We start from the raw sequence: 121,896 nt of genomic DNA, 5'->3' as shown, positions 1-121,896 counted from the left end.
TTATAGCGGCCATCCAGTAAACCATGTGCTCGGAGTAGGTTTCTTGGTCAGCCAAAAAATGAAACCTGCTGTTATCGGCTTTGAAAATATAAGCGAAAGGCTATGCACTCTGCGTTTGCGAGGCAAATTTAGAAATATAAGCCTCATAAACGTTCACGCCCCTACAGGGGAGACTTCAGAGTCGGAGGAGAATACCTTCTACGAGGCAGTTGAGCGCATCCTCGAAGCCGGTTCCAAGTACGATATCAAAACCATAATCGAAGTTCCGCTGTGTCTTTTAATTTGAAAGTCAGACTTTCGCTTAGAACCAGCTCCAAGTACTGCGTCTGCTGAATATTAACCAACAATAAGTAATAAACCTTGAACTTACCAGTCCTTCGAGCTGGAAGTCAGGTGGGTTCCCTCATTCGTTTTGACATAAATTTTAATTTTCATAAATTCCCCAGCTTGAGAAATTTTTCAGCTTTGTCTTCTATTGATATAAAGCTCGTTATCCTTATCTTGCGTGAGGTTCTGCGGTCTTGAACGTGGTTTTCTTCGTATTTCAATCCCGAACTTTTCAATTTATTATCAGATATGAAGTGTCATGAAGGACGAAATTGATGAATGAAGCTGGGAAAATGAAATGAATTGGTGTTAGTACCTATGTCGCTTTCATTCGGGTTATGTGAGCAGCAAAAAAGGCTGATACGCAAATGATATTCATATTTATTTCAACTAAAAATACGTTTGTATCTTATCGCAATAAATTAATGTAGATTTTCTCTTACATTTTATACACAGAATATAAAAAATTTCATAAATACCGATCTAGTAATTTCATCACTCACAAAGTTACCGCTTCATTATCCAATTTCCGTTTCTTGCAAAAACAACAGGATCCCTTTCAAACGTGAAGATTCTTCAATACCAATTTCTGCAATTCTTGCATGGCATCTTCCTTAAAAGTTAACTCTTTAATACTATTCGGAAGATATAATTTACAAAATGATGAAAAACACATCTTTTTTCACATCACACCTAATCCTAAATCCATAACTAGTTTAAACGAAGCTGCTTGTTGGCTGATCCAAATACACATTGTGACTATTCGAATGCTGATGGTCCAAGTTCAAATGGCGTCGTGCAGCTGCCGATACTGAATTATCAATAACTTGTATTTTGCTAGGCGATGAATTGGCTGATTGCGGAGATTGTCCCCAATTCGATGGTTTCATCGGAAGGATTTTTGGTTTCGGGGGTAATGGCGGTGGTGGTGCTTTCGATTCGGTCGATTCATAATCGATATTGGAATCATTAGACGTTGACGATCGCGTCGGGCTAATATTGTTGCCATTGCTGCTAGTCATGCTTGTATTCATTGCATCTGATCGGGCGTTTCCATTCAGATCGATGGATTTGGTTGGGAAGATACTGGCACAAGTGTTGGACTTTGTGATTGAGTAGCGAGGAGCCGGCTGTGGACGATCGCCTAGCGGGGGAAGAACGCTTGAATCGAGGCTGCTCCTTGCCGATGGGACTGGCTCTGTTTGCTTTTGGGGCGTGGACGAATCATTTGGTAGTTGATTGGTTTTACGAAGCTTGTTGATGGCATTTAGATTCTCCTTGTTTTTGAGAAAGTCAGGAAGTTCCGAATTGATTTCGGTGCCACGTTGGTCTTCGAGGCGAGCCCGTTGAGCTCTTTTCAGACCTTCGAGAAATTCTTCTGTTGAAAAAAATAAACAAACCAATCAGTAAACATTCCATGTTTCCGGGAATTTACTTTAAACTTACCATGTTTTTCCGTTCGATGACCAGTCACTTGTAATTTGACTCCTGTCTTCCATTTCGCTATCAATGGCTTCTTTATGCCAGTGGCATTTGGATCACTACTTGTTGTCGTCTGAGTGCTAGTGCTCAATCCATCTTCAGAACCAGCTGTCGATGTTTTATTTGGAAGTATTATTTTCTTAGGACGTGCCATTTTAATTCCGGCAGAACTTGACTCTCTTCGACGAATTTTATCAAATATTGATGATGATTCAGATGCACAATCGTCAGACTTTGCAAGAAAATAAAGTTATTGAGTAAGGAAATTATCATGCAAATCTCAAATAAATTCGGGGAAACCTTTTGAGGCTACTTACCTTCTCAGAATTTTGATCAAAAACCTTCGATGTGGGTTGCTGCTGTTGACCGGCATGGGCTTTCGCCTTTCCTTGGAGTAGCTCATTGAAGACTTTATTGGTGATTTCGTCTAGGGTGACTTGCTGATTTGCAGGACGAATAATTTTCGCTGGGTAGGGAAGAACCCGCGGTAGTTGCAAATTCGATGAGTTCTGATAGGTAGGTACTTGACTAGGACGTTTTTGTTGTGATTGTTGTTGCTGATGTAGTTGTTGTGTGTGATTTTGTTGCCAACCTGAAATCGAAGTGAAAACTAGTTTATTTCGGAGACATTAGGGGGGCTGGCACAGTTTGTTATGAGAAGGATGTGGTCCATAGATAAAAGAATACAAAAGGACCCAATCAAGAACATATCTGATGAATGAACGAAGCATGACTGCATAACAACGAACACTTCATTCATATCACTTCAAAATATAGTGGAAGAGAGAGACGGAGGCTCAACCAATATTAGTCCCAATTTCACTCTGACGCCGGTAAAACTTTTGTTAAATTGCGACTGGTAGAAATCCCTTCAAATGTACAGCAACTTAATTGTTCGGAGTTGAATGAAATAAATTCAAATAAATTCAAACAAAGCCCAAGCTATGATTTGACTATTGTACCGAGAGCCGACTGATCACAGGGGTTAAAATATGACCTCCAGTTTCAACTAGTCTTGTCTGGGCGACAAGGTTCTTTGCTAAGGTGAACCCTCTTTCTTCGGTAAAACAAGAAAAATGCCAAACAACAGATCAACTCTCAATCGTGACTTTTCAACCTTGAGTGAGGGGATGCCTTGAGTTCATCGATGGAAAATACATTTTATTGGCTCAAAGCGTAGCATAGGTCCCAAGGCGAACCTCCACGAGGTGACCGCTGGGAGCTCTTTCTTAACGAAAAGCTGCAGACGGAGAAGGATGATGGCGAGTCTCCCGCGCTTAAAAACAGGACAAATTATACCAACTGGTCCTCCAGGTTGAGGGTTGAGTAGGGTTGACAACCCTACACGGAAAACCGAAGTTACGAAGCCACAACAGGAGCCTCGGACTGGACGGATAACACAACGACGAACCCGGCAACGACACTTTGAAAACATAAGCGAACGGCTATGCACTCTGCGCTTATAAGGCAAATTTAGAAATAAGAAAAAGCCTCATTAAGGTTCACGCCCCTACAGAAGAGACTGCACAGTTGGAGAAGGATACCTTCTACGAGTTAGTAGAAAGAACCCTCGAAGCCTGTCCCAGGGGTACGATCCTCTTTAAGTTCACCCAACTACTGGCCTATGCTGACGATATCCGCATCATGGGAAGAACCACCCGAGACGTACCAACTGCCTTCATCCAGATCGAGCAGGCGGCGCGAGATTTTGGACTGCACATCAATGAAGACAAGACAAAATATATGTTGGCAACGTCAGCACCAAAAACCAACCAACCAACAACATCAGACCGCACGAGTCAAACGGGAAGAATGAAGATAGTAGAACTTTGAGACCGTTGATAATTTCTTCTATCTAGGGTCGAAAATCACAACCAATAACAGCTACGACGACGAAATCCGTGCACGGTTATCGGCAGCCAACAGAGACTATTTCAGTTTACAAAAACTCTTCCGCTCGAAACGTCTCACCATAGGGTTAAAGCTCTGTGCAAGACAATGATCGTGCCAGTGCTTATGTATTCCTCGGAAACTTGGGTTCTCAGCAAGAAAAATTGCCAACTCTTGGCCGCGTTCGAGAAAAGAATCCTCCGAAGAATTATTGGCCCTCTACATAAGGATGGACGATTCCGTAGCCTAAATAATGACGAAATCTATAAGCGATACTATGACCGTCAAGTTGGGGATAAAATCCGGCTCAACAAGTTATGGTGGGCGGGTCATTGAATCTGTATGGATGAGGATGATCCAGCCCGGAGAGTCTATAAGAGCAACATCTATGGTAGAAAAAGAAGATGAGGCAGACCTGAGATAAAGTGATGGCTTAGGTCAGGCCGCTAAACAGCTTTTAGGGATATGATGTGATTGGTGAACCTCGGCGCAAAACCGGGGTATCTGGAGTTTCTTGCTAAGGCAGGCCTAGACCGGATACTGGTTGTTGCGCCGTCGATGATGATGATGATTGCCTACAACCATTTGCGGGTCCTAATTTGACGAAAGTACAGATAATCCGATTCCCAGGACCGATTTCCTACTAAATTCAACAGGAAATTAAGGTCCTACGGGTTTAACATGAGTACCTGTCGTGTAGGCATAATCTCACGGTCCTTCACAATCAGAGTTTATACTAAGTGCAAGTTCAGCATTCATACCAGTGGATGTGAGGTTTATCTAACATTTCTGCCGCAAATAAAGGGTACGGCGCCCGAATTGTGCAGCGCTCTTCCACACTTGAGCACACAAGGAGCTCTGCCCGCGATATGGCTACAACCACCATGAAATTCCCACAATGGGGACAGCCGCAAATAACCGGGCCGAGACGATATCTTCCAGGAATTCTTCTGGGAAATATGCTCTCAGAAGGCCATCCCGGTACCTATAACCTCCAGTGAGGCTTCGTGACAAAAGACACTTCAGATGAGTCCCACTGCAGACAAGGGTCTGATCGTCCTCCTCAAGAATGTGGAGACTGGACTTCTTAACGGGTTGACGGTTGACAGCCCGATGCCGGGGTCAACTATCGCTTTGCGCACCATCAAAACAACAAAAATTTAGCTGAGACTTGGGTCACACTCCGTCCAAAAAAGAGATAATACAGGAATAAAAAAGTGTAAATCATGTCATCCCGCTTAAAGTTAACGCTGGGAGTGTTATTCTTTGTCTTGTACGCAGGTCATTTTTCTTTTCGATCCGTAAAAATCTCGCACGTCTTATCCAAAACCAAGGGTTGGCTCACCACATAGTTTAGTTCATAATTGATCAAGTTCAGTGTCGAGAAGTCTTGCGAGGATTGGAACCACATTCCGAAAATTTTAAATGATTTTTATGGGCAAGTCGTAGGAGGAAAGACTGATAGATCTTTTAAGGTTTGGGTGTTGTCTCATAATTTCAAAATCTTCTCACATTTCGACATTAAGAAGTGAACATTGCTCATGACCAAACTGAGTTGTAACACTGCATGCAATCTTAAGTGACGACGTAGCATCGGAAATAATAACTTTTAATGAAAATATCAAAACTCACCTTCTAAGTTCAACAAAACAACTTGTAACCTAAGCCCGTCCGCTACGGTAACTGGCAAGTCCATTGTGAGAGGTTCATGTGTTTCTCGAATAAGAACCTGAAAGTATAAGCACTTTTAGAGAACCTCTACTGAGCTATCGAACTTCGTCCATACCTGAACCTCCTCGATCCGATAGTTATACTTCTGCAAGATCGGCTTCAAGACATCACCCAATGCCTTTTTCGGTTTGCTCTTAACCGAAATCACCTTGGGATCAGGCAAATCCAATTTGAAGGCAACACGTTGCTCAATCTCCACTTCTTTTCCTGCCAGTTCTGTAGACGGTTGATCCAGCTCCAATGGCTTACCAATTCCTCCACTAATCAAAACATCAAAGAATTTATACTGAATTCCACGTTTCTCCAGTAATCTCTCCACTAATTGTCTTATAGTCTCATTGGGCCTTGTTTGAACAATGGTTGTTGCTCCATTGCAAAGTATCACACGACAAAGTGAAGTTTTCAGATCGTCCGAGCCACCGGCAAATGCAGTGGCAGCATCAAAACTGGACAGAGAGCTTCGTGAACTATGAATATCACTGGTTGAATTTGTTGAATGAGGTTTTAGAGTATTTCCCGATGAAGATTTGCTGCTACTCGGAGTTTTGGTGTTACTTTGGCTTTCAGAGTCAGCACGATCGCGTGATTTACAACGTGCCTTACGATGCCATGGAAGGATACTTTTACGACGACGATCTTCCGCGTTACTTGCTGATTTTTTAAGCTGGAAAGAGGATAATTTGGAGATACAATTTTAATTCATTAGAACGGAATGGTATCAACTTACCTTCGTGTGACCAGGCATGTTAGCGAGATTCGTAATCAAGACTTCGTCAAGCTGCTCCGCAGGATATGGCAGAGGTTGATTTTTTGCTTCGGCCTCAATGCACTTTTTATAAAGATCCGATCGAATGAATCTCTGATAACTGTCGAACTTCATCAAATTGAAAATTTGCTTCTGTGCCGGAGTAAAGAGATTGCGATCAGCTGCCTTTAGATTTTCTTCTGCTATGTTCCGCGCTTGTGAATCAACATTCACCGGTTCCAGAGCGCCATTCCCTAAATGCTTCACAAATATATCCATCGCTAAGGCGGCACGTTCTTCATTCGATGCAATTTGTCTATATCTTTCACAAGCTGTCCAGAAATAGATATTTTCAGCTGAGAATTCTTTCTTAAGGAATTCAGCGAAGGTATGAAGTCCGGCTGGATCTTCGAGGAGTTTTTCAAATGATTGTCCCCACATAACAACTCCGTGTCCTTCATGTGAATTTTGCTGTGATGAACTTTGTGCAATTTCTTCACTTTGGCTTCGATTAGAGTCCAAATCATGATTGTAATCATCAATGGATTTTGTGTAGACATCATTTTCGGAGGCTGCTAAGGAGGAAGGACGACGTGCTAGAGAGTTTCGAGTCTCGGGAACGCGAGCGCTACGAAATGATGATTGACCCCAGCGACGGAATGGTGATGTTCCCGTTGATGGAAAGGCTCGAGACTGTAAGGTAGAAAAGAAATATTTGATTTAATAAAAGTGTAACGGTTAAGATTTTGATAAATGCAATATAAAAAGCAAAAGATAGGGTGTTGACTCTTTTTTTGAAAATGATTCCTCTATAGATTATGGCGCTTAGTATCACATTAGAATCAGATAAGGAATCAAATAGTCAGCAAAGTGAGAATTTCCTTCCTTAATGAAAAACTAATCGCACGTATTGCGTCAGCAAACCTAAAATTAACGCCATGTCTACAAACTGTTGGTAAACGAGCAATTCGTGAATAATGGATGATATAAAGTTGAATTCATGTTCGGGGTGAGTAATAATGATAACGTATGATTTCAAGACATACTTGAGGAATGTTTCCTGCGAGCTATGAATAAATATTTGCATATGAAAGTTACGATATAAGGAGGCCGGAATTCGATTGGTGAGTTTTATGGAAGGCTGCAATTAAGGCATGTTTCGGCTTTTTACGCCGGTATAGAGTCAAAGATCGATGCCCCACTTCGTACAAGCTGGATTGCGTACCATTTCGTTGGACCTATGCCTTTGGGTCAATGGAAATGTAAAGATAATATCCAAAGGTTGCGAATGAGTCAATGTTAAGAGAGTCAACAGTACAAGGTTTTAGGTTTAGCATTTGAAAGTATGAGTTCATAGTTCCACAAATTGAAGGTAGCACCTGGTGAACGTGTTCAGTTTTTATAAGATTTTTTTCGATTGTATTGACCCAACCTTATCGATTTGGAAATAGGTTGTTACCGATCAAATGCCCTCAGGAAAAGTGCCCCAGAAAACCCCCAAAAACACAGACACTACTCTGAATTCGACTGCAAAAAAAGTGATAACGAGCTACTTATAGGAATTCCGATTTATCGAGTTATGGTAGCGATTTTCAGATATTCTCGGGGGCCTGATAAGATTCAATTAAAAGTTAAAAATGTGTTCTGGTTTATGGATTTTGCCGTGTAGAGTCCTGCATTAGACAGAGCCCTGAAAACAGGCCTAACAGGGCGTGACAATATTTTATGCACAGGAGGAAAGGATTTTATTTCTTTCGTACTGAATTCCGGCTCCTTGTTCGAGTGCTCCAAATCCAGCTTGAGGAGTACAAGACCCTCAATAATTGCTTTATATAAACATCTTTGTTTATTGTGATTACAACCAGCTCCATTATCTTTGGCTAAACCGACGACAGACAAGAGTTCAACTCTTCCATGAACCAACCCAAACTTGACTATCAGCCGCGCCTACGACACTCTGAGATATTTTCGGCAACCATAATCTAACTGAAATAAATTGAATTGCGACTCTACACATTTCAATCAACTGAAATGAATGAAAATAAAAACTAATTAATCTAACATTGAGGTAAATCCACTCTGGGGGTGTTCAAGGTCGAAATTCAAGTGATGTGTGCTCGTGATCATTAAACGTCGTTATCAATTCTTATTTATCTGTAGTTGTCGCAGTTGCGAGCGATGAGGGAGGTATGAATATGTTCAAAATGTTTGATGCGTATGTGCCTCATTTAGTTGGTATGCTATCGACAACAGGTGAGAGTTAGACATGAAAGATAGAAATGCGCTTCACATCGAACAACCATGTCAACTATTTCTGAATAGCAAACAATAGGCATTTTGTGACAAACCCATTTGTGAATATTTAATGGGATATGATAATGTTACAGTGAGCTAACGAGGAAATTGGATAGGTCGTTGGAAATAGTTTTAGTTGCGGCTAAGCTCCAAAAAAAATCATTTTTAGTGCCAATGAAAAAAAGAAAAGATTCCCTACAGTCTGAAATCTTCTGGGGTTGTAATAGGCCCATAGACACTCATAAACATCCGAGACTGCGCGTCAACCACACCTACGAGCCATCGTTTGTGGTTACCTGAAATGTGCTTCAGTTCCCCCACGACTTTCTGAGACGCCCGCATTTCTTCTCTACTGTTCTGCGATAAGTGCCTTTGAGGCAACCCACCCGTTGGCCAGCTGTCAAGAGTGGATTCCACTGCATGGCGTATCCATTCAACCACCCTCCTTAATATGGGACCTATTCACTGGCACTTCCATTTTCCAATCACAGTACGTACCAGTGTCAGGCTTGTGCGCCGACCAAGTTTTTCTTTCCGCTTTGGACGTCGTCCTCTGACATTTTACCTCGATGCAGCACGTGATATCTTGTGCATTCATATGGCACTCCAATTGTAGCTATTAGTTCCTCCGGAATGCCCCTCGTGTGTAGAGCAAGCTAAATACACTTCTTCTTCATGTTGTCGAAAGTTGTGTCGAAACAAAAATCTAAACTTCAAAATGATCCGCAGGGCATTTGTGTGTTCAAAGCAGAAGGATCTAGAGTAGAAACTTGCTTGCTCCCTGTCGATCAAGCTTTCGAGATGTTCTTGATGTATTCCAAGATTACTCTAGCTATTATCTTTGCGATCCCAGGGAGCACGTAGATACCCATCCAATTGCCACATTCAAAACGGGTGCCCTTCTTCAGAATCTAAATGATAATCCCCTTCTTTCATCTCTGAGCTGAGATAGCCTCTTCATTGCTGATGCGACATAACCGTTTTTGAAGAGAATTGTGACTTGTGATGAAAAATGGATTCTGTGAGATAATAAGAAACATTCAGGACAGCGGTTTGATCGCAGAGAAGCTCCCAGGCACCAAGCCAAAGCGGAACTGCAACCTAAGAAAATCATGGTGACTATTTGGTGGATCTCTGAAGGTGTCATTTACTATTCTTTCCGGAATCCCAGCGAAACGATAACTAGGGAATTCTACTGCCGTCAATTGGACGCTATGCACGGGAACTTGCGTTTAAAACAGCTTTTGGCTTTCCCCCTCTATAGTTGTCACCAGCAGACTATCGTATTTTTCGGGGTCTGGGAAAGTATTTCCATGGAAAATGTTACTCCAACAAAAAGGCTGTAATTCCTCCTTTTGAAAAATTTTTGGAGCAAAAAATACTAGGTTTTTGCCTTATGAACAGACTCCACATACCCTATTTTAGAGCATGAACTTAATTATGGTGTCAAGTCTTACATTTGACCCTTTCTGTCAAAAAGTTACTGGCGATGGCCCTCCTGCTTTCTCCAGACGAAGAAAGTACCGGCGACCGTGATTTCTTGACATTACGTAGGTAACGTCGCAAGCCGAACCGTACCCACTAATTGCTACCATGCGCTGAGAATACAATTTCATCTCTCCATGAATGACTGTTTCCTTGCCTTTTTTAAATTTTTCTGAAGTGTATAAAAATTCACCCGGAATTTTGCCGGATCCTAGACAGAGTCGTAACGGGACTCTATTCGCAAAAAAACGCAACTCCTTACTGAGTGCACCAGTCTACGCTTCAGAACAGTACAGAAAGGCAGACAGGGCCATACACATTAGAAGACAACGTATTCTGAATTTGCTCGAAGAAGCTCGTAATTCGGAAGTATTTCACTACCCGCTTGAACCTGGCAGTTCTTTCTTACCAACTTACATAGAAATTACTAAGGCAATTTTGACAGGATGAGCACTTCGATTTTCTTCAGAGTTAGGAAGAATCCTTGCTCAATTATACATTTGTTGACTCATCGGATCACCAATCCCAGTGTGCGCTTGACTTGTTCGATCGAGTATATGACGATTTATGCCGCAACATCATTCTCATATCTTATTGGGTAGACTCGGTAAGGCATGTTTTGTGGCACCTGACAATCATATGAGTCATTCGAGCGATAAAGATCAAGGATAGACTCCTGAGCCACCTCCAATATGAACATTATTCACCATGGTCCTTCCCGTGTCTCATAAAGTAGAGAGAGAGTATAGTCCCTTAGATGATCTCTCAATATTCGCCCGATGTCACCCCACTGCGTAGCATTGAAGGGGTTCCTTACATCCAGTGTTACGACAAGCACCACTCACTGACACTGGCGGAACGTTTGAGCACTTGAACCATTTCCTCATTTGCACCAATTGTCGATTCCCCGCTCTAAAGCTTGATTGAACTCTCGTGGTACACATTGCGTTAGTTAATGTTGTTAATAGGGTCAAAGCAATGTAAGACAATGCCAGTCCTCATGTATTCCTCGGAAACTTGGGTTCTTAACAAGAAAAATTGCGAACTCTTGGCCTCGTTCGAGAGAAGAATCCTCCGAAGAATTTTTGGCCCCCTACATGAGGATGGACGATTCCGTAGCCTACATAACGCCGAAATCTATGAGGGATACCATGGCCGTCCGGTTGTGGATAAAATCCGGCTTAATAGGTTACGGTGGGCGGGCCACTTAATCCGTATGGATGAGGATGATCCAGCCCGGAAAGTCTATAAGGGCAATATCTATGGTAGAAAAAAAAGGCGAGGCAGACCCTGCCCAAGATGGAGCGATGGCGTAGGCCAGGACGCTAGACAGATTTTGGGGATATCGAATTGGTGGACCTCGGCGTAAAATCGGGATGTCTGGAGTTCCTTATTAAGGCAGGCCTATACTGGATATCGGTTGTTGCGCCGTTGATGATGATGATGAATGTTGGCTTGATTAGGTGCCATCGCGTCTGATATACTAAGAGGACGATACTTTGATGGCACCTCAGATTTTCCTTTTGCTTTCGTTTACCCGCATGAGCGTAACAAGCTTCCAATGTGAGGGGAAAACTTTCGCAGTCAAATACGTGCTAAACGCGCTGAGTAGCAAGTCAAGTAGCAGTTTTCTGTCCTTCATGAACCACATCGCTATAGTTTTATTATAGTAAGTAGTGTCCTATCTGCAGTAGGTTTTTCTGAGTTGATAGTATCTGCTCGAATAGGATTTATTTATGTAAATTTTCCGTTGATGGCGGTGGATATTCATTGGATGCCAGGACATCAAGAAGAGTCGTTCATCACTTAATCTTCCAGTATTCTCCATTATTGGTGAAGTACGAAGGTGATGAGTTGCCTCTGCCCTGGTACCAAACCCACATGTTTTTCACACGAACTGCTTGATTTTTGAAGGGAAAATATCTATCATCCATGAAGTCATCACTTCTGACATTCAAAAAATAGGTCGACTCCATGACACATCTATGCATTTCTTGGGAAAAAAGCTGGAAACGAATTCAAACTCATTATCAGAGCGGAAATCTCTCCATGCAGCATCACTTCCAAATCATTCCAAAAAGCTATCTTAGTTTCCAGAACTCGTACTTCATTCGACTAGCATTCATGGTTGTGCAACTACACTAAGGTTCATTAAACGATGACTTTGTAAATACAAAAGCAACTCCGATGGCCACATCCATTCTACGCTTGGTCGCACTTGGTCTCCTGCCGGAAAAATAACTTGAAATGAAAATTTGCTGATCATTCACTTTAAATAGCCATTAATTTCAGCTTCGAACTATCATCACAACAAGTGGAAGCTTGTGGAAGCTTGGTAAGCAATTTTGCAGTTCTAAGAATTGCAAGTCAGTCAGTTTTTTCACTGTCTATCCTCTATGGCCGTAATTTGAAACCAACCATTTAATCGCCACTGTCCATGGCCAATTTTTGTTTTTCTCTGAGCTTGTGTTGAGCACAAAAACTGCGCCAGTACCAGCGATTAAATTGCACAAATTAGAATCAATTGATTTGTGACCCACACACATATGAGGCCCAGTCATATCATCCAGTTTTGTTTTTCGTGGTGCTATTTTAATTGACAGAAAGAAATTATCAATTCTTCGCTATTCATTCGATGGTAATTATAGAATTCTCATAGCATCCAGTCCTCATGCATTTATTTATGCCACATTTCTAGAGAATTGTGTTGTTATTACGTATGCAAACCGTGTAGATATTTGTTGCATTTATAAGGCACGTAATACCTCTTTGACTTTGTCGCATGTACGTATGTTGAAAATGGCATTAATCAGCTTATCTAGCAACATATCAGAAGGTCTTGTGGGGTTTGGTAATAAGCATTAGTTGTACGGTCGCAAGAGATAATGTTGTTATGAATACCACACGAAGCAATTGTTCGCTTTTTAGTTTTCATCGTGACTCCATATCATTTAGGTTTTTGTAAATGCTATTTTGAAATGCAACATATAAGGTATGGTCTCCTATTAAACTATGTAAAGATTCACAGCGCAGGCGGGCTGCTTGATACGTCGTGGGAGGATCGGCTTGGAAAATTTTATTCACTATTTTTCTCGTGTCAAAATAGGGGTGTGACAAGCAGGCACTTGGTCATTGACATCCAGCGACTGCAATGTTTCAGTTATGGTTGACTTGCCCCTGCGGGCGCAAATATGTACAATTACAAGCTGAGAAACCAACGCAGAACGGAAGAGTAACCTGGACTCGAGAAACCCTTCCCTTCGAAATTCGTTACTATTTCGTATAACTCCAAAAAAGAACATAAGGACCCAGCGCAAGTACAATATTATCCTCAAAGTATAGACTCTAGGCTAATAACATGCACTATGCAATCAAAAATCAGGTTTGGACTATAAAAGTATCTTACAATAAATCCCCGGACGCACTTAATAGGAACCAGCCAACATCACTGCGAGAAACATTGGCGAAGAGATTAACTCAAGCATCTCCAAATTTTCCGCCCTACAGGAGAAATCCTTTGAGAATATAATTCTCACCCAAGGCGAAACTGAGAGAAAAGAGGGTACGCCCTATGCCGATACTCTCCATAGAGTCGAACCAAGTGTTGTGATGAAAGAGTTTGGCATAAGTTAGGTGAACATAGAAAGGAGGATTGTTATTGGAACTATGAAGTGAAAAATGTAAACATGGTAGCTTACATAAAAATATTGACGCACCGTTCGGTGAAAAAACTACTGTCCGCATAGGCCAGCCACTACTGAAGGTTGAATGCGCGGACCTAGACGAGAGAGACGTCATAGGAGATCCGTAAGCAAGACACTCTGAGTGGACAAAGTTCGTATCGCTTGGTATAGTGCGTAAGCTACGCCTTAGTTCCACAAGCATGGTGAAAGTCTACCCCAACTTCTACCATAGGTCAAAGATGTGGATAAGAAAGCCCTCTGTCTGTAACAAGGATCGCAATTGTAAGCAAATAATAGGTAGAACTAGGTGTGCAGTCTGTACGATAGACCTAAGTATGTTTCACAAATGAAAATCCTTTATCTGAACTACCAAGCTGCCCACAACTTGCTATTACTTCTGCTGCTACCACCTGCGAACGGTATAAAAACCTTTACTACGGCTTTTGGGAAATGGACGCAAATGGAAAATCTGCAATGTTAGCATGCGGAGGCCAAATTATCCAGTTGAACCATCGTGAATGAAATTTTGTATGGATTAAGATCGATGATGTACGGTAGTAGCTGCAGTGCCCCATCAAAAATGACAACACGAGAGACATAAAGCATAACAAGCAGGATAGCATTGCAGGTGGTTTCAACGCGTGTGCGATAAGGGGAAAGATTTTACTCGAAGCCTTCTGCATGCTCTGTATCAGCCAGAATATATGCATAATGATCATCAGGTCATATACATGGTCTATCCTGAAAGTAGTAGGACTCTTTTTTTTCAAAAACAAAAAAAAAAAACAATATTCATGATTATACTACAAACAGTTAGGATCAACGCCAACGAGTTTTCCGGTTTTTGTGCACCTCCGGAATGCCTGACATTGAATACTGTTTAGCTCGTCGCGACCTGTTGAACTGTCTCTATTGCACCATGATTTCCCTTGAGTGTCGATTTTATTCTCAAGAAAACAAAAAAGTTTGGCGGGACCAAGTCCAAAAAGTCGAGGTCCTCATTCATATGATGAAGAAGATCCTGGCAAATCATTTTTCGGCTTGTCTTTTATTCCTCTGACAACACTCGCGACATCAACTTCGCACCACTTTCCTCATGGCTAAGTTTTCATTCACCATCTCAAAAACTTGGATATAAGGGATGTCCAGCAATCATGCTGATACCAATCCATCACTATTCAGTAAATTTTTTTCATGCGATACATTGTCGTCGGTTTTGCTGATCGAAGGGCATCTGGAGCGATTGTCGTCTTCCACTCTTAAAAACCCCCGATATAGCCATGACAGTATCGTCCTAGGCCTCCTTAATCATGTCTTGAATTTCTTTGCCCGTTTTGCCAAGCTTTACATACGATTCTCTATGACGAGCCGTTTAGACAGGGGTCCACAATAAAAGTGATCTGCTCTCTTCAACGGCTGACTACCGATTTTTCCCAGGGTATCCAAAATGTCTCCTCTACCGATCCTGCGCGCGTAGACTGCCTCTTGTCCGCCCGGAAAAAAAACAGTTTTACTACTTTCAGAACAGACCGTATATATCGCAATGGCGAACGATCCATAGTGACAAGTGCAGAGTGTTGTCAAAGTTGCGCAAAGGAGAGAAAGCCCTTTAGGAACTTCCTTTGCGATTTCCCCCTTTGCCTCGAATCAGGCTATGAAAACTAGGTAAACCATTCTTTGAGGACCTCAAGGAGATCTCTAGGTGCAGGCTGCTATCCTTCGTGAATGCTAGCCCTAAAGAACTAAATCGGCTGGACTCTGCTCCACTACTCTTACGACAGAAGTTATGATCTTACGATTGACGAGAAATTGAAGGCAGGTCGGTTACCTTTCCGTGATTGATGCAGTTCGGGTGAAGTATCTGATTTTGGAGGATCTTTTTAGCCCTTTTGAAGAGTCGAGAAATTTTTATTCAGCTCTAGCCTCTGATTTGTGCCCACATTTCCTGAAAAAAGCTGACATGTTTTCATAGGAGTAATGAGATCGAATTGTCATCTGTGCTTACCGTCCCAGCGATATTAGTAATAGTAGATAAGAAAAGTTAGGACGTCCTAACTGGTAGATATTTGGGACCAAAAACCTTAAATTATAATAGAATACTGAATTAGGGACTAATGTAATCATGTGTAATCTAAACCCATCTAAACCCCAAGAGATGCTTTCAAGACACAGTAAGACAACAATTTTCATAACTATCTTTTGTTGCATGCGATACTTCATTCCACTTATAACAATTACTAGCGAACTTACTTCAGCAAGTGAATAACTCGGAACTACTGAGGTGTACACCTATCAAAGATAAGCCTCTTCCATTTCTTTATTTTGGTGCTATTATTTCAGTACTAAGCATTTGATGGTCTTCCCCAGCGAGCTTCGCCGCTAGGAGATAGTTACTATGAGTATCAACAAAGTATGATTGCACCTCACGTTTTCACATTTTTCAGTTGTTTTATAATTCTCATTCTCGGCTTAGGTGAGACCGAGGGTATTTGGACGTTGACCAGAATTGAAGCGATCAGGGATATTGTTTTCGATATCTTACGGAAGAGGGTAGTGGTCCCTTGTGAGAGGGCAAGGATTATTTTTTTTTGGAATCTGAAGCTCTAGATAATAACTTCTTTAAGATACCTCCCAGGGTACTGATTTTTTGAAGGGAGGTCTGACCGAAAATGAACCCTCTCCCCAATTACATCCTAACGAATATAGGCTACCTTTTTATTATAGTAACATCGTTCCACCTAAATCAAGAATGTACGTTCCCAAGATATCAACCATAACTAACCGTTGTTGTTCCTCCTTTCGAAACTACATTGTTACGGATACAAATTGCCGGGTAATTTTATTTTCTGATTTGTAACAAAAGTCATGTTAAATTGCAACATCTTCCCTTTCTCAAACAGTAGCACCGGCAAAAAAGTCAAACAACCATTCCATGTCGAATTGTTTCACCTGGCTGGACATTAAAAATCTGATACTTCATCGGTGGTGTGGTGCTGGTGTAGCTCCACCATAACTACTCGTATCTAAAGGTATTCCATTCACAGTATCTGAATAGTAAGAGCTTTTCTTTGATGTCGATGAGTACTCTATCGCAACATGATAATGGGCCACAACGCCAGGTGAGCATGAAAGCAAAAGACGACATAGTCTGAGGAGAAAAAACAAATTTCAGATACTCTATCTGAAATTACGTGTTACATGAGCAAAGGGAAAATGTTCTGGATGTAATGGAAAATGTGAATTGTATCTTTTTTTGTTTGCTTTTATCCTATCGTCGATTTTCTGCGGTCCAGCATGGGTAATTGCAGAAGATACATTGTAGCTTCAACAGTTGCCGTCATGAAATTCAATATACACCAGGAAGTGGCTATATAACAGCCGCCTTGTCTTGCCACTGAATTTTAAGATAGAAGATATATTTTTTGTCTATTCGTTTCCACTTTTTCTGGGAGGACAGAGCTGTTTTAGTTATTAGTCGTAGCGTAAGATGGGAATTGTAAGAGGTAGTACTTTATATTTTTGCGGAGTTAAGAACAATGAAGTTCTAGCGAATGGTTTTTTGGCTAGAGGAGAATCAAGGAGCTAAAAGGCTCATAATTCTCCTTAAAATAACATTGTATCCGCATATTTATCTATATCTTTTGGGTTCACTTAAAGTTAAAGAGCGTCTCCTTAGGAGGGATATGATACTTACATATATTTTGTTCTTTACGGTTTTCGCTCCAGTAGCAACTAGGAGATGATGCAGAAAATTGAGCTGATCATCGGATCTGCCGCTCTTCCCGCCGCGAAATAACGTGATGAAAAGTTCACCACCGACAATGGAATCATTTTCCAATTTAAGAAGTGCGCCCACTGGGAACGACACGACACGAAAGATTGACTAACATCCATTGGCGACGACACGACACGACACGAAAATGACCTAGTGTAGATATAGGATATATATTGAAAAAAATTATTATTAACTTATGTCTGGCATAGGCAAACGTCTCCGGCTGCTTCAGACAGCAGACAGACTGTGTCAGACAAATGAGTGTTTCGTATTAATGGCTGTTCAGACAAACCTCTGCGTCAGATACACATCTGTCCTCGTATCTGGCAAATGTCTGTGTCAGACATCAGGCAGATAGTAGTTAGGCAAATGTCTGAGAGTCTGCGTCAGACATCAGACATCAGTTCCAAGTAGTCTGCTTTTGTTCCAGACAATGGTCTGAATGTGGCTCAGACATCAGAGGGACACATGCCTGTTGCAGACTCAGACTCAGACATTTGTCTGATGCAGAAAAAGATTTTGTTTGAAACAGACATTTGTCTGTCTGATGTCTGACGCAGGTTCAAATATTTGTCCTCGTGGATTGGAGCACTCGCAATACAAACACCAGGGGCCGTATCTTGCTCGAGGCTTTCGCGGGGCTAGACTTGGTGCTTGCAAACACGGGAAATGTGTCCTTTTCGTGGGACAGTCGATTTGACATATGTGAGTACCACGTTGGCGAGGAGAGTGACATGGTTCGTCAGTGAGCACAATTTTCCTCCAGATCGAATATGGGCCATGCGGCGATGTGCGTTCCCGCGGAGCTGGAAACCAGGGCTTTGCCGTGAAAAGGTTTGAAGAGGATCATTCGTGATTTCGATTTCGACAAGTCCACTCAACGATCGACCCCGTAGACATTGTTTTAAAGCTGGCTCGAGACGCGATGTCGTCTAATAAATCCTGTGTCGTTCTGACGTTGGACGCCAAAAATGCGTGGGAGTGGATAAAAAGGTCACTGGCTAAAACGGGTGGCCCAAGTTATTTGACAAAGCTCCTCGAAAGTTACCTTTTGGAGAGGACACTTTGGTACGATACGCATGAGGGATCCAAGCAGTACACCGTCATCGCAGGAGTACCACAGGGCTCAGTATTGAGTCCTCTCCTATGGAACATGATGCACAATTGGGTCCTTATCCTTCCCGTGCCAAATGAGGTCACGATAATCGGTTGCGCAGATGATCTAGCCGTGGTTGTCGTCGCGAAACAACCTGAAGACATTGAAGTGTACGCTAACGAAACCATTGGAGCCATAAAAGCGTGGCTGGAGATGGTTCTCTTGATCTTCGGAAAAAAAGACCAGGACGGTCCTGATTGCCAACCATAGGAAGCGGAATCCGATCAATATTCGTGTTGGTGGTCACATCATCACTTCGAAGCCGGTTATCAAATGCCTGGGGATGATGATTGACGCTGAAATCAATTTTAAGGGACACCTGACTATGCCTTTGAGAAAGCGGCAAATATTAGTGTATCATTAGCGCGGATGATGCCTAACATTGGAAGTCCAAAATACAGTCACAAATTACTTGTGGCCGGAGTCGTTCGCTCCACACTTTCATATCAAACCAAAGTGATCCTGTGAGGTCTTGTGGTCCGTGTAAAAAACAACGTTAACTTTACTTTCAAAAGAATGCCTCGTTTGGTGACCAGCTGGCTGGGTGTAGTCGACGTGATTAAGGACCCAATCTCCCAGGAAGTATGGTTTTCATAGAGGCTTCTTTTGAGTCTGTGGAGCCAAAAGTTACCCAGCTATCAAATTGAATGCTACAGTCACCTTTGCCGAAGGCTTTAGACGAATGTCTGGAAGCATTGCGGTACCCTAGGCGCTTGAACTAAGAATACCCTGTTGTTTAAGGATATGTCGGAGTCTTGAGTTCGCCATCTACTTGATGGTGGACTGGACCAATTGGACCGAAACTTTTCATCTTTCTCTGTTTTGGACTAGGATCCAAATTTACAAAAATAGAGGGCTTGAGGTTTCGCAGGGGCAAGGGGCCCATGAACCAGACACCGAGGAATAAAGTTTCTTTCTAATTGATCTAGGCTGTCATCAAGTGGATGGCGGACTCAGGACTCCTTCATATCCTTAAAAAAATTTAGTTTAATTTCGACTGGCTTAGGTTTGAACTTATTAGACGGTTTTTGAGACGAATATAATTCATACCTATAGTCAGGTGACATTCAAGACAGGAAAAGGTTTTGTAAGAGGTTAATCGACGAAGGTTTCGTCTTAGAAAATGTGATGGCCAAGAGACAATGATATTGCATACTTTTAACAAATGAATCCTTGATCGAACTTTATCCAACACCAAAACGACAGAATGTGTGAATGAGAATATCAGATTCAAAAATGACCTAACCTGGAAAATCCGGACTTATCATCATTGATGAAAACTGGCCTGTGTTAATGGTGAGTTGTACCGAATCTCAGTACTTCTCAACGGTTTGCACGGGTTGGCCATGCAGTGTTCAAGGAAACTACGCCAACCAATCGTCAATCGATAATTGAACGGTTGGAAGTGACTGGAACCAAATCGGCAACAATCATATTTACAGACTCTGCGATAGTTTATTAAGGCGGATAAAAGAATGCTACAAAATGATGAGTATTAATATGCAAACTTACTAAACAGATTAAAAACAAAACGGTAGTTTCTATAATTTTTGGAATGTTTGAAAAAAATAGGGGAAACCATACCTTCTGTCCACCTTGAATATATATAAGGGAGCAAACAAAACGTAGTAAGCACTTCGGCTACACTGTTCCCAGGGCAGAGGTGAGGCAGCGTCCGATGAGTTGCCTTTGCCCTGGACGAAACTGCAAGTTGGCTATTTTTCAAGAATACACTTCAATACCAAAAAGTTTTGTGTTGTGACAGACGTTTCCTTCTCGTTTTGAAATGTAACCAAAGTCGTTGGTAGCAGTTGGTGTGGATTTTATATGCGGTGCTTCTACAAATTTTTACAGCTAAACTTCTGAATATGTCATGAGATTGAGGTACTTGTGAATAAGATACCCCTTTAAACAAAATGTAACCATAAGACAAAAACTGTCGCATGCTTGGTAAAGGCAAAGATGGTCCTTTTGTGATCATTGCGCCTGACTGGCGCCTTTCTATTTTGCATGACTTCTTGGGTGAAACAGAATGACTTTCGATAGTATTCTAGTATTCTGTAGGATGTTTTAATGCTGAAAATGCATTCACACTCTCACTGTCATTTCTTGATCGAACTCGGAGGTAGTTAGCAAGAGTTCGATCAAGACATGACATGCATATCTAAGTTGAAATAGCAGCCTAACGTTATGTTTACAGTCTTTTCCAGGCAATCGAAAAGCTAATCGCTACCACGTGAAAGCCCCTCACCGCTTCTGCCGTTTCCACTTAAAATTAGTTTACGAGATAAGAAAATTTGACAACCTTAGAAAGTCCTCCATCTCAACGAACCAATGATTCAAATGTTACCTTGGCAGCTTCCCAACTGGTTGGCGGTTATCAAAAACAGGTAATTGAACCTTCTCCAAATGAGGAGTTCCAGGTGGCGCAATTCTATTTTCAGAAGGCTTTTAGGAACGATTTTCGCTGGTCGCTTTCGCAACCAATCCATCTGTTGGAAATTCGTGCTAGCCATTTACCAGGGCAGGTTCAGTAGAAAATAAAGATAATCTAGTTTTGGTCCGCAAAGGGTGACAAACGCAGATCGCAATTTTGAAATCCTTTCTAATAGTCATCGAGAAGACCTATTCGCGGGTCTATGTCTGCCATTGACGGTTAATACTAAACCATTGATAGGGCCAACATTACGTTTTTTAAAGAAGACATTTTAATTCTGCTAATCAGTCTCAACTTTAAAAAAAATTTAACTTTCCATATGACCTGGATCAAGGAATCAAAATCATGAATAATCTAACAGAAATTATGAAAACAACAATTATGAAAACAAACCTGATGAACTAGATCGGAATTCATCAAATCATTTAAAAATTAACAGCCTCCTCCTCCGCCTCCTTAAAAATATTATTGTTTATTTACCCTGAATTTGGAACATCATTTTTAGCTCATGTGATAATGCCAATTGCATTACAAAATTTATTTTTGGTTGGATTATCTTGTCGGAGAAAAGAAGGAAATATGAGTCAAAGTTTGTATATAACCATTTTGGAAAAATGTGCAAATCTATGCAGGTGAGAGGAGGTAATAATCAATAAATTCAGTAAATGGTAGGTGATTCATGATGTTTTCTTAAAATGACGACATCAATTTGTTTATTTATGCCGTCATGACTTTCATTTGTAAACTAATTTAGAACTGACATCAGGTAATCAATATTAAGATAAAAATAAGGCTAAGAGCAAGCACAACAATTGATATTTTGAGTAGCAGCGGATATTGGCGGGTGAGGAGGACTACTCGTCAGGTACTACTGCTTTCTATTTGCTAGGAGGGACATGGGAAGTGTGCTTTAATAAAAGTTGCAAGTAATGTGATCCAGCAGCAAAAATTCTTAAACAGGGTGTCGATTTTTTACGTGTAAGAAGTGGTACCAATTTTTGACTGAGCTAAACAAAGAAGATGAAAAGACCACTGCCAGACTTGACTAGACGACATGAATCAGGCGCGACCTTTAGATGACCTTATAAAACAATATTTATCATGAGTCTCGATGAATATTGCTCCGTTGGTCCACTGACCTGTAAGTAATCATTCTGCAAGGTTTTATGGGGAGTGTCACCTAGTCAATGCTGATTCTTTCACTCAGTGCTGAAAGGACGTGGTTTCCGCTGAGACAGTTTATATTTTTACAATATTCTTCGTTTCCTGAAGGAAAATCGATATCAGATTTGTTTAAGGGTAATATTTCTCACGAGCGACCTTCTAGTTGCGTCTCCCATCTAAACCGCCCTGTTTCACCTTGAAGCTTTGAGGTGTGAGTAACACAGTAAATGTAAAATTCTAAAATATTAGCTGTTTTGGAAGCACATAGAACAAAAAAGAAAAGAGAAACTAAATAATGGAATGCATGTATGCTATTTTCAAATATTAGATAGATTTAGACAAGGGGAGTCATCCCCGATTGAGTAAGGACTTTCACCATACGATTTGACAATAAGAATATTTTTGAAAAGAAACAACAGATATATTTGAAGCTTTTGTTTGTTTACAGTCTGATTATCCCCCTCAAATAAGATGGGGCAGCATATTTCAAAATTGTTGAAAACACTTTCTTCCCAATCAAAACACACATTGTATATATGCCTTGATGAAAATATCCAGCAAACGTATTTCGGAGCCGTCACATACCATGATATATAATTGAACAGACTGACCTAAGCCAATTATAACTTTGTTTTTTGATATAGGCCACACGTTCAGTCAATTACCTCTTCAATTATTTTTATTGATCGCATTCATTATTATTCTGTTTCCAATTTAAAAATAGCTGATTACAATCAGACAATCTAATTGGCCCACAATAGAAGATTGCCATTGATCGTTTCCGGTGCTGTAAAAGTTTACAGAGAAAACAAATAGTGGAGAATATATGGTTAAGTTGGTTTGGGCTTTAAGAATATCTCTTTGATATATGTAGGTATGTTCAATGATATTTGCTGCTTTTATGACCTGGTTAAGATTCTGTGGAGAATAGTTTCACACTAGAATTGATTTAATGTCCCTCAGTCTCGCTGGCTGATAGGTCGCAATGGCCGTCAAAACACGCAAGTGAAGACAAGCAGTCATCAGGTAATGATCCCTTCCGAGGACGATGTATTCAACAAAAGCCACAACAAAAGTGGAAAACTCGGTGCAAATCCTAATATTATTAAGAAATTTGCAATTTAAAATTGTATCTCTGCGTTATGTTTATTATACAAAGCAATATGTCGGGCTTTTATGATGATCAGTGGAGAGGGAACAGATGATAACAGAGTGGAGACGAGTATGATGGTAAACATAGGAAAAGTTATTTTTAAAGAAGAGGGAGCAAGTGAATTGGTGTATTCACACCACAAAGCAATCCTCGAAGAAGTGTAGAGAAATATTAAGCAGGGTTGAACAGAGGAAGTGGAACGCAACATTGCTTCACATTCTGGAAGTACAGTTGGCGAGCAAGCAGAGCTTATTGTCGAAAGTTACGCCAAGAGAGTAGAAAAGAGAGCGGATGAGGATTTAAGTGAATAGTAGATTTCAAATTTCAGATTTTTTAGCAAAGAAAAAGAGATACTTGTGGGATACAAAGTATATACATAGTTCACTACATACAGAGCGCAAATGTGACTAATAAGATACGGAAATATCCTGCATAACCCGTGACATGATATATAGTAAAAATGTGGTGAATGCCATTTCTCACTGGATAGATGATATACTTAAACCTAAAAATAATTTAGGACTTACAACTAAGCAACTAAGCAATCAGACATCAGATGGGACGACCTACGCGGTAGCCGGAATGATGTCAATCGAAATTTTCGGGGCCGAAATGACGCGCATCTATAATCGATCCGATTCTTACTCCAATCAATTACAATCACAGAGGAAAGGAAAAGTCTAGAGGAGACACAGAGTTAGGGTGTGGCATTAGACAGTACCAGTGTGTTTTGAAGATTTCCATCCCCGGAAAAAAGACAGACAGATAGATAGCCATTGAACTGATTTTAATAAGATTTTGTGTTCTTCGTTGGCACCCATATAGGGCATGACGTATCGAAGACGTACACCAGTTACTGCTTCGAATTTCTGGCATGTGCCTTATTTTTTGCAGGATCTCCTGAGAGAGAGACTATATAGTGGTTCATTTTTATTACTTTATCATCATCAATGACAACGCAAAAACCGGTGTACGATTTAGGCCTGTCTTAATAAGGATGTTTAAACAATCCAGTTTGACGCCGAGGGCTACCAATTTTATTGTCATTTTATTACCACCAAAGGAATTATTGAGGCAAAAGTACTTTTGTAACTTTTGATTGGGTTTTCATTCCGTAACGAATCAAATGACGTGAAGGAAAACTATATTCTGATATGTCTGGGTAACGTATTGCTCTGCTATCTAAGATATATGGAATGAGCCTCTGCGAGTAGGAATTGAACTCAACAGGGATCAACAATTTCGATTCAATGCATTACTCTCTGCAATAAAGAATTGATTTTTAGTGCTTTCAAGAAGAAGAACGCGCACATTAAAAATCTCATCCTTGAAAATATTTCTTTATGCTCGTATGAAATGATTTTGCAAATTCCAAGCAGACTCCAATAGCAACGCCTGCGGTAATCTTAATTTCACAAATTAATAAACTCAGCACTTTAGGCTACATTTGAATTTATGTTTGCTCAGTCTAGCCAGTGGTTTTAAACTAATTTGAAATATTCCAAGCAAATACCAGATAGATGTATCTTATATAGGATAAGAGGCCAGCGGATTTCCAGGGTAATGTATCTTAGATTCTTTTGAAAATATGATAATATCATGAAGAAGGAATTTTTCAGAGTTTACTGTTTGTATACAATCTTTCCCGGTTTATTCTATTGGAGTAGCTAATAAAGCAAGTTGTTATTGATTATTATTGGAATTTAGAATAATTAAAAAAAAAGAAACAGAAATTCGAAAATATCTTACAGTTTCTGATATGAAGACCTCATCTTCTTTAATGAATCCCATGACAGTGTTAAGATCACTCCCGGAGGTCACCAGCATGATTGACGACTTTGCTTCTTAAGTAGAACATTAAATTTTAATGTCAGTCAACGTTGAATGATTATCTCTGCTAGTTTCCTTTGTAATTATATGTAAAGCGACATTTTTTTTCGGGAGATTATCTATTCTCATAATGAATTTCGTTTCTTTCTTGATGATAATGTCAAGTTTATCACGGCGTTTTTAGGGCGCATCATTTTTAATTGTTTCAAATTGTGGATGTTATACAATTTCACATGATTCAAAAAAGCTGTAAATGATAATTTTGATTATCAGAATTGATTTTTATATTTATTTCCGTTGATTTTATTTTGAAATTTGTAATGTTCTTGTGTTCGCATGAGAAATATTTGTTCTGGCGCCATTGGACTTATAAATTTTATAATACCTAATAAGAAAAGGCCTTATTCAAAGTATTAAATTAATTAATTTTGAATTTTTTTTTAACTTTTATTAATCTGATTATTATAATAAATAGGAATTTATATCTCCTTTGCAACCCTTAAAATTAAGTAGGAATTTATAAGGATGATCCGTGGCCCTTGTAAACTAATAAGCAAGTAGATGACATTACATTTTAACAATTCATTTTCATTTTCTAGTTTATAAAAATAGTACGTGTCGAATTTTCAATTAAACATCGAATTAAAATCTTATCATACTCGAAGTATGTAATTCTGGCTCAACTTTCCATATAGAAACATACTTTCACTGAGAAAGTCGATCGATGAAGCATTTCCATTTTGGTACAACAAATTATCAATAATCTTTTTTTTACAGATACTGCCAAAAATCCAGAAAAAAAATCTGATTCATCATACCATCTAATGAATGTTTCCCGTTCACCATATCACATCAATGATGAATAGGCAAATAAAGAGAAGCATGACTGTTGTGCTTTTTCAAGACAATTGAATCTATTGGAGCTGGAAGATAAATTAATATCAATTAGATTTATCCGCTCTGTCACACTTCCTCACATTTGGGGAGTATTAACTGGAATGTGGCATGGTTTCGATAGTTGAACCGAAGTTTTGAATTTTCTACGCATATCATTAATTGTGGATTGATCAGAAAATACTAAGAATTTTTTTTTAGATATTTAATAACAAATTGCCAGAAATTATGATTTGAATTCAGACTAAAAAGGATGATATCGCCACTGCCCATGTAGACGAGCGGAAAGTGCCAAATCGATGATCTTATGCTTAAGCCGAAGAGGTAAGGGATTCCAAAAATTGGACGCAATGAAGAGAAGAGAGACAAAGTCTGTTGCCAGGGGACTGCAGATTGCTTTCCCCTACCAATCATAAATTGCAACTATCTGCCACACATCCAAATATATCCTGTACTCCGAAAAAATTCACGTTCCACACTCAGTGGTTTTGCTTCTTGAATGAACAAAGAGAGGGTATATGATGATCAAGGAGACTTTGACAAGATTCTCGAGGAAACGTTGTCCTGCCATCAGAAGATCATTATTACTACTGTACAAGTCATAAACCTACAGTAGCAGGACAGCACAAAGACGAAGATAAACATCCATGACCAAGTGAGAATTGACCCCGGAGCCTTGAGATCGAGAGGGTGACACTCAACTAACTCGTCCATCACGCTTTTATTTGCGCTAACTTTAAAATGATAAATTTCCTATTCGGGCAGCGAAATCATTTCACGAAGAACTCTTGCCTTTTGTCTATGGGGGAGCCGATTCGTGGGAAACATTGGATGTAGGATATAAACATGAACATTTTAAAGTAGGGCAGTTAAATAATATGCATTGCGAATGGACTGGTATTTGGGGGTACTGGCGAAGAAGTAGACAAGGCTGTCGTTTGAATCAACATCAAATGGCCGAGAAGAACCTCCACATGGTGGCGGAAAACGTTGTATTCACATTGCCTCGCTGGTCGTTATGGAGTAGGCAAATGCTTCAAGACATTCGGCGATCAAACCCGACTCTGCACGGAAACTCATCTGAAGTGGCTTAGATCACGTCACCTCACCAGAGATTATCTGGTACCATGGGAACTGACAGCCCTCGGAGTTTATATGTCTCAAGAGACTTCCTGCGGCATGTGTGAATTTTTACCATAAAGTATGGGAGATTCGAGAAATAGGGAAATATTTGCGCTTCAGAGGAACTTTGAGAAATCTCACCGAATGGCACCTAACTTACCGGAGCCATTTTAATGACAAAAAAATCAAAATCAGAAGTAGTTGGAAAAAGAGATTCCCTGCCCTAAGTTCAGAAGAAAACTAAGAGTTCTCATAATTGAGTTCTAGGGAAACAAGCATTTGTGAAAAATATATTGACTACTACGCGGTCGTCAAAAAGACAAAAAAAAATTAAAATTATTGGAACGGGAACTACCTTCTGACTCGCATGACCAAAAGATTAAAATCATGAAGTCCGGAGGGTTATTGTATTCTAAAGTGCTTGAACTTTCAGAGACGTTTGCTGAAAGAGCGTGAGATGAAAAATATGCGCTCAAAATTTGGTTGATAAATCGGTGAAAAGATTGATTCTGATTACCCACAATCGTCGCATTTGAAAGTTCTAAGTTTTGCACCAAATTTCCCTTCTTAAGTTTTTGTGTGAAACAAAATCTTATTAGGATCGATTCAATGTCTGTCTATTTATCTGTCACATTAGATTTATTTGGAAATCGCTGAACCGATTGTCACGAAATTTGGTGAGAAGGTGTGGTCAGTGAATCCGTTCACATATAGCATATGGTGCCATTTTCGCTCAAGTCTGAGCAAAGATGCCGTCCTGGAGCAATGTATCGGAGGCTTTACGCAAAACAACAACGAGACTTCGAACCAACTTATTTGAAAAATCTCAGCAAAACACTTGAGTGGAACCTCTGTCATCGTTGAGATTGGAGCTTATATGGTAGCCTGTGTCTTCAATGAAGATTCTTTTGCTTTACTAACCTTCATGCAAGGAATGAAAATTAGTAGTCAACCATGAATGGGCGCGATAAGCTGAGTGGAACCAGGCCGCTCCGAGGAGCCCAATTAGCGATGTGGTGCGCCGTTTTGATGCCATAAATTCCTAACACCGTGACTGCTGTTGTGGGAGCAGAGAGGCAGAGTCCAGCCGGCTCAGATCCTCAGAGCCAACCTGTAGTATCCACAAAGTAGAGCAGCTCCCCCACTCTGCAGCTAGAAATTTCTCTGAGGTTCCCAAAAAGTAGTTTACTGAATGTCCATATCCTGACTCTAGTTAGAGCTGGGCCATCGCAGAGGAAGTGCCTGAGGCTTTCCTCCCTTCTCTGCTTCGGCGAATTGTAGGATATGCTGAGTTTGGCGACATGGTCCTCTATGGGCCAGTACCGTAATTTTAAATGCACTTGGATGCATCTCATGATCGGGCTATGTCATAAGCAGGCTAAATCTTCCTTGATTTGGCACAGGTGGTAAGCCTTCGCCATCTATGGCCCGCGGCTGCTAAGTTGTGCGAGTAGATTTCACCGTTGACAGTTGCCAGTGAGACACCCACCGAAGGACTGTCAAGAGCAAAGCCCTGACTGGCCGTCCGTCGGCCCGGTCATTTCCTTTTATTTTTCTATGCCCGGAAACCCAGAGGGTGAACTTGAGCGTGCCGTCCAGACTGTTAAGCGCACCAGCCTGGAGGATGTCATCGCTGAGCAAAAGGACTTAATGGCAGCTTGGCTGTCGATCAGAATAGCTATGTTATGCTTGGCGCTCGGATTATGCTCCAGTCATCGACAGACTGGAGCCGGGAGTTGAATAACAGACAAAAGAAGGTAGGATTCATCGTAGATCGGAGTAAAAAGATGCTTTAGACATCATGGATGATAACAATATCCTTTATGGAGCTGGCATTGATAAAGTATAAGGTAAGCCGATAAAACTCGCTTATGAACCATTTACACCATTTTTTTTTAAAGCGTTTCCTAACAACTCATGTTTTCAAAGTCGCTGCTCCTCATAACTACAAAATTACTGCATCGATTCTTTTGAAATTTGGAACACTCACAGACATCGTCAATAAGGCACTAAGTAATTTCAAATGGGAGGTTCTGTCACATCCGTACTTTGCGTGAACGCATTATTACCTTTTCTGCAGGATTTCAAACAAAATTAGGGGTGTAAATTGTGCCAACGATAGTGACCTCAAAAACTAGCCTACTTACTTCTCCGAGACGTGGTTCAGCGATATTTAGAAAAACGGGATCAACTAATTGGTCAAGACGCGGCAACAGATCTGAAGCAATGAGTTATCAGCAAGGAAAATGGGAATATCGAAAGTAATGATCGTACTAAAAAACAGAAGAACTGGTTCCCGAAATACTGTTTGTATGGAAATGATATAAAACCTTAAAATTTTTTTTACAATTGAAATTTTGAAACCAACAAAGATTATTGATAATATCAATCAATCTTATATAAATAAATGGAACAATTAGCCACCCTCTCATATTAAGAGAAACAAAATTAGATGTTGTCTGATTTTTTCCGGAATTCTTCCAACCTTAGTACTTAGTCCATTGAAAGGAACCCACAGAATCAAACCGTGGTGGTGATAAAGCATTGATAGATTACGATAAAGTAGTCTTTCCCAAGAGATGAAATATGACCTTGCATTAAATTTTCTTTCATACATATTTTGGAAAAGTAAAAAAAACAGAAAACGCAGAAGATCTAAAACCAACGCCATTACAAAGGAGTTTCACAGTGTTTGCTCTAAATATGAGATTGAAAGAATAAATTTTTGAAAATCAAAACTAGTTCATTGAACAAAAAAATATTTCATTTGAATCTTCTAAACATCGCGAAACGATGTCGATTAAGATACATATGAAAGTCTATAAATCACATCAAAAAGATACATTTATCTTTTTAGGTTAGACGTAACGGTAACTGGACTATCATACTTTAAAATTATAATACATTTTTACTACAATAGATTGGACGTAAATGCAATTTTTATTTCTCTCCATTTCAAAACCTAAACCTGGAAGTAAGCGCAAAACAAGCGCAATTCCGACAGTGTTGATGATGATTATGATGATCTAAACAATCTTTTTTTTTCTCGTATCTGTGTACGCTCAATAGGCACGTAAAACGGAAATGTTTGCAATTATCATTGTTGCTATTGCATGGACAATGATTATATCAAAGTGGCAGACATTGGGAGGAGGCAATTTTATGTAGATTTTTTTTTATGTAAGATTAAACTATGGTTTTTGTTCCAGTTGTTGTTGGTATTATTATGAAAGAGGTGCGAAAATCGGACATGTGGGGTGCGCTTAAATGGCGTAGTATTGAAATGTTTGAGGTAAATCATTATCTAAAATAAATTTTAATTGATTTAACTGGTAGAGTTGTGGCACAGATTGCATTGTTTTGGAATGGAATAGTGGATTTGAAAATTAATTAGTGAAATACGCACTTTTTTGGAATAGAAAAGCTTTCAAGGATTAATTACGAAGTAAATATGTATATATACTTGCCAAGCATACAGTATATAAGCGCATCGAAACTGATATGAAGGATTTTGTAAAGGGAAGAAACTGCAGTCTCAACCCTCAAGTCTTTAGTAGTCCCAAGCTCTATCCATTTTAAATAATCATAAGCGTCCATCATTGTAGCTTTAAGATTCGAACCTGGAGAGGAGCTCGAGATCACGAAGCTGGCACCAACTGATAGTTGGACATTCGCATGACTAAATAGAAAAATCGAAGGAGTCTCCTCACTTCCGCTAAAGTCTTTCTCATTTCTATAACAGATAAGATAGATAGATAGATAGATTCTATAATAGATAAGAAATGTTGATCACTCTATCTATTTATATATGTTTACCTTTTGGTAACATCGAATGTTCATTGTCTTCTCTATCCTTTGTTGGTGCCGGAAGAATGTAGCAAATATTCATAAGGAAAAGAGTGACAAAAAACAATAAACATGTGATGTTAGCTCATCACTACCGTATTTCGGGAAGCAGTTGTTCCCTTCATCAGTGCGAAGTATCATTCGCCATTCGAAGGACTTCGAATAATAGTCTCTCAGGAAGTTTTTAGGTATACGTGGTCTTATTATTTATTCAATCGTAGTTTAGGGGATGTTGTAGAAAATCATCTCACGATTTTTGTCAATTATGGAAGCTGTTATGCGATCATATATATAGTAAGATACTCGCATTCAATAAGTGCATACTCGATATTTGTGAAATACCGTATACCTGGAGGCGTCTTCAACTTTCACTTTCAATCTTGATATAATCCGAAAAATAATAATATTACTCATTGCAATCTTAGACCAAAAAACAAAAATAAATGTTATTGACCTTGTTTTTTAGATAGTCTCAATCTTATGCCAATAGTGTTATGTTATTAGAAAAAACGATGATATTTTTTTCGGCTAATTAAGATTTTTTAATGCGCATAATTTGTACTAAAAATAGTGGTTCATTCTAGTTAATAGTCTTGATAATAAGTTATATGTCATCTTATAATCGTGCCATGTTTTTTAACTGTTTTAAATACGTCAATGTCGTGTATTTGACGAAAGTTGATTTTATTTGTAGCTAAAACTATAAGCCAATTTTATTTAGAGTTATGACGTAGGGGGATCGTATGATTTGAATATGGATTTTTTTTAAAACCGTTGAATTCAAATGCCAAATTCAATTTCCTTGTCTAATTCGTTAAAGAAAATGCCGCAGATACTGTGCAATGCATATTTTAGTTTGAATACGCTCCAGTGATGAAACCATTTGCAAGGTGGTGTGTCAATTTCCTTATTACGGTTCTGATTTTGATGATATGGAAGGACTGGAGGAAGTGGCCAGATTCGAAGATCAAGAGATAATTGCTGGCAGGACAAAATATTTGTGTCAGTGTCCTTTGAAGATAGCTACCTCCGAAAGAAGAGACAATAAACATATTTTAATAAGGTTTTGTTTTGATTTGGGGGCATTAAGGATTTATATTGGGGGAGGAGGAGTCGCAAGCCTAGTTTCGAAAGGAGGAAGAATAGATAGCTTCTGTCTGAATGACTGTAGGCCATCGCAGCGTCTCACGGGGTAGGTGAGGAAAGTGTGGGAACACTGCAGCCTTGCAGATTACTTACTGAGGAAGCTATCACCACACCTGGCAATTAGGTATAAAATGCAAATCTATCAAATGAGAAGAAGGAGAAATTTAAGATTCGGTATGGAGAACCAGTGGGAATGGTCTACCTTGGTCCCTGGATCGGACTTCTATAATGAATAGCACGGCGTCAAAACAGCTAATCGTGGGGCGGTTCGACGTCTAGCCGCCACGATGATCATTTGGTGAAGCTGTTTCGGCCACGGATGAAGTAGACTGCGGAAATGAACTTGTTTATCATCCGCTCCTACTACGAGATAACAACCGCGGGGAAGATACAGCATCTTAATGCCCCATTTTAAACCCACAGATTCGTCGAGCGTTTCTCGTGATAAGCGCACATGATTGTGCAGACCAGTACCGCTTCATTATTCGCAGCAACACAATCTCGGCCGTCATCAGGGAGTACTTACGACTTGAGATCATCGGGGAAACTGTTAACCAAGAGTTGATGTAGGCAGATGCGATGGGATCACTGCAAGCAACAATTTCAGCACTAGCCGAAGCACTCTTCCCCACTGTTCAGTTGAAGTCTCCGCTGAAGTTCCGGATGAATTTCAAAGAGCGTGTATAGAATTTTCGACAATGGATCCTTTGCATAGACCAAGGTATTCCCGGGCTTTATGCATCTCCAGCAATTCCGAGAATTCTATCTAAAATCAATGATGAGATTGCGTCTCGACTGTGGGCTGATATGTCTCTACTTCAGCTACAATCATCGCTATACAGTGGTGCAGTTACGACGATCAGATTACACGATCAGAAGATTGCCTTTCGCGTTATTGGTTTGGGTGGCCGAAGAGATCCACCATGGAAAATTCGTCTAGAACATCGACGTGACTCATTAAATGCTAGGCTCACTCAAATCACAGCTGGCAATGCCAACAAATCGAAAAAGAAGTACAGAGAATTTACTGGAATTATGCCATCCCCAGTGAGATATTCGTAGTTGAAATTCAGACACACTAAGGCAAACACTTTCTGTCATATGCCCTCAATATGGGACGGTAAGGCTTGACTTCAGATGAATTCAGAATGTAATGTACTTGAGGAACCAGCAGAGTTTTTTAAATCACTCAACAAATCTTAACAGAGCATCCAAACAGTACTGTTTTCATTAACGGAAGCAAAAGAGTATCGAAGTATCCGTCCAGCATGTTGGGTGGATTACTGCTCGAGGTACCAGCTATGTCACTATGCCAGGCAAAAATTTTGTGGACGTTACCGAGGAGGAGGTTCAACGACAGCTCGAAGAACTGAAGGGGTCCTGGTTTGGATCGGATGCAAAATTTCTAGTATAAAAAGTGTACCAGCGTACATTGTCGTTTAGTACATGGCATAATTCGAGTCATTAATGGTCCTGAAAAATTTTCACCTTTTCTCAATGCGGGAATTATCTACCTTGTCCCAAAAAAGATAAGGTACAGGGCAAGACAAAAGACCGATTACTTGCTTACCAGCTTGCTACAAGTTCACAACGTCCATTATTAGTGGAAAGATGAATGCATACCTCGAGATCAAAAACATTGTGTCCGAGGAGCAGAAGGGCTGCCGAGTTGGAGTAAGGTGTTGTAAAAAGGAACTCATTATCGACTTGGTAGTTGTAAGACAGGCAATCAGAGACCAAAGAAATCTCTTTAGTTGCTATATCGATTACACCAAGGCTTTTGACAGCGTTCCGTATACTCGGCTAATCGATGTCTTACATCTGTATCGCAATGATTCGAAACTAATAAAATTTTTGTCAACAATCATTGAAGGCTGGCATACTAACTCGTTAGTGCATTCATCTTACGGTACCAACATCTCCGAGCCCGCTGCATTGAATAGCCGTGGAAACAGCTGACAGCCCGACAGGAGACTGGGGTGACAAATGCCAAGAATGCCCATTTCACTCTTTTGTCAGACCGTCAGCTGGATAGGATAGGATAGGAAGACGGAAGTGGCAGTGGATAGGTCACACATCAAGGAGGGGCGTCAATTGCATTGCGAGCTATGCCCTGGAGTGGAATACACTCCCCCACGATGGCCGACGAGTGGGTTGCCACAAGAGCATTTGACGCAGAACAGTAGAGGAGTGCGAGTGTCTCGGGGAGTCGTGAGGGGAGCTGAAGCGCATTTTTGGTAACCGTGAGCGATGGCCAACGTAGTAGTGTGTTAAGGGGCTTGACTTTTAATTTTACCTCTAAGACATCAATGCGATGTTGGGCTAACTGCCAAAGTGGTATTCAGAATAACAGAAAATGTTAATTCTATATAACCCCTGTTATTTATTCAGTAAATTCCGTTGAATATTTTTCCCTCTGCAACATTTAATTCAACCACTTCACAATCACAGAACAAAATCCTCGCAATCAGGTCGATAATCTTCATCCAAGATTTTCAAGAAAACAAGAAAATCCAGATAAAAGCAACAAATATTACTTTAATGTTAATTTATAACCTTGACAATAATATTCCCACACATACGTTCTAAAAGTTTTTTCTTTTTAACAAAAAGAGTAAGAAAAGCAAAGAAAAAAAAAATTGCCGGATGAGGAATAGGAGTATGGAATAAAAGAGCAATTTATGAAGAAGCAGGTAGTGGAAAGAGAAATACACTTGTTTGAGATCATCGTGCATATTATTTAGATCTCAGGTGTGCCTGCCTTTTTTTCAGGTAACCCCCTTAGAAAATTGTATGTCACTTGTATTCATTTAGATTCAAATGTTAAGATAGTGATTCGTGCAGAGTTGAGGTTTGTGGTAGGGGAGGTTGTGGTACGATGGTTGGATGATTATGTGATTTTAGCCTTGACGTTTTGAAATGATTGCAATGGCAAAAGGGGTTAGATGTTAGTATCTAATAATTGGCAATTTCTATCTACTTCGCAGCAAAGCAAGGTATTAGAGAAAGTTTAAACAAGAAATATGCCAAATTCTTGTTTGATTTTTAATAAAACGTCTCGACGTATTCTTTTATGCAATTTTATTTTGCTGGTGACATGTTGACCTATTCTGGAGGCTTTGTTTGACCATTTACTGTGAAAGCTTTCATCCATTCTTTATCTTAATTTTTTCTAATTTTCTAAATTCTTCTCCTCTTCTTTCATGGGAGCCAACCCAAGAAACAACCACTGACAAACTGATCCATCTACACTTGTCAGACCCCGGTTTCCTCTAATACAAAAGAGAATAATTGCTTCCAGAATTTCATGGCGTATAATTGGTTGGCCATTTCAATGACTTATTATGTTCATTCTATTTCCACTTTAGACTAGATTCACACGGGCTTATTTATATTTTTGAAAAGTCAAAAATCACATTAATTGCTCCTTTCTAAATATCTTAAATCTGAATTTTCTGCATTTCGCATAATTTTCTAGTCATTTTCTTTGTTTCGTGTATTTTGTGAATAAAATAAACATTTGTGAAAAATAACGTTCACAATATAAGGTAAACCTTGAAATTAAATCAATTTGCATTTCACTCAAAAACCAGACCATGCAAATTGGAAGAGAAAAATAGCAAAAAATAAGTGAACGTGGAAAAAGATATCGGACTTACTTCCATCTGTTTTTTCGAGCAAGAATACGTAAAATCAACGTAAATTAAGTAAAATATCTTGAAGCAAATAAAATGAAACATATTGACAACAACAAAAAAAATGAATACAACAAACGGTAATCCAAAGTTATTGAAAACAGTTTGAATTTAGTAAAGGCATTCCAAATCGATTTTATGAGAATCAGATGCATCTAATTAAGTATGTTTGCATTGATGAAAAGTGATAAATTCGCGTCCCCAACAATTAAATTTGAATATTGAGCATGTCATTTGTATGGACTGCATATGATATGCACGTGTGATTATGTCCAATGAAATTTCTGAGGCGGAAGTGCAAAATTCCATTAAAATGAATAATCTTTTTGCCAATATTGACAATTTACCAGCTCGTCTGATACGAATACGAAAGATAGTGGAAATTAGTTTAATGGAAAGCTCTCTAATGGGTAAATAGTGTAACGTCCAATTACACTCTACTAACGGAAATTCCATGACTGTTTAATTGGATTTAATCAACAAATTGTCCTTGTTTTTGATATGGTGACAAAAAGGGTTGCATAGCCACACGAAACTGGATGAATTTTTCAAGTTTTGTTCATGGAAACCACACTCAGAAGTTGAGCCGAATTTATCAAATTAGGAAGCAATACGAGCCTGTTGCTGTTCTAAAGTGAAGTGAAGTAAGAGATGAATCCCAGGAAAATGTTTTCTTTAATCCTATCCTCTTCCTCTAAATCCACTGCAATGGATTAACTATGAACAGACTTAAGGAAAACCATAAACCCAAAACCTTCAACCCTTTCTTCATAACCAATACTTTTCGGAAGGATATTTCCCTAAATAAAAATCTGTACAAATCCTTGCCGTTTGAAAGATACATTATCCATAAAGTGGCCTAGCGAAAGGATTACAGATAACTGACCCCAGGTAAATGATAGTTTCTTTATTTCGAATAAGACCACGCGTACATTTTTTCAACTTAACTATCATAAAGTGCTTGGAAGACTTGTCTGTAGATATCCTGCAATAGGTAAAAGCTCCCAACCTAAGATGAAAAGTGTGTTCTTCCCTCTGTATCTGCTGCTCCTTTTGGAAGAGTATTGTCTTGGAGACGAATCACTTTTCGAGCCCCATGAATCATAGGCAATCTTTTTTGTTCAATTGTATAAAGGGTCCAACTTGATCAATCATTGTTGAAAAGGTCCCACTATCAGTATTTCACCAAGCCTGAAGCCAATCAGCCGTGACAAGTCTTTTATGTTCTGGTAGAGAGCAGAAATTTCCGAACTACGGAGGCGCAGATTGGCATATCCCTTTAAGCAGGATACAGAACAAGAAAAATTAGACTCCCAGTGCGATAAATAAAAGCAAGGTTAACACTGGCCGAACCTAGTCAACGAGGTTAGTGCGGACCCGTGGCTATAAACTGATCATTGGGGACTGCGGAAACGCTGCATGTTAACTATCATTCAGAGTAGTTCTCATCATGGAAAATAAGAAGGCGCTAGGTCATGATAGTATCTCGACAATAGTTTAAAAACTGTCGTTCCATAAACGTCGTTGATGCTAGGGGCGTTTAACGCTTGCCTGAATGATGGCAATTTTTCCTAGTCGCTGATGGCAATTTTTCCTAGTCGCTGAAAAGTGGTGCGGTAGCGGCGAGGAAGACAGCACAGCAACCCTGTCGCCAAACCAAAAAAAGTCGTCGAGGAGAACCTCCACGTGGTCGCACCGGGATATGCTAGATTCACTATGGTTTGCTGACCGCGATACAGTAGAAGAATTCTCCAAAGGTCTACGCGCTTACTGGTCTAGACGAGGAGATCATCAGGCTAGCCGCAGAGGTGTTGGAGGATGGCTGCTACGACATAGGAACCCTCTGAGCAGACGTTGATTCCTGGTTAACACGGGCGCGGAGGTGTCGATTCTCCTTGTACCCCGTCCAAACGCCTTAATACCGCAGAACTTGTGACTGACTGCCGCGAACTCCACTCCCATCTGCATTTACGACTACAGGCAGGTGAACGTGAGTCGAACGTTTTCGTGGTAATTCGTTTTGCCTGACATTAGCACCCCCATTTTAGGCGCAGACTTCCTCTGCCATTATGGGCTGTTGGTGGATCTGCAGAACAAAGCCTTACTAGACTTCGCAATCTTTTTAAAGTCGTCAGGAAAAAGTTCCGCCTGCGCAAACGACATTCTTTCCATTGCCTTTGAGGACAGTGTTGACCAACGCATTCGCGCAATTCACCAGATCGCAAAATCACTATTGAAAGTAGTTTTCCCCAGCCGGTTAAGCAAGACTTGCAGCACTACATGAACACCACCAGCTCCCCGATCGTCTCAAAGGTGCGTCCCTATCACCCCAGAAGCTAGCTGTTGCAAAGAAAGAGTTTGATGTTCTCATGAAACGGGGTATCTGAAGACCTTCCAATAGCTGTTGGTCATCTCCACTCCATATGGTCCGTAGGCCAAACGACTAATGGAGGTCTTGTGGAGATTACAAGCGTCTGAATACTCAGACAATTTCCGACGTATACCCTTTTTCACTCATCCATGACTGCCTATTCATTGACAAACTGATGTATTTTCATGACCTTGGATGTAGCCAATGGCCACCAAATCACGCTTCAGCGGTCCCGTCAGTAATTGGAAGACTGGGATTGAAAGTTTCAGTAAGATTCAAGACCGATTGACCAAGCAAAAGCGGCTTAGGAGTAATCGCTTAAATTTGTATAGTGCAAGAAAAGCATTGCGCTTGTTCGGCGTTCTCCTATCATTTCGGACATTTACTATGGTGGGAATAGGGAATCATACACTAAAAACCTGTTTAGGCGTCATAGTTAGCTACCTCGCACTTAACCTGCAGATATGCAATGATATCCCGTGCCCCCCAGAAACTCGATTTGCTCGACCTGTATGTAGTTTTCTTCATTTAGAGGCTTGGCGAGTTAAGGATTAATTTCATTTCATTCATTTTTTAGAATTTTTTTTTGTAGATTTCAAATAATTAACACAAAAAGACCAACATTTGCGTGGGCTGTAGGTAAATAAAAACTTTACTTTGGTTGCCCTATAGAAATTACAAATGAAAACAAATATTGACATTTACAAAGTTCCATCTTAGATGCATTTGTAATGAAAGGAAAAGAATGCATATTTTATCTCCAAGCTTAATTAATAATTTATTGAATGATTTTTTCATTTCATTTTAGATAGTTAGGCAAAACATCATCGCAATAGGAATGATGGAGGCATTCTATGGCTCCTGATCTATGTATAATTGGCTTTAAAAAGATTAGTTAAAATAGTACTATAGTACTTTAATATCTGTCCCTCAGTTGGACCTCGAACATTTGAGAAACAAATCATATTTATTGGTGAAATTGATATGCCTCTAACGAAATATTTAACAATTGACGTGAAATTTCCGATTGATCATCACAATCTTATCTTAACCATTTTATCTTTACTGCAGTTTTGTTACTAACAAAGTCATCAAATATACCATGCCATATTCACATCTATAATTAAATGAATTCTCATGTTCCTAAAAAAAAAGTGTTCTGATAATTTTACCAGCTTTTTTTTCGATTAAAGCCACTGCTACAGTAGGATTCAGATAGACTTTGATAAATTCAGAAAGTTTGATATTCAATCTTGTTCTGTTTTTTTTTTTTAAACGATTAAAAGTAGATATAGGATCGTTAAATTGCAAAGAATTATTCAAAAACCACAAAAATTTTTAGATATCCATAAAATTTTACTGAAAGAGAAATAAATGCCCAAAAATTAACTACCCTTTACTTGCAATCTTTAGATACGAAACCGGATTTGGGAGATTGTAATTTCAAAAACAGCTTTATACTCTTTCTGGCCGGAAATAACAGTCATTAACAAACAATTTTTCTGGAGTGTGACGAAATCAGAGAGATCAGTGCTTGTTGCGACGCATTATCCATCAGACAATAGACAAGGTACATTGCGTGTTAGTACTAATTCGATGGAAAGTATCTGGGTTATTATCGAACAAATGCAAAGATCTATATTTGGCGAATAAGATTTAATTCCAAAAGTACTTTTTTTTGGAGAGAATAGAGCTTGGTTGAGGATTAGATTAGCTTTGCTAGTATTAATAGTGTGGGAAAGAACTATGTTTGGATGCGTATGTAAGATGAATGGATCTTTTTTGTGAATTTTCTTAAAAAGTATAAATGGTAATGATGAAAATAGGAACCGAAGCTACCCAACTATTCCCTGATTCTTATCGTAAAACATTCCAAATTTCCAAGAAAAGCGGACTCATTTCAGTACACCTTCAACACATGAATTTAGATGTAAACAATCAAACAAGATACAAATGGGACACTGGGGTCATCTGGATTGATTATGAGACCCAACTTTAAACAAATATTTAGACGAACACAAGAACATTACAATGATGCTATGCAGATATCATATGTAGCGTATGTCACTAGAGTTTATTAAATTTCTGCTCACATTCGTCAGAATATCTTTCTTGAAGTTAATGACCATTCTGAATGATTTATAGGAGCGATCATCTAGAGCCTGTGTATTCCATTTAAGCCCAGATCACTTGTGGGAAAAATGTTGATTTGCTTTATATAGAGAACAACTTTCGTGTCTGATAGTACTGGCACTAGCAATATTGCCGATGAATCAACAACCGATGTGTTTAAATCACAGTAGCCGTTATGCCGATCCACAGATTGATCTCCGAATAGAGATTTAACTCGGATTAGATTCACAACACTGACTAAAACGCAAACTTTTTTTCATGTACAAGTTTACCAAAGCGCACAGTGCTATATTCACGTTAAGCTGGATTTCACAGTGCTCCTCCTTAATCACAAACAACTCACTTATGTATGTTAAAATAACATCATCACGAAATAAATTTTAACGAACCCAGATACGCACGTTACACGGAGCCAAAAAAAGCTGCACATATGTTCACGATCGCGTGGCTTAAACCGTCTAAATCATACTGGAGCCAGGTTTGCTAGTGACTATGCTCCAAACCCTGCTCCACCACGCACTGTAGTCACTCCATCGTTAGTCGAAGCAACATTTCATTTTGTGTACAGAGTGTGTATGGGGCACTTTATCTTTGAGGGCGAAGCAAGTGAAATCATGTTGTATAGATGAATGGGAAACATGTTGATGAAATACTATATCGGGGCTGGTTGCCAGTTCAGTTGTGAGATCGTATGCAATGCTCGCTAAGCGAACAGCATTAGAGGAAGATATAAACAATTCAAAAAGATGTGCATGAAGTACTTGCTGCGTATGGTGTGGATTTGAGGCAATATATTGTCTCTACTGATATTTCTTCATTGAGATATATGAGGATAATATGGATAAAGTGGTGCATAGGCAAGTTTTTCCATTGTGAATTGATTTTCCGGACACCTCACCTGAGTTTGGGGGAGAATCTTAGAATTTGACGCGCTGATAAGCAAAACTCCCTGCTTTTTAAAAGAATACTGCAAGGGCCCCTTTCGATTTGCAACACTTTCGGAGTCTCAGCTCTTAAAATTATAAATGGAAACAAGTTTGAAGTTCGGCGTGGAAACTTGGAATTACCATAGCCTTGTTAATTATAGTATTATTTACGCTAAACTTTCTAGTATTGTGCTACATGTTCTGACCTATATAAGCGCTTTTAGTTTAGTTTGTTGAATATATTTTTATATCTCACATGTTTGAATGAGGCACCGTTTTTGCATGTATGCAACAATCGATATCCGGTCTAGACTTGCCTTAGTAAGGAACTCTAGGCACCCCGATTTTACGCTGAGGTCCACCAACTCCATGGAGAGACTCAAAGTTCCAATATTTCCACCAAATTTCGTGTGAGCAGTTATAACCGTTTCCGGAGAAATCGGAGCGAAATGCTAAAGGCGAAAAGACAAGCAGGCAGTGAATCGCTTTTAATAACATTTTATTTGACACTTATTTATTTATTTAGCGGACAACAGAGTAAACTCCAATTATTTATTGTCCTCAGGAGGAGGAGAAAGCAATAATCTTCTCCTATGCTTAAAACTACTTAAAGTAGAGAAGTTAAAAGGACCAAACTGTTGTGCGTTGTAATTTCGACAAATCCTAGGAATGGAGGAGTGGAAGTAGAGTTCGAGCTCTGCGAAGGGCACGTTGAAAATGTCTGCGTTACGTGTGTTATAAGACGCAGGACGACCAGTGATGTCATTAGCCACGTTAGTCCTCACGAGGGAAGTTTTTCTTGAAGAAGAGGGAATCGGTGAATTTACGTTGCACATCTTCATGGGCAAGACAATCACATTTACGGGAGGGTGACCAGATCACAGAGCAATACTCGAGGGTATTCCTTACGAGGGAATTGAAGAGAGCTAAGGAGGGTTGGATGGAGTCAAAATCAGAGGAGGAGCGAAGAATAAAGCCTGACAATTTTGCTGCTCGATTGATGACATCGAGGCAATGGGTGTTAAAGCGGAGCTTATTGTCGAAAGTGACTCCGAGGTCTTGAGTGGAATTTAAGCAGGATAAGGAATGTCCTTCAAGCGAGTAGGAGAAAGAAGTGGGTGAGGATTTTAGGGAGTAGCACATAGAGTGACACTTTCTGACGTTTAGCGCTAAACCATCAGTCGAGCACCGACGAACCAGAGTGTCCAGGTTATTCTGAAGGGAAACACAGTCCATAGGCGACGATATAGCGGAAAACAGCTTAAGGTCGTCTGCATAGAGCAAACAGGGATAAGTAAGGAGGGGAGGAAGGTCGTTAATAAAAAATAAAAATAGCAAAGGACCCAGAATAGACCCCTGTGGGACGCCAGAAGAGGGGGAGAAGGAGCGGGAAGTACAGCCGTCAAAAGAGACGCGGCAGGATCGGTTGGAAATGTAAGAGGCAAGCCATAAAACAAGTGGTATGGGAATGTTTAGGGACGAGAGTTTGGATAGAAGTATCTTGTCATTTACAGTGTCGAAGGCTTTCACGAAGTCAGTGTAAATGGTATGCACTTCTTGCCGTGAATTTAGACATTTGGCGACAAAGTTGGTAAAGTCAAGCAGGTTGGAGGCAGTGGACCTAAGTTTAACGAAGCCGTGTATATATGTTGGCCAAAGTGGGCGGACAACCAGTCGCTGACATATCTTTCCAGGATTTTGGAACAGAAGGAGAGGAGGGAAATGGGACCCAGTTGATTGCTGTCAGGTCTGAGTTCAGACCTTCGAAGTTCGCCCTACGAAAGTAGAACTTGGTAGGCATGCGCGCGACAGGAGAGTGAAGTCGGGATATTCTAGCATCGAACTTAAGAGCAGGATGATCGGCATCAGGGGCAACATAAGATGGGGCATGAGGGAACTGAGAAAGGCAACGCACAGTAAGGTTAGGGAGGACAATGTCAAGAGTGCAATCTAAGTGGTTTCTAGAAAAGTTAAACAGAAGGGCGACACAGGTGTACATGAAAGCGAATAAGGGAAGGTGGGTGGAGTTATTAGGAAGGGAGGGAGGGCGAGAAGTAATAGGCCAGGAGAGCATAACAAGATTAAAATCGCCACAAAAGATGAAAGGAAGTGAGGGGAACCTCTGATAATCTATCAAAGAAATTCTCGTACAGACTATATGATAAAGAGGCATACGTTTTGCGGAATAAGTTGTAAGGTGACAGAATCATAGGTGGAGGAGGAAGAGAAAACGATGATTTCGGCATGGAGAGGAAATTTAACAGCTATTAGGGCACCCCCGCCGGTTATCTTGCCAATTGCAGCACACTCTGTCACAACGAAAAACAGAGTAACCATCGAGTAGCCCGGAATTTAAAATCCTGTCATCCAACTAGGTTTCAAAAATGCAGATGACATGATGTTGGAATGCTAAGGCAGATAGTTTGAAATCCGACAGCTTGGTCCTTAGACCTCTTACGTTTTGTTAAAACAGTGTAAAATTGTCAATGAATCATTTAAATACGGCGGGACAGACTGACGGCCCGGAAGTTTCCACGAAGCTTAGTCTTCTGATAAGACTTGACGAAGACTCCCTATGACCAAAAGGAAGATTGGACGATAGCATCAAAGTCGAAGAGATACATCACTTTGAAGGAAGAAATGACAATTTCAGATGTACATGAGAAAGAAGTAAAGTGACAGGTGTTGGTCTGTTGCCTCAACAAATCCGACGAACGAGATTGCTAAGGTTCAGATTCAATCTTGATGAATTTTACTCTGCATGATCTTCTTTTTCTTCAGCTTTTGTCCCGTTCAGCGGGGTCGACTCGTCGTGATCGGTGGTTGATTGGTGTGCCATTAAAAACTAGGCTCAGAGATGAGATGATGTCGTAGCCACGACCTGTTGAGATGTCTGACGTTCTATTGGCAATAAGGAGTAGTTTTGAATCTACATGTTCGTAATAAAAGTCGTGAACATATCTGTCGTGATTTTGCGGCTGGGGCCAAGTATGTTTGTGGCCGTGTTAATGATAACGTTCTTCAGGTGATTGTGAAGATCATTTGTTGATGCTTCATCTCCAGTATCTCGGTTGATTGCGGTTATTGCGGCATCCAGTTCCCTCTTGTGTCCGGATAGCTGAGTGATTAGAGCACAAGGCTGTCGTACGGAAGGTCGCGGTTCAAATCTCGCTGGTGGCAGAGGGATTTGTATCGTGATTTAACGTCGGATACCAGTCGACTCAGCTGTGAATGAGTACCTGAGTCAAATCAGGGTAATAATCTCGGGCGAGCGCAATGCTGACCACATTGTCTCCTACAGTCTACTGTAGTGTACCGTTACGGTCTTGAATGAAGTGCTCTAACACACTTCAAGGCCCTGATCCAATATGGATTGTTGTGCCAACGATTATTATTATTATTATTATGTCTGTCGTGATGTTCGTAATTTAACATATATGTATCGTATGAATTGAGGCGGGTTGTTGCTTTGGAGCCTGATGCACTGGGAGGACGTTCGCTCGAAACAAATCTTTAACTTATGAAGCAATTTATGGCTGCCTCGTTCCTGTTTTCAGTTTGGCAGGTTTACATACACCAGTGTTATGCGCCGTGGAGTTAACCTCAGTAGAATGTTATGCGGGTGTCCCGCAGTATCATAGTGGCTGAAATAGTTGAATGTGATCGTAGTCAGGAGATATCGAGGAAGAGCGAAAGCTCAATAAGGTGCGCCTTAATCGCACATGAGGCTAAAGGAACGAGGCCTAGGATGCAGTCCATCATGAATTTCCCAAAAGACGATGTGGGTTTTGCCCATAACGTGACTGAGTCGTACAATCAACCAGGTGCGTCTTCCTGAGTTTGGACAGCACAGAGGCAAGCAACCGCGTGTCGACAGTGTGTTATACGCACTTAGTTTCGCCAGCTTTCTGGATTTTGGAATGATCCTGCACTTGGGATTGACGATTATCAATAAGTATGAGCCTTTTTGCTGCATCACACCACTTATTATACCATTACAGATTCACTTGCACATTACGTTTGTATAGAATATATTTGGCTCGCCTTATTATTGTCAGGTTATTTTGCAAACAAAAACTTAACGACCAAATACTACAGGTTATTCTCTTTGCCTTCCTCTTTTGCTGTTCGTTAACTTTGTTTGTCCCTTGATTTAAAAGGACCTGTGGATGGTTTCATCAGAGAAATGTCTATTCTCACTCAGTACCATTCACGGTACCAGAGTCTTTTGTGTGCCTATGCATCGTCAATAATATCTTTTTGAGTTACATCATTTTAAGGCCTTACTCCTCTGCGTCTTGCACACGCTAGACAAAACTTTTTGCTTTGCGATTGGGACATCCCAGGGACGCCCAGGGATGCATGCGCCTCCTCCTCCCCATATTATAAAAAAAAAATAATTTTCCATTCCGGGTCTCAAGAAAACCCAAGGTTTGAGAGGAGTCATTTCTTTCCCTCTTTACTTCTCAGGCTTGTATTTTGATATTATTAAATGCATGATTATATCTTATTCTGGACAATACGGTTTTCTTTATAAGTCCGAATATTTTGCGTAAATCTGTTGATTGGAAACATGTTGTCGTTTTGGTTAGCTGAGTTTTTCGAGCTGTCCCTCATTTTCTAACACAATCATTAAATTATTTACTTCATTTTCACAAACAAAAATATTTTCAAAGATTCATTTAGCACCCCAAAAAATTAGTTCAAGATAAACAAAATGAAAGTGATGGGGATCGATCGATAACTAGAGCAGATTTGCCCCACTGAGCAACGAATGTTTAGATTAGAAATTACGCACAATGAACAATTCATATGCCGAACAAAAGCATGAGTTTGAACCATCTCGTAAGGCTAAAAGACCCAACAATGTCAGAGCAGTTGACGAAAAGGGTACAAAAATATGATTGGCAAGCCATTGGGAGATTTACATTCTGCCGTGATCATCGTCCCATACCCAAGCTTGCACCTCATTTCCAGTAAAGCAGGGGATTTCCTAGTTAGATTCTTTATCGGTTCATATGAAAAGTCATGTGTTCATCTCCTTTTTAGCTTTTGTCCTCTTTGGTAGTGAGGTCGACTTGCTCGAATTGGGTTTGTCACTACTCTTGGTTCAGGTGCGATTGAGAGGTTCACTATCAGCATCTAGTCTGTCATCACATTACTGACTTTGGGCAGCAATCTGTTGAGAATTTCCGCAAAAATTTCGTGTTACTTAAAGATATAGTTTTTGAGGATGCGATAGTTGGGATGACTGAGTATCAGCATCTCGATCTCGTTGCTCCGAGTTAGGATTTCAGTCGTCATATATATTGGTGTAGGCTTGTTATTTGCATAACGTTATGTATTATAATAAAGGAGTGAATAAGATTAAAGGAAAAAGATGTAGTTAGATTTAGCAAACATGTCTGGTGAAATTTTGAGGCATGCCATCAGAACGCCCAAGGGCTAAGGTTCCCTACGCATAAGAGATGGCCCATCGCACAAGAGGTAGTATCTTTTCAGGTCTCTATAGCTCTAGAGAAATATTGAATGGAGTTACTCATGGCAATCAAATCTTGACGCCATGAACTAAACCATACAGCATACTGGACACTGAAAGGAACTAAAAACATGCTTCATAAATATAGGATTGGCTGTATAAGGTTTTTTAAGGGCACTTGTAGGGGTTTGCTTTGCAAATGGCACCTAATTTGAGGTTTTTATTATATATAAATAAAGGGTCTTATGGATAGACACCATCGGTGGAGGTACTTGGATGGACTTAAACGGCCATTACTCGTCAATTTTTTTGAAGCGAAGTACAAGTATAAGTTGGAAACTTAGGTGCTAAGCCAGAAATCAGGGGTCCGTGGACCAACAAAAGATGGAGTACGTTGCTTTTCGTTTGGTTCAGTGTGACATCAAGTGGTTGCAGACTTAGGAACCCTCAATCCTTAGTTTCGGCTAAGCTTTGATCCAAAGTATGGACAGATATAGATATAGATCCTTTTCACCGCTTAGTTTTTACCTATGCGGTTAACGATAGTCAATTCGGGGTAGTCTTTTGGATCACCCCGAACGGCTCTCGTCCTTGTATGGATGAAAAGATCGAGAAGAATGGATAATGAGAATCATCGGAGTACCTATAATTGATCAAAAGTATCTTCGGTACACAAGAAAGAAAAAATAATGTAGAGCTGACTTTCGTATAGAAAGAAATAGAGAAGTCGAAATTTTCAGTGAGTGCTCAAGTTATCTATCACAAAGTGGCTGAATATCTTAGCGTATCATTGTTCTACCTAAACCCCTTCTTTCAGTACACTCAGTACACCAAGTACACAATTCAATCTACAATATCACACGATCAAGATACGGTACGTGCACTACACTCCCAAGCAATTGAATGTAAATATTTCACTACGAAAAAATAATGTACTCAGTAATGGAAAGAATAATTCAGCCAGTCAAATAGAGAGAGAAAACCACAAATGGAAATGAAAAAGATTGAAAACTCAGCAATGCAGTCGTTTCTATAGAAACAATAGTTTCTGACTGTGTGCAGCATTTTTAAATACACTCATGTGAATTTTACTCCGTACACTGAGAATTTAAGATACAAGTGAAATAGGACAAGAGAAATGATGAAGAATGAGGGTGTGTACGGGGTTTTAGTTTACTTCGCTCATAGATACTTTGTATAGATAAATATATGGAGTATAATATCTTTGAATACATCAATGATAGCGCGAAACCGCCTTGAAGATATTCAGTCATATTTTATCAGCAACATCTGAATAACATTTTGTCGCTATTTGGGTAAATAGAAAATTTATTTTTGACGATAAAATATTTACTTTCTTAAGTGTATATCAGTCAGACTTCCTCTGTTCATTATATACTTTCATAACTTTCAATTTTGGGGCTTTTTATCAATGAATATGAAAGAATGTCTGCGCAATGTTTTAGAGTAAGCAAACATGAATATGTAAACATCTTTTTTCAATGAATGTGAAAAGTAACGCGAATAAAATATAATTTCATAATTGCATACAAACTGTCCATATATCACTTAATGTTTACAATAAATATATATCGAGGTGAATTACCTCGTAAATTCAGTTGAATGATGGAATCATTGGAAATACTGCAAGAAGACAGCTGGTGTGTATTAGCAAAGTTATCAATGTGATATAAAAGTATCTTTGCGTCTAGATTCATAAGACTGGCGACTGTTGATTTGAAAAAAGGGGACACTTTTAATCATCTCGAAATTCACCCCTTTTTGGCGATTATAGTATTGATTGGCATTCAGATATCAACTAAAAGTATACGTTATGGGGTCGGTTTGATTCGTTACCTTCCCAGGAAATTCCATTAAAAGCAAAAGACGTTAAATTGTTCGATGACGTAGGAAACTATAATTAGCTTAGTGAAATTGTACCATAGTTTCCATGACCTCAACTGCGGTCGAGAAAAGAGTGGAGAAGGATGACGGCCACTGGGCTATATTAGACTCAGGAATCCCCGGAAATAGGAGTTATTACATAATATGTATCATATAGCAGGACATAGTTGTGGCAACTTTGGGGCATAAGGAAACTCTGCACCAAGAAGGCTATACACAGGAGATCCAACCTTCAGCATCGATTTTTATAAGGTTTTGTTTCACACAAAACCTGAAAAATAAGTCTTTTAAGAATTGGTATATTAGAAACTTTTAGCTTTTAAAATTATGAAAATCAGCTTGCATACTTATTTATAATTGTTGCATATATGCCAACAATAAACTGTCCAGAGCTTAAGAGAAAAGCAGTAATATGGTGAAAATACTCCTTCTGATCACTTACCTGGAAAAAAAGAAAGGAATATCGTTAAATTAAGTTTAATATTATAAAAAATTCTGAATTGTAGATATAAATATGTAGAAAAGATAGTTTAGTCATTATTTTTCTGTTATAAGAATATATATGCACGTGTGAGATTCCGATCAAAAGGTAGTACAGGTCCCATTGAGAATTGGTGCCCGCAAGGGAGCACGAGACCGGGCAAACGCCTACTGAACCAATACTTATAATTGTCTTACCAAATCCGATCACCATCTGTACATGGTAATTATTTCTTAATGCGGCTAAGGACGGAACAAACTCTGCCAATTGGTAAACAGAAGACGTGAAAACAAACGAATCTTCGAAAATTTTCAAAATCGTATGCAAACCAAGCGCTCGACCACGGTGATTTCCGTTCCACTTGGTTGTAGGCTTGCAAAGCCAGGTGTAATGGGTTTAATGGTTTTGCAAACGCTTAATTGTTATGGCATGTTAAAAATAGTTTTAGCGAACTCAATTAGCTGCAGCAGGAAATTTTGAGTTGAGATTTTCTGAAATGACAGTCACTTTTATGATTTCGTCTCTTCCAAAACCATCTAGCGCTAAATTTTCATTCAACATTTTTGTCTACTGAGAAGAGAACTACCAATTGACAGCAAAGGTTACAATGACCCATCAACAAGCTTTAAACAATGACGTCATGGATAACACACGAGGCTAACCGAGGTCAGTTAGTGTAACGCTTTTAGGCACGTAGGCCGAAGTCATGACGGCAGTGGAGCTCCTCTTTTCTTAGATGTGGTTCTGTTGATCGGCGTATCTCCGTTTATGTTCTAGTATGCGCTTCAAAAAGGCATTGAGAAAAATGGCCTTCACATTAAGCGACCCTCTTAAGGGGGAGTCTAGTTGGAAGGATTATTTCCACGTATTTCTTGGGATTTTTTCTTTCATGGGAAGAATTAATTGGATTTCAATTAATTCCATTGGACATTATATGGGTCATATTTCGGAAAACTTTTGAAATTTTTGTTTGAATAATTAATGCCAAAAAGCCCGTCCGGCATTGGTCCACTGAAGGTAATAACTAGAGTTCGAGACGTGGCTCCAATTATTATCTGAAACCAAATTCAATTTTGAAAATCTCCTAATGTGGTTTCCCACCTTAAGTCAAACAAATTCCAGGATTTCCAACGTTTTTGTCTTCCCTCTTTCTTTCAGAACCAATATAAATTCTGAGGCTGGCGGCATGGTCCCCTATAGGTCAGTGCCCCACCGAGCAGACCGCCGTAATCTTGAATGTATTTGCACGCGTCTGGCACAGGAGCTCTCGTGATCGGGCTAGATTATAAACGGGCCAAATTCTACTTGAGTTGGCATAGCTCATAAGTCTTCGCCATCTAAGGCCCGCGGCTGCTAGGTAGTGCGAGTAGACTTCGCCCCTGACAGCCACCAGCGAAACACCGACTGTATTCACCGAAGGGCTGTCTCGCGTGGCCAATCCGTCAGCCCGCGCATTCCCAGAAGACACTGCGATCATCTTAGCGAAAAAAAGTAAACGGCATTTTAACGTACAGACTTAACTACAGTCCACAAACTAGGATTATTAAAAAATATTAAAAACCAAATTTTTGGTGCCTTGTTAAACTTTTTTTTTGAATTTTGCTGTTTTTTACGGCTTCTTCAATGAATAAAAAAAACTACTGAATGAATCGCAATTATCCTAGTTTGCGGACCGTAGAAATATGTTCTGAATAATTCATGAAAATTTCAAAGAATTTCGTTGGATAGATTTTGGGCTATGGTGGCAGCCGATTTTCAACATGCAGTTTCGAGAAAAACGCATTTAAAAAGTGGAATGCGATTTTTAGCCATAAAACCTTAACTGACCTGCTATACCTAGTCAATAAACTTTAGGCTTCTTGAAGAAACACATGTGCGGCCTTGGCTTAAATTCTTGTCCTTTTAGCGAAGTCATTCGGATCGATAAATACGAGCTTTATTACGGCGATCGACATAAATCTAGCATGTGACTTATCACGTGTTTAACACTATAATTTCCGAACGACTCCGAATATCAAAACTTCAAACAAAATTTCAACTATGGGCGTAGAGCCAAACAGGAATTTTACCCTTTGTAGAATTCTCTTTGACATCCTCAGGCGATTATTTGGAGGATGTCACGATGGGAGGGAACCTCAGGGGCCCCGCCTCAATAACCATCTGAGACAAGAGAAGCAAGGATCGAGACTGTGATCCGTCATGGATCTTCCCTTTCGATTGCGGCACTCGGATCCGGACACTTACGGCTCCACCTGCGCGGTCGAGCTTTTTTTTATTTTCCAGGTTTAGCTTGCGTGCTGGTTTATTTCGTTAGGTCGTCGCGAATTCCTTTGTTCGTTTTCTCATTTTTAGATCCGGTGCGGACTCACAGACAAGTTAATTTGGTACAAATGACACGTGAGGGACCAGAGTGCTCAACGGACCCGCACATTCCATCGAGCCTCGCTGGCACAGAGGCGGGCAAGAGCATTTTGATGGAGCTTCAGTATTTGCGGGCGGACTTTCACGATCAATTTCGCCAACTTTTTAGGTTTCTGGTATAGCTCTTCCCTTTAGGTCATTTTCGCCCGCTTAGGACGGTTGTTTGATCATCCTATTTTCCCCAGGTTCATTACAAATGGGCCCCACATTGGGCGCCATTTGCACTTTTATCAGGTTCATTACAGATTTTCAAAGCTTTTTGGAAAGGCATAGGCCACAATTTGGCAATATAATATCCTCAAAAAGTAACAGCAGGTTTACGCAGAAAGGAGTCCAGTAAAGTGTAAGTACATTTCATATTTAACCAAGAGAAAACTGAGTCCCCATTTGCGTCTGAGTATCAATTACTAAAAGCATCAAAGATCACCCAGGCAGAGCCATGTGGTATGACATTATAAGACTGAAAATACACCATATGCCTATAAGGTCTGCGGTACATATTGGATAAAAAGACTTTGTCGCCTAGAAACAAGCTAGAATCACAACATCCATTAATCCAAGCACTCATTCAAATCAATTATCAACAAAACCACAAGCACAACTCCACAGCTCCACGAGTGGATCAATAATATAGAAAACCAATTACATTGTGGTATCTTGAATTGAAAATGAATATGGCATGGGCAATTCTTTTTTTCTGTTAATTCCTCTAATTAAAATTAATTTTACTTTCAGTCATGACCATCTACGGCGGTCAGACAACTTGTGGATAAGACAGACGGACATTTGCTGTTTAGGTACCCAACCACATAGTCATGTGTTTGAATTGTTCCGGCCATAGTTGATTGATATTGTCATTAACACGTAGTATTTTTAGTAACCAAGATATAAACATTACAATTCAGAAAGTTCATACGCAATTCACCAAGGAATTTCTCCGACCGAAAGATATATACATTCCCATTTTGAATCGCGTGCGTAGATATCTCAAATGCGGTTTGAAGATGGGCACGATTTCATTCAGCTGCTTCCAATCATGGGGTTTTATCCAAGAGCCAAGTGCAATATCATTTTTATCATTCATCACTTCGGGTAATTGAGCTAAACATTCCTGACGGCGACGTTTCTGTTATCTAAACATGAATCTATTAATAAAGTGCAGATTGCCATCCAGAAATGGTTCGAATTTGACGCTGTAGGGTTGACGAGGGGATGGGGAGTGCTATTTCCAGTGGTCCGAAGAGGGAGTAACAAAAACCTCGAAAGTTCCATTGAGAAAAAACCATTTTTCAGAAATTCCAGAAATCAATCAAAATCAAAGAAAAATGCGGAAAATTGAAAATTATCTTCAGGTTCAATATCTTTACTTCAAATATCAACAATTACCAACACCAGTGTTACCGATTGACAATGAAAACCACTTCAATGGCTCGTATGCACTCTACTATCATTAGAAAAGATACTTCGGTGAAAGTACGTGTGAAAATAGATTTTATAGACATGATTCCAGTCAGATAACTTTGTATGCAAACTATTTTACAATGGGATCGCATCTTTTCCATGTTAACGACCAGCAAAAGATATGTGGATGAGACATTTTTCTTGCTGTTACCAATTTCTCACCCAATTCATTCATTAAATCGTTCTATGGAAAGCCAGGCATTTCTTCACGTTATGCTTTTCCCAAGGAGCTGTGAATGATAGCTTTTCCATAGACACTCTCTTGTGGGCTGGATTTTCAGTCAATTCCCATCTTAATTGATGACCTCGACCATTCTATTGTGAGTGGATTATTAAATTGTTGGGAAGTGGATGAGGATGCTTATATTGAATGCGGAATGTAGTGCAATGCTTCGTATGTGGTGCTGCATGCTTTTGCGATGAGAGTATTGGGTTCAATTGAGAGATTCAAGCATTTCTCGCCTTTGAATGCGATCAAATCAATTGTCGACAGTACATCATAAACTTTTTCGTTCATTTAAGTGTAGTAAATTCACGTTTTGTTGATTAAGTGAGGAAAGCGGAAAAAATCCAAAAAAGCCCACACTGGGGCCATTTGCAGAACTTGATAAATATGGGCACACCCACAAAGCATCTAGTGAAATAGACACTTTGATAAGATAAACTGCATAATCCAATGGCTAACAATAAGCACTCCATAAATGGGCTTTCCTATCGTATTCTTCTGCTGAATGCGCCTACGTGCATTTCTGATCTATTTTTCATGATTGACGAGCCTATGGTCTAGTTTCACTAAGTATCTTTACAATTGATGTAGTGGAAATGCAGTAGGATTCACACAATGTAACATTCAAGCCAAATATTACTTTGATCCGGGAAACCATTAAAGCACCCACAACCAAAGATAACTCAAATTGTTGAGCGACATTGAATTGAATCAAGAGGCATCGTGCAATCTATGATAGCTTAGCTCTGGGAAATTCGGAGCTAGAGCGGGCGCGTGTGGGGATCGCAACTACCTCTCTCACACTTCTCCTTGTGATGTTATTGCGCAAAAATTCACGTTTCTTAGTCCTTGAGATTGGCAACGGAATGGGCCTTAAATCAAATGCCGATATTGCGGCTCAAGGACAAAGAAGATTACGCAGTTACCAAAAACCTTTTCGTGAAGATCTATACTCTCCTCGGGGAGAAAACCACATCACTTGTTATTAGTGACCTAAATCACACTTATTCCGGCTAGACGCTAACTGAGGACCTGGACCTTAAACCCTTCTTCACAACGAAAGAGGACCGTAGAATGACCCTATGACTAGTCACCTTTGAAGCAATTTTCAAGATCGATGACCTCACCCCAATTAAGGTGATAAACCGCACTTTGATTCGCTTTCAGCGAATCAGGAACAAACAGATTATCTTGCAAAAACTCCCAACGAGTCGACCATGCGGGACCGAACTGTCACTTTCAATATTGCTTCGCCAAATGTGACAGCGCACACGGGCTTGGTGAGTGCTCCAAGAAGCCGGTACGTGAACTGCAGGGCAAGCGAGCACCCCGCCAAGTACCGCAAGTGCCTTAACTTCGCCAAAAATATTACGAGGAGGAACGCCCAAAAAGGGCCGTCCATCTCGGACTAATCCGATCCAACCGAACAAACCTCGCGTTATCTCAACGCCATCTTTCACTCGGTCATCCATACCTTTCGCTGATTCGCTATGCAGCAGCAACTCAATTCCTTCAACTCCACAAGCTACCCCTAATCTCCATCAGTTTGCCCAGCAATCGCAGCAGTTCATGATGGTGGTCAACACAATGATCAATGTTCTGGCATCTGTCGAATTTTTTTAACCCCTTTTAGGATCGACAGACACTCTCTTAGCCAATCAATCATACACCCTACCGGAGCCGCTGCAATACTAGTCTCCGACAAATTCCTAGCTACGCAACTCTTTCTGCCCCAGAATGCCCTTAAATCCCTGGAGGTAACTATCGCCTTAATAGAAACCACGTCCAGCTTCGTATACATCGTATCCCTATACGTAATGCGTAGACAAGAGTGGCTGGATGATTACTTCTGATTTTTTGTTGGTTTTGAGACATTTTCCAGACCATCTCTCAGGCTTCAGCAACAAATCCAGTGCTTCTCATTTTGAATAATCATCAATTTCATATCTCCATTGAAGCTCTCCAGTTTTGTCAACACAATCTTGTAACAGTTTTGTCTTTGTCGCCAGATTGTTCGCATAAACTTCATGATCTGGATCGGAGTGTTTTCGGTCCATTGAAAAAATTGTACAATCATTGATGTTTGTTGATGTGATGTTTAGATATTAAGGAATCTTGGAAAGACGATGGCAATATATGACATTCCTTCGATTATCACTTCTACGATGCCCTTGAATGCAACAAATTCAAACATAACATCTGGATTTAGAGTGGCAGGAATCTTTTCCCTGAATTCAGATATTTTTGGCGAAATTGATTTCTCACCCGATCATGTCACTGATGGAGTCACATGGAGTGAAGAAGACCTACCATGATCAAGGACGTCCACCGAAAGTAATGTGTCGAATGCCTCAGGGTCGAACCTGAACGACGATGACATTCCTCTTGCCCAGGTTTTCCAATCCACTCGATCGTTTCCACAAGCGGATGAAAGAAAGGTCACAAAAAATGGTCGAAAACGCAGAAAAACCGACCATTCCCTGTGGAAAGCTACAAGATTGAAGAAACCTGTTCAATGCGGATCACCACTCAGATTAGCTAACGACAATAAGTGATGGCGACAAGGGGCAGCATTTAAGAAACACTTGGAAAAGTACTCCCTCCCCATTTACCGCAAATGAAGAAAAGTTTCTCATTCAGAGGCAAACAAGTTACTTGCGCCTTTTAAGAACAAGGGGATCCAAAAAAGGCTCCAGGAAATGACCTAATCAAGGTAAAAATGTTGAAGAAACTTCCAGGGGTTGCAATCATTCCCGTGAATTATTTCTCTAAGGCTTGGAAGGTTCCAGAAATTATAATGATTGGTAAATGTGTGAAGGACTAAATGCATGTTGCAGCCTATAGGTCCATAAGTTTGTTACTCATCCTCTTAAATTCTCGTTCAAAAAATTATTATTTTCAAAAATCTTACCACAGCTAGTGGAAAGGAAAGGGATTCCACAGGATCAATTTGGCTTTCGAGAGAAGCATGGTGTAAACATGGGGATCGTCTTTGAGAAAGGGAGTATACTGGAGGATAGAAAGTATTCCCCAGCGGTCTTTTTGAATGTGATGCAAGCTTTCAACAAACTGCAATTGTGAAGAATAGAAAGTAACCTTTATATATTTTATTTGCAAGTGTCAAGATCTGGCAACAACCAGGCAAAGGACATTGGATGATCTTGGGGATGCTTCTGGCAATAAAATCTCAGAACTTTTCTATGAAAGTTGCCAATTGGACCTGAAGTTCAGAACCAGAAAATTCGAAGTGTAGGTGATAAGCCTATAGTAGTGGGACAATCACAAAAATCTCCGATCGGAACCAGGATTGGAATTCGAGGCAATGCAACCGAGGGGCTGATCTTGCACCAACTCGGTCATCACATCACCATGTCGAAAAATATTAGCACGTCCCTCGAAAAGATGGAGAGGGGTAGAGGAGAAAGAAATAATCCTTCCAGATGTAGGATTTCTCCAGTATCTGAACTAGAGAATCTTTAGCAAAATTAGATTGATTGGAATGCCGGGGGCTCTAATTTTCTTTTTATGAAACTGAGTATCATTGAAGGTGGTTACATATGGGACAACACATTGATGAAGGTGAGCGGAAGATATTACACAGAGAAACAGGTTAAGGGAGAATCGGAAAAGATACGGATAGGTGAACTATAGAAACATTTAAAAGAAATATGAGCAAGAATTACCAGAAGAACCTTAAAGAGGTGCGTTGTGAGTCAGGTGTCAGTAACGATAGAAAAATACCACCCAAGAAATCGACAATCAAATGAAAGAATAAAACGAGAACTAGTTTTACTATTTTATATCCGCGCTGCTAATTCATCACGACATTTTTATGATCTGTCAATTCAGATTAAGTCGTTTCAGATATTTAGTATCTTTCGCCGTTTTGTTGTTATAGGAAAATTTTAGTATATTTTCCCCCCTTGGGGAACACATTCCGGGGCAGTTTCGCCGAAAGTAATAACCAACGAAATTAAAATGGGCCAATTGTAAATTTCCTAAATATCTAGGCTATGTTTTTTTTATTATATGAAAATTTGCGTTTATAATCCGGAAAAGTTATTTCAAGATAATTTAAATTTGGATTGAAGCCAGATAATATCAAGAATTTAAGGTAACTAAAGGCCTATTAAATTAGTGCATTGTTAGAATTAAATGGTTTTTTTTTGTTGAATCGGAATGGGGTTTCACGCGAACAGATCGTTTGCTTCGTAATTAGTGAATATTTAAGAACACAATTTTCAGGGAATTGTGATTTTATTTGAATTTCCGAGAACATTAAAATTTTTCAGTGCGTCAATATCATAGAGGTTTTTCTAGGGAATTAAATGTGGATGTTTATTTATATTATGATTCGAAAGGCATAGGAGAATTTTAAAGAAATGATGGATGGTAAACAACTAGAGAAGACCTTGATTGAAGACCAGTAATTGAAGAACATAAATTTTCTCAGTAGAAACAATGGAAAATATTTGAAATAATAAAAACTTGCTTTTTCTATTCACTAGTGTTATTTATTGAACTTGCAAATACCGATTTTTCGAGAACCACTTGTTCCTCTCATCAGTGCTAATAAGTCCTTGTTAGCATTTCGGGAACCACTTGTTCCTTTAATCAGTGCTAATAAGTCCTCGTTCGTATTTCGGGAACCACTTGTCCCCTTCATCAGTGCTAATAAGTCCTTGTTCGCATTTCGGGAACTTATTAGCATTGATGAAGGGGACAAGTGGTTCCCGAACTATCGGTATTAACAACAATAAATAACACTAGCGAATAGAAAAAGCAAGTTTTTATTATTTAAAATAACTTAACCGTTGGAAATACCACGTAATTATACTCAGAATGAGAAATAATAACATAGAAATGTTGATAATCTAAGCAATTACAATGTAACGCAGTTCGTAGATATTGAATTGAATATTGTACCTCACTTTTCGACGTATTTTGAAACAAACCAAAAATAACCACTTTCCACTCCATATTGATTTACAGTGAGCTGCCAAAGGAAATTAAATATAATAATTGTCACATAAATTAACAGATCATTTATGGTGATTTCACAATACTCGGATGGCAAACATAAAACTGAGAATGCAATTCAAATTCCAGCTGAAATTGCTTTTTATTAATTATTCAACAAAGACTTTGTCGTTCTACGTCTAAGTGAAAAGGGGAAAATGCCACATACGTACGAGGAAATGTGCGCGAAAAACACAATTAGCATACGTTAGTGGACTGATTGACGAAAATTAGTTCATTAGAGTTCCTACAAGGCTATTGAATCAATTGTGTGGTAAATGTCTGCAATTAATGAAATTTTCTAGGATCACAGGAAATTTAATTAGTCCCAGACACATCATATGCATGTTTAAAATCGACTTGTCTTTTACACTCTAGACTAGGCAAGAATATTGTCAGGCTCCTACTGAAAGACAATGTGTAGACTGATGGTTAACTGTTTGATAGATAGTGCTACCAATTATCATTAGGGTCAGAATATCAAAAGTGCCGCAACTCTAAGCACTCAAACCTTTGCTAGGCTCATTGTACTATCCCCGGAGATCACTTATCCATCGGCCTCTCGCCGACGGCGTTCGTAGGCTTTCGGGAATCTGAGGACATTCAGAGAAAGCGCAGACTCTTCGCTGAAGAAAACCTTGCCAAGATGTCCCCTTCTTCCTCCTCGCATTGGCCAGACCACCGCTCCTATTTTTTCCATCTGGTAGTTTAAGAGGAAGTGTCCCGTTAAAAGCCCTACTAGGGTTTTCATGTCCCACTTCAACAAACATGCCGCTCTAGTGGCCTCGGGTTCCTTCACAAAGATTTTCGTCTGCTGGTAGAAGTTCAAATTTCTCCATTCGGTTCCGTGAATCTTTGCCATTTTCCCCTTCAGAGTGGACTTGACAGTAGATGGCCGGATACCGACAGCTGGTTGGTTCTGGCCCTACGATTGTATATTAGGAACCTTGACGAGCAAGTCTGTCAAACTCCTCATTACCAGCAATATTTGAGTGCCCTGGCACTTACCTCAGAAATGTTTCGTTCAGTTGGTCAAGTTTCAGCAGCACCTGATGACAACTCCACACCAACTGGCTTGATATGCCGTTGCTGTCTAGTGCTGATAATGCTGCCCGACTGTCGGAACAGATTCGAATGGTATGACCTCTCCAATTTTGTCGCAGACATGCTTGTGTTGTCAATGAAATGGCATATATTTCCGTCTGGACTATGGTCATCATTTTTCCGAGAGGTCGAGCCAGTTTCATACTCGGATTTCCCGAGAACACCCTTGCGCCTGATCCGTTTTCCATGACTGACGTCGGTGAAGATTATTAAGTCTTCAATCCCAAAAGATTCGTGGCCATTTATCGACCATTCTTTTCTTTTGGTGATTACGATGGAATATGTCTTTTCGAAGACGAATTTGGAAACCATACGATATAGCCAGGCATCAGAGCCGTCTGATGTTTGCTAAGAAATTTCCAGATGGACGCATAATCGTATGATCAACCGCCTTTCCACGCGCCAATGCTATCAAGCCTATATGGGTCGTTAGCTATTTTCCGTTTTACCTCCAAATGGATTCGGGGCAAATTTAGAATAGCTTTGAGTGCCACGGCCGACGTACTACTCATTGCTCCAGTAATGACTGAGCCTCTGAATCTGTGTTAGCAAAGTTCAGTCTCGGCCACGAGACGATGCATGCATACATCAAAATGGGTTTTCTTATGGATGTATACATCCAATGAATCCACAATCCAATCTGCAGGATTTTTGGTATTATTCCTGGATATGGTGCCTCCACCTTAACTTGGAGTTGAAATGTACTCCTAAATATTTAACTGTTTGTATCAGCTGGATTTCCGCCCCGGCTAAGCTGGGTAGCGTGTAGCTGCTTCATCTGAGGTTCCTAGTGAACAGAACTAGTTCAGTCCAACATTCCCCGTGAGTCCATTGTGAATTCACCAATTGTGGATTTCATGCTGAGTTGCATTCAAGCGGTCACATACTGTGCCCGCAAACTTGCCGATAATTATTATGGGTAGGTCATCCTCAAATGCTTGTGCAAAGACCTTTGTTCCCTCCAGGAGCAATAGCAAGGTGTTCAATATCGGGAGCCATAACAGAGGAGAGAGAAGCACTCCCTGTGGACAACCACTAAGACCCTGCCTCAATAGACTTCTGTCCGACCAATATGTGGAGAATCCAATTGATTAACAGCGGATCGATTCCATGCTGTCTTGCCGCTTTGGATAACCTTCGACCTTTGTTGTTTGAGGGGCGTCATCACCGATGTTAGCTGGTGGTCGCTGTCGCTGAATTTAAAATTTAGAACCCCAGATATCACAGAGCTAGCTCCCAGATAGATGAACATCAGCAATTGGCGAAACCTATTGTCCATGCCCATACTTTCAATGACCCTGGATATCATTGAATGTGGTATGGTGTCGAAGGCTTTCCTGAGGTCAATGAAGACCACGGCGAAGGGTTTGCCTTTCTTCGTTCTGGTCCTCAGAAAATTCCTCAAACACAACGTGTTAACCCAGCAGCCATCGAGGTGGATGAAGCCCGTCTACAACTCATTTGTGGGAATTTCGGCCCAGCGCGTAGCCTGAATCCTGAATAATCGGGTGACATGTGAACCGATAGTAATTGGCTTCTGGTTGCTTATATTACCCAGATTCTCATCCTCGGGATCGGAACTGGAGGATCCTTTTTGTCAAGATCACCATCCCTCCTCCCCAATTTTCTTGGATTAGCAGGGTTATCAGTGGGAATAATCTTAATATCGTAGTGCCGATTTCGTTAGGCTCGGGTGAAGATGACTTTGTTCTTGCAAGAGAATCGACTATTTTGAAATGCCACTTCATCTAGGTTGAGATAATGCGTGGAACAATTTCATGACGTAATTCATCATTGGCTGATAGGCTGATCCGAGATATTTAAATCTTTCAATTCGGGCCAGGCTACTGCCACTGAGATGCCTGGAAAACATCAAAGATACATACTCTAAGATAGTTCTCAGAAAATCGTTTTGACATACACCCTCCCCGTCAACGTCTGCGAGGAGAAGCCCCAGGAACTTTAGGTGGCATAACACAATGAAGTACACCCAGCGGAAGGGTAAAGACTAAGGAAACAAGTGCCGCTCAAAAGATAGCACACTCCGAATTTATTTATTTATTTAACGTATAATAAATAGAGTACCAAAGCCGTGTTGCTCTTTCATTATGTGATGGCCAAAGTGGGCGGAAAACCAGTCGCTGACATATCTATCCAAGATTTTGGAACAGAAGGAGAGGAGGTAATTGGGACGGTAATTCTCGGCAAGCGTACGATTGCCATTTTTGTGAACGGGGATGATGAGAGCCTCTTTCCAGAAGCCGGAAAAATTATTCCCTTCGCAGTTTTTGTTAAAAATCAGGTGTAAGGAAAGGAAGATGAACTGACCAGCAGCGCGGGAGGGCAGAGAAGGAAGGAGAGGGAATATAGACTGAGCAAAAGTAACGGCAGAATAAATCACAAGATAGTTGGGGGGAGGAAGCTGAGGAACCAGAGAATTTAATGGAAGGAGGGGATAGCTGGGCAGGACAGCAGGGGTTGCGAATATGGAAGCAGAAAGGTTTGAGGTTTCCGCGCTTTAATGACTCTTTAACACTGGTTAGATATTCATTTCTGGACTTAGTATTGAGGATTTGGTCGGGGAACGCAGAGTTTTGAAAGAAACTAAGTGAGCATAGGTTCTAGAAGACAGGGAGGGAGGAAAGACCAAGAGAGCATAGAAAGATTAAAGTCGCTACAGAGGATGAAAGCAAGCGAGGGGAACAAAGCTGTTAGGACTTATGATAATTTGTGAAAAAAATCCTCGTACAAAGAAGGGGGGCTGAGGCAGGGATAATATACACAGGATATGATAAAGGGGCATTTGTTTGGCGAAATGACTCGTATGGTGACAGAATCATAGATGGAGGAGGACAATATGATTTCGGCGCGGAGAGGACACTTAACAGCTATTAGGACACCTCCGCCGGTTGTCTTGTCAAGCGCAGCACAGTCTCTGTCACAACGACAGACAGAGTAACCTTCGAGGAGCCCGAAATCTAAAAACCTGTCATCCAATCAGGTTTCAGAAAGGCAGACAGTTGCAAATCCGACAGTTTGGTCCTTAGACCCTGTACATTTTGATAAAACAGTGTAAAATTGTCAGAAGCATCTAAGTTGGGCGAGGCAGGCGGGCGGATCCGAAATTTTCACGAAGCTTAGTCCTTATAATTGATCATCACTTTTGTATAATTGTTGTTGAACGGATCAATTTCTGTGTATTAAGGATAAAATCTTATCTGGGTAGGGTAGAGCGTAAATGGTGTACACCATATTCTGTAGTTTAGTTACTATGTTCAGAAGAATATGGTAGGTTTCATAAAAAGAATAAAAAAATAACGAATTTAAATTCTATTTGAATATCCGTAGATAACAATGATTACAATGATCAAGTACTTCCTCTCCAGCTTAGTTGTTATATCATTTCCCTGCAAAGGACGAATACAATGAGGGGACAAATCTAGGCTGCACGTGTGCGGTATCTTTTCATTCATAATTGAGCAATTCATTTAAATGCACATTCAAATGATCATCTCAACGGACGACTACAGGAAGTAGGCGTTTCAAGTATCCTTTCCCAGGAATAGAACTTCCTTGCCATTTCAATGACGTCCTTACACTCGAAAAGAAACGATAGATTCGTTTTTCAAACAAATCCATATCCTACTTTCCCATACAGGTAAGAATGAGTCGAAAAAAAATCTTTATCTAAAGAAATTTTTCTGCCTCCTTTATTATTGCAATTTCAATTTAACAACATCTAAATCTTAATTAAGGCCACGTGTTTTTGTATATTATTTTTCTAGAATTCTTTCGAGACACTAAATTAATTAGACAAGCAAATTGAATTCATGCTGGGTAGTAAACAAGGATTCCTTCAAATGTCCGTACTTATCTTCAGATCATCTAAGATATTCCATTTGAAATTGTGAAGAATGTAAACAGATTTGCAGATGAACATTTTTGCGATCTGGATAATACAACAAAATCTTAGATACTGAATATCGCTAAATCGGTTTGTAAACATTACGATCGTAATGGCGAGTAATAAAGATCAAAAGAAAGTTAGATATCTTTTCCTTCTTGTTGGCTCAGATATTTCTTTCTTTACGAGTATTTTTACATTTGAGGAGTTTTTAATGTGGTTTCCGTCGGTCTCTATCTGTGGACGTTCCAGGAGCCTAAGGAGCAATGATGGATTCCGTTTTTACAGCTGAATATCGAATTTTTAAATTATGTTCTGTTTTTGTTGTCGGTTTTTTTCTTTGTTTTTATTTTATTTTGTAAGCTTTTTGTAGTATATTTAAAAATAGCAAAGTTTCAGCCCCTCCTGTGCCAGCAATTTCGAACAGAGTGACAAGTATATTTGTTTTTTTCCCCGAAAGCACTACGTTTGCAAGAATTTATGTTAATCCTGCCTCTTGGGAATCCCAAATTTGTAAACAATTTTTTTCAACAATTTTTCAAATATTGAACAGGCAACTGCGGCGGAATGATAATATGCGAAAAGTTGATCGACACAGGTTTATTGATCTTTCAATTTTGATTGCTGATTTTCTGCTATTTTTAATGTTTATGAATGGTTACGGCGGGCCTGGAGCCGGCGCGTTCTGTTGAATGTTATTGAATTTTAGAGACAAGTACGCAGATATTTTTGTTGTTTTTCAATAGATAGGATAAATAAAACTATAAACGTGCGACCGGTAAAATAACAGGATGCGCAATCAAGCGGATATTTAGTGGCCATAGTACGAAGAATCTTGTCAATTTAATATTGTGATATGAAGTTTTTATTTAGATTGTAATGGCGAGGTAATGTGGTGGGTGAAAACCATTAGGAAAGTTAGAGCCACGCGCAATTGCTGCCGTTTTTTGATTACGTAAATCGCCATTTGTCAGCAATTTCCGGCAAGTTTATTTTAAGCGCTACTGTTAAACTTTTCGGTTCTATGTGGTGTCACTCGATTCTCTTGACCTTGGGCAATAGAATTGAAGGAACTTCTAGCAAATTTGAGAAAAAAAGCAAGATAATGTATAATGTTTTATTGATCCAGGTCTACAGTGGCAAAGGATCATCAGAGCTCTCAGGGCAACGCCCCTGATAGTACATCAAGGTCTAAGGGCCTTAATAGTCCTTGTGGTGTCTTCAAGAAACGCTTTCCACACGGTACGCTTCAAGCTAATTTTTCAGATAATGTCACACTTGAGGTGGGACATTGTACTCAGAATCGATATCTAGAACTTGTTGTAATTTGGTCAACTCTTAACACGTCAATGATGACTGCGATCCACACGTTTCGCAAACCCTAATCTGTGAGCCAGAAAATTCGACTGTTTAGGCAAAGCTTTCCTGAATGGAGCGCCGCAACCCTAACGTACCAGTTTAGGGGTAAATACAGGCTGCCATGACCTGTCAGCAACCCAATATGTTTTGCAAGTGGCCTCGCTATTGGAGTTGGATTCGTGCAGGTTACGATTGACATCCAAGCGGATTGCTGCGTTTTCCAGAAAGGTCATCGTGTATTCGACACTGTAAAGGTTTAGATATGTGTCTGTTCTAGCAATAATATTGGCGAAATTGCATCTGTTATAAATTGCGATCTCAGCAGATTCCCTCTCGTTATGTAATGACCACCTTCGTCTCAAATAAAGTGATTATATGGTGGCGATACTTAACACCCCAAATGCACGACGTTGCCCTCTCCCCCAGGCGCAACAATGCGCTCTTTCTAAGCCCGCTTCTCTTGTCGAAGGCTAGGTCGCTGAGGAGTCATAGGCTCTCTCCCTACACCAGATCAGTAGGGCTGGCAGCAAATTTTTCGCGGACGGCTGTACGGAAGATAAGCACAACGAAAGGTAAAATCTGCATCGTTGTGTCATAATGGCTGCCTTCAGTGTCCGATGCCAACCATCTAGCATTCCATTGGACTACGGATGGTATGTGGTTGGCTGGCGTTCGACTCCAAGGAGTTTTCCAACCTCCAAAACGAGCGTAGATATAAACTGCACTCAGAATTATTGCTTCAAGCCACTGCGAAAACCGATCAATGATCGTGAGGCAATACTTGTAACCGTGCCAGCCTCGCAAAGGGCCTACAATGTCGAGGTATACGGTATGGAAGCGCTTTGTCGACATAGGGATTACTCCTAATGACCTTACACGGTAATGCACTCTCACGTTCAAGAGTTCATGTCCTTCTTTATGAACGGCAAGTAATAATTCCTTCAACTTGCATTTGAAGTTCAACTCATCATCGGTTCAAGTTCAACTGCGTCATCCTTCTGGGCCACATCGATTGTCGAAAATTCAACCGCGGTTGGGATGTTGATCTCTGAGATCTAGGGCGAAGTGTCAGCGACTGAATTGCCTTTGTCAAATACAAATTGAATGTTCGATGTAAACTGGCTGATGAAGGTTAAGTGCCGAAGTTGGCTAGGGGACGGTCTATGGTTGGTGAACAAGATGAACGGTCTCCGTTCAAGGGGAAAATGGAAGTACTTGATGCTCAGATATGTGGCTAGTAATTCACGATCATAGGCTTTGTAATTCCCTTGAGGGAGATTCAACTGTTTTGAGAAGAAATCCGACGCGTTCCAGCTTTGGCGCATGGCTAGAAATGCAACCTGTTGAGGGAATACCAAAAATATAGCGTCTATCAGCCACTGCTTGGCGGTTTCAAACGCTTGAACGCTTCTGGAGACCATATAACCTCCCGCGATGATGTTAGGACCAGACAAGAAGGTGATAAGAAGGGCCTGGTGGTGGCCGGCTTTGGATAGGAAACGACGGTAGTAGCCTAAAGAGGTCATTAGCCGTCTCTTGGAAAGCTTGTGACCGCTTGTACCTTGTAAGCGTCGGGTTGCACGCCGTCAAGGGTGAAGAAATGGCCTAGAACTTTCGTCTGATGTTGAAGGAACTTGCATTTTTCAACGTTAAGAACTAAGCTATTGCCAAGGAGACGTTGGAAACACTCGGATTTGATGGAAGAGGCGATCAGAACACCACTCAAGTAAATGGTGGGCTTAAAATGAAATCTTAAGAATCTTCCTGGTCCAAGTAGTTTTATAATGCACCAATGTATGAATGGCAAGCATAGTCTGGTTGCGAATGCAAGAGAATGAAGCCCAAAATGTATTGACTGTGACTTCAAGGATGGGCCGTAGATTGAGCAAGTGCGGTTCCGAATGCAACAAAAGCCTTTTCGGGCGGAAAATAAAATAAGACCCTAGCACATTTTTCTGTTCCGTGCACTTCGGTGGATGCAATACGTTGGGAACATTTCTCATCTGAGAAGGAACTGGCATACAAATAAGGAAGAGGGCAGGCTGGCGAAAGTAAGGAATTCTCATGAAGATTTGAGTAGTCCGAAATAGTGTTCTAGTTAAGGAATGGTGAGAAATATTACTCATCACATTAGCCAACAGAAGGCCCAAAAGCTCTTTTAATAGTGAATTATCTGGCGTTCAGCCAACATGTAATAGGGCTGAACGTAGAACCTAGAGATCACCAAGTAGGACTGACCAGAAAGTGGAGTAGCCTAGCCTGGAGTGGAGTGCCTAAAAAAAGTCCGCAAACACCTAAAATTACACAGCCAAGGAAGAGGGATTCTCTTTAATGATTCTGTCTAGATTCCGACATGAAGCCATCTGGTCGTATCTTCAGAGCTGTAATTTTGTGATTCAAAGCGCAGACATCCGTACGAAGCCGAATATTTTTCTGAAAATTATTCTCTGAGGAAGACAAGCGGAGCGATCTAGAGATACTCGCATTAACGAGGGAAGAACTACAGGAGATTTGCAGGAAGATGAGTGATCGAAAACTATAATTCTTTAAGGAAAGAAGCTACTTGACTTCATCATTTCGGTTGGTCTCATGACTGCGAAAGTAGGGTTGGTCCCAAAGTTCATGATGCCAAAGAGATGCGAAGCAATTGACCTACGTTCAAAGGTGCTAAAGTTGCTTAGCGACTGATGGTCTCATTATCAGACGACAGTTACTTGAAACAGGCGAAGAGACTGCTGAAGAAAGCTATAGATTGGCGAAATTTATTGAGCTTCTTGCCAGTAAGGAACAATAGTCCATACAAATAAATGCCCGTTTGGTGATAAAAATACAATTGGAAACCCTGTACTGCATACTTTAGATCCCGGAACTGAGAACTGCAAAGTCTCAAAAAGTCGACCATACGTTTTCTGAATAGCGCTTGTAAAAGCAACAAGAATGAAGGTTGACAAACTACAAGAACCTCCAGTGTGAATATAAGAGATTGTAAACAATAGGTGGACCCTGATAAAGCTTGTGACATGGATGGTACACCCGTGTGCTATCTATAATCAAAGCAATGAGGTCTTTGTTCCATTTGTAGAAAGTTTACATTCTGGAAATATCTGAATGCATTGGTGGGAAGATGTAATTTATCAGACACTACCTGACCCCTACCCTGAGAGCAGTATGACCGAAAGTTGTTGCTAGTTATTGATTGCTTCTTTAGACCAGATTCAAGGGAGCCGAAGTAGCAATAATTTTGTTTTTGACTTGAACGAGTCTTGAAATCACATCCACTTGACCAATGGGCTGGACCAATTGGGGAGAAACTGTCTCGCATCTTTTTTGCTCAAGCTAGCCAGCGTTGAATGGTCTGGACCAAATCGTTAGCCATCAATTTGAAAAATTGAAAAGTTGCTGGATGGAAACGATCTTTGTTACTTCCGAACCAGTCAACCTCGTGATGAGTTAATATGAGCGCCGATAACGATGACGACTTATGATTTGGCAAACGATTCAGAATAGTTTGCAAATGAGCTGGCACTTCTGATCGCCTTTCAATATAAGGGTGGCAGGCGTTTCCGGAAACCTTAATTGAGACCATGACCATGCGGAACAGAGTGGCACGTAACACTGAATGTATTCTTAAGGGGAAAAGGAGAGCGATGAAAAGGAGAGATGCCAGGGTAGCTGAGCCTCCCTAAACAACGGAGTTGCGCTTCTACACGGAATAGACCTGAGCTGAGGTAATGTATCAAACGGTCTTGGTTGGGAGTCCCACACGCACCAGGGGGTGCTTTAGCTGGTAGTCTGTCTGAAACAGGAGTCCAGCACTTGCTGCGGATTTCACCCAAACAAAATTAAAGGTATATGATGTAGAGAGACAGTTTCTCCCCAATTGGTCCGGCCCGGCATCAAGACGACTTCAATCGTAAATAAAACAGTCTTCTGCTAAGAGGGGTACTGACCTATAGATTGCTGACTTACACAGTATCACTGTCCGTGAGAAACATTCCCGCAACTATGAAAATTCGAGGTTTACAGGGGAGCCAAGTGTTTAAAACTGTTTCATCTATTTCTTTATTAAACAGAGTATAAAGGACGCACTGATTGATGATGAGTTGACAGTTATACCCAGTTAACAATTATTGTGTTAGTCTTCAGCCGAATGGGGTAACCATTTTTGGATCCAGTGACGACAATAAATCATTTTTATGATAATACATTTTGTGATTACGTCAATGTTCCACTGTGACAGCGATGTGAATATTGCGAGCCTACGTTTTCAAAATTGATACGAGCTCTGTAACGGCGCAGGTTCAACTGTGAGATTTCATATTGAAGACAGAAACAATTGGTTCCCGAAATAAATCTTTCGCGATTCATACTCAAACTTCAAAGTGTGAATTTTTGAGATAGTTTCAAGTAGCACATGGAGAGTGACCTCCAATGTCAGTCGAAGCCTTCTTCAACAACTGCCTGCGACGTATCATTGGAGTAAGCTAGCCTGATGCTATTGCAAAGGAAGAACTTAGTCGGCACACAGATTTGCAACTCGTACACAAAGTGATTGGAAGGCGGAACTGGCAGTAGATAGATCACACATTAAGGAGTAGCGACAATTGCATTGCTGGTTATGTCAAGAGCACTTAGCGCAGAAAAATAGAGGAGTGCTGTGGTGTTGTCCTAGAGGAGCTGAAGCGCATTCTAGGTAACCACGAGCGACGCTGCGTAGGTGTGGTGACGCTCTATACCACATCAAGGGGTAAATGGCAAGCATATGTTGTGTTCTCAAAAAATAAATGAAAATTGGCAAAGGATTTCGTGTTAAATAAGCGATGTTTTCATGATAAGGAGCGTGTGTATGCATTGTTAAGGATTTGTGTGCATATGATGCTAAATTGTTTGGCCTCATCTTTGTATTAAAAGATAGTTTATGCCAACGAAAAAGTCTTTCTTAAATACTGTGGAAACACAACATCAAAACACTCTACATACCTTCATCGCATCACTGCTCCTTATCGCATCCTTTTTGCTAAATTCCATTGAAAACTGCTTCAGGTATTATCGAACATCGTCAGAGAGAACAAAGACGATTGAATCGATTCAAATACTTTAATATGTCAACTTATCTTCAATAGATACAAAGTAGAAATAAATAGCTTAAAATTTAACAATAGTACGATTATGTACAACGTCTTAATTGGTAAGATTCAGGAATAAATATCCTATGCGCCTCCAATCCTTTTGAACTAGGATATATATCAAGATATAATACGATCTTCATTTCAGATCAGGAACGATATTAGTCAAAATTTTAGATACAACAGTCGAGATGGGTCTTAACGTAGAAAATTCGTTGGGAAGTTCATCGTTAAACAATTGGCTTGAAAGCATATAATCTTTGAGATCCCTAGAGACATACAAGGATAACCAGTTAGGAATCGATCAAAAAAATCAAAGATCCTTTCAAAGTACTTACACATAACACATCCAAATTTCTGATCATGGCTGCTCCAAGTCCTCGACGAGCTGTACTAGGTTTGGCTTCAACAAAATCAGTCTTGTTAGTTGGTGTGGAAGCTCCTTCTTTCATAATATCCTCCAGCGTCAAACTGTCTGGATTACTTATAGATCGACGCAATACCGATGCACGTTTGGCCCGAAGTGAGCTTCGCAGAAACTGCCCAAAAACTCCGGTCATTGAACGTTGATCCCGGGGTGGAGTAATTTTGAAGGTTGGCACAATTGGTGGGTGAAGTTCAAAGGAGGAATCCGGCGAGATGTTTCGACTAGTTAGTTGAGAGGATGTTGAGATTCCATCATCTTCTGTATCTGAATTGGCTTCAAAGTGACGATAGCCGTTACGTTGGAAGTGTTTCGATCGTTGGGGAAGTGGGGAGGAGTTACGGCTATTGTTGCAGGAGGACGACTTTAAGTGTTTGATAGTTTTCGTTGCGGAGGATATGAAGTTGAGGAGACGGGCTGCTCTGCAGTGCTTCTCGTCGCTGGATCTTTTTTTCGCAGAAAGTCGTTTACGAAGATCCTCCTCCGTGATTTGGTATGGTTGTCTGAAGTTTTCAGGAGTCTTTGGTTCAACAATGGCTTGATTATGGACCTCAGTTGAATCTGTATCATCCGCATCGAAATATTCTTGGTCGGTTGATTCAAAGTCTGAATCTGAATCAATGTATTCCACGTAGACATTTTGATCCGGGACTTTTAGGTCGTTGCCTGAGTTCAAGTATGTTAAGGCCTTCCTGCGCGCTTCGAATTCCTTGACAAACTTTGTTAGCTCCTCGCGATCTAATTCTGTGATGCATTTACTACGCTTCCTTCGGGGATGCTCGAGAGTTTTCACTTCTAAACTTGTGTCAAATGTGCCGGAATCATTGGCATTGGCCAAGGATTGAACAAATCTTTCCACCATTGTTGCAAGCGGTTTTGAGTCACTTTGAGGGTAATTCTGTTTTGAAGGGCTAGGATAACTGTGTCGATTGATTAGCACTTTATGAAGTTTCACTGCACTTTCTAATTCGTTCATTCTTAGGATTGAATTTGAAATGTTTTTTGGTTTAGAGTCCATTGATAAAGCTAGGACGAAGGATTCGCGATCGATGCTCTAAGCCACTGATATACTTTCTGGATCCTTGGTAACTTTGAGTAAACTTCACAGAAAAAAATTAAAAATTATTCAACTATTCAGTGGTATATGGAAAATTGTGTTTGGAAATTTTCTTCTTGAACTGCGATCCTTGCAATTACTTTTTCGCGATCTTGTACGATCAATGTTGAAAGCTCAACTGAGTTGCACAATTTTATACCGATTGGTAAGGAACCTGGTTTGCTAGTGGAAGAAAATTTCACTACACACATACACCACTCAATAGATACACCGTAGCTATGATCGTGACGGAGGAAGACACTTTTCTTGAATGGATACACCTCAATAGATATATAGATACCTCAGAGATTCGGCAATAGATTATTTATTCATTGTTCGTAGCTTACATTTACGGAGGGATATCATGCGAGGTATGTACCCATTCGCAAATTGTATGGTAAATAAACGGATCATATGTATTCAAATCGCGATCTGGTTATTATATGTATATTACAATCGATATGTTCTACTCTGAACTTTAGATACTTTGCACTATACAACCAAGATCTCTGAGATGTGCGTGAGTATTCTTCTTACAATCTATTTACCATGGAGGAAAACAAAAGTTTATTTCGGTTGGAAGAATATACATATGAATATGAATGCGCAGAGATTGCGCAATTGAATTCACTTAGACTTTTCTCTTAAGATCAGGGACGAGCACTCGACAAAGTCCATATCTTTTTGAACCGGAATGGGAAAGAGAATGTATCTATTCTTAGACCACTTTAATCAAGAACTTTTCCAGATGCAGGTGATTACACCCGTGGGAGCAATAATTAGGGAGCCAAACGTAAAAATAGTTATTTTAATACTTGGAAAATTTAGGGGAATCCGCCGGTAGTGTCAGTGTGATATGGCACTCATTTTCCGATCATTGATTTCAATGAAAACTATCTGAAAAGGAATTTGGAGCGAAGTGGGCGAGATTTACGTATATGAAAACAACTGTTGTTCGTTGGAAATACTTAGCAAGTTTGGGGTTTTTTGAGAACCATTCGTAAACCGGAATTTACGTCGAAGACAAATGGGAAAACGCGGTTGGTCTTTGGCGCCATGAAAATGCATTTTCATTATAATCATAGAGTGCATGAGGGGCTGAATTCTTAGAACATCAATGAGAAATCGTTCCTTTTCGGTTGAGTTTAAGAGGAAGGAATGATGATGTTGGTTGAACTGCTAAATGAGAAATGGTGGGGAGAAAAAATATAATGAAAAAAAGCAATAGCTGACACGGGTTGCTTGACAAATACAAATGAGGGGTAGTAAGCTCGTCCCCGCAGGCGGAAAGGAAAGGAAGGTATGAAGAGAGAAGCACCAGATCTTTTTATCTCGAACCTATTGGGAAAATCTGGGCGATCACTTTCCTTAAAAAGTGATGATGCTTCTAATGGGAGTATTTTGATATCATCATCGTCAAACTTGAATTGTCAGCGGCACTTGCGGCGAGGAGGGGATAAAGAGAATACGCAGAGGAAGTGGCGGCTATCTTCCGTTGAAAGGTTATGGCGCCTCGAAAAGGAGTTATTTTCGTATGGTTAGTACGCTTATTGGTAGAACAATCATCGTTGCGTTGTGCGAGAAGGCACAGAGGAGACCTCCTTCTAAGGATGGGGCTGTTAAATAAAACTTCACCATAATTATATCATAATACTCCTCATTTGCGGCGACATAATTCATAGAGAGCGACCGCCGCAATTTGAAAGGGAGGACCTCCCGCTTCTCCCTTAATACCCTTTTCTACCCTTGCGGTGGAATGGAGTTCGAAGTTAAATCCTAGCATTTTGACAGAGAAGTAGCGTCACTTGGTCGCCGCAATCTTCTGACGAGGTTAGGGAGGGTGGGTGGAGCTTCCTCTTTTTTCTACATATACTCCCTGTCACTGTATGAGGTCAAAGTTTCAAACTTTCTCATCATGATATAATAAAAACCCCAATTTGGAAGTCCTTTCTAAAGACCATAAATTTTCCATTCCTTCCGGGTATAGGGTTGAAATTTTAACCTTTCTACATTTCCGATATTTCTTATTCTTTATCCGGAGACCTGAATGGCTGAATCAAAATCTTAGGAATCGAATTCTACAGTGCCAGACAAGGAAGACAAAATCTTTTTCGATTTGTTGGAGGTTGATCTCAACAAACCTTTTTGGTTTGCAGAAATTAAACTGCGACTAACAATGATAGAACAACTAAGAAGGCTAAACGGTCTCTTCCACCCCCAAGCGTTTCTGTATTACCCTCATTCCAACATATACTTTCCACCTCCTCCGAGGATGTAGTCGAAAATTCAACCTTTACCCATTATTGATATGTTTACTCCTTTATCGGGAGACACTTCGCTCCAGATTATTGACCTGAGTGGTCATTTGTTCTTATAGTACTTTTGAGCGTCCATTCATTCAGATCCAGATCCTCTCCAGATCTAACGTCTGTTTTAATTTATTCTTTTGACCAAAATCTTTTCCTTTCTGTGGCACATTCGAGGAAACCTGACGCTAGTGATTCATCCAAGATAGGGTTCTTGAGGGATCGAATCCAACAGTGCTAGAGGAGGACGTCCCAATGTTTTTCAATTTACTGAAGGCGTCCTCAAACCAAAAAATTGCAAAAATTAAACTGCAACTAACAATGATAGGAAAGATAAGCAGACTGAGTTAAGTCGATCTCTCTGACTTCTAAGCTTTTCCGCATTATCCGCGCCAAGTCTACTTTGGTAAAGGCTGAATTTCCAATCCTGATCCTCGGAAGAGGAAGGAGGAGATGAAAAGTCGTGGCGGTCACTTCCCTGTTTGTATGTTTTTTAACATCATTGTGAAGTTTGAATGTTGAACCATATCCATGGAAAGGGAGGGTATGCAGGAGTAAGAGAAAGCTCTTCTATATCTATCCCCGTTGAAGAATCGCCGCTCCCTCTGAAAAGGAGGCTACTTTGATCAAAAAGATATTGTGTTTAATTTTAAACTTCACTCCTGGAGAAAGTCGTTAAAAAATCTAGTGGTCTTCTAAGAACTTTTCACATCTTAAAGGACGATTGATGTCATCATGGCAAATTTTGAATTGGGTAAGGAAAGGAAACTCGAGGTGATTACTCCTTCATAAAAAAATCGCGGCGTCCAAAAAAAAATAAATAGGCTAATTAAGAAGACAATTATCGCCGTCATTTGCGGGAGTTACTACTGGGCCGCCCGCATTTCTTGAGAAGGGATGATCGCCGGGAGTTTCCAAAGGGTTAGGAAGGGGGAACTTTTCTCTTCCTCGCGCACACCTTACTTACCCTCCCCCAAATCAAAATTCACCACGATGTATATAATAAAATCAAAATATCGTCCTACCCCATTCAAGGGACCATATTAAAGGAGGAAACACTGCAATTTGTTAATGGGGTAAGAGAAAAAGCACCTCCTGCTTTTCCTCCATGCTTTTTCTACTCCTAGAAATGAAGTTGGAACTTATGATTAGGGTTCGTTTTGGCCTCAAATAACCCCGGCAATTCTTCAGTGGAGTTAGAGTCGGAAGACCTTTTTCTGCACCGGACCCCCCTCCCCCTCCGAGGAAATGCAAAAAATTCAAAATCCATCAAGATGATGTTAAAAAAATTTCAGTTTGAGGCGCCATAGCGTTTTCAAGGGGTGACTGCCATGGGTTTCCATGGGAATCGTAAAAGTGAACCTTCTCCTTCGGGGATGGTGTTGAAAATTAAACCTACTCTACCGTTTCCCCAATTAGAAGTATATAACCATAGCGCGAAAAGACTTCCTGGTATTGGTGGATAAAACTGCGTCCACACAGCTAATCAGAAGCTTAAAGATCATATGGAAACGGAACATACCAAAGTGGGATGTACCACAGTAAAAGTCCAAATTGAATTGGTAGAAAGGATAGAGTGATTTATTTGGACCGCGAGGAATACTAACGCTCTCTGCACAGGACTGATTCCAGTCAACCTATTGGGGAATGCTGTTCCCACGTGCTCGAGGAGGGCGATCAGACTCGAGTATACAAAGGACACATCTGAAGTGGCTCTTGTATCGTGAGATTGTACTCTCAGTTGGTGTTGGGATACTTTACCAGATGTTCCACTTCTTCGAATCTAAATTGGTTTGGCTAAGCGTCGCAAAAAATGTGTCACGGCACCTTCTTTTTATAGGTTGACCTTAAAGATATACCAACGAAGAAGAAACTGCGGAGAGATATCTCAGACTGGGTCCTTAAGTTCGTGCAGCACAGGACTGCAGCAAAGTGGAATCAAAACACGATTACATCCTTTGGTTTGCAGTGGGTATGATGTCTACAACAGAACTTATATCGGAACAAAAAATGCTCACACTGCGACAGACCATGTTAGCCCCAGCAACAGGCTGGGGCTAACATTTGATGTTTGGACCATCAGAATCGAGCCTATAACGAATGGACGATTAAGCACAAGAGGACCTCCTTAACGAAAGGATGGGTTTTCCTGGGAATTCTCCAAGGTTTACCTGCGGAACCTTAATCTATTAATTCTATCGTAAGGATAGAGAGGCCAACATGACTTACTATACACTATTCGTATAATAAGCCTTACTTTGCTCAAATTGAACCTGTTCTCCTGAATAATTACGACATATGTGAGGTTGGGGAGACCGATGACCATATATTGGGCAGCGTTAGATGCAAATATAAAGAGTCTGGATTTCAGTTTCCTGGATCCATTTTTGGCAATGTAGATCCGAAGCTGTGTTTTTACTTTTATTCCGTTTCGAATTTTTTGCTTGGTTACCACATACCGGCTCACCCTTTAGCAGATCTATCTGAGTAAATCAAAATGAAGAGGATCCCACGGAAATATAAACACGTAAAAATAAATTTTTAAGGATTATGTCGACACTAACTTCTTCTTCTTTGCTCCTTCGGTAGCGTGGGTAGTTCATTTAGACTAAGTTCGCTACTTTTCTCGGGGGCGATTTTGGCTCAGGTGGTGCCAAGGAAAGGAAACTCTTTTTCAAATTGCCACTGTATCGAGTCATCGCTGTTTAAGTCGGACATTGAGTTGGTTCCATCGTTATCAGCGTAGAATTGAAATGATTGGAGACAAAATTAACTGCAGATTAAGGGTAGGTAGACTGCCCTTAGATGTCGCTGATGAATAGTAGCGCTGATACGAACGTCAAACGAGTAGTGTTTGGTCTGACCAGCGACTGGTCGATCCATCCTTGCAAGTATCTCCCCATATGGTGCATGATAACGTAGTGATGTCCCCAATGTAAACTCCGCATTGCCGACCACGTCTCAACCCTGAAGGTTTACTAGTGTCTAGAGGATGTTTGTCCTGCCATATGGTTTTCTCTGCGGCGCCGCCACGCGGTATAATCTTTCCAGGGGAATAGGAACTTTTCAGCTGAATAGAAATCACTTTCACCTTTTTGAACAACATTCTATAATACCATTGGCGTGGTTTTTAAATAACAAGATCCACAAGCAGTGTGGAGACCCCCAGCGTTCTTTCCTAGGAAACTCGGACACTGAGAAACACTACAGCGCCTGCAATCACGAGTTTCTGGCCGGGGGTGGGGGTCTTCATGGGTGATTAATTCACGATCTACAAAAATCACAAGCCTCTTGTCTTCGCAGCATCCTGCTGCTCAGACTAGTGTTCACCTAGCTAGGCGCCAGCTTCACTTAATTTTACAAATCAGATAGTTAATTTCAAGGACGAAGAGATGAGCTCTGACACACTTTGTCGCGTTGCCATCATCTCCATGCTCTCAAGGTTCGATCTAGAATTTTTCGTCCTTGCCTAATCCTTAGGTCGGTAATCATCTTTCTCTTTATCAACAAAACTAATTTCTCCAAATTTAGTGATTTCGCAATTTACACTGCCAGTTCATAGTAAAATATTCATGTATTGAGTTATTTTTACAATTACGTGACCACATGACTAAAAGTACACTCCAAATTCCTGTGACACACTCTTTAAAGATTTTGAGTGGTCATATGAACTTATGAACGATTCCGTCATTAGACAACTCCCAGTGCCCAAATGATTTCTTCAACAATTACGTTTGCTCCTGCCAAAAATAGATATGCACGTGGCTAGCCATGAAACCAAATTCTTGCGCCTGCTAGTCGTCAGCATAATTTCAGGAATCCGGACGTAGAGCTTTTGTAAATTGTTCTAAGTTATTATTTCCCATATCTAACTGTGAAGTGTTTACAATGCTTGATCGGAATTTTATAATTCAGTGTTGTATTAAGAATTTCCTGTTGAAAATTGTTTAACACTCAAAATGATTAAAATGTACTTTAAAAATATGAAATTCTAAGAATTTTTCAGCCCCAAGTCGCGTGGTATTCACCACCGTCATATGACCATTAATCAAACCACAAGACAATGGCGGGGGGTGTGAAAAAAATAGAAATTAACAAATAACGAGCACGTACTCAAGAAACACTTTCACAATTTGTCAAACAAATTTCATTTCTAGTTAAAACAGGAAAACACAATGGTCAAGCAACCGCCATTCTCGGACTTTTCAAAAAAGGAAGCGCTAGGAAGATTATGACCGCTTGGAACTTCCATATATGAAATGGATTAACAGTTTGGAGAGTTGCATGGTCAAGAGCACGTAGTCCCATCAATGACCTAACTAGAAAAAGTTTTGTTTGGTATTCTAGAGTATCCACGTATGCATTGGCGTTAAAGAATAAGAAGAAAACCAAACACACACCCTCGACGCAAACACAATAAATAATCAGCGAATTTAATAATGCAAAAGGAGAAAATATAATGGGACTTGAGCCAAAGGCGATGCAGAAAAAAAAAGATGATATTTAGATTGCTAATTAAAAGATTTATGAAGTATGGTATCTGGTTTTTAGCGTGTGGTAGATTCCAATTGTCTGATATGGTTCCGTGCTAAATAGCGTTGGTTTTTTTGTTTGTTATTGGACATTTTTATTCAGAAGTGATTGACCGAAAACAAGGTATGCTTTGTATGCCCCAGCAGCCTTAATAATAATATGTTTCTTGTCCCATCTTTTATGGAGTATTGGGGATCTTTACAGTCTCTTCTTTCACAATCAATATATCAGGTAGCGTGTCAGACTCTAAGAAATAAATTGGAGAACAATCCTCCACTGTTACAGCGGCTTCTGAGGATCTACAGCATTCAGTGTGAAGGATGACATCCTATTGACAGGTTGGAAGCAAATCAAGGGAATCAAGGATATGTGAAACTCTAGATAAGATTTAACAATTTGAAATACTAAAAGACTGATCGAGGCAAATCTTTTCCGGATTCCTTTGAATATGGACCCCCTGTGGCGTTTGTGCGAGAGCGGCGCTAAACATGGTGTCACTCGACATGTTATCAGTGTTAGATCCATTAGAAGAGCGATAATTGAATGCGATGACAATAGCCCCAGGTTAGCTGACGTGTGGGCCCTCCTGAAGCTATATGTCGCAGAACAGATGAGGAAGAGCGTTAGCTTCTCCGATAACTCTACGGGGCAGCTGAAGCATATTGCCAAGAACGGATAGGGATGGCGCGTAGATGTAGCTATCGCGCTATGCCCTATGTAGAAATTCGTGGTACCTGCATACTATATTTTGGCCTATCAGTCGATTTGCGAGGTAGATTATTAATAGAATGGCCAACCTTCGCTGATGTGCAGTTGGCCCAAGCATATCTAATATCCTTTGGCCTTGAACGTAACACTATCTCCTTCGACAGTATAAGGTTTTATACCTTCAGATTTCACAGGTATAACGTCAATTTCCAGTTGGCCAGAGGGTTTCCGGAACAGCAAGCATTATTCTTTTTATCAGCATCAGCGGCGCCGGGGAGAGAAATTAGCTTCCTTTTATCAACGTAGAAATTTTTTAAGTACAGTCAATTTTTATTGTCACCACCTGTCATTATAGCGTTTACTTAAGTAGCTTTACATCATCTGTTAGCAGTGGCCAAGAAGAGGAGCAATAAAGCTCCATTCTTTTGAACTCCTGAACTCAAATCTAGCTGATGTCCCTTCCCTTCCCCTTCCCTTGTCCGATCAAATACGATAAACTCATTTACTGCTGAAATTTCCAACATTGTAGGCAAGGAGAACGTTACGGCCTACGTCTTTTCACGCCCTTTCATCATCAACACGCACACGTGTTGCAGGCGATCTTTTATTCCGACCCGCTGGAAATATGGGTCTTTCGTTTAAGCAGTTGTCTGATTGTGACACCCAAGTTCTCTCCAAGACCCCCTCTTTTATCGAGGATCAGGTCGTTGGGGAGTCCTAAGTTTTCGCCATATCCCAGATCATCAGGACTGGCAGCAACAGAACAAAAGGCAAGGGCTTCGACCAGCACGACCAACAAGATTTAACTGCTTCGAGAAGAAACTCAACGGCTGCCAGATCTGGTTTATGTTTTTGTGAAGAGCAGTGCCTACTACGATATCTAAGGCATCGACGAACACGAATAAGGCTGCATCCTGTTAAGGGAATGAAAAAAGTTTAGCGTCTGTCAGCTGTTGGGCTCAAATGACGGCTTCTGGAGACCACAACTTGCCGCGTTCATTTAGGGATCTTTTAGTCATCTATGCTTACAGTTTCAGGAGGTGCACAGATTGGATGTGTGTGACGATCATGGTGCCTTTGTTTGTGATGATAATGTTTTTCCTATTCCCAGGGATTTTTTTCATCAGCATGAAGTTCCTCAAGGTAAGACAGTTACGTGTTCGTATGGCTCAAGTGGTTAGATCGCTGGGCTGTCAAAGCGAAAAGTCGGTCAGTGTTCTGCAGTGAACTGTTACGGTCTTCAATGAAGTGCTCTAACACACTTCAAGGTACTGATCCAATATGGATTGTTGTGCCAACGGTAGATATTTGTAACAATCTACCGTAACTGTCTTAATAATAATCGTTGGCACGTTGACAACCATTTGCGCCATTTTACGAAAAAAGGAATATCAACGAAATTTTACTGCATCATGACAATGCGAGACCGCACGCCGCCCCCACCCACCGGATCTAGCCCCGAAGTAAAATCCACGATCCAAATTCCTGCAGAACCCTTTTTATGTCGGATGGTATGCCACCAGATCCTCAAATCCTATAGAACAAAATTTGAAAGCAAATGTACCAAGTGCGTTCAACATCGGTATGAACGGTATTTCGGAGCCTAAGCACTACATAGAAGCAGCCTCTTCATTTTTCTCATATTGTTCGGTTGAGTAGTTCCTGAGAATGGGTCCGTAAAGCAAATGATCACTTTCAACCAACGAGGTTTTATATCGTTGTTTAGCGTCGCTACGATTGTTGGGAATTACAGCGGAAAAGTACCTGACACGCTTCTCAAAAATAGTTTTTGTCAATCGTGCAACAATCAAAAAGCAATGATGGACGAAAATTCCGATGAATTTGAAGAGTGGTTCGCAGATTACGAGAAAGATTGTTCCATTATCCATTAAAGAAATCAAAGGGATTCTCGATTTGCGGCCGTATGGGGACGAACTAATCGTAAAAAAAGTGCGTCGATCACGTCGAGAAACGTATGGGGTCGCGACTACGAAAAATGAAAAAAGAAAATAAAGGTGTTGGTGGAAAGGGCAAGGGGAAGTTGACCTCTTTAGAGCACTGCTCCTCATCAGATGAAAACCCCCAACACTCCAAATTTTTTTGGTGGTAATGACCTTTAATTAAGGATTTTCATGATTCTACAAACCATGGAAGTCATGGGGATCACCTTGGGATCTCACGGTGAAACATACCCCACTCGACTCGACGAAAACTAGATCCTTTGCAATCAATTCCCAAAAAATAGGCACGATTTTTCCACTCAAGTATAGAAGAGGGCGGTCGCCAGACAGGCGATGAATTGGCCGACAAACTGAGCTGCGCTCTATTTTCATTGGATGAAATTTGCCAAAAAATTGGGAACACAAGTGCCACACGAGCTCATTAAAAAAAATAAAGAAAGGTGCCTTCAAATTACCCCTCTTCATCTTGCCCGCCACCAAGCAATCCTTGGACACAAGCTATATTTGTTGTGTCAAATTGTGACGGGAGATGAGAAATTGTGCCTAAACGTCAATATGATGCAAAGAAAAGAATGGATTGCTCCAGGGGAATTGTCAAAAAGGAATTCCATCCAAAGAGGACTATGATTTTCACTTGGTCGGACCAGAATGATAAAATGGATAGGGAGATGATAGGAACAGTGCGGTCAACAAGGAGCTATAAATTACGCAGCTGCACCGCGTAAATGAAATAATTCAACTGAAGGCACGCCAACACTAGACGTCCTGATACGGGTGGTCAAAAACCTATTCCAAAAGCTCGCATGGGAGGTTCTTTACTTTTCAGTTCTTGTGCCTTCTTCCCGCGAATCAAAAATTGAGGCAACAATTTCTTCGACCCAAGATCGGACAATTTCTAGTAGAACGGGATCGATAAGTTGGCCGAAAGATGGGAATAGGTCGTAAGAATTATAAAAGTGTTTTAAAGAAAACTACGAACATATTGAGCAACTCAATACTGAAAAAAATTTTGCACTTCAATAATTAATTTAAATTTTGACTTTTGAAAAAAATCAGATGATATTAATCATTGATTTAAATCATGATTTAAATTAATCAACCTTGACTAATACTATAATGTTTACTAGTAAAGACGACGGCAAGAGCAAGTTGCTCCCGATTGGGATGGATCGGTCGCTGGAAGCAATCAAGATGCATAACTATCAGCAGATGCAGATATGAGTGCATCCGAATGCACGTGGATAAGAAGAAGAAAGATGCGTTTGGAGAAACATTAAATAAAAATTCTACTGGAGTTGTGATCCCGGATGGAATTGCAGCGGAAGGGACAGAAACGGCAAAAAGTAATAAGGAGAGACACCCATAACTTAGTGGGAAGGAGAATCTGGATGATCTTGACATATAAAGGCTCAGGACGAACCATGTCAGCTCCATGTCAGAGGAGCAATGCTGGCCCATGAAAAGAGAGCAAAGGAAAATAAGTCAACATGGAAGAGATACGGACCCCTTCGTGTTTGAAGCATCCAACCACTGACCTTCGGCTAGTTTGACATCCAAATTTACTACAGATTGTCAACATTTGGGATGTCGTACTTTAAAAATACATTGTCTGGGTCTATTTTGAAAATAGTATGCTCTTAACATACAGAAATATGTTTAACCCATTATTTAAGTGCTCCAGGAATAGTTTTAAAAGCATTTATTATTAGTCAGTTGAAAACAATCTACAATAATTTTCGATTTCTAAGGAAATATGGAATAAGGCGCACTTTGGCGTCGTGACAAAATTCCATTGTAGTTTTATTGACGTACTCATAGCAGAAATATGGTATTACTCAACCCCTAGGCTCGCGAAACATTATTTGCGAGAATAAAATTCAAAAATAAAAATTGAAAAGAAAAAACATTGAAATAAACTTTTGTTTTCTTCGCAGAAATAGAGGCGAAAGGAATATTTAGATCAGCAGATGATCGCTTGTCGTCCTCTACTTGAACAAGCTCATTGGCCCTCATAAATCATCATCTTGATGATGATGATCTTTGTTTACGAGCATCCTCAAGTTACCTTGGAACATTTCATCTACGATAATTATACTCACAGATCTTTACACTTTTCTTATTTACAAGTGATCAGTAAACTCAAGATACTTCGTAGAGACAAAAATAACTCCCAGCAAAATTAGCAATCACTATTTGCATGGATCACATGGACTTTAAGGGCAGATCACACAACATGGAGTTGGCTTCCATCAGCCTACATTTCTTAGTACACCGTCATCTTTGCATTCCGAGAATCCGCACACCTAGCTCGGTTCAAAGCCTATGTGTAAACCATAATACCATGTAACAAAGCTTTGAGAAATCCATGAATACCGACAGTGAATCATCGATCCCGCCGCCACGATCAGCACGATGAATAGTACCACTGGCGTCTAGACTACATACACTTTTCACAGCACGAATTTTCAGGGGATTTTTCACATTCCACACTCCCGGGAAAATCGAGGATCGCGGAAAAATCACTTTCGCACTTCACGTCGCGTTTATTAACCGAGAACAAGGTTCATCCCGCTGGACCTTAATCCCGGACCTGATCATGTCCGCGAATTATTGGCGCCCGCAAGACAACTCTTTTTCGATTAAACAAATCCACGATACTGATCATATGAACTTGGTATGACGAGTCTCTAGGAGAGGTCCAACAGTTTCTTGGTGGTCATCAACATGATCACGATCCAATGGTGGTTGGTCGCAATGAATAATTCAAAAACAACAGTTCTATGATCGGCATGTGTTGATCGTCAGGTGGAAGAATAGGTCGATTCTTAACGGACAACGTTTCAGGTGTACTCGTATGTCGCTGATGCATGTCACCTGTGAACTTTGTCTTATTTAGGGTCTTGACTTGAGGAAATGCAAGTGGAAGCAGGTCCGGAGATTGAGGCAAACTGGAAATGCACAGCTCAACGGACAATTGATGGTGTCTTTCAGAGCGATCGTGGGCTATTTACGACGAAGGGTCATTGCTCATGATCTTCATATCAGCTGCTGTGCTCTCGATTGGGGGCTTTCCTTGCCAAGAGTCTTGTGATAATTTTATATAATATATTTATTCGGAATTGAATTTTTATTTTGTTTTGATAGCGATGAATGGCGGCGGTTGTTCGGCGAAAAGCGTGCCAGTGTAATTAGCTGGTTCGTTGACGCAACTTTTGGAAAGTACGTAAATGCATATGTAAGACAGACGGTGGAGATCGTATGATCTCTGTGTTGACAAATAGTATTCAATAAAAAGTGTTTTTGATCAAGGATTTTGTGGGCTATTTATAGAACAGAAAAGCAGTTTAACCTTCAAAAAATACGTTGATAAAAAGATAATCAAGATGATAATAAAGTCAGGAGGTGAAATCCAGTAGATGAATCCAAACTTGGGGGAATGTTTTTGGTACATTCCCAGCCTTTGTGCAAAAATCGCGCTTACGTAGCTTATTTGATTATTCTGGTGAAATCGTTGCTCACGTCTTAATTTCGAACAAACAGGCTCAACGTTAGTATCACCAATAAGTGAAACTGAAGACGAAAAAATCTATCTTTTAATGAAGAAGAGACTGATGCAACTGAATGACAGAATGAGGTAATTGAGAAGTTAAGTTTCCGAGAGACTGATAACAATCTTTGGCTTATTTACCTATGGAAGGTGGAGATTGAACTAAATCTTGCCGCGAAAAAGGATCTGAATGTACAGATTCCTCTGATAAAATTGTCAATCTAACGATTTGCCACGAGCTTTGCAATATCAGATCTTCAGAAACTGACTTCTTGATGAATCAATTCCAAATGGCTCAATGGCGCCCAATGTGGGGTCAGAAAACTCTTGAATGGCCTAAAGTTTGAAGTGAAGGCGGTAATATCCTTCAAATTTCGTTTTTGGTTTTCCAATAGGGACAATCAGTCTTTCTTTTAAAACTTTGTTCCAGGATTAGATCCAAGCGCACTTGCTCATCTCTAGGACTCCAGTTCTTGCCTCTTTTCCAGGGACCATTACAACCACTGGCTATAAATGCCGCAATCCTGCTACTGTTTGAAAATATGTTATATAACTTAAAAGCTAGAAATTGGAAGCTAAAAATTCCATCTGAGGGTTTAAATGCCTACGCTATAGAATGGGACAGCAATTAGATGAATTAGGAGGGGACACGTCCTACCCGAGGTCTTTTGGAGCTACACATAGCACTGGCTAATGTTGGAAGCTGGCCTTCTTCCCAGGTAAATGCTTAGGTTTGGTCGCTGATATAACATATCTGTCACGTTATGAAAAGACATGGTTTGGTATGGTAGCGAGTGGTATAGTTATTTCCCGCGAACACCACGGTGTCCTGGTGGCAGAGAGCCTGTAGTATTTTACTACTAAGATAAGGGTGCCAAAAACATGAATGTGGAAACAAAAGATTTAAACTCTCCAAGTGGTCAGAAGTTACAAACTCCATCAATCATCATAACATTCATAGACCCGCCCCCGACACTGAGCTGCGCAGGACAGAACATGTCGGGTGTTGGTTACTGGGCCCTCGAAGGAAGGCAGAGGATATCATGCGCATGTTGGGTGAATAGGACTCGGGCATGGACTTTGGGCACTGGAGGGTGAAGTTCATTAATGCTCGGAAGACCAAATCTACAAACGTGGAGGGTTTCAGCTTGGTATTCGAACTGGACCAAAAGAGTCTGAATGTGCTCAGGGAAAGTCACTATATGGTTCTCCACTTTTTCCTAAATAGATTGAAATTCAATCATATCAGGAAACTGAAGAGCATCATCTCCATTGTGAAAGCGTAAAAAACAGTGATGGTCTTCGACTCACACAATATAGAACAAATTGCAGCATCTTCGGTGCGCTCTCCCACAATGGAGCTGCGTGCGGAGGATAGTGCATACAGTGGCGGAAACTCCGTATAGGGGTTCGCACTAGTGAAGGGATTAGAGAGTGAATCTTACCTGTTAGTAACTTCTCCTACACCATTACGGAACAGGCGGAACGAAGGGAAGCCAGCGACGTAAACGGAACTGACTTGATGCCAGTTCGAGTGATCGAATCTATGCAAACCGGATACCGCGAACCAGCCACAGCTTTCAGTGGAAAACAAACGAATTCTCCCCGGGATGAGATGAGACCTTTCATGGATGAGGACATGGGCGCCTCCTATCTGCTGGCAGCGAAGCTAACAAAGCTGCAGGATTGCCCCTTCCTTTTTTTGGTGCAAGAGATAGAATCTGCGGCATTGGATCAATAAAGGGGGCTAGGATCTTCTTAGGACCGAGAGCTTGGGCCTTGATGTCAAGACGGTTAGAGACAACCAAGCTGAGACAGTTCTGTTCCTAGGATTTAATTACGGTCATCATACGAGATTAATGGCGAGAGGAAAAACATCATAGTTGCTTCCGATTATTTACCCCAGGAGTCTTTGTATCCTTCACGGACGCAAGGACTAACGGATCTAGTAGTGTATGCAGAACCAAGTGGTGTCGAACTCTTAATGGGATGCGATGCGAATGTTCAACATATTTGTTGGGGCAGCAAACTATTGCAATCCAAGAGGAGAGAAGCTATTTGATTTCATCACTTAAGCTGGTCTCATGACTGCAAACGTAGCGTGCTCCTACGTTCGTGGGACCGAGAAGAAGAAGTGAAGTAATTGACCTAACAATCTCTACCTCCGAAGTATAAGAGTTAATTACACACTGGCGGCTGATAGACGAGATCTTATTGTCAGATCATCGATACCTAGAATTCAACCTGACTATTGCGGGCGAACAAAATATATGGTGGCAACGCCAGCACCAAAAACCAACCAACCAACATCAAACCGCACTGGTCAAACGAGAAGAATAAAGATAGGAGACTACAACTTTGTGTCCGTTGATAATTTCTCGTAAATCACAACCGATAATAGTTACGTTCAAAGAGCAGGTAACAACCGCTTGCTTTCGCAGTGTTCCAGGCCAGCTCCCAGCAATTGCGTGCTGAAGGAGTTGCAGGAACCGTCAACTCTACCACTTCTCTCAGATGGTGTAATTCCATCGGGTTTTCTAAGAGAGTCCAACTTGGCCGACTCATCCTTTTTAAGAACTCTGCACAGCCTTGAAGTCTCTCTTTTGCCTTCCAGTTCTACACAGTACGCTCTAAAGGAGTCTCTGCCTTAATAAGGAACTCCAAACATCTCGGTTTTGCGCCGAGGTCCACCAATTCGATATGCCTTAAAGCTGCCTGGCCTCTTGACCTACGCCAGCACTCCATCTCAGGAAGGGTCTGCATCGTCTTCTTTTTCTACCATCGATATTGCCCTTATAGACTTCCTGGGCTGGATCATCCTCATCCATACGGATTAAGTGACCGGCACACCGTAACGGCTACGAGCTTTGTCTATCGAAAACGGACTAGGATTGGTTTCGCTCCTCGACAATGGTAGCGAAGGCCCTCTGAATGCTCGCTTTCTTCAACTTGAGAGAGAATTCCAACGATATAAGCTAGACATTCTGGGCCTAAACGAAGTAACATGGTGAGACTCTAGGGACGCTCTGCTTTCTCTCTCTCTTGCGGAAAGCCGAGTAGTAGCTGACGCGAATCCCGTGTCGGGTTATTGCTGACGGCTCGCTCTCTTCACATGGGAGCCGGTTTCTCATAGACTTCTGACTGCAAGATTCCGGTCCAGGTTAAGGAGCATCACAATTATACTATGCATCAAAAGAGACTCCCGATATAGCGGAGAAGGATGCTTTCTATGGGCAATTACACGCAGTTCAGGGGAGGCTTCCTAAAAGTGAGGTTTGATAGTGAGGGATGATCTATATGCCAAGTTGGGCTCTGACAACAGATCTGATGGGAAAGCATGCTTTCGGCGACCGTAACGATAATAGGTGGGAGATTTGTGGCTTTTCCACCGACTCGTCATTGGTCATTTGAGTTTTAACTGACCGACATCGTACGAACAATTAGGTTGATGTGCGTAACAAGAGAGGCGCTGACACCTCGAAAGGGATCACCATCTGATGGTCACTTGCAGGGTTGTAGAACTACAGACCAAGGTTTTCAGGCTGACTGGTCATCGAACTCTCCCTATCAAAATTAATGGACAGAGCATCGAAAGTGTTGATCAATCCATATATCGATCTGGATGTTGCATGACGCATTAACAACGTTAGATCTGCTCTCGCTGCTTTGTCTAGATTTTAGACGAAGCAGAAAATGCAGTTATCTCAGCACCAAGATCGAGTTGAGACTGTTCTGTGCCAGTGTTCTTCCTATGTTGCTATATGGGAGTAGCACATGGAAAGTGATCCCCATTGTTACTCAAAAGTTCCAAGCCTTTCTCAGCACCTGTTTGGATCGTGTCATCGGAGTACGCTGGCCTGATATTGCTGTAAATGACGAACTTGTTCGGCGCACAGGTCAGTCATCCGTATGCGATGTGATCTAAAGACGGAAATGACAGTCGATAGGTTACACATTAAGGAATCTACTCTCCCATGATGGCAGACGAGTGGGTCTAAAAGCGCTTCCCGCAGAACAGTGGAGGAGGAATGCGGGAAACCCAAGAAGTGCGTAGGTGTGGTTGGGATTTGCTTAAATAAAATAGATGCTGGTTTTTGGCTTGAAATAAATTGCTAATTTTTAGGCTCAGTCCCTCAAATCTTCTACCGTAATTGATTTTAAAAATTCCCACGACTTCACCCTCTACGTCAATTGATCACAGGACGGGTTAGTAAAAAATTAAATACTTTCTGCCTACCAACAAAAAAATCCCTATGCATAGTCAGTTATATTTTAGCAACTTGACCGTAACAAACACTCGAAAAAGATACATATTTACTTGGATCCCGTGACTTTAACGTCATTCTATAACTTGTACTCTTCCAACCGGAACATCTTGAATAAATTTGCTTCCTCCATTTACAATTTTTTCTTATAAATATCTTTCCTTTTAGCATGCACCTGACGCAATTCACCTGAAGGACTGAAAGGCCAAATATGCTTGTGTGCATTGCACACGTCATAACGATTCTTTACCCTCATCTGTTTCTTGGAGAAGTGAATTGAACCTGTTTCTTATGGTAATTAACTTTTTGGACAGGTGTTGGAAGTGGTTGGTTGCACTTTTTTTAAAGTGAAGTTTCTGGGGATTAATCCACATTTGCGTATGGATGAGGATATGAACAAATTGAAGTTGGATTGAGACAGGATCCTAACGAAAATATTAAATGAATCGCGACTTGGGTAGGGGGTGAGAAAAGGAGAACTTGGAGGCCCAACGTGACTACGTGATCCACGTCAGTCATTTAACGACTATGAATAGTCTTCTTGATAAACAATTGCTTAAATTTTCAACCCCAGATCAGAAAGTCAATCAGCCCTAATTGACCTATTTTGAATCAATCCAGTGATTTTTATCAACAGGATATACAGTAATTAATTTCCCTGTTCCAGTTCTTCTCTCCAATCGAAAATAAGTCTTGTTTATCACTTCCCCCGAAAATATTTAAATATTTTCGATATTTTTTACAATTTCACACGATTGACGAGAATCCTTCAGTTGTCCGTCCTTTGGACTTTTCCAGAAAACAACCCGACGACGTCACTCAAGTGAAAACAACCCCGAAATGCTATTTCAATTATCTGCATAAAAATCGAAAGTACCAGATTTCATAGCTGTTGACTTTGCTTGAAAAAAGTTTACATTAAACGCATTTCCCGAAACTTTCCTCTCGCTGTGAATTGAGCGTTCATTGAAGAAATCCAAGATGTTATTTACGTTCATTAACAACCTTCGAAATTTGTGTATTTATGCATGCCTTGCCTACTGTAATTTATTTTCTTAAGATCGTCTGTTTTGATTTACGTGCAACTGTGGACCTGCGATAAAAGTCCGGAATCGATGGCATTACCGAGGGAATTAAAGCCTCCATCATACAACACTTAACACCAATCATCCCCTTTTCGCCACACAACCCCCGGGCGAATTTCTTGCAAACATGATTGATGATGACTTTACGAAATTTATTAATTGACCATCTGCTCGGACATTGCTCGTCTGCCCTGAAATGTGGTGCAGAATCGATTTTGGAAAAATTTAAAGATATTCGATGCCTGTTTCGTTTGATTTGACTCGAGATCTTGTAAAAAATTGTGTGTTTATGTGGATCATTAAAAAATTAAGTAATTAAGACTTGCTTACAGGAAATACGAGGTTTAGCGTTTTAAGTTCGCTTATTTGTCTACTGACAAGAGCAGGTGGCGGAAAATTTTTCAGGAAATATGCAAATCATGTTATTTATGGAAAATAGAATGGTTGTTTCCATGGTTACATATAGATAAATATTTATAGACAACCAGCAACAAATCTTAGATTGGCATTGCGTGATGGGCTACAAGTGCATGACCTCAAAGTGGGACTAAACGAGTCGAAATACCGGGAGCTGGACGCTTCAGGTATAAAGGCTTAGTGTTCATTTTGTGTCAGAAATACCCTTATCACCTTTTCCCATTCCCGTATAACTCCAATTCAAAATATCCCTGTCATTTGTTTCGAAAAGTACTAATTGAGTCCTTTCATTTGACACCCCAGAACGACCTTAGTCCGTGAAAGAAAAAACTCCTCCGCTTTCACAAGTATGGAGAGCCGCCCTTAAACCCAGTGTGAAATGATCCAACCCGTTGTATGTAAAGGGAGTAAATTTCGTTACAATTGGTTTAGCCATTTCCGAGTAAAACGGGTGTGATAGACAGACAGACAAACAGACATCGAATCAATTCTAATGCTCACTCGTCGGCGATCTTGGGAGAGTGGACTGCACTGCATAGCGCAGTTCGAAATGTTATTGTCGCCCCTCCTTCAAGTGTGACCTATCCACTGCCACTTCCGTCTTCCGATCACAGCGCGTACGAGTGACAGGCCTGTGCACCGACCAAGGTGTCCCTTTAAGATTATGTCAAGTCAGTGCACTCCGATGATATGACGCAGACAGGTATTAACGAAAACTTGAAGCTTTTGGGTAACAGTGGAGTTCGCTTTCCATGTGGTACTCCCATATAATAATAATAATAATAATCCCATCCCCCGACACAATCCCGGCCACCACGAGGGAACGTGTTCGACTTGAGGTCATCGGGGAAACTGGTGACTGAGAGCCGATGGGGGCAGAGGCGGCGGCATCAATAACACCACGCTGCACTGCAGACAACAGTTTCAGTACTCGCCGAAGCACTCCTTTCCACCGTCCAGCTGAGGTTTCCGCTGTGGTTCGGGACGAATTCCAAAGAGCGTGTATAGAATTCTCGGATATGGATCCTTTGCATAGACCAGGTATTCCCAGGCTCTATGCATCTCCAGCAACTCCGTGAATTCTATCTCAAATCAATGATGAGATTGCATCTCGGCTGTGTGGTGATATACCGCTGCTACAACTACAATCACTTGTGTGTTGCGGCTATCAGATTGCACGGTCAGAAGATTCGCTTTCGTGTTATTGATTTGAGTGACCAAAGAGATTCACCATGGAAAATCCGTCTGGAACGTCGGCGGGACTCACTAAGGCAGGACATTGCTAGACTGATTCAGATCAGCACTGGCAATGCGAGAAGACGGGTGAGAATGCAGAGGATTCACCGGAACTATGCAATCCCCAGAGAGATACCCGTAGTTGAAATTCTGGACACACTAAAGCGGATGCGGATGTTACCGAAGAGGAAATTCGACGAGCCATAAACAGCTCGAAGAACTGGAGAGGCCCAGGTCTGGATCAAGTGCAGAATTTCTGGTATAAGACCAGCGCGGTTTGATGCTGACGTTGCCACCTTATATTTGGTCTTGTCTTCATTGATGTGCAGCCCAAGATCTCGCGCCGCCTGTTAGATCTCGGGTCGTTCTTCCCATGATGTCAATATCGTCAGCATAGGCCAGTAGTTGGATGGACTTAAAGAGGATTGTACCCCTCGCATGTACCTCAGCATCACGTATCACGGCCAGGTTAAAAAGGACGCATGATAAAGCATCTCCTTGTCTTACACCGTTGTTGATATAGAATGGCCTCGAGAGTGATCCTGCTACTTTTATCTGGCCTCGCACATTGATCAGGGTCAGCTTAGTCTTATTAATTTCGTCGGAATACCGAACTCTCGTGACCGTGGACAGTTTTACTCTGGCTATGCTATCATAGGCGGCCGTGAAGTCGCTTTGACGATGCTGGGCAGATTCTCCCGTTGACGGGAAGCCACACCACTGGCAGACCGGTCCGCCAATTCCGCTGCTAAAGCGACGTGGGTGCCTTCCTGAAATATAACGTGGACAATCCGATGTCGCAGTCGGAATACAGTGAGCCAACAACCCGGCCTTTCGAATTAAGGTCCAGTATATCACGAATTTCGGATGCGGATATTCCGGTGTAGTCGCAGCTGCACTTCGGTCATCAATTAGAAACTCTAGTGGAAAAGCCATCCACGATTTTCCAGCCAACAGAAAGGAACATGCAGCTCCTCGATCAGCGGCTAAGTTTCGGCCTACGAAGAAGACGCCCTTATTCGTCTCCCTCTCACACCAGTCGATAGACCAAGTTCTTCATCACCGAGTTAGGTAAAACCTCCGATTCTAGGTCAAGCAGAGGCAGTGCCCACTGCAGTCGAGGAACATTTGACCCAGCACCAGTGACCTGCTATCTTGAGTCCACAGCACAACCGATATTTGTACCCGAACGTTAGCGCAGGGAAAAGTGATCTTCCTAATCTCACGTGACTCCATCACACGACGGGGATTATGTAGCGCACCCCACTTCAGACGGTAAAAACTCTCACCAAAAGGGGCGCTTATTCAGTTCGCAACAAAACAGTTGAATTGGAGCAGCCGACCAGCTGGGGTCGTTATTGCATACTTTATTGTATTTGGAGTTGCGAATATTAAATGGCACTCCTTTTTATGTTAATTCCAAAACTAAGTATTTTTAATTAATCGGATCCAGTGAAGCTATTAGCTAGCAGTTCGTCAATGATATCTCTTCCAAAACTTGAAAAATCGGACAAAAAATGAAGCAACCTCTGAAATTGTATAAAATGTTGAAAAAATTGGGTGTTAATGTCTTGGATTTCACAAGAAAGATTAATGTTGGGGGGTGACATGACAAAAAGAAATCAGAGCAAATCTACTTATTGACATCATCATGGATAGTGCTGATGACAAATAGATTGCTTACATTGATGATGCTAAAGAGCAAATTTGTGGAATGAAGGAATCCCCGAAAATTGTGACAAAACCGAGTGGTCTACAGCTTAAGCGCCCGCCAAACCTAACAAATACTTAGCCCCGTGCTTCCTGGCTGTAGTTTGCTCAAGTTTCAGTACGGTATTCGGTTGCTATTGATCCAATAAGTGCCAAAAGTACCCTATTCGTGTCATAAAACTGGACGACCAGTAATAGTACTGACTGAATGTGTACTGAGAATAGTTATGTAACAGTGATGACGTATGCCCACTATTAGAAAATTGAAGGAGGGGATACAACAAAAACCCCGGAAGAAATGTGAAAGCGTTACGACTAGAACGAAAAAGTTGACTGATGGTTTCGTCCAGGGCAGATGCAACTTACCATCTATCGTTACTTTCGGTCACGTTGCTCACAGGGCAGAGGTGAGGCAGCGCCTGATGACTTGCCTCTGCCCTGGATGAAACCGTCAGTCAATTTTTTTTTGAAAACTTGGGTGTTTAACCCAAAAAAGAGAAGTCCGTGGACTACAAAAGAGGAAGTAAGTTGCTTCCCCAGTGGTCCGGTCCGTCACCAAGTTGGTGCGGACTTAGGATTCCCAGCGTCCGTTACGACCACTTGCAAGAAACACCAGGACCTAATTGTCTGATAGTGATTACAGGATTTTCGGCCGACCAGGATCAGGGTCAAATAGTAAAGATATTTACGATACTACTGAACACTTGTTGATCAAATCAGAGGTTCGTTTTTTTTTCAGCCCAAAAACTGCTACTGGCTTTGGGGTCCTTTCATCGATTAGTGACGTATGATTTGATCAAAAGGCCGTTTCCCTGAAGTCAGTTGAATATTTACAAACATCTACAAAAGTCCATAGCTGGCTACTGGAAACAATTCATTTCACAGCCATATTAATCGGATATTCCATTAAACCAATTAAAAGCTGCTAATATTATAGCTAGCGTGAGCGTATTGTTATTTGTCACGCGGCATGCGATCAGTGGTGATGAATACATGTTCAGCTCTTTTGCGCGTATTACAGTTCATTTAATAATAGCATTTCTTGGTATTTACAGATAATTGTAGCCTAAAACGATTTAGTTTTGTGAATAGACACAATTGTTAGATAATTGCCAAAGGAAGTACCTCTAAATTGTCTTCGGAGTAAAATCCACAAACTAGCTCCAACATATTCCGGGACATTTCTGTGAGTAGTAGTCATTGTAGATGCATCGTCGTTCCTCGGATTATATGAATTATGCACACAAACATTAAAAACAGTGCATAAGGGAGGTCACGGCGCGTAAACGATAATAACACAACACTGCACTCTACAATACTTGCAGATAATACAAATACTTTATTAAGAACAATCATAAAAGCAAGTTGATGCAGTCAACAATGCCCAACGCGTTTATCGGCTCATTTCATATATAACAATACACACCGCGTCAGTTGGCAACAATTAAAGAGCATTCAATGGAATTATAGGAAAAAATAGTGAGTAAACTGTGGGGGTTGTGTGAATCGTCGACTCCAACTCCGAGCTCGATGCAAACACCACATTAACATCACATATCAAAACACTGTCTCCTCATTTGGCAAGAACAACTTGTCGCCTAACGCGTACCGGGGGAAAAAGATAAAAATCCGTGAAAAGTTAGTGCGTTACCGGAGATGCTCTCGGTCAAATGCACCGTGAAACCCGACAAATGCGTATCCAACTTGACCCTCTTGCGAACTGATCTCCATACGTGCATATTCCACTTGTTACGTACAAAGAAAAAAAAATTGAATAATTACAAATTTCATTCATGAAATTCAATTAGACAACATCCAATTGCTTTAAATTAAGTAAATTAAGTTGATTCATGCCACGGGGTCTCCGTTCCGCGAAACCTACGGGCTCAAGTTGCTGAAGAATTGGCCTCGCGGGGGGAATGAGGGCATCGACAACACTTTATGACGGATAGGTCGTCCTAATTCAAGTACACTATCTCGAGCTGAACTTAAGAACTGACTCCAGAAACAATAAAGATATTCTAGACGCTTGTAGGCAACAGAGTCAGCTTCTCAGCTGGACGAATTGCTTGGGCTCTCTTATTGTGTTTCTTATCTGGAATATAAAGAATAATTTTAAGTGAGTTGGAAGCTTGGCAGCCAACAGTTGACATCATCCATTGTCAACTGTTAGCTGGATGAGACATTACCAGCGAAAGTTTTGCATGAAATCCAATGCTCTTAGCATGGCTTTCTGGGAAATAAAGGGTTTCCCCTAGCCTAAATTGCTCCAGCGTTGTTGATAAGGACCGATAAGACTACGATAATGTCTGAGCCTTTTCTGAAAATTTAAATATGGTAAACTCTCTCCATTATCTTCAAATCCAGCTTATTCCATCGAATATACTTTTGGCCAGCAGTTTACTGGAATACGACGAGTCATCAGTAGTTCGTCAGAAAATGGTCATGTTTTTTTTCAACTCCATTTGGATATATCACAAGGCTATTAACTTTAAAGATTAAATTTTGAGAATTTTAGATTTTTATTTATTTAAACATTTTTAGATAAATAACCCAAAATTTAGCTCACATTCCTCAGCTCTGGGACTGTAATTGTAGGCTTAGATACAACCGCTCAAGCGATGACTTAGTTTAGGACATACTTCTTGGTCCTCCTCTGTTGTCTTGATTGACTTCCATTCACAGTTTACGGTTGACTTGGTTGATTGGTTTTAATAGAATCGAAACGAGGGTTACACGGACCGGGGGCAAGGTCATTCAGATTGGATATGGTAAAATATGTGCATTGGAAATGAATGTGATTTTAATAGAGTTCGTTTCGAGTAGGTTTCCATTTTTAATTTGACCAAAGACGGAAGAGAATGGATGGTTCGAGGGTATGAATGGATAACGTAAGTTCAGAGAATCTTATTATTGTTTAAAGTGATTTTAATTGGGTTTTATTGTACTTGTGTTGGGGACAGTGTTTCAATTATTGAGCATTTCGACGCTGAGGACGAAATTTTTCCGGAGATATCCGGGCTATAATGACGGAAGTCCAAAGAGTTTAACGGGCTTAATCTATGTATGAAACGCTGCGGAATGGATTGATTTTTTTCCTAACAATTAGCTGTGATTGTGCCAGTCGTATATAGTAGACTTATACTGCGGGTCATCTCAGAAATCATACCAGTGGCCTATGACTCAGTTCACCTTGGTACGAGATTGGCCCTTTTCTGTACAGGATCTGTCCAAAAATTTCGCTAAATGATGTTTTGCAGTCGACAGCGCTAATTGTTGCGGGGAGGGGGCAAGGGGGGTGGGAACTCTGAGCGGAGGATCTAAACTTCGAAAAGAGACCAATACCAATCGCCTGCAGGAAGTTGTTGACACACAGTTACTTCCCGGGCAGAGGTACCTTCTGCAACCTCATCGAGAAAAACATTAGCCAGATTTTGGGTAAGCGTTTTGTATTCCCAATTTCTGTGAAACTGAGTAAAAATGGGTCGGAGACGATCAACATGCTTCGAAAAGCCTACGGTGAGGGGGCGATGAAAACGAGTCAACTTTCAAGAGATTTCGGGAAGGTTGGGAGTCTACCAGCGACGAAGACCGCTAGGGACGCCCGTCGAGATCACAAACGAACGACTCGGTGCAAAAAATATGTCAAGTTTTGAACAAAGACCGACTATTAAGTGCTCGAATGATTGAAGAGGACTGCGAGTTACCCAAAAACAATCGTTCGTTACATTTTAACAGATGATCTTCAAATGAGGAAAGTCTGCGCGGAAATGGAACCGAAAGTCCTGATGAGGGAAGTGTCAGAAATTTCATGAATGCTACGAAACGGATCCATAATTTTTGGACGGAATGATAAAAGGGAACGAGATGTGGATTTTTAAGTATGAAAGACGATTGACGGTTTCGTCCAAGGCAGAGGCAACTCATCAGACGCGGCCTCACCTTTGCCTTGGGGGTAACATGACCCAAAGTGGCAACAGCTGCAAATCGTTCCTTTTTATATAATCGCAAATTCTACCCTGAACGAAACCGTTAGTCGTCCTTTTTTGCATATTTGGATACTATGTCCAAAACGAGGGTTTCGTGAACCAAAAAAAGTGAGAGTACTTTGCTCTCCATTTGGTCTAGTCCAACATCAAATAGATGTGAACTTAAGATCCCTCGTATCTCAAACAAAAGCAGTAGCGAGTGGCACACTAAGGAGTCTCCTTGCCTGAAAAAAAGCAAGGATGACCAAATCGTGAATCTAGACGACTTTCAGACGCTAAAGTGTTATATGGTTCCACAAGACAGGGGGAGTCGGGGGTGGTTTTAGGGAGAAAAAATTCCACACTCTGACGTGAAGTATTAAAAACGTTGCCATCGAATTAATTTCAAGGATATTACCTTTGACGGTACAATGTTCAAGTTGATTGACGTTGAACCAATCTCGTGCCCTCATTCGAACTCTGGCCGATCTTAGATGTTTGTGTTCATCTTTGTGCTGTTCCGCTGCTGCAGATTTGTACAAGAGTGAGGCAAAGGCTCACTGGAAATTACATTTTTTCTGTTTTATGAAAATAGCCTGCTCAGCTTTAAAAATAAAGAGCTCCCATCGAAAGATTTTTTAGATAAAAATTGATGGAGATTTTCCATAATCCTCACAAGAGAATATTATTTCAGTGCAAAGGGCATGATGTCATCTCATCTTTTATCAGCCACTGTAAAACGTGGTTTTTTTGAATTTAGAGCCTCAACACATATCAGTTTCGAAGAATGAACACTCGAGAGGATTATATTTTCCTAACAATATAACAATAATAATAACTCCGCCGTAGCCGGTCCCAAGCCCGGTTGTGAAAGGGCGAGGGATGGATTGCTTCAGTCTGAATGGCTGTACGCCACTGCAGGAAGACACGAACGAGTGGCTCAGGCTCCACCCTCAACAATGTGTGGGAGGGTGCGCGACTAACCTTGAAAAGAGTCTCTGAGCTACCATCGTTAAAAAAGGGCTTCCTCTTGCTTCCAGAAGAAGAGCGTAATGGTGCTGGGGTTCTCAAACAACTTGGTGTGCAGAATAACCTCAACACTTCCACCTAGATGCTGCTAGCAAAATAGGAGAGAGACCCGATAGTCCGGGAACTTTTCTCACTATCGGCGTTCCCGAACCCGATGTTAAGAAGGTTCGGGAAAAATCGGGCTGCCGGCTCTACTACGGGCTAGGGACCGTCACGTTACAAGTGTCGGCTCATAAAACCATTGAAGGTAACGTGCAGCCCTAGGCATCTTCATCTGAAATAAATATGTAGCATTGTAAAACGGTGACTGCACTTATCAGTCGTCGGATCAACAGCTGCAAGACATGTATATACCTCATACAAGAACCGTGGGTTGTTGGTGGGGTGGTGAAGAGCCTAAACCTCCAACATGTGGACATGTTGTATGCCAATGGAAGTGATCGATCCCGCTCCTACATGGTAGTCTCAAAAGACTTCCACGGTAATTTGGCTAACGACCAATGTAATGGCGTCACCACATCGGCTTAACTATACAGAGTCAATAGGGAGATAAAGAGATACTATGGTGCTCTACATATTTCCTCTATGACGCTGAAGAAGTTCCCAGTGGAACATTCATCAGAGCTATGCAGCTTCCGACCGATCAGGCTAACATCTGTTCTACTAAAAGGACTAGAAACACTAGTAGATCGGATCATAAGGGATACGCACATTCCTTAGTGGTCACTTCAAGTGCAACACGCCTACCAGAAAGGCAAATCCACGGAACTCATGGCAAAAATTGAAAAGGCGATGCCCGAAAAAGAATACGCCTTAGGCGCATTCGTGGACATCGAAGGTGCCTTCAATTTGTGATGTGGCAAGACAACATGGAATCGAACCGCTGCTAATCAGTTGGATCCTTCACATGCTAGAGTGTAGAAAAATCCACATATCGATCGGCCAGAATTCTATTGAAGCAGGATGTATTAGGGGCTGCCCGCAGGGAGGGGTTCTCTCTCCACTGTTATGGCTCTTGTAATGGATACCCTGTTGTGGCTCTTGGAGGACAAAAAAGTCTTCGCGCAAGCATTTGCGGACGACCTAGCCGTAATAATTACCGGCAATATGTGACCGCCTGAATGGAACTCTGCTTGAAATCCACAGTTGATGCCTCCGCAAAGGACTCACGGTGAACGCTAGGAAGACTGGATTAGTTACGTTCACTAGGAACGTCAGGTGGGGCAGATACGCTATCCGCCTTAGGAGTACATTTCGATTCCAAGTTAACGTCGAAGCACGATATTCAGGAACAATATCACAAATCCTGCAGATTGCTCTGGTGCTGTAGGAATGCGATAGGTAACACCTGGGGACTTTCACCCAAACGGATATACTGGATGTATTCATCCATAATAAAAATCATTTTGATGTATGCATGCATCGTCTGGTGTCCGAAACTGATCTTTGCTAAAAGCAGGATCAGCTGCTAACGCAGATTCAGAGGCTTGGTTGCTTAAGTATTACTGGAGCAATGCGTACTACGCCGACTGCGGCACTTGATGCTATCTTAAATTTACCCCCCACTCACTTGGAGGTGAAACGGAAAGCAGCCAATGACGCATATAGACTCGATATCATTGGGGCGTGGAAAGGCGGCCAATCACACCGTCATGCGTCTATCTGGAAATTCCTTGAGAAACATCCGGTAGCCTTGATGCCGACCAATAATATGGTTTCTAGATTTGTCGTAATCACCGAAAAAGAAGAATGGTCAACAAATGGCCATGAGTCTTTTCAGATTACAGACTTAATAATCTTCACCGACGGGTCAGTCATGGAGGGCGGATCGGACGCAGGGATGTTTTCGCGGAATCCGATTATAGAACTGGCCCGATCCCTCAGAAAAATGACGACCATATTTCAGGCGGAGAAATATGTCATTTCATTGGCAGCAGAAGAATGTTTGCGACAAAAACGGAGGCGTCGCAACGCTCGAATCTGTTCTGACAGTCGGGCGCCATTATCAGCACCGACATATCAAGCCAGTTGGTGTGGAGTTGTCATCAGGTGCTGCTGAAACTTTGCCGACTGAACGAAACATTCCTGATGTGGGTGCCGGGCACTCTAACATCGCTGGTAATGAGGAGGCTGACAGACTGGCTCGCCGAGGGTCAGAATCAGCTCTTGGAATCCGACCATCTACTGTCAAGTCTACTCTGAAGGGTGAAATTACAAGTATTCACGCAGCTGAGTGGAGAAATTTGGACTCTTGCCGGCAAGCGAAAATCCTTGTGAAAGAGCCTAGAGTCACTGGAGCAGCATTTTTGTTGTCCCTAAAGAACTGGGACATGAAAACCCTAGTAGGGCTTTCAACGGGACACTGCTCCTTAAACTATCATATGGAAAAGATTGGGGTGGTGGTTTCGGCTATGTGAGGAGGAAGAGGAGACGGCCCTGAACTTTTTATGCAGTTGCCCGCCCTCCTCAGATCTCAGACGAAGACACCTTGGCAAGGTTTTCTTCAATGAAGAGTTTGCACACTCTCTGCCTCTGGAAAATGTTCTCAGATTCGCAAAAGCCTGTGAACGCCGAAGGCGGGAAGCTTCTGAATAGGCGATTTACGGGGATAGTACAATGGGCCTGAGTGCTCGGAGCTGCGGCTCCCCCCAGTAAACTAAATTAACCTAAGATCATTCTCTCCTGCCTCCATGCTCTTGGTGTATATCCCAAGACCATGCTGACCCTTACCACTCTAAGGAGAGACCCTAAGACGATTTCTAGACCACTCTGGAGCAGTGCTGGGAAAAGATCATCTCCTCCGGTTGATTTTAGTAATTTGAAGGCTCCCACCGCCCTTCTTACTCTACCTTCCGAGTAGACCTCATTCGCTAGCTTTCAATTTAGCAAGAATTTTAGTTTTCTTCGTCCAAATTAATTCCTAAGTAGCAAAACCATCACCATCATTAACATCAGCGCAAAAACTGGCGTCCGGATAAGGCTTGACTGAGAAAGGAACTCGACGAATTCCGGCTTTGTGTAGAGCTCCACGAGTTCATTACGTGGCGTCCTGGCTTACATCACCACTCCAACTAAGACAGCGTCTACAACGGCCTCTTTTCCTATCATAGATATCATCCCTACAGACTTTTTGGGCTGGATTACTTTCACGTATACTGATTGGGTGACTCCCCCAATCGGATTTGATCCACAATTAAACGATCGTGAAATCGTCCATAAATATCTCCTACGGAACCTAAGCTCAATGGCCCCCAAAAATCTTAAAATTAAAACGTACAAATAACTCCAAAAAAAGTCGCACTCACCATCAACTCGGGTTCGCTGTACGTCCCTTCCAGCACATTCGGTCTTTCCAGATCCTCCGCATTGCGCAACTCCTGCAAACTGCCCCAAACTTCGAAAGCCTCCAAGGTGGTCTGTTCACCACATTGTCCATCAACACTTTGTCCACCCCGATCCACACTCCGCGGTAGATTCTCGAAACTCATCGAGTTCGGACGATTCACACCAAACACTTTAGGGCTCAATTTGTACATTAAATTCGAGTCATCAACCACTGCTGCCTTTTTGGTCTTCTTCACTGGCATGTCGGGTTGAAGGAACGCGTAGTCGCCGTCTGTTGATTTCCCGGCAACCGAGCTGTTGCCTGCCAACATCGTTATGTCGTCAATGGACATCTGGAGTTGGCGCTTGTCCTTGTGCTGGACGAAGTCAATGCTCCTTTCCACGGAGGTGATAACGTCGTCGCAAGATCGAGTGGCAGTCAGGGTCCCCGGACTTTTCACATTGAAGCTGGCCAGAAGATCCGGGATTTCTTGCTTTTTGGATGGCGATGGGATGACCATTTTTGGGTCAGGCATGGCACGGACAGTGAGACGCGTATTGAAATCCGCCGACTTGGATTTGGCATGCGCAATCGGAATGGAGTCCTTCCGCGACAGGTCCGGTTCGATGTTGTTGCAGATCGCGTGCGGTCGGGAATTATTCAGGTTGTTGGAGCGATTCATAACTAATCCAGGGAAGTCAACGACGAGAATTCGATCAGAGATGTTGTTGCAGTCATTGTGGAAGCCAATGCCTGAGTCCGAGTTGGATGAGGTCGTGGTGATTTCGCTGTGATTGCTGGGTTGCGGTGAGTTGGCTTGCATGAACGCTTCATTTCGTCCGGCGTTGGGTTCATTTTGACGCGCTGACCCTGCGTGGCGCACAGTGGGCGGCAGGACTTTCATAGTGTACATGCTTCGGATCAAGTTGACGACGTATTCCGAGTTGTTTGGGAACTCCAGGCAGAGATTCGAAATCGGGTCCTTGGTACAGACAATTTTGAACTCAGTCGCACGGCATTCGTGCGTGGCGTGATCACACATTTTTGTATCCACTACGAAGACATGGCAACTGTTGGAGATGATAACGTCGCGCGTGTGATGGGGGATGGCAGCCAGCCCGTCCAGGGGGACAGGGTCGTCATCGATACTGGCGTATATGGCACTCGTGACCAGACCGAAGAAGCGGTTCTCGCTCTCGGAGGAGCTGCTCACGTAGTTCAAGCGCGTGGAAGGATACGTAGCCAAAACGGTTGCATTGGCATTCTTCAGGGTCAAGCAGTTGGGCAGAATGGTCATGAGGACGGTGGTGGGGTTCCGCTTTTCCTGGCGCATTTTCCTTATGCAGCTCCGAACCGTCTGCAGCTTGGAGCTTGTGGCGATTTGCTTGGGCATTTCAATGGTCCCCAGATACCCGACAATGGCACGATATTCCAACGAAACGTTCTCGTTCGGCATGATCTCCGGTTGTGAGGCGTCGCTCGTCTTTCGGACCATGGCGCTGACGTTGGAGATGTCCTTGGAGGTGCTCGCGTTCGGTGAACGGATGATATTGTGCGCCACAGACGGCGGTGCGTCTTCGATCACCGGATGCAAGGGAATAGGCTGCTCGGCTCCAGCATTTATTGGACTATTCCGACTTTTCTGGGGCGAATTCCGGAGTCTGTTCATTTTGTGTTTGTGATGGAGGTACCGTGGTCGCACCCTATTAATCTGGCTGACCACGTTCTCCTCGTCCGAGCTGTCCGAGAAGTAATGCTCGGCGATCTGCATCCTGATGGTCCCCAGCGAGTTCCCAATCAGCTGCACAACCGCCTCGTGCGGCAACTTGGACACATTCATCCCATTCACGGAGATCAGGAAGTCGCCGGCGCGCAAACCAGCCTGATCCGCGGGCGAGTTGGCCACAATGCATGACAGAATGCACGGCGCTTGGCCGGAGATGGTGAATCCGAACCCGTTGAAGCCGCGGCTCACCTCCACCGTGCGGGTTCCGTAGTTGGGACGTTTCTTTCGACGTCGGTGATGGTGATGCATCGCGTAAATTGGTTCGCGAACGAGCGGATTCCTCACAAACGGCAATTTCCACAACAGATTTTACAGCCCCGGGGCATGCAATTGACAAGGTTGGGCAATCTTATCCCCACAACAGAACTGCATTCCAATGGAGTGGTGGCGGCCGCGACGATGGCTGCGGGTACCCGCGATGGCAACAATTCGGAAATTATGCAATTTTGTTACAGCACTTGACCTGAATCCATTGCTTGCGGTGGGCAGAAAGGAGAGCACTTTAGAACTGAGGCGGAAAACGAGCGGGAATTGCAGCGGAAACCTGGGATTTCGGGCGTAACGTGGGTGAAAACACAAAACAAAGTCATTCAAATCCACTTGGAGTTGTTGGACGACAACGAAACACTCGTTTGACAGCTAACCAGTGCGTGTAAACAACGTTGCCAGTCGCCATGGAAACCGTCAGAAAGGGGAATGGAATTTGGTCGAATTCCTTGTAAATAACCAACAGCATTGCCAATATATGTGAATTTGAAAGTACTGCCCGGCTAGTGCGAGTGACATCTATTGGTGGCTAGTCTCTTTTCGGTATGCAAACTATAAAAACGTTTCAAAATATGTCGAAATTTGTTCGGTTTGGAGTCAGTTTTTAAGATTATAATTATTAAGAAAGAAACAGCGTATCTTAATGAAGTTTATCCAAGATTACCTGCTTTGGAATTTTGATAATAGAAATGGTTTTGATGATTAATTGACAGTTTAACTGTTTGATTAATCTTGGTCCAATGTTTGTCATAAAAGGGAAATTGATCCTTTCCAGCAAGAAATGCGTAATAGTTTCCCGAAAATGGAGATCGGTATTAAAAGAAAATTTATAAAGACAACGAAAGAATGCGCACCTAACATCTAGGACAAACGCGAGTTCTGCTACTTGAGTTCTGTTATCAGAAGTAGTTACGCTAAACAAGTATCATTTTAAGCAGCAATATTGTAACAGGATCCAAATAAAGGATCTACGCTAATTTGCACGGTATTTTTTATGAAGAACCGACGGAAGAAAAATGTAGATACGAAGGCTGCAGACTAGCAGATAGAAGTTGTGTCTGCTGAGATGACTGGAGTCAGTGGCGAATGAGATGGTGTAACCTCCAAGAATGGGGCGTCTGCCCACTCGAGATAAACAGTTTCCAGGTGGTCCATTGAGAAGATCTTTACGGGAACCGTAACGTTACATTGGTTGTCTCACAAAGGGAATGTTGGGCGGTTGTTGGGAATAGTTTTCCAAGAGCATACTTCAGCACGAAAGTCCTTATACGAAAAATTTGCAACTGACGGCCTTTATCGCGTAATGCTTGAAACTGTTCACCGTAGACTCAAAAAGTTCCCCAAATTAATTTGCTCTCGGGGGATTATGGTGCTAGACAATTCCTCAAACGTTCTCCCACTCGAATGAATCCGCAGAGCTCAACTACAAAGGGATATATGGTTGCTATCTACCTCTTGATGGGGTACAGTGTATCATCCATACCTACGAAGTATCGCTGCGGTTACCTGAAATGCACTTCAGCTACCCCCAGACCTTTCCGAGACGTTCGCACTCCTTCTCCACTCTTTTGCCTTAAATGCCCTTGGGGCGACCGACCCGTCGGCCATCTTGGGAGAGTGTATTCCACTGCATGGTGTAGCCATCAATGCAACAGTCGCCCTTCCTTAATGTGTGACCACTTCCACTTAACCACGATACGAGGGCCCTTTTAGAGTTCCAGGGCGATGTGTGTACTCTTTCAAGCTCGACGTTCGAGGCGCTCCCAAGTGGATCTCCTTGTCGAGATTGAAATATTTTGACCTCTAGATACCGTACAGAGGCAGCTTCGGTATTTTTTTCTTTCAGATTTTTCGGTTGGCTGAGAATGGATTCGTAAAAGAAGTGATCACTTTCGACCCCCGGCAGTCTCCACCTTTTCAACAAATGTCAAAATTAAGATCGGCTCCAGAAAGTACTAACCGAGAACTTTCATTTGATACCCCACATGACTATATTTGATAAAAAAAATGTACCCCCTTCTTTTGCATGTATGTGGACCCCTTTTTTAAACTCAAGTATAAAGATGTAACTCAATGTATGTGGCGTTCTTAGTTTTAAACTTTTCACCAAATTTCGAAGGCGAAGGCAGCGTTGTCTAATTATGCTTATCGATAGTTGCATAATTCGGCAAGTCCTCACACGAGCTCCTCGTGGTGGCCTCTGGAAGGCACCTTTGGACGGGTCAAGAGTGTGTAGGGCCGGGCTGGGAGTAGGCTCATCCAACTGACGAGGATCTGTTTGTTTGCTGGTCATGTGTTAGGGGAACTGCACTGGAGAAGGTGCTAATAGGACTCCAAGTCAAGGTGGAACAGCATACTCCGAGGGCTGCGTGGCCAATGCAGACCTTAGTCTTTAGTATGCGAACTCTGAATACTTTGGGCACCTTCAGTTTCAAATAAGACCCTTACCCTGGTGGCCGGGCTAGCCACGGTGGACATTTTTCCCAGAATACTCGTTGGACCAAAACATGGACTCAATTTTAAAAATACAAAAAACGACGATAGAAGAAGAAGGGATGATGCCAGGCGCATAATCGGAGCACAACCTGCTGGCATCTGGCCAGGAGACAGTAGCCGTCGAGAGCAGTACACTCGGTACCAGCCGTAGCAGACGGACTAGTGGCTTCCAGCTTGGAATCCGCTGCCGTTGAACTGGGTGTAGCGAGTAACAGACATAGTACTCCTAACCCGAAACCCTCAAGGTCGGAGGATCCCGAGAAAGTGAAAACCGACAAGAATGTCGGTCGCCGGAAACCGACTAAGAAGCGAAGGTCCACTGGTGCCCTGCTCAAGAGTCAGTACCGGAAGGCCAAGCATATTCTCAGCAAGATTGCTAAGAATAAGGAGGCCGGTACTGTCGACGAGCGGGATGAAAAAGACCTCGCTAAATTGTTGAGGAATACAATAGCAAACGCCCGGCAGACGAGCAGAAGGCGAAGCCCATCGCTCTGAAACGCAATCGATCTCAAGATGAGGTTGAGCAAGGTCACAAGCGGAGTAGGCTGGGTAAGAGCTCAGAAAATCCGAAGGGCCACGAACTGCAAAACTGTTCAGTGACGTGGGCAGGAGCCACTTACGTGTGGCGCTGGCGAATGGTAATTTTGATATCGACAAACTTGCGCCGGAGGTGTGGACCAGTGTTGAGGCCAGCCTGTCGGAGATGGTCTTTGAGCATCTCCTGAACACCGAAGGCAAACATACGGGATTCATCCCTTGCTTTGATTCCTTTCAGGTGGTCCGTGGCTTCCACGTTACAGCTTGCCAGGAGGGACTTTCTCGGTTCGTGCGTCGCTAAAATCAGCAACCCCTGGGAGAACGTAGAGCTCAATGTCATCCCTTATGACGATATTCCCAGATGGTGAAGGTTTACGAGCTGTGTCAAGTCAAGGAGAATTTGCCCCTCTTATAACATAGCCCGATCACGAGAGTTCCTGTGCCAGACGCATGCAAATGCATTCAAGATTACGGCGGTCAGCACGGGGCACTGACCCATAAGGGATCATGACGCCAGGCTCGGCATACCCTACAATTCGCATTGTCGAAGCTGCGGAGAAGGAAGGGAAATCCTCATGGACTTTCTCTGCGATTGCCTAGCTCTAGCTAGAGTCAGGCTACGGACACTGGGTAAACCGTTCTTTGGAGACCTCAGAGAGATTTCTAGCTGCAGGGTGGGAGAGCTGCTTTCGTTCATGAATGCTACGGGCTGGGTATGAAGATCCGAGGCGGCTAGACTTTGCCGCCCTGCTCTCGTAACAGCAGTCCCGGTCTTAGGAGTTTGTAGCTTCAAAACGACGCACCACATCGTTAATTAGGCTGGTCGAAGCGGCCACTGATACCTACCTATCTATCTACCTTCGAAAGTTCATCGGCAAGTAATGCACACCTCCATTTTCTCCGATGTTTTTCGGCAAAAGACCAAGCAGTGAATATAGCTAAAAATGTTTTGGAAGGACGAAAGCAACGTCAAGTCCAGAAGCATAAATCAAAGAGCAATATTTGGCTAATTTTCAAACTTTCTAATCATCAACCCCTCCCCCCACCCCCCACGCTGAAGCATTTTCTACTCTCTCCCCTGGCCTCTAAGTCGGCGAATACAAATTTCGCTCCTTCTTCCTGAATTTGGTTCACTCGCAAAGATACCGGTGTTCTAAATTTTTTCTCTGATCTCCCCAATTTCTGGCACTATTTTCTCACATTTCGACCCCATTCCTATTACTTGAAGGAGCTACCCTGTAATTGACACATTACGCCATCCACTGCGAGTAGAAGGGAAAGTTCAAAAGTTCTTATTGACTTTCAATGAACTTCCGTTCTTTTGCGAACATTGACCTTCCAAGCAAAACTATGAGCTAATAAATATCCAGGAATCCTTAGCTAATATCCTATTCCTCCCAACAAGTACCAAACTCCCGTCCGAAACACACAACCCCTACACATCAATAAAACAATCGTGAAGTCATTCAGCGACTTCCCTTATTTCTCTCAAATCATCCAGTCTCCATCGAATCTTTTGCAACACGAAAATTGGTCCTGGCTGTCTTTCAGGCTTGAGTATTGGCCCTAGTGAAAGCCTCAATGGGCAGTGAATTTCATAAATCACGAATGAAATTGCGACGAGGGAGGCCAAGCCTATACGCCAATATGCTCAGCCCAGCGTGGTGCGTCTAAAAAAAGGAATAATTCCACCACGACTAGAGGCAATCTTTTCAAATAGCCTCCAAATAGGATTGCGGCCCATTAGTAACATATGCAGGCATATGAACCTCGTGTGGAAGATTTTCTTTTTCAATTTCTTTTTCTCAGGACGAAAGATTTGGTTGTATCCTTGGTGGATTTTTTTCAGGTCGTGAGACGTATTCGTATCAAATATGCTGAAATAAAACCCTCGTTTGGTTTTACAGCAGGATTTATTGCGATTTATGAAAACGCCTCAAGTTCATTGACTTGGCTGGCCTATTTTGAGTAGGAGAAGTATCCTGAGACGCTAATACAGGGTGTCTTTAGGTGAGTTGGGAGAAATGATGCGGGCTTTTTATGTTATCCTTAATTTTTCCAAAAAAAGGAAGAACTGTGTTGAAATTAGGTTCTAATGTTGCGTTTCTGCTGGGAATGTCCTTTTTGGTAAATGACATACTTCCTCAGATGGTGGGACTTGGCTTCCAGTCTCCCGAATTCTGCATAATTCGTGGTAACTCCTAACGTCCAAAGATTAGACGTCTACGAAAACTGTGCCGAACACCCTATCCCAACTAGCCCCCCTAAACTTTCCAATACCATCCTTGAAATATTAGAAGCAAAAATCGTTGCACCAAAGATGGATGATCCGCTGCTATTACCTAGCGTTCAGCCCCCCAACAAACTTGATCTCTGAATCGGTCGATAACGAGCCCATCACTTTAAAACCAGGACCAAACGAGAAAAACACCAAGAAGGATACATCTCCATCGTTGATTTTCTTCCGCATTAAGGATCCTTTTTGCTTGCATTTTAATATGTGGGTCGTTGCTTCAACGACAAGGATATTCCTATTGATAACGACTTGAAGAGTTAGAATGATGCACGGCACAACTGTAGCGACTTAAGGAGCAATGCTGCAAGGAATGGAAGGATATTGAAGGCGTACATCATACTCGTACGGAATTCTGAAGATGCCTTGGCCTGTGATAGCGTAGCAAACGTCGATATATGAGAGAAGATGAATCCTTTCGCATAAATCCTCTTTACTGTCAGCTGGGAATATATATGTAGGGAGTCAGTAGGGAAATGTCCCTGATGAATATGTATCATATTAGATTTGATGTTTTTCTTTGGCTTTGAAGGATATTAGATGCATTCATATGTTTCAAGTCTCAGACAGGTTGCCTTTGAGGCATTTTCTAATATATGAGCAGAGGAAGAGATTCGACTTTTATGGAGTGCGAGGACATAGAAACAAAGATTTTTTGTTCTGTTTGCCACTTAAACAAACAATACAATTATGACAGGATTCGTCAAACTTAGCATGCCCTAATTGTCGGAGGGTCTCCGATGGGACCAACTAGCGGACTGTAGATGGATGCGGAATATAGTTACTTGGGACCCAATCTATCTCTCTGGGGGTGATGTGTGGCTCTCTAAGAGTCAATCCTCTCGTCTACCAAGACCCTTAGTGAATGGTGGTAGCGGCATCCTGTACGAAGGGATCTTACCATGGATAAAATGATGCGGATCTAAACTCAGGAGTCGAAAAAAACACTTCCTCAATCCAGGATGTTATGGGAACCGTACCCATTGGTATGATTGATAACTGATTGTATTCGAAGAGACCCTCACTGGTACCTGGTCACCTCAGCGAATAAGCTTGACTTTCCCGTGGTATGGGGGTCCATAGCACAATGGACCTCCTAATCCTCGAACTCGTGGGAACCAAATAAATGGGCAATTAGCAAAAAAAAGCAAAAATGAAAACAACAAATAAACAGGACCCCATACCACACTCAAACTGGTTCATCAGAAGGACACATATTTAAAATATTGATAACCAGCTGACTACACCCAAGAAGGGCAAAAATGAAGAGAAGCAGTGGAATCAAGCACCACATTGGCCTATTCGGAAGACCCAATCAACTATGTTAATGTCTTTGATCGAAAGCCAGGAACCAGCAAAAGTAAGTCTGCCGTCAACAAATCAGACGCCAGGGAGGAAGCGAGCATCACTCGTGCAAGCGCTAAATGGTATCTGCACTATCTGAAGAAAGGCATGAAACAGAAAGAGGCCCTTAAAAAGGTTCAATAGTGAAATTGAAAAAGGGGAGCAGCGGAGACCAGCCCCCAGGGGAATTCTTCCAAGAAACCCTAATCCGAACCCATGAGGGAGCAAACTCCGAGAAGGTTAAGGGACAAGGTAAGAGTCAAGAGATTAATGCGATAAAGGCTTGGTATCACTCAAAACATAGATCTCCACACGCGATTGTGGAGAATTTTTGGAAGCAAGGAAGAGGGAAAAGGAAAACTCCCCCCGATCGGGGAAGATGACCGATCCCTGGAGGATATTAAACGTCGTAGCTGCCTCATTTATTACACATTTAGTAGCTAACTTATGAATGTGTAGAGAGGAAAATAAAAAAATTGTGCTTCCGGGGATATATCCGATGGAAAGCTTACCGAGAACCCCGAAGGAATCGAGGAGACCGTAGAAGTTGAAAGAACAGGGAAGCCAAGGAATTGGACCTGATGCAGCAGAAAAGGAAAAGCTGAATGGTCTACACCTAAACTTTCTAGGACTCAAGGTAGACCGTGAAATACAAGTAAGTGCCATGTCGGGGGAGGAAGAGGATGATACTCTGATATTGGAGAAGAACTCCAAGCACAAATGGAGCTAATGGGCAGCACTAAGGTAGCTCAGGTAACCTCCACCATGCGAAAGTTACATCTATAGTAATTGCGAGGACAATTTCCAATGATAACATAGCTTTGGCTTAGGAGGCCGGGATGTACCGGGAGCAGATTCGTAGTCTACAAGAGGAAAACATGGCGTTTGTGAAAAACCAAGAGCAAATATCAAAATGAGAAAATGGTCTTTCAGAATTCCTGTCTTACTGTAAACCGGGGGGAGGAATCGAGAAGTGATCGTGGTAACGAGGTACTTCCCAAGAGACGACATCGGGATCCAACCGGAATAAATCGGTAAACTGCAAGAGGAAGGCGTTACCTCGACTGCAATGCCAACGCCAACCATGAGTTCTGGGACAGCATCGAAGAGATACGCTGGTTTGATTATAATCCAGGTTCCTTACATGACCTCCTCGTGGTGGCCTCTGGAAATCGTCTTCGGACAGGCCAAGAGTGTGTAGGGATGGGCTGGGAGTAGGCTCATCCAACTGACGAGGATCTGTTTGTTTGCTGGTCATGTGTTAGAGGCAAGTGAATCTGGTGAAGCAATGAGCTGAAGCAACAGCTCGGGGATTGTCGTCCCTGCACCGGGGAAGGTGCTAATAGGACCCCAAGCCAAGATGGAACAGCTTTAAGCGCAAAATCTGCCTTTTACTTGCTCCTCCCTCTGAGGACAATATGTAATAAGAAATTTGCTTTCTGTGTATTGTCCTCATTAAATAAATAAATAAATAAATAACACCATACGCCGAGGGTTGCGGTTCAAACGCACTTTCCCGCCAGCGAGGAGGACTGAGAGTCAGAGCCTTGCTTGGAGGGTTTGTAGCCGTGCGAAACTATCAAATCGGTAATTACCGAGGTTAAGATTGGCTTGGCTGTAAATAGATTCTCCACATATAAATCTCCAGGCCTAGATGGAATAATGGCAGTCATGTTGCAGAAGCAGCAGGAAAGGGTTGTGCCGTGGCTTGTTGAGATTTACCGGAGCTGCATCTATCTCTTTAGGATACGTACCACAGTCTTGGAGATGCGCACGAGTGGTTTTCATACCGAAAGCGGGCACGCGCGGCTATGAGTCCGCGAAGAACTTTCGACCAATCAGCCTCACCTCTTTTGTGCTGAAGACCCTAGAACACGTCCTGGGTATCCACTTAAGGGCGATTATGAAGAGAACGCCGTTCCAGCATGCCTACCTCAAATGCAAATCCACAAAAAACGCTCTTCCTGAGGTAATTGGCATGATTGAGCGGTCATTGCAGTGCAGTATACCCTAGCTGCCTTCTTGGATATAGAGGGAGCATTCAACAACGTTAGTACCAACACCATTAAGGAAGCCTTGACCAGTATTGGATTGTAGGGATATCTTACGCATTGGATTATATCCATGCTGAATACCAGGATAATCCAGTTGAATCTGGGAGGCAACCTATTGACCAGAGATGTGAACAGAGGCACGCCCTAGGGTGGTGCCATTTCTTCTGCGCTCTGGTTAACAGTGTTGGACGAAATTTTATGAATATTGGACAGCAAACTGTTCCGCTCGAAACATCTCATCACAGGTTCAAAGCTCTTACTGTACAAGATAATGATCTTTCCAGTCCTCATGTATTCCTCGGAGACTTGGGTTCTTAGCAAGAAGAATTGCGAACTCTTGGCCGCGTTCGAGACAAGAATTCTCCGAATAATTTTTGGCCCCCTACATGAGGTAGGACGATTCCGTAGCCTACATAACAACGAAATCTATGAGCGATACCATGACCGTCCGGTTATGGATAAAATCCGGCTCAACAGGTTACGGTGGGCGGGTCACTTAATCCATATATGAGGATGATCCAGCCCGGAAAGTCTATAAGGGTAATATCTATGGTAGAAAAAAAAGACGAGGCAGGCCCTGCCTAAGATGGAGCGATGGCGGGGGCCATGACGCCAGACAGCTTTTAGGGATATCGAGTTGGTGGACCTCAGCGCAAAACCGGGATGTCCGGAGTTCTTTATTAAGGCAGGCCTACACTGGATACCGGTTGTTGCGCCGTTGACGATGATGATGATCCGAGTCATATAGTCTCCCAGGTTTCGCCAGTTTATTCCAAGCGGAAGTAATGGGAATATTGGAAGTCTGTCGATGACTGGAGCATGAGCTGAGCCCCAAGCGTAACATAGCCATTTTGGCCGACAGCCAAGCGGCCATTAAGGCCTTGTATTCTGCGACGCCATCCTCCAAGCTGGTGGGGCAGCGTAGAAATGCCCTGGACATTCTGGGCGGCACGCTCAAGGCCACCTTCCACTGGGTTTCCGGGCATAGGAACATAGAAGGAATGAACGGGCTGACGGAGTGGCCAGGCTGTTCTTGGCAACTCTTCGGCGGGTACAGTCGGTGTCCCGCTGGCGGCTGTCAAGCGCGGAATCTACTCGCACTACTTAGCAGCCACGAGTCTAGATGGCGAAGGCTTACCATCTGTGCCGGCTTATAACATAGCCCGATGAGAGCTCCTGTGCCAGACGCGTGCAAATGCATTCAAGGTTACAGGGCACTGGCCCCTAGGCGACCATGCCGCTAGGCTCGGTGTACCCTACAATTAGCGTCCAGTTGCGTTGAAGGGCGGGAAACTCTCAGGCACTTCCTCTGCGATTGCCCAGGTTTAGCTAAAGTCAGGCTACGGACACTGGGTAAACCATTCTTTGGGGACGTCAGAGAGATTTCCAATAAACCTTTTGAAAAGACCGAAAAGAGACGTACTTAAATTCCAAACTCAAGTCCTTTAATTCTCTTTAGTAGTAACTAAAATAAAATATTTCAGATAAATAATATTTTAGATAAAACGAGCGCAGACTCCCACTTGTATGCCATTCAAACGGAGGAGGAAAATATGGAGTATGAAGCTAGACTCTCATTTTTGGTCAGTATCACGCAACATCACAAATTGTGCAATATCTCTTCTATTCTTCAGGCAAGGTAGTCGCGATACTGAAAAAATGGCGCCTATTCGCGAGGTCTACCAGATGTATCAATAGTGTTGATCCCCTCGTACAACTATCCTCAGCATAACTCTGCGTATACACTGATAATAACATGGAGACACAAATTATAAATCCATCAAACGAGGCAGCAAATACCAGTTTACGATCAACAATTAAGACCACAAATTAAGACAAAGTATCTCATTTCCATAAAGTTTCATTCAAATTTCATCCAATAAAAAGATTTCACAGATGAAAATATTCAGACCACGGCAAAACCAGGCGGTATACGCAGCTTCCATTAACTATGCAACAAATCCAATAAAATTTTATTACTTTTGTGCATTTTTGCAATTTTACTTCAAACCCCGGAGGATACAAAGTGTTATCACAAAGATCCTATTTTCATCTCCCATTTCCACCAATTGAATTACTGTTTTCCACGCAATGGTTACTCCAGGCCCCCCAAATCTAAAACAATGTGTTAATTTCACAGTAGATTGCTGAACAAGCTGGACCTGCCAAAAAAACTATCGAACAGATACAGATAGTTCTTCGTGGCTGAAACCAGTTTTTTAATGCGATTTTCAGGCCACACGAATTAATTATAATATCAAATTTAATCGGCACCGAGATGAGCACATAATTTTAATGCACCAGTGCCGGGGAGATGTATCTTTATATTGTGTGTTTCCGCTTTTTTGATTACACATTAATCGAGATTGCAATGAAAATGTTGGTTTTTTCTGTATTTTTTCTGTTCTATTTGATTTTGTAATAATTTGCTGGCAGTTACTCTATGAATATTTTCAGCAGATATATAGATATGTGGTTTTAATTGCGACGCATTCCGACCCCGGAGTGAGATGGAACTTTATAGGAACAATCTGGTCGAATTATTAGTCATCGAGCGTTAATTTATTAGCTCGGCAATCGCAACTGACCATTTATCATAAATTATGCATCATTTTATTGTTTCGATTGTTTTAAGCAAATATTCCCAGAGGTTTGAAAATCCATAGCTGGAGCGATGTGAACAAACTCATTAATCTACTCATGAAATTCATGTTAATTGATGCATAAACTCTGATAAAAATGATGCTTTTAACAGGAAGTGGATCTGATTTTAAAGTTCAAGCCGAGCCCCACTGCTTTAATTCTACATAATATATCTCTGCTATCCCCCTGGCTATCTTTTTCAAGTTTTGTTCAATACAAAATTTTATTAAAATCGGTTCACAGATCGGTTTGCTAGAGGTGGGTGTGTTCAAAATAGACCACCCCCCTTAATCCTGCCCTCTTCCTCGTGGAACCACCGCACAGTATTACGTCGCGGGGTGGACATGATTTCAACCTTTCCCTTCGTCCATCCTCTACACTCTCCTGCACTGAGTTCCCCCCACCCCCTGGTTAACTGCATTACAGTTCTCCTCGCACACTCGCACTTTCTAAATTACACTTTCTAGGGCAATTTTTCCTTCCAATGTCTCCTCTAGCCTCTTCCTTTTCTCTGCGAATCTAGGACAATGGACAAGACATGCTTTGGTTCCTCCGGAATACCGTCGCAGCTGAGGAAGGGAGTTGTCAAGTTTAAACCTATGCAGGTATTTACCATATCTGCCGTGTCCCGTACAAAACCGTCTGAGATCATAGTTTATCTCATCATGCGATCTCTGCATCCACACCTTGATAATTGGAGTCAATCCTGCGTCCAAACCTTGATGCTGGGAATCTATCTGCGGGTCCATCGACCCTTTTTCGGCTGTTCCCACCGTTGCTGCCACCTGCTTAACGACTCCTCCTTTTCGGCGTTTCTCATTTGTCAATCAGAGGAAAAATCGGGTCCATCATAACCACGTGCCATCTCATCGGCCAAAATGTCAATCGGCATCATTCTGGCTATTGCATAGGCCGCTTCGTCCGATATGGTTCTATAACCACAGCACACTCTTAGGGCGGTCTTTCTATACACCGCGCTCATCTTTTGATCATTGCATGCAGTATGCAATGCAGTTAACCAAATTGGCGCTGCGTAAAGCAGTATAGAGCTCACCATTCTAGCTATAAGCAGTCTACGAGTGCATCGCGGTCCTCCAACATTTGGCATCATCCTTGCCAGGGCCATGCTAACATTGGACGCCTTGGTGAAAACATTTTGTAAGTGCTGCTTGAAATTCAGCCTCGCATTTGTCATCATTCCCCATTCTGATACGGGCAGTGGTTTCCTTACACCGCTTCGTGATAAGCACCGCCTCTATTTTATCTTCCGCGAGTGCAAGACCTGCATCTTTCAGCCATTTCTTAATAGAAATGATTGCTTCGGGTGAATACAATTCCACATCAGCTGGATCTTTTGCAACAACAATCACCGCTATGTTATCGGCATAACCCACTATTGTTACCTCGCTAGCAACTGGGACATTGAGGCCATCATTATACATGATGTTCCACAATAGCGGTCCCAGCACACCCGCGGAGGCAATGTATTCTTTGGTTCCATTGTTGCGTACCAGAGCCTTCTATCTGTTAAGTAGCTGCCGACTAGCGCAGTTAAGTAACTTGGTACACCAATCGATTTTGAATAGGAGATCGGGACAACTGCCTGACTCCTAAATCTCCCCACTATAACTCGGTAGGCACTTCCTAATGGGTTTTTAACCGCTCAGAGTTGTTTGAAGCAGTGTCTCTTGAGGTTCCTTCGAGCTTCCTTGTAGACGCTACACCTCTTACTCAATCCTACTCATTGCTCCCTGGGCCGCTCGTCTGGCACGCCTACCGAAGATGAGATAATTCATTACTTTACCTACAGTTGGGCTTTCAACTGAAGAAAGTGCGCATAACATTTCTATATCGACGAGTGACATGCTGTCGCGATGTGCTCCGTGATATGGAAGGCATTCTCCGAGGGCGTGTTCGGTATAGTGTTCTGATGCAACCACACATCTGTAAATGTTCGCTCGTCAATTGTTTCCACAGATCAACCTGACGTTTTCTTCTGGTCAAAAATGATTGCCTGTTCATCATTGCGATTGTAGAGTTCACTGAGATTCCAGGATCCATAACCGAACCGGACCCCCTTTCCGATAACTGCTAACCTGCCCCCCGTTGTTGGCAATATGATGTTTAATTGCGCAAAAGCCGTTAAGAGACAAAGCCCTCTAGCATTCATCAGTGAACTTCCCCATTCTGTGACTCATGAAGTCACCGACAATGATTTTTGGTTTCCGTCCTTTTGCGCTCAAGACCAATTTGTCCAACATGTCATCGAATTCAGCCAACGTCAGGCTTGGAGGATTATAGCAATTATATGACCATACGAACCCACTTGGTAGGTTGTCTCATACATTCCTATATGGCTTGGTCCCCACATGCCCACAAAGCAGCCATCCCTTCCATCTCCGATTCGTAGCTGGTCTGCGAAAGCAGATCTTGAGCGACGCTACAGTGATTGGAGGTCGATTGGGATCAACTTCATTTTCCAAATCAGGATACTTGCCTCTTCGAGCAACATGCTCGCTATCCGGGTCCTTCTTTTCATCGCATAACTTGCATTTGGGATCCTTGTTGCATTCCCAGCAAATGTGACGCTTTTGCTTACAACGTCTGCAACGGTTAGACTGATCAACCGCACTTGTGCAAACCTTGGATCTGTTTAAAGAGATTTGCTCTCCAAGGCGACAGACTGCTCATCCAATACGGACCTTTCGACTTCCGGCTGGAGCGCTGCCTCTGCTAGCAGCCGGATTCTTGTAGTCTGTGGGCCTCAATATACTTTTCTGAGGCTTACACTGGATGCTGCCTGCAAGTTGTGCAGCTTGACGTGTTCTGCTTAGGCATTAGCACTGTTTTCCCACCTATTGAGGTTTTAGACCGCTTCCTCAAAGTGGGCGCCACGTTTTTTTGTTCACCGAAAATAGCCATGTGGGGTGTCAAATGAAAGGTCTAAATTAGCAAATGTTAGTTTTGACATTGGTTACAAAAGGGAGGTGTGTTGTAGTCCGAAAGGTGTCAATTAACATACTTTAGGGATGCGTTCCCTTCGAAATACTCTTCGTTACGCTGACTGCTTAAATACAGTTAACATACTATTATATTATGTTATTATATTTGAAAATTTATAGCGAACTCGCTTTAAGGTCATCTTAGACCCGTAAAATTGCAGTAGTATAGGTTTTAATATGAAGCAACTTATTGGAAAGTTTGGTGGAAATCTCACTATTATTAACAAAATTATAATTGGTTTACTTCCTTAAAGAAAATGCCAGTATCACATCGAATTGAATATCGGGTATATCCAAGGTGTGTACACTACGAGCTACATATAAATGGAACTATCGTGTACGCAAATATAACCGAGCTTCCGCTCTCCGACTTGTTTCAGGTTGCAAATAACAGCCTCCCAGGCAATAATTGAACAAGTTTAATGTATTCAATCGAAGCGCAACTCCCAACAACAAAAAAGTATCTGAACGATCCAAATCGACCATAAGACAACGACCCAGGGGTACTGAGCATCAGCTGCAAATTTCCTCCTAAAAAAAGCTCATCCTTACACTATGTATCTATCCTTTTAGCAATCTCTAATGTCCTACTGCACTCAAGTGTCGCACGTAGTACTTTTTCGCTATTGCACAAGAACATAAACATAAATTTTAGATGAACACGGAACGAAATGGTTTTCATTTTTCTTGTGTTTGGTCGAACCCCACAAATTGTCGCCTTTTGTTGAAATTTATAGGCTACTAACTATCGGCAGAAGTGGTCTCTGGTACTTTGTGATACTTTCACGAGAGTACTACGTTATCTTTGCAAAAGTTTGTGCAATTTTATGCTCCTGGAAATGTGATCAGTGGACGAGGGCAAGGACTATGACGACAGGCATTTATTTCCTGATAGTTGCGCCCGAGGGACATTAAAATTTTACATGAGGGAGATACAAGTGCAATTTATGAGGACGAATTTTTGTCAGATTTTCAGGATCTACGGAACAGATGATTTGCATTGAAATGCAATTTAGCTTCTTTTAAAATGGGAAGGGGAATACTCTGCCTGGATACGTACAGTTTTTTTTAAGGAAACGTTATAGGAAAGGATGTGTGCACCTAGGAATAAATAATAAGATTAACAAATAATTCCGCCATTTCCAACCCGGCTTTAAAAAAGAATCGAATGTCGACTAGTTATGGATGTTTGTGTTCGTCTTTGTGCTGTACCACGGATGTAGGTCTATCACTTGTAAACCTCAGCTGCTCTCAGCTAGCTAGATTTATATTCCACTAAGGTGTACCCTTGATGACGCGGCTGACTTAGACGGACAACTGATCTTAAATGCATCAATGTTATATCTGTTGTTCTGCCAGTTCGCTCCTGATGTCACCGCCTACCTCTAGATGAGTTATGTTATTACTCAAATACCTTACCGCCTTTGGAATCCATTGCTATCTTTCTACTTCAGAGTATTACTATTCTTTGACCCCACATAGAGGGCTCATCACAGACCCTCCTATTCTTGACCATGTCCAGCATTTCTTGCCTGGTATTTCCAGCTTATTGCTAAGGATTAACACAAGAAGGCGTTCATTTCTTCGATTGATGTCCCTGCTACCCAAGATCTCATGGTGGGCGTTGGCCTCGTTAGTAGCGCCTTCCTTTCGCAGAACTTCACCGGTCTAATGACAAATTCTGATTAGATGGGGTTTCGTTACCACTCCTGCCCCTCGAGTTCTCCCTCGGTTTCCAGTGAAACTTGAACAGCCACACCTTCTCCAGCCAGGAACTTTGAAAGACATATATTTTGAATTTCGTTTAAGAGTGATACTTGCTCTTAGTCTTCCACAAGAGGAATCCCAAATCCCACGAATCTGCTCCCGATACAGCTCGGGTCCTTAAACCAACACTATTACAATGTTATCCTTGGAAGTTATCCTACTGCAGATGAAGCTTTTGGATGGTGGAGCTTTACTTGGACTATCTTAGTGCTGGCCATTGGCTCCATTAGTGCGTAGAATTTTTCTCCAAAATCGGAGTACTATTCCCCTTATCCTCCTACATGCCACATACTCGCGTGTCGATGTCCAATTTTAGCCCCAGAAGGTCTAAGTCTAGGTGATACCGCTTTGCGTTTTTTGTGGGCAGTAGGTCCACTTCCCTGCCTGGTCCCTCCCTCCCTTTCAGCCTCTGTGGACTCCTAGATTCCTTTGGGGATCTCGATAGGCTTTCCACCCAATGTATCCTCGGAGGTATCTTTCTTTGGTTTTCCCCTGTGCAAGCGCATAAGTAGGCTGCCAAATTTGGAGTAAATGAGGCATTTGCGGCGTTTAATTGCCTCCAGAGATCGGTTATCTACCCCGATCGAGAGAAGTTTGCTTTTGCCTCCCTCTTTACTTCTAAAAATTCTTGATAATCGCGTGTGGAAATCTATGTTTTGAGTGATGAATAGGCGCAGAAACTGACAGTGGATCTAAATGGTACGCTACTGTGTAAGTCATCCCAGTTATTGGCCTATGTGGATGATGCCACGATCGAAATAGAGAGCGAACGAGGTCCTGGTGAACTTCAACGAAATAACGAAGGAAGTTGAAAGAAGAAGAAGTACATATATGTAAGTGATAAAATTCATGCCTCCAGATTTACTGAACTGAGAACTGAATCCTGTTTTTACAATGTTTTTTGATCCTCCGAGCCCCATATATCTATTTGGTATAAGATATCAAGTTATCGTTAAAAGTAGAGAAAATTGGGACAAACAAAAAGAATGACTGACATGATATAATGATGTCCTCTTCGCTGATGGCTTAAAAACAAAAGAGGTTTGTGTAGCAGGAATCCACTTCCTGAATAAAATCGAAAAATGGGTTTATGCTTTGGACAATATGCTGACTGCCTATCAGGCTGAAATCTACGGAATCCTAAAGGAGGCAACCTGCTTGATCGACGTGCGGCTAAAAGGCGGACGCATCACAATCCGCAGCGATGGTCAACTTGCCCTGTGGGAGTGGACTAATCCTTTGATCACTTCAAAAATCATCCAGGAACATAAAAATTGCTTAAACTTTATTCAATACGTTGAAACTACTCTGGGTAGCTGGTCAATCTGGTGCAGAGGGGAGTGAAATCTCGAATGCTTTAACAAAAGAATTAACTAACAGTGTTACGGTGTCAGTAGCATTGGCTAAGGCTGCCATCAAAAACTGGAAATAAGCTTTCTTTAAGGTCAGATGGGAGAGCCTTAATTCTGTTAGGCACACCAGAACCAAAGAAACAGATAGCATAGCTCATCCTGTAGAAAAGCAAAAGGACTTAGCTGCCTATGCTGGAAGCAACGAAGACTGAAGAAATTGTGCAGGTACCTTTTCCTGTCCACGCCATCCGAACTGATGCTGTCGATGAAGAGATGAGTACTGAAGAATTCCTACTCTTCTTCACTGCAACGGAACTAGAAGTGGTTCCTGTCCATGAAGGACAAAAGAGCCCCAGGACGGGACGGTATTCCCAATGAAGTGTTGAAACTCGTATGTAAGTATAAGCTGAACCTGCTACTCGACACATTCAACGCATGTTTGATAGCGGGTGTTTTCCCTGGCGCTGGAAGGTTACGAGACTTGTGCTGATGAGCAAGGGCAAAGGAGACCCAGAAGCGCCGTCAGCGTGGACACAGCGAGGAAGCTGCTTGAGAAGCTCATCAAGCCACGGAGGCAATGTGGTCAGCATTGTGCTCGCCCGAGAACTTACTGAGGAAGGGGACAACTGGTCCTCGAAATACCGGTATATAGATAATAAAAAATTTTTATTCAGAATTTAAAGAACAATTTAGTCTTTTTCTTTTTAGTTTTTTACTTTAACCGATTTTGGCTCAGGTACTCATTCGCAGCTGGGTCGACTGGTATCTGACATCCAGTTACGATAACGAATCTCTCTGCCGCCAGTGAGATTTGAACCTGAGCCTTCCACTGCGACAACCTGGTGTTCTAACCACTGAGCGGATAATTGACAGGTGTCCTATCCGCACAAAAATATGGATGAAAGGAACGGCATTGTATGTATGTAACATTGCAGGACAGAGAGGACATTGATGTTATTCTATTTGATTATGGA

The 121,896-nt window shown here is 41.6% G+C and overlaps 1 protein-coding gene across 7 annotated transcripts; it reads right to left on the bottom strand.

Moving 5' to 3' along the window:
* Positions 1-688: 688 nt before the first annotated feature.
* On the bottom strand, positions 689-103,779 carry LOC119658718 (regulator of G-protein signaling loco). Of its 7 annotated transcripts, XM_038066344.1 has the most exons (9): positions 95,446-95,548; positions 95,249-95,379; positions 94,185-95,154; positions 6,158-6,868; positions 5,486-6,094; positions 5,332-5,428; positions 2,127-2,401; positions 1,774-2,041; positions 689-1,705 (listed from the first exon to the last, which is right to left on the bottom strand). In XM_038066344.1, the coding sequence occupies exons 3-9, from the start codon at positions 94,239-94,241 to the stop codon at positions 1,044-1,046; spliced, it is 2,679 nt and encodes an 892-aa protein (XP_037922272.1). In that variant the 5' UTR covers positions 94,242-95,154; positions 95,249-95,379; positions 95,446-95,548; the 3' UTR covers positions 689-1,043. The 7 variants fall into 7 exon arrangements, with proteins under 7 accessions (XP_037922272.1, XP_037922268.1, XP_037922269.1 ...); XM_038066340.1 differs by lacking the exons at positions 94,185-95,154; positions 95,249-95,379; positions 95,446-95,548 and adding an exon at positions 101,362-103,779 and having other exon boundaries at positions 689-940; positions 1,021-1,705; XM_038066341.1 differs by lacking the exons at positions 94,185-95,154; positions 95,249-95,379; positions 95,446-95,548 and adding exons at positions 70,110-71,295; positions 83,245-83,441.
* Between the last annotated feature and the right edge of the window lie 18,117 nt (positions 103,780-121,896).

The sequence above is a fragment of the Hermetia illucens genome, chromosome 6 (genome assembly GCF_905115235.1).
Source record: "Hermetia illucens chromosome 6, iHerIll2.2.curated.20191125, whole genome shotgun sequence".
Lineage (NCBI taxonomy): Eukaryota > Metazoa > Arthropoda > Insecta > Diptera > Stratiomyidae > Hermetia > Hermetia illucens.
Note: the sequence above shows the minus strand (reverse complement) of the source record. Positions and strands in the feature narration are given on the sequence as shown.

Coding starts and splice junctions, on each gene's coding strand:
- LOC119658718 (XM_038066338.1), bottom strand. CDS start 103,416: ATGCATCACCATCACCGACGTCGAAAGAAACGTCCCAACTACGGAACC. Junction 5,429..5,485: donor ATCGGATCGAGGAGGTTCAG/GTATGGACGAAG, acceptor TTATACTTTCAG/GTTCTTATTCGAGAAACACA. Junction 2,042..2,126: donor TTGATCAAAATTCTGAGAAG/GTAAGTAGCCTC, acceptor TTTCTTGCAAAG/TCTGACGATTGTGCATCTGA.